Raw genomic sequence first — 144,179 nt, 5'->3', positions numbered from 1 at the left:
CCATCACCACCATCCACTACCAGAACTCTTCCATCATCCCAAACTGAAACTCTGTACCAATTAAGCATTATCTCCCTGTAGTAGTTTGAGATTATTTAGGAATTTCAAAAAGAAAAATTATGTTTGTAAACTGGTCTGTTCCTCAGTGCATTATCCCTTTTGATTGTATTAGAATCAGCTGAGATGTCTTTGATTAAATTATGTTAAGAGTAGGGCTTTGATTCTATCACATCAGTAGGGAATAACTCAGTTTAAGTCCCCACACCCTTGGTGGGCTATATAACTGGACACTCACTCAAGAAGACACACAGTAGAAGGAACAGGAAGAAAGAGAGGTCCATAGACAGGGCAGAGGAGAGAACTTTGATCCAGTGGCCCCAGGAAGAAAGATGAGCCATTTGCCCAGTAGTTTTCAGCTGAAGGGAACAGAGTAGCTGAGCTGAAGAAGCCTGGAAATAAACAAACCCAATGCCAGCCTATAGCTGAGATTGGAAGAAGCTGGGTCCATGGAGTGTTAAGCAAAAGAAGGAAGGAGAGAACAGGTCCACCATCTTGCTTCAACAGGTGACAACTGAATTTGGTGAGAAGCCGAACATGAGTTGGATTCTTTAGGGCCTTGAAACTATAAGATTTTACCCCAAATAAACACCCTTTATGAAAGCCAACAGATTTCTGGTACTTTGCATCAGCACCCCTTTGGCTGACTAATACACTCCCTAACCCTACTCAGGCTCCTGGTAATTTGTATTCTAGTGTCTGACCCTATGAATTTGCTTATTCTAGTTATTTCATATCGGTGACTTCATACAATCTACATTCTTTTGTGTCTGGCTTATTTCATTCAGCATGATGTCTTTGAGGTTCTTTCATGTTATTGCATGTATCAGAACTTCATTTTTTTTTACAGCAGAATAATATCCCATTGTGTGTGTGTATAGATAGAGATAGAGATATAGAGATAGAGAAAGAGATAGAGATAGAGATAGAGACAGAGATAGAGATAGAGATAGAGACACCACATTTTATCTATTCATTGGTTGCTGGACACTTAGGTTGCTTCCATCTTTGGCAAGTGTGAATAATACTGCTAGGACCATTGGTGTGCAAATATCTGTTTGAGTCCCTGCTTTCAATATAAAATTTTCTATTGCAAATGCAAAGAAGTGGGATTGCTGAATCATATGGTAATTCTATACATAACTTTCTAAGGAATCACCAAACTGTTTGCTGGAGTGGCTACACCATTTTACATTCCCACAAACAATGAACAAGTGTCCCTATTTCTCCACACACACACACCCAATATTTGTTTTTTTCACTTTTTCAATAGTAGCCATTCAGGTGAGTGTGAGTGAAATGGTATCTCTTTCTGGTTTTGATTTCAATTTCCCTAATGGCTAATGATGTTGAGCATCACGTAATGTACTTTTTATCATATCTATTACTATATATACATAGGAGAAATGTCTATTCAGTTTTTTTTCCCTCAGTTTTAATAGGGTGTTTTCCTTTTGGTTTTTGAATTGTAGGATTTCTCTATATATTCTGGATATTAAACCCTTATCAGGCATGTGGTTTCCAAATATTTTCTACCATTCTGTATTTGTCCTTTCATTTTTTTGAAGTCCTTTGATGCATGGGAATTTTTAATTTTAATGAAATCCCAGTTTTCTGTTTTTTCTTTTTTTTTTTCTTATGCTTTTGTTATGAAGTTCTACTTGTGGTATCTTTATTTAACTTTGGTATTAGGGTGATGCCAGCCTCACAGAATGAGTTGGAAAGCATTCCCTCCTCTATAATTTTTTGGAAAAATTTGAGCAGGTTTGTGTTAGTTCTTCTTGGAATTCTTGGCAAAACTTACCAGTGAAGCCAGCTGGTCCAGGGCTTTTATTTGTTGGGAGGTTTTTGATAACTGATTCTATTTCTTTACTTGTTATTGGTCTTTTGAGATCTTCTATTTCTTCTTGATTCAGTTTAGGGAGTTTGTGTGATTCAAGGAATTTGTCCATTTCATCTGATTATTTAATTTTTGGTGTAGAGTCATTCATAGTATCCTCTTATAATCCTTTTTATTTTGAGGGGTCAGTAATATTGTCCCCTTTCATTTTTTATTTTAGTTATTTATATTTTCTCTCTTATTTTCTTTGCCTGTCTAGCTAAAGGTTTGTCGATTTTATTGATGTTTTCAAAGAACCAAATTTTGGCTTTGTTGATTTTCTTTATTGGTTTTTTTTTAATTCTCCATTTTATTTAACTCTGTTGTTTTCTTTGCTAATTCCTTCCTTCTTCTTACTTTGGGTACAGTTTGCTCTTCTTTTTCTAGATCCTCCAGTTGTGAGGTTAGTTCTCAGATTTAAAATCTTTCTTCTTTTTTTAGTGTAAGCATTTAGAGCCATACATTTACCTCTATGGACTGCCTTTGCTGCATCTGTAAGTTTTGGGTTTTTTCATTTTCATTTGACTCAAAATAATTTTCTAATTTCCCTTATGATTTTTTCTTTGATTTATTTGTTGTTTAAGAGTGCCTTATTTGGGAAGAGGATTTGCCTCAACTGATAGAGCATCTGCCTACCACATAGGAGGTCCAGGGTTCAAATCCAGGGCCTCCTGGCCCGTGTGGTGGGCTGGCCCATACGCAGTACTGATGTGCACAGGGAGTGCCGTGCCACAAAGGGGTGTCCCCTGCATAGGGGATCTCCACACACAAGGAGTGCACCACTGCAAAGAGAGTTGCCATGTGCAAAAAAAGCACAGCCTGCCCAGGAGTGGCATCACACACACAGAGAGCTGATGTAGCAAGATGATGCAACAAAAAAGAGACACAGATTCCCAATGCTACTGACAAGAATGCAAGCAGACACAGAAGAACACCCAGCAAATGGACACAGAGAGCAGACAATGGGGAGGGGGGAGATAAATAAATAAATCTTATTTTTTTAAAGTGACTTATTTAATATCTACATATTTATGAATTTTTATTTCTCCCTGTTATTGATTCCTAGCTCCATTCCATTGTTGTTGGAGTAGATATCAATATTTTTCATACATTTTCTCTGTGGTTACCATCGGGCTTAAATTTAATATCCCAAATCTTTAACAATCCCATTTGATTTGATTCCAACTTAACTTCAGTAGCATACATAAATACTGTTCCTATACTCCTCTGATCCCTCCACCATCTTTTTGCTATACTTGTCACAAATTATACCTTTACACACATATGTCCAAAACCATAGCTTTAGCATTGAATTTTTTTATGCATGTGCATTTTAGAACCTGTAAGAAGTTCTAAAATTACAATTGTATTTACAAATTTTACCAAAATTTACAATAAAATTTATAATTATAATTCCCATATGGTTACCTTTATTGGACTTCTTCATTTCTTTATGCCTTTTCAATTCACTGTCTTGTGTCCTTTCCTTTCAGTCTGAAGAACACCCTTTAGCACTGCTTGTTGGAGAGGTCTAATGGTGACAAACTCACTCAAATTTTATCTGGTAGTGTCTTAATCTCTCCCTCGATTTTGAAAGACAGTCTCACTGGATATAAAATTCTTGTTTGGCAACTTTTTTTCTTTCAGCACTTTAAAAATTGCATCCCACTGTCTTCTTACCTCCTTGGTTTCTGATGAGAAATCAGTATTTAATCTTATTGAGACTCCCTTTTGTGAAATATGCTGCTTTTCCTCTTACAGCTTTCAGAACTCTCTCTTTGTCCATAACATTCAGCAGTTTAATACTATGAGTCTGGGCATGGTTCTCTTTGCTTTTATCTTGTTTGGGGTTTGTTGGGATTCTGTAATGTGCTTATTCATGTCTTATTAAATTCTGGAAGTTTTCTGCCACAATTTCTTTGAATATATCCCCTGCCCCTTTCTCTCTTTTTTTTCCTGGGACCACCATAATGCATATATTGGTATGCCTAATGGTGTCCCACAGTTCTCTTAAGCTCTGTTAACTCTTTTCCACTCATTTTCCTTTCTGCTCCTCAGCCTGAATCATTTCAATTGTCTTATCATTGAGTTCATTGATTCTTTCTTTTGCCAGCTCCAATCTACTGTTGAAAGCTAAGGAATTTTTCATTTCAGTTATTGTGGTCTTCATTCCAATATTTCTGTTTCCTTTTAAATTTTTTACTTTATTGAGATTATCACAGTTTACCCACAGTTTTTCCTGATATCTTTTAATTCTTTCTCTGTGTTTTCCTTTATCTCCTCGTGCTTATTGAGGATCAGTTGTTTAAAGTCTTTGTCTAGTATGCCCAAAGTCTGGTCTTCTTCATTGATGGTTCCTGGATTTTTATTTTGTTCCTTTGGATGGGCCATCACTTCCTGTTTCTTCGTTTGGCTTGTAATATTTTTTGCCTACTACACATTTTAATATTTTGAGAGTTAATTCTGGGATTTAGTCCTGAACTGTCTGTTCTTAAGTTTTTATCCAGTTAATTATATGACAAAAATTTCCCAGAGTGCCAGGAGTTAACAAATACAGTCACAAGCAAGGCAATACACACATTTTAAAAAACACTTTCCAAAGTCTTTGCAAATTGGCTCAGCATTGGCTGGTGGTCTCTGTTAGCTTTTAGCCCTCTTATTAAGAAGATCACCTTGAGGCAAAAGTGAAGTACAGGGTCCTCTCCATCTTTTTAAGCCTGCATCATTTTGTAACACTGTGCTTCCTGGGGGCCTTAGGACTTCCCCCATTTAGAAGAATTCAAATGCCCTTTCCACTCCCTATAATGTAGACTCCCTCTCCCTCCTGTATGACTCAAAACAAACAATCCTTTGCCCCAGCCCACTTTGACTTCATTGTTCCTTGTACTGTTTTACCTGTCTGCAACCTCCTTCTGGTTGCATGGCAATTTCTGGAAGGACAAGCTAGAAACAAATATCTTGGATCAGTCTCTCAATTTGCCACCTGATAGATTGGCAAAGATATATAGGCACTGCAGTATGCACAAAGGGATTACTCTACTTGCTCTAGAACAGCATCAGAGACTCACAATGGAGCACAGGATGGATCCACACCATGCTGGAGAGAGGATGGGGAGGGGCCAGCAAGGCAGATTCTCCTACCATTTTTTAAAGCTGAATTTCCTTGATTTGGCACTTGCTCCATTAATGTAACCCTTTAGCTCTCTTTCAGGGTTCTGAGGATGATAATTCTGTCAATTTTTGCTAATCATTCAAAAATTCTGTGGAAGAACAGTGCCCTGCTCTATCTTAAACTGTCATCTTGGTCTACTAGAACTCTGATAAGATGCAGTATTGACAAATAAAATAAAATTATTATTTTTGATTGACTTTTTATTTGATTGAATTTATAATTGAGGAAATATATTAATACAAAAAGGCAATGACTGGATACTAAACATACAGACAATTATGTAAGAGTCTGCAAAACTTTGAATAGTAAAAACAGGCCCTTATACTTGAACATGTTATAATTGTCTGTGTGGTAGTATCAAGGCATTACAATATCTGCAAAGTTCTATTGGGACTTGGTCTACCAAATTTGATCTAGTAGTTGGCATTTGCGATGGTTATGATAATGTGTCATCTTGGCCAGGTAATTGTGCCCAGTTGTTTGGTCAAGCAAGCACTAAGCTAATTGTCATACAAGGACCTTTACAGACTTTAGTTACCAATGACTTTACTGTACAGATAGCTAATTACATCTACATCAATCAGGGAGATTGCCATCAGCAATGGGTGATGGTCTATCCAATCAGTTGGATGCCTTAAAAGGGGAAGTGATTTCAGCATTCAGAGAGAATTTCCCAGCTCATCTTTGGACAGCCAACATCTCCCTGAAATTCACTGAGAACATTCATTCAACTTTCATTGGAGCCTCTGGTTTGCAAGCTGCCTGCGGAACCTGAAATTATGCATCCCAATGGTCACATGAGAGACTCTTATAAAAGCACATACTATTGACAGATATTCTGTTTCCCTAGAGAACCCTAACTAATACAGCTTATTACCAGGAATGGTTCTCGAGGAACAGTCTTAAACATGGGATGTCTGAGGTGGTTCTGGAAGTTTTGCAATTGGCTCTCTACTCTAATTGGATGTAAAGGTACTAATGACTCCCTTTACAATAATGAAGAACCTGCTAACAATCCATGGCGTGAGTTAGCAATCGAGATATGCAAAATATCATCACTGAATTTCCCTACTTTCACACTTATAAGAAACAAGGATCTGGGTGAGAGTGTTTTCAATATCTTAACAGTTTTGTGGAGTCAAAAGGTATAATGATGTTGGTTGGCTCCTCCTAGATACTCTGGATACAGTTACAAAAGAAAGAGATGAGCTAAAGACTTCGAATTTGAAACTTGAACACCACATGAAAGATGTGAAAGTTTCTATGTGTACTCTGAAAGAAAATCTTGTCTCCTGTAGCCACAGACTGGAAATATCTGAGAACCAAACTGAGACTCTCATTGTATGAGTAGCAGAGTTACAAAGGAAACTAAAATCTCAACCCCGCAGTTTCTACAGTTAATGTGAAGGCATTGATTGGAAAGGAGTGGGACCTAGAAGACTGGAATGGAGACATATGGAATGATGATAATATTTGTGGGGACACTGGAACTATTATTCTGCTGAGGCTTTACCAAATAAATCTGTGATGGCCTGCCTTGTGGAGACCCTACCTTGTCAACCTTGTATCACCCAGCCTCCAGCCTGCCCCAGGGGGTCGGGACCTCCTTCCTGCACTGAGGTGGGTACCAGCCAAACTGAAGCCTGCACTGCCCAGTCTCTGGCCTGCCCTAGTGAGTCTGGACCTCCTCCCAGCACCGAGGCAGGTACCAGTCAAACTCCAGCATGCACTGCCCAGCCTTCAGCTGGCCCTGCGAAATCTTCCAACCTGTACCAAAAGAGATAAATCCTGTCTCACCAGAAGAAAATGCAAAGGATCATGATGTCAGTAGCTTGCAAGACATTTCTAGTCCTTCTCCTAACCTACCCCCACCACCCCTCTTATTTTCCAGACCTATTACTAGGCTAAAATCACAACAAGCCTCCAAAGGTGATATACAAAGTGTGATCCATGAGGAACTACAGTTTACTCTGAAAGAACTGCATGAGTTTTCCAACTTATATCGAGAGAAATAAGGGGAATATGTATAGAAATGGATAAAAAGTGTATGGGATAACGGTGGAAGGAATATAAAGTTGTAAGAGGCTGAATTTATTGGTATGGGCCTACTAAGAAGAAAACCTGGATACAAAACTGTAGCTCAAGGCTTTAGAAAGAGCTCTAACAATTTGTTTGAGTGACTGACTGAAACATGGACCAAAAGATGGTCTAGCATATCTGACGTTGAGGTGCCCCAATTGCCCTGGTATACATTAGAAGAGTGAATTCAATGGTTTAAAAGGATTGAAATGCTAGAATGGATTTACTATTTGAGAACTGTCCACGCATCTCAGGAATGTCTAGAGGACACACCTTTAACCAGGACTGAGAGGAATAAATTTCTAAGACTGTCTCTGTCTTCCCTGAAGAGTTCTGTGGTTGCTCTTTGTAGTCCAGATATTACTGTAGGGAAGGCTGCAATGGAATTAGATCCATAAACATTATGGGGATGATTAGATCTCAGTCCAATAAGAATCAAGTATCAGCAGTTAATCACCAAAGACAAGGTGGGTGTGGCTACCGCAGGAAAGGCAGATTCAACAAATAGTCTGAGTTGCATTGAGTTATGGCATTGGTTAATACATCATGGGGTACCTAGAAGTGAAATAGATGGGCAGTCTACTAAATTTCTTCTGGATCTGTATAAACAGAAGAATTATAGGTTGAGTGAACAAAACCCTAACTCAAATTACAGAAGCAGAGAATAATGGCCCCTTAATCAATTCCCAGACTTGAGACAGTTTACAGACCCAGAGCCCCTTGAATGAGGAGAATGCAAGGTCCTCTTGGGGAAGGATCCTGTTAAACTACCAAAAATTTATACTGTTAATCTTCCACCTTTCATCAAGGAGACCAATGGCCTTTTACCAGAGTAACTGCATTGGGGAAAAGGAAATGATCAGACATTGTGTGGATTATTAGACACTGGCTCAGAAGTGACATTAATTCCAGGTGACTCAAAATGTCACTGTGGTCCACCAGTCAGAGTAAGGGCTTATGGAGGTCAGGTGATTAATGGAGTTTTAGCTCAGGTCTGTCTCAGAGTGGGTCCCATGGGTACCTGGACCCATTCTGTGGCTATTTCCCCAGCTCCAGAATGCATAACTAGAATAGAAATACTCAGTAACTAGAAGAATCCCCATGTTGGATCCCTGACTTGTGAAGTGATGGCTACTATGGTTGGAAAGGCCAAGTGGAAGACACTAGAACTGCCCCTACCTAGCAAAATAGTAAGTCAAAAGCAATATCTGATTCCTGGAGGGAATGCAGAGATTAGTGCCACCAATAAGAATTTGAAGGATGCAGGGGTGATGATTCCTACCACATCCCCATTTAACTCTCCTATTTGGTCTGTGCAGAAAACAGATGGATCTTGGAGGATGACAATAGATTATCATAAACTTAACCAGGTGGTGATTCCAATTGCAGCTGCTGTGCCAGATATGGTATCATTGCTTGAGCAAATCAACACATGCCCTGTTACCTAGAATGCAGCTGTTGATCTGGCAAATGTTTTTTTCACAATTGCCTTTAGTAAGGACCACCAGAAACAGTTTGCTTTCCGCTGGCAAGGCCAACAGTGTACCTTCACTGTCCTGTCTCAGTGGTATATTAACTCTCCAGCCTTATGTCATAATATTGTATGCAGGGATCTTGATCATCTCTCCCTCCCACAAGACATCACTCTGTCCATTATATTGATTATATCATGTTGATAGAACCTAGTGAGAAGAAGTAGCAAAGACTCTAGACTTATTGGTAAGGCATTTATGTGAGAGAGGATAGGAGATAAATCCAACAAAAAACAGGATCCTTCGACCTCAGTGAAATTTGTAGGTGTCCAGTGGTGTGGGGCCTGTTGAGATATCCCTTCTAAAGTGAAGGATAGGGAACTGAATTTGGCCCAATGGATAGGAGGTTCACGGTTCCAACCCCGAACCTCCTTGACCCATGTGGAGCTGACCCATGCGCAGTGCTGATGCGTGCAAGGAGTGCCATGCCACGCAGGGGTGTCCCCCATGTAGGGGAGCCCCACACACAAGGAGAGCCACCCAGTGCGAAAGAAAGTGTAGCCTGCCCAAGAACGGTGCCGTACACGTGGAGAGCTGACAAAACAAGATGATGCAACAAAAAGAAACACAGATTCCCGGTGCTGCTGATAAGGATAGAAGCGGTCACAGAAGAACACACAGCAAATGGACACAGAGAGCAGATAACTGGGGGGCAGGGGAAGGGAGAGAAATAAATAAAAAATAAATCTTAAAAAAAATAAAATAAAATAAAGTGAAGGATAAGCTGTTGTATCTGGCCTGTTTTATGACTGAAAAAGAGTCACAACACTTAGTTGGACTCTTTGGATTTTGGAGACAACACATACCTCATTTGGATGTGCCCATTTACTGAGTGACCAAAAAAGCCGCAAGTTATGATTGCAGACCAGAACAAGAAAAGGCTCTGCAACAGGTCTGGGCTGCTGTGCAAATTGCACTACCACTTGGGCCATATGATCCAACAGATCCAATGTTGCCAGAAGTTTCAGTGGCAAATAGACATGATGTCTGGAACCTTTGGCAGGCCCCTATGGGAGAATCACAATGCAGACCCTTAGGAGTTTGGAATAAAGCCCTGTCTTGCTCTGCAGATAACTACGCTCCTTTTGAGAAACAGCTTTTGGCCTGCTACTGGGCCTTAGTAGAGTCTGAACACTTACCTATGGGCCATCAGTTTACATGAGACCTGAGTTGCTTATCATGAACTGGGTATTGTCTGTACCACCAAACCATAAAGTTGGGCGTTCACAGCATCACTCCATAATAAAGTGGAAGTGGTATATATGAGATAGGGCTTGAGTGGTCCTGAAGGCACAAGTAAGTTACAGGAGGAAGTAGCTCAAATACCCATGGTCACCACCCCTGACATGCTACTTTCTGTTTCCCAGCCTATAGATTTGGTTACTTGCAATCAGTTGACTGAGGATAAGAAAACTCAGTCCTGGCTTAAAGACGGTTCTGCACGACATGCAGGTACCACCCAAAAGTGGACAGCTGTAGCACTGCAGCCCCTTTCTGGGACAACCCTGAAGGGTAGTGATGCAGTGGGCAGAATTTTGAGCAGTACACCTGGTTGTTTATTTTGCTTAGAAGAAATGGCCAGAGGTGCATTTGTACACTGGAAGGCAGTCCAGATTCACTAGGGCAGGCTATTGCCAATGGTTAGGCTGGATCATCAGGAATTTAGAAGGAACATAATTGGAAAATTGGTGACAATGAATTCTTGGGAAGAGTTGTGTGGATAGACTTTTCTGAGTGGGCAAAAAACATGAAAATATTCATATCACATGTGAATGCTCACCAGAGGGTGACTTAAGCAGAGGAAGTTTTTAATAATCAAGTGGATAAGATGACCCGCTCTGTGGCCAATGCTCAGTCTTTTTCCCCAGTCACTCCTGCCATTGCCCAAAGGGGTCATGAACAAAGTGGCAATGGATCCATGGATATAGGAATGGAGGTTATGCATGGGCTCAGCAACATGGACTTCCCCTCCCCAAGGCTGACTGGGCTACAGGCACTGCTGAGTGCCTAATCTGCCAACAGCAGAGTCCCACACTCAACCCCCGATGTGGCACCATTCCTCAAGGTGACCAGCCTGCTACCTGGTGGCAAGTTGACTACATTGGACCACTTCCACCATGGAAGGGGTAGCAATTTTTTAAACTGGAATAGACACATACTCTGGATATGGGTTTGCATTTCCTGTAGCAATGCTTCTTTCAAACTACCATCTGTGAACCCACTGTATGTCTTATCAACTGCCATGGCATTCTGCACAACTTTGCTTCTGATCAAGGAACCTATTTCACAGCAAATGATGTATGGGAATAGGTACATACCCATGGAATTCACTGGTCTTACTATGTTCCCCATCACCCTGAAGCAGCTGGATTAATAGAACAGTGGAATGAGCTTTTGTAGACTCAGTTACAGTGCCATCTAGGTGGTAATACCTTGCAGGGCTGGGGCAATGTCCTCCAGGAGGCTGTGTATGTTCTACATCAGTGTCCACTCTATGGTGCTGTTTTTCCCATAACCAGGATCCATGGGTCCAGGAATCAAGGAGTGGAAATGGGAGTGGCACCCCTCACTACTATCCTTGGTGACCCACCAGGAAAATTTTTGCTTCTTCTCCCTGCAGACTTCAGCTCTGCTGGTCGACAGGTCTTAATCCCAAAAGGAGGAGTGCTGCCACCAAAGAACACAATGATTCCATTGAACTGGAACTTAAGACTGCCACCTGGCCACTTTGGGCTCCTCTTACCTCTGAATCAATAGCCAAAGAAGGGAATTACTGTCCTGGCTGGGGTGATAATCCTGACTCTCAAGGAGAAATAGGACTGCATCTACATAATGGGGGTAAAGAAGAGTTTGCACAGAATACAGGAGATCCTCTAGGGCATCTCCTAGTACTGCTATACCCTATGATTAAAGTCAATGGAAAATTGCAACAACCCAATCCAAGCAGGACTAACAATGGCCCAGAGTCTTCAGGAATGAAAGTTTGGGTCAACCCACCAGGTAAAGAACCACAGCCAGCTGAAACACTTGCTGAGGGTAACGGAAACATGGAATGGGTAGTGGAAAAAGGCAGTGATAAATATGAACTTTGGGGAAGCGGACTTGGCCCAAAGGATACGGCATCTACCTACCATATGGGAGGTCCGCAGTTCAAACCCCGGGCCTCCTTGACCTGTGTAGAGCTGGTCCATGTGCAGTGCTGATGCGCACAAGGAGTGCCGTGCCACGCAGGGGTGTTCCCCGCATAGGGGAGCCCCATGCGCAAGGAGTACGCCCCGTAAGGAGAGCCGCTCAGCGTGAAAGAATGTGCAGCCTGCCCAGGAATGGCTCCGCACACATGGAGAGCTGGCGCAGCAAGATGACGCAAAAAAATGAGACACAGATTCTGGGTGCCCCTGATAAGAATAGAAGCGGTCACAGAAGAACACACAGCGAATGGACACAGAGAGCAGACAACTGGGGGTGGGGAGGAAGGGAAGAGAAATAAATAAAAAATAAAAAACTAAAAAAAAAAAAAATGAATTTTGACCATGTGATCAGTTGCAGACATGAGAACTGTAATAGCCATGAATCTTTCTTCCTTGTTTCATTATGATATGATTGTATATGTACACAAAATGAATTTCTTTTTTTTCCCCAACCTTTTCCCCTATCATATGACAAGTTGCATTAATTTCATGTCATGATATTTAAGGATGTCAAGTTTAAGAGTGAGTATTACTCAAGGACATGCACCCTATTCTGTGGGGAATTAATATTCTTCCAGTTGTATGTAGGAGAGTTGAATATTGTTAGGCAGAAATGGATAGATATATTATATGCATGTCTATTTTGTTTTTACTTAGAGACTAAGTATGGTTTAAGGTAATATTTATGATTGCCAAGTTGACAAAGGGTGGACTGTGATGATTACTCGGCCAGGTAATTGTGTCAACTCGGCCAGGTAATTGTGCTGAGTTGTTTGGTCAAGCAAGCACTGGGTTAATTGTAATACAAGGACATTTATGGACTTCAGTCACCAGTGACTTTACTGCATAGATAACTGGTTACATTTACATCAGTCAGGGAGATTGCCCTCAGCAATGAGTGATAGTTTATCCAAGCAGTTGAATGCATTAAAAAGGGGAAGTGATTTCAGCATTCAGAGAGAATTTCCCAACTCATCTTTGGACAGCCAACATCTCCCAGAAACTCATCAAGGACCTTCACTGGACTTTAATCAGAGCCCTGGTTTGCAGCCTACCTGCGGCATCTGGACTTGTGCATCCCCACAGTCAAGTGAGAGACTCTTATAAAATCTCATGCTATTGACAGATATCTCCTATTGATTCTGTTTCCCTGGAAAACCCGGATGAATACAGTATTCCTGTCCTTTCCATCTCAAAGAACGTGGAGAGGATGGGTGGACCCTAGCAAAGGTATCCATTGATGAGAAACAAAAAGTTTAGAACTTGGAAATTCAAAGGAAGTTGATATCTGGTTCTTTTTAGCTCTTTGGATCTGCATTCTACAAAGGACCTGCAGAGAAGCACACTTCATATATTCATAAACTATTGAGTGTGTGACATGTGTCAAGACACTGTTACAGAACAGTAAATAACAGAGACAAAAATGTCTGCACTCCTGGAGCTTACGGTCTTCCTTATTACTTGGTAGATGAGGAATAAAATGAATGCTAATCAAAGTCTCTTGGCATGGTGTTCCCCAGTTAAATCACCACCCCCCAGCTTTGACATTAAGATGAGAACTCTCAGACCAGAAAGCGTTTACAGATAACAGATGTTGTGGCATGCTGTCGTGTTTTTCTTTTCTCTCTCAGTAAACAGTAAAACTAACTTTGAATATCTAAAATCACTACAAATCTCATTTCCTCCCAGAGCGACTTTAAACACCATCAAATGAAATATTCGTTTCCACAGGCAACACTGAATTTTTTAAAAAATTAAAGTTTGTCTTTATTTCTCGGAAACTTCCTTCAGACATTTAAAAAAGAAGTCTTATAGGGTCTTGTGAGGAGGTTCATCAGAGCCATCTGGAGGGTGTAGTGATACTGAGGAAGTGTCCCATATTCCCCTCCGTGGGAACACCTGGGAGGGGTTCTGAGAGGCATTTTAGGAGACTGGAGGATTCAAATAGCTGGTTCTTTATTTAAAAATATTTTAAAGACTTGAGGCTCAGATACAAATATATGCATATGCGTACATGATCAATCTGTTAAATAAACAATAGCATGAGCCACCTACCACAAAAGAAAAGAATAACAAAAAGTTGGTAGAAAAGAGGTTTCCTTGCCTGTCCACTGGCTTATTCCAAACTTGAAGTCATTCTTCATTCCACCCTGAAGTCCCTGCCCTACCACCAGAGAATGCAGGTGTGACTCCCCTTGATCCTTCCCTTCTTTTCCCCCTCCTTTTTGATTCGGCCAGAACCTGGCCTAGCCCTGGGAATACAGAGCAGGTGCCTAAAGACAAAGGGTGGGTTCCTACCCTCAGAGGATTTACACTCTAGACTTTCTCTCTTTTCCCAACAGCTCTTCTGGGATGTCCTCAGTCCCTTCTTTGGGGTTGCCTCTTCTGGGCATTTCCTCACCTGGATGAAGTTATTGAGTGCCTTAGGCAGGCTCTGCTAGCACTTAAAGGCTCCCTGTTTGGGCAGATCAGTTATAAGAAGTTTTCTCTCCCTTGGGCCAGTGCAGTTTTATGCCACGGCTTGATGAACACAATTCAAACTGTATTTTGGTTCCCACTTGCCCCTCAGCTAGTTGCCTTTGTTCAGGACAAACATGCACAACTGCCTTATATGTACTTAACCAGAGGCCATTCAAGGGCTTAATAGTGCAAAATCAAGGAAGGTGACTTTATAATGGAATGCTGGCAGTGTTTCCGAGGCAATCCTGAGTGGTTACTAGAATTAGAAATGAAGAATGTTGATGTGCTTCTAACAGTAGCAGAAGCAGAGTTGCTGTCAAGAACTCTGAAGGGTTTGAGATTTTACCCTTCTTGCAAGGGAACAAGTTAGCCTGCCACGGTGTCATGAATGCTGGCAAAAAACATGAGACTCCTGGGTCAGAGACAATGACTTTATTACTCCCAGCACAGCAGTCAGCATGAACTTCATGTTCCCTTTGGTTCCCCATTGCCTCTCAAGGCCCATGGAGGCAAAGCAAAGGTCCAAGTAGCTAATGGGCATGCAGTGGGTTTACATGATAGCTGAGGAGCCCTGAAGTTAGAATTTTATAATGGGCTGCAAACAAACCTGACTGACAGTTGTCCCAGAGGGAAACATTGTCTTTATTAACTGCTCAGTGAACAAATCTACTCTATGCTCTAGAGGGAGATAATACCTCTGTTTTCCAAGGCCATCTGCCATACAAACATCTTCAAAAAGATAGTCCAGAGATGTTACAAAATGCACCGGAATGTGAGAGGCTCACAGGGAATTGTCTCCCCACACGAAGAACCTCAGGACTTTCCTCAGAAGGGGGCTAGATGTACAGTCCCCCTAAGACAGCATGGGCCTGGGCTAGCGTGCCTGTCCAGTGAGGGCACCACTGAATATCTTTCTCACAGTTCTCACACCTTCAGGCACTTGTATGGTGGTTCTTCCCTTTACATTTCTGCGCAGAATCTTGGTCTTTTCTGGATTGGACCGATGATGTTTGTATTAGCTAGCCAAAAGGGTGCTGATGCAAAATACCAGAAATTGGTTGGTTTTTATAAAGGGTATTTATTTGGGGTAGGAACTTACAGATACCAAGCCATAAAGCATAAGTTACTTCCCTCACTAAAGTCTATTTGGAGCAAGATGGCTGCCGACGTCTGCGAGGGTTCAGGCTTCCTAGGTTCCTACGTACCTGGGCTTGCTTTACTCTGGCTTCAAGGTTCCTTCCTTTCCAGGGCTGGCTTCTCCTTCCTCTGTGTGCTGACTTCCCGGGTCTTCAGCATCAAACTCTAACATCAGAAACCCCCAATTCTGTTCTTTGCCACGCCTTTTATCTGTGAGTCCCCATCCACCAAGGGGTAGGGACACAACACCCTAATCATAACTCAATCATGTCCAGGTACAGATTAGATTACAAGCATAATCCAATATTTCTTTTTGGAATTCATCAATTATATCAAACTGCTACAATGTTCATCATCAATTGCCACATGGTTGGCTGCTCCTTACTGAATTCTGTTTGTATCTGTCAATGAGTAGCTTTGACTGAGCTTTATATTTGGTCAGTCCTTCATTACTCTGTCTTAAACACTATATTTAAGACATAAAAGAATGTATTTGGTGATGTTCTCCACCATTTGACTTAAAGGTGCATGTACAGACAGCCTAATGGTTAAGAACACAGGCTGCTTGATTTTTAATCTTAGCCTCATCAATTACTTTGTGAAGTAATATTCAGTAATTCATCTTAACCTCTTTGCACCTCAATAATCAATGAGTTAATATGTGAAAACTTCTTATTACAGGTGTCATTTTTCTTCCAAGTGTTATAATCATGTTAGCCATTATTTTCACCAGTTTAACATTTGGTGCATTATCTATTTAAAAGGACATTTCCCTTAATAATAATAGACAATTGTTTTCTTTTTTCTTTTTTTATTTTTGAAGCAATCCTTAGGTGGAAATTGTGGTTGGGATGGGAGGTAATTTTGGGTCAGGTATTTGGGGAAAGGTGTAGGGATTGTGTATGGCTCAGGTATGAATAATACACATGTTTTCTTATTAGTTTTGTAAATGTGCTAATAAAAAGAGAAAACGAGAGATGAAGTGATGACTCTGTCATGCACATTACTCAAAACTAAGGATGGGGGAGGGGAACATGTGCCTGACTGAGCCATCATAGAAAACTTTAGAAACTTTAGAAGGGCTTGGTCCTGGCATCCTTCAGAAGAGAAAAGAGAAATGAACAAGAGGTCTCAGAGGATTGAAACACCCAGCTAAGGCTCTATCCTAAGCTAGCACCTGCCTCAGTAAATCAGGGTTAGAAAGCATTTCACCCTCACCCTGTCCCTCACCTCTTTCTACATCCTGGTAGACATATCCGATAAATCAGAGCATTCTTTCCTGCTGAGCTCATGGCAATCATAGATTCCTTCTCAGCAGGAAGCTCGCGGTAGAGTTCCCTTTGAGTGCTATCATTGAGACTGGCCACGTAATTTGCTGGGCCCAGTGCAAAGTAAAAATATGGGGCCTCTTGTTCAAATTTATTATGAATTTCAAGATGGCAACAGTAGAGCATTAACCCGCGCATGGGCCCTTCTGAACACAGGGCCCTGTATGACTGCACTGGACACATGCCTGTGAAGTGAGCCCAGTCTGTCATAGATGTTTCTCAGGGATGCTGACACCTGAGATCTGCATGCAGAAGACTTATCGGGGAGTGCTCTTGGAAACACATCAGTAAGGGGAGGTGAGAGGCAGGATTGGGCAAGGGGAGAAACTGAACAGTGCTGATACAGCTACAAGAGAAGATCCCATGAGGATCCCTGGAACCGAGGTTGCCCTATTAGGCAAGGAGCCGAGGCTTTTATATCTCCACCACATTGCACAACCAACTGTTAGCAGGTGCAGGCTTCCCTGGGAAAGGGGCAAGTCCTGGGGAAAGGTGGCTCTCTCACCTGAGGGCAATTCCTAGAGCAACTCAGCTGAGTACTTCAGCTGCTAACACTTCCAGTAGCTGGGGACATGAGTGCCTCATCTTGAAAGGGTATCTGGACTGAGCACCAGAGCAGCCACTACATATGCCAACCCCAATCAATGGATGGCAGTTATTTTCCATTCCTGAAATAGACATTGCAGTCAATGGACTGCCTGAACCAGTGTGACAAGGTCAATGCAATAAAATTTTTAAAAGGCCAAAGGCAAGGTAGGAGACTACAGGAAAGGTCCAGGACTGTGGTGTCGCTCCTCAAAACCTAGGGCAGGGCGGCGGACTTGGCCCAGTGGTTAAGGCATCCGCCTACCACATGGGAGGTCTGCAGTTTAAACCCTGGGCCTCCTGGACCCATGTGGAGCTGGCCCATGCGCAGTGCTGATGCGCGCAAGGAGTGCCCTGTCACACAGGGGTGTCCCCCGCGTAGGGGAGCCCCACGCGCAAGGAGTGCGCCCCGTAAGGAGAGCCACCCAGCGCGAAAGAAAGTGCAGCCTGCCCAGAATGGTGCTGCACACACGGAGAGCTGACACAGCAAGATGACGCAACAAAAAGAAACACAGATTCCCGTGCCACTCACAACAGAAGCGGACAAAGAAGACACAGCAAATAGAGAACAGACAACCGGGGTGGGAGGGGGAAAGGGAGAGAAATAAATGAATAAGTAAATCTTTAAAAAAAAAAAAAAAACCTAGGAAAGAAGCCTGGAGGCACCATTTGCAATTGTACAGAGAAGCCTGGGAGCTGAAGCAGGGGATTTAAAAACTTGGTGGCTTTTCTGTCAATTTTAATGTCTGTATTTATTTTCCTATATTTCCCCCTTTCACGGCTAAGAGAAGCTGGCATTAAGAAAATGAATTCTGGGAAGTGGATTTGGCTGAACTGATAGAGCATCCGCCTACCACATGGGAGGTCCAGGGTTCAAACCCCAGGCCTCCCTGACCCGTGTGATGAGCCGGACCATGCACAGTGCTGATGTGCACAAGGAGTGGCATGCCACGCAGGGGTGTCCCCCACATAGGGGAGCCCCATGAGTAAGGAGTGTGCCCCGTAAGGAGAGCCGCCCCATGTGAAAAAAGCACAGCCTGCCCAGGAGTGGTGCCACACACACAGAGAACTGATGCAGCAAGATGATGCAACAAAAAGAGACACAGATTCCTGGTGCTGCTGACAAGAATGCAAATGGACACAGAAGAACACACAGGGAATGGATACAGAGAGCAGACAATGGCGGGTGGCGGGGGAGGGGGGGAAGGCGAGAGAGAGAGAGAGAGAGAGAGAGAGAGAACAGAGAGACGAGAGAGAGAGAGGGAAAGAAAGAGGTCTGCCAAAACCACTGTCATCCCAGGGTGACTGTGCCCACACTGGAGGCTGCACCCTTCAAGGAGCTACACCATGGGGATAACAGACTGCCCTAAAATAGCCTAGCAAAGTCACAAAACAGACAAACCAAGCAAGTCCCTGAGGGAGGAGGGTTATCAGTATCCAGAATTGCTACAATGTATTACATAAAATGTTCAGTTTACAAGAACAACAACACACACACACACAAAGGAAGAAAATGAATTCTACTAAAGACCAAGAGGGAAAACAAGGAGCCAACTTTGTGTCCTTGATGAGCTCAAGCCATGGGGTAAAAACATGTCCTCCAGGGCAGGCCAGGAAGTGGCAGATGGATTAGAAATATGAGAATCCCCAGGGCCCGATGAAGATTCAGGAAGGAGCAGGGGCCACTAGCGCTCTGTCTTGGAGTTCTCATCTATCCAAACCAAGGAGGCTTCTGTGTCTTGTATAATTAAGGAGCCATTCTCCCTCCTGTAGAAGCCTAAATGTATAGATTCCAGGGTCACAATTTCTGAAATAATGGATGTAGAAGTCTTCTACAAACATTGAGGTGATATTATATTATTATTATACTACTAATAATAACTAAGGCTTATGATTATGATAAGCATACCTTTGGGAATATTCGCCACCAAATGGACCAGATCAACACATGGATTTTTTGAGACTTTTGAAAACACAAAGTTTATTTATGACTGCCGATAAGGAAGAAAGGGATGTTTTAGATACAAAGTTCAGAAATTAACCCCTATAAAAGTATTTTCAAATTCTGACTGCCTTAAAATTTAAAGTTCAGTGGCTTGTGGTTCTATGTGTAATAAAATTTAAAGTTCTTAAACTCAAAACAGGAAGTTAGTGGTTTACTAAAACAAATGTACTGATAAACATTAATGATTCTAAAAATGCTTATTTCATGAATAGGATGGTGAATTTTAAAAATAGTCCTTAGCAGAACGTATTTATAAAAGAACTTAAAATGTTTTGTGTATCTTTCAGATTTCAAGTGCTTTTTTTTTAAGGTACGTGGGTGGGCCAGGGATTGCACCAGGGACCTCATTTGCGGGAAGCAGCGTTCCACCACTGAGCCACATCAGCTTCCCTGAGTTGGCTCTATTGGTTGTTTTGCATTTTGTTTGTTTGTTTGTTTCCTCGGGAGGTACCAGAACTGAACCTGAGACTTCCCATGTGGGAGGTGGGCACTCAACTGCTTGAGCCTCATCCACTCCCGAGTGTATTTTATTTTGATCAGGCTTTCCCCCCTCATTTCATCAAAATGTTTACATGTTTTATGCATGTAACTGAGTGAAGAAGTAGGTGTTGCGGTGCTCAGAAATGACTTTACCCTCTGGGCTCCATGAACTGAATTGTGCATAGGCTCCTATCTACTGAGAAACACCCAAAGGGAAGCAAATACCAACAGCTCCCTTGGGTCCTGCCTCTCCTTCCAGAGCCTATCAACTGTGCATTAAGGAAGTCCTAACGTGTTCAGATCCTGGGTTTCTTCTTCCACCCCCACCCCCATCCCCCCCATCCCTGAGGTTCACTTTGTGAGGCTGTTCCGTAGTCAGGCATGTTAAACAAGGGATACTCTGATTGGAGGAGGTATGAGTCTATGTATGCATGAGGAGGGGGGACCCTTAAGGCATTGTATCCCCCCCACCCCCATTTGCTCCTAAAGGCCCCCAAAGACTCCTAAAGCCATTGAGCATTGAAAATCGCTCCCCTCAATGCTACCTGGATGTTCAGGACCAGAAAGCGATTGTATCCAGGACAGCACAGCAGAAAGGATACCAGGTACTAACAGTCATGGCTCCGTCTCTTTTTTATCATGCCTTCTACATTTCTAGACAAGTGAGCCAACAATGAAACGAGTCTTTCCCGACAGCAGTGATAGCTCTGTGAAGGGGAAGTAGGTATCTTATCTCTCTGCACCTTCATAGGAGGTAGGGCCTTAATAAACATTTGTTGACTCTAAAAAACCTGGCATATTATCCCTGCACTTGAAGTAAAATGTATGTCCAAGGCCCGTGGGAGCTGTCAGTAACTAAACTGGAAAGTCTTGTACAAGGATCACTTGTAAAATGCTAATGCATAATAATAGCCAATATTTATTGAGCATTTTTACCAGGCAGGTGGGTTTCTACGTGCTGTATACACTCACAGAATCTGTGAGGTATGTACTATTATTATACCATTTTCAGGTAAGAAACTGAGGCATTGAGATGTTAAGTAACTTACCCAAACTCAGGTAACTACTGTCAGAGCTTGGAGTCAACTCTAGGTCTAGCACCAGAGTTCAGGTCCTCAATCACTAAACCACTGAAGTATGGAATTCCCAATTTGGCATCAATTCCAGGTGAACTCTTTTGGTCTTATCCCACTCTACTCTTTTGAAAATGGGAAAACTGAGGCTCAGATGTTGATTGCCCAACATCAGGCAATTAATTGCAGTAGGCATGGTACTATTTCAGTTACTGCACTATTTACTATCTAAATGATCAGATCTCATCAGCTTCAGGGTGTTAAGTATGTTTGGGTAAGTGAGCAAATGCCTCGAATCCCTTTAAGTCTTCTATAAAGCCACCAACAGCTGCTTGGTGTACAAAACACAAACTACTCAGTCCCTCTTCACCCTTTCCATTTGCAGCTTGAGGCAGAATTTTGATGATGCAGCATACATCAAGGGAACAGACTTATCTGGGGCATTTGTTAAAATATGCAGATTCTCAGGCCCTCTCTACCCTCAGATTCAGGTTCAACAAGTCTGGGATGGACAGGAATCTGCCTTTTAAACTAGCAAACCAAAAGATTCCCTTGTCAGAAAGACCTTGCGCTGTGTTTGGAAGGAATACTTCTTATCTGCCTGAGGTTTGGCTAAGAATTTGTGTATTTTCTTCTTAAAGAAACCATGACAAATCTCCTCGCCCTTCCCTGGCCTGGAGCAAGGCTCTCTGGTGGTCAAGCACACGGATGTGTGGCTCAGCCCCTTTCTCAATGGTTGGCTGGGTTCCTGGGAAAGGCCACAGCACAGAGAGGGAGCCCACAACATTCTGTACCCTGCCCCCATTCATCTGCGTGTGTGCTAAGGAGGGCGTGCATCTGACGGCGTCCAAGCCACCGAGATGCGCAGACAAGCTGGGACTCGGTTTGCCAGGCCCAGCTTCCAACTCCCACTGGTGCCAACAGCTCGCTGTGGTCATGGTCTCCGGATCCTTCAGGGGAAGCCAGTTATCTGCTAGACTTCCTTTGTTCTCCGGGGCTCTATCTTGGCATCTCTGCCAAGGACTTGTTTTGGCTAGGCTGGATCCACTGCCCTGGGCTCTGCACATCTCTGGGAAGCTGTTATCGCCAAATTTTATCGCTGCTTTTGTTCCTCGGTTCACATGGACTTCAGAATGAAGAAATGCGATCTCAACCAGACATTTATTTAATTACAGCTCAGTGTTACAGCTCTGGTGTTAGCCTGGCCCCAGGGGAGGATTCAAGTGCACCCGGGGCTTTGGTACTGCGCTAGATACAGGTTCACTGTGCAGCCACCCTGGGGGTGGAGCCTTAAATTGCAATGCTCTAATTGTTTTGTCAGTGGGTTTCCCCCGGGAGCATTGGCTAGGGTTTGGAAGCTAGACTACCATTTTATATTAATAGGGTATTTTCTGGGAGGCATCGGATTGGCTGATTACTAATTAGGGCAATGGCTTGAAAATCTCTTTTCCTATTGGCTGACTCTTCCTCTCTCTGCATAGAGGTCACCCTTCAGTCACCAGCCCACTCCTTCAGCTGTGTTAGAAGAAACAAAGCCCAAGAGGTGGAAGGGAGCCTGGGGTTCTTATCTAGGTTGAACATGGACCCTCCAAAGGGAACTGGCTCCAGGGATCAGGTGCTCAGTGGTCCAGTGGCCAGGATCTTCCAGGGGCTGTGACAAACCCCTCAACCTTTCCAGAGATGGGACTGCTGACAGCGGCAAAGGCATGTGGGCCTTCTTGGCACCTCTGTTTCACTCTTCACTGTGTTTCTATAAAGGACTGTCAATGTCCAGGGTAATTTGCCCTGACCTTGTTTAGGTCTTGCTGTGGAGCCTGCAACTTGCAAACCGCTAACATTCATTGCCAGTGAATAGCCTTCCCCCCAATGCCTGTTCAGCATAGCCAATCATGTATGACTTTTCTGATCTCATGTCTACCTAGGAAAGGCCTGCACATCCTTTTCAGTCTGTTCAAATCCTTCTCCCTAAGATCACCCAGCTGAAAAGTGATATCTCTCCCTCCTCTTTACTTCTTGTGGGTCCTTCTGTTAACGGTGATGATCTCAAGGCTGGTACAGATGTTTTCTATGGTGGCATCTCCTCAGTCTCTTCAGGAGAGGAGAAAAAGTGTCTTTTTCATCTTTATATTCACGATGGCACTCAGAATAGAACCTTACATACAGTAGAAGTGCAATAAATGTTACATTACTAACAGTCTTATGTCAAGGAAAATAAACTCAGTCACATGGAATGAAAGATCCAGCATTTATTTATTAGCAGAGAGAGAAGGAAAAAAAAAAGAATTTACCAGATTCTTTTATTTGGAACCCTTCTAAGCCCACAGTGAAACATCCACAGAAACAGTAACCTGGTCTTATGGCATGAACTTTTGACTCTGTGATAACACAGCATCCTTAACCCCCTCCTGGATTTGTTCCCCTATGAAAGATCAGGATGCTGAACACAGTTCAGATTTTTCAGCATTAAATAAAAGAGCAGCATTTTAGCATTGCAAAAGAAGTCCAGCTGTTGGTTTTGGCCAAGAAAGCACCAGGCAGGCTCCAAGCAGAGATGGCAACATGAGATAAACGGTGTATGATGTCATCGAAACCACTGTATTTTCATCAGAAGCTACATGCAAATACCCTCAGGGAGATGGGTTGTTTTGTTTTGCTTGGAGTTAAACAGCTTTCTAAAATTCATTCTTGCTCTGTAGGTGATGGAATTTTCTTTGCAGACTCCAAGTTGTGCACAGTGGCTTGGGAACCTGGGCTGTTTTGAGAGACCTGGAAGAGCCATTGGCAGTGACTGTGGGGCAGCAGTTTACAGGCTGAGCCATGCTTTCTGCACCAAATGCTGGCTGGCATGTCTTTAAAAGGGCCATGAGTTCCTGGATTTGAGAGGACTGACTCAAAGGTTGCACTTTGCACCTGGTAGAGTCAATGGATCCAGACCAGGGCCCAATGAACAAAGAGACTGGTGGGTCAGCTTTCAAAATGAGAAGGAGCTCCAAGAAGAGAATGTGAGGGTCTCTGAATTGTATCCCTAACTGCCTCCATCTCCAACACACACACGTGCACATGTTCACTTGTGCACACACACACAGGTCTATCTTTGGAAGAAGAGCTCATCCAGATTTTTCTACCAATTCTCCCACCAATGTTCAGTGTTCACAGAACAGGGACTGGAGGTCTCCAAGCACAGCTGAGCTGTGTCAGAGTTGTGGAAAGTATTCACCTATAGAGGTGAACCCTGATACAGTCATGAACACAGCCTAGGAGCTGTATGGACAATGGATAAATGGCATGGAATCTACAATCACGTTCACCAGGTTCAAAGCTGATCACTGCCACACTTCTGATCCTGCTTCTCAATGCTTGGGTTTCTTTGTCTATAAAAACGTGAATACAAATCCCAACCTGATGGGACTCTTTTTATGAAATAAATGAAATTAATAAATGTCAGCTTTATTATTTCCTACTTGACCTTAAAGGAAGGTCTAATTTTCCTCCAGAATGCATGGGTGGATTGAACTCTCAGCTTAAAGTCATCTTACCTATCTAGGCTCCCAGATTCTGTCTTCTCCTTTAGTGATGATCATATTTGGACTACTATTTTAGGTGGGACTTTATTCCTCTTTTTAATTGGGTACTTAGTGTGCATCATTATCTCTCTTTGCTGTTACTCTGGTAACAAGAGGTCCCCACCTGTCAAGAACATTGCATCTGAGCTGGCTGAGACAGAGCCAGTGTTAGCACAGGCCCCAAACCAGGTGTATTAGTCAGCCAAAGGGGTGCTAATGCAAAATATCAGAAATCGGTTGGTTTTTATAAAGGGTATTTATTTGGGGTAGGAGCTTACAGATACCAGGCCATAAAGCATAAGTTACTTCCCTCACCAAAGTCTATTTCCACGTGTTGGAGCAAGATGGCTGCCAATGTCTGTGAGGGTTCAGGCTTCCTGGGTTTCTCCCTTCCTCAGCCTTCTTTTTCCTGGGCTCAGGGTTCCTCTCTTTCTGGGGCTTTCTTCTGTTTCCACTGTGAGCTTACTTCCTGGCGCTCCAGCTTAAGACTTCAACATCAAACTCCAACATCAAAACTCCAACATTAAGAACTCTCAGCTCTGTCCTTTGCCATGCCTTTTATCTGTGAGTCCCCACCCCTTGGTGGTGCCCTGCTGACACAAGAGGATTACCTGATTACTTAATCAAGTAAACCTCTGAATCCAATATAATCTAATATGCCCAGAGGAAAAGATCAGTTTATAAACATAATCCAAAACTTCTTTTTGGAATTCATCAATAATATCACACTACTACACCAGGACATTCAGAATAATGAGGAACAGTGATAGCCAGCCTTTCCCTTCACTCAGAAACAGACTGTGAAGCAGAGGGTTGAAATCTTTACCTCCAATATGCAGAAAACCTGGAGTTAAATGCAAAACTGGAAACCAAATGTATCAGAAATTAATTTTATAATAACCTGACAGTACCTTCTCATATACAAAAGGTCAGAATGATTTTTGAGAAATAAATATCTGATAATCTGGTCTTTTTCTATTAGGAATGACCCTGCTTCAGCATTTTTTAAAGGAAGATGTTTTTGTTTCATTACCCAAAGAGGTATGAAATGTACTACAAAAGATATAATGGGTCAGAATCAATCAACTCATACATAAGAAACCCTCCAGTGTGATGATCTGTAGTTGCTGAAAATATTCATCACATTATTTCAAAGTGGCAAAATTCAGGGCAATATGAGAAAAAATAATTCAAAAGTGGCAGCTACATTTGCTGATAGGTTTACGTGGAACACACATAAACAAAACCCCATCTTTTTCAGGGTATTTGTCAAGGGGCCAAGAGCTCAATCATCAAAATAAGTTATTTTGTACATTACAGTGTGCAGAACAGCAGAAGGAAAGACAACTTTGTGGGAGCAACCAAAAGACATTTTGTGAAAGATCCATATCAATCTGAAGCGGAAGGCTGGGAGCCCAGTGCCTCATGACCTTCATTAGCTTGACCACTCCTTTCTGGTTGCGGTGGATGCAGTGGTTGCTGCTTCCTCTAGACTTTCTGCTGGCTTTTTCTCTTCCTCTTCCTCTTTCCTCCTCATCTTCCTGGGGAGAGATCTGGGTATTTCTGCACACATTTCTGCATTGCCCGGAACTGGTCTACACAGTCTGACCCCTTGACATCCTCTGTGCTGTAGTGGGAGCAGGAAAAGACTGACTTGAATGGTTCTCTGTAGGGACCATTGGCCATTCCCCCAAGGCACAGGCAGCTCCGGTTAAGGTTTCTATTTGACAGTATCAATGTGTGTTCCTCATTCAGATCATTGGGGTCGTCAGCCACTAGTTCTGCATTGCTTGGTGTTTCACAGTCTTCTTTGGTCACAAATACAATTCGATCCTTCCTTTCTTGAGGGCAGTAGCCATTGCTGCAGCCCAGTTCTCAGATCTCCCAGTTGCAAGAGCAGCAGCTACTCCACACCTGACCTCTCCTGAGGTGGGGAGTGTATTTTCATTTTAGTTTCTAAGAGAGATGAGATGTTCACAAACTCTTTCACAGAGAGCCAAGTCTTACCTCAGAGAGAAACTTTGTGCAAAGCACTGTGCTGGTTGCTATGCAAAATACACAATAAGCACCTAATCGATGTTTTAGTTGAATTACCCCCTGACTTCCAAAAGGAGGGGATTCACCCAAGGTAAATGCAGCACCCTGGGCATGATGGTTGTAATAATCATGTCATAATTAGCCTGACCTGTGTGGAAGCTTCTAGCACAGTGACAGAAATCCAATTGCCTTTCAGATTTATTAAACTGTTAAAGTGTTCTGTATTCAGATTCACATTAAACACGTCTATGAAACAGACACCACCAGAAACCAAGGGAATGGAAAAGTGAAAGCTGAAATGTGACTTTGCCAAAATTATGCTTAATGGTGGTGTGACAGTGTAAAGTTATTTTATGAATTCGTATAAGAAAAATTTTAAGTTCTTGAACTAATCCGTTCCTATGGGTGTGGGGCCCTCTCGATTGGACTCTATTAGTGAGGCGTGACTCAGGTTGGGTCTCCACCCTCTTACTGGAGCTTTATATAAAGGGTGACACAGAGAAAGAGAGACAGAAAGGAAGCCGCTATTTTGATCGGGCTTTGTTAGCAGCTGAGGCTGAAGCACCATGATCCCCCAAGAGGCTGGGCTCACAGAGCAGCTCAAGGCTGGAGAGAAGCCTTATGTTTATTAGCCCACTGCTGAACGCGGGAGGAAAGCGGAGCAGTCGAGACTGAGAGAAGACCTGGAAAGAGATAAGTCCTAGGCCTTGTTGCCCACAGGTGGGTTCGGGGAGATGGTGAACCCTGAGGGGAAGGCAGGGATCTCAGTAGAGATGGGCCGCTATCCTGCATCACCACATGGCAGGACCCCAGGATCACCAGGAGCTGACTTTGGTGGGAAAGCATCTCTTATGGTGTTTGATTTGGACATTTCATGGCCTTGGAACTGTAAGATTTTCCCCAAATAAAATTCCCATTATAGAAGCTAACCCATTTCTGGTACTTTGTATCAGCAGCCCTATGGCAAACTACGACAGGTAGTATGAAGCTTTTCCTTTTACCAGACAGCACTTGTACACGCGACATATGTGATTGGTTATTTATCTTCTTTTTCTGTTAGAGAAGCAGCTGCAAGACAGTGAGAAGAACATGGCCTTTAATCCACAAGCAGGGATTCTTTTACCACATAAATAGCAAACCTGAGGTTCAAAGATATCAAGGAGCTTTCCCAGAAGACATGATGCAAGTCTAAGAAAAAGAAAATATTTTTAATGAAACAATGTTTTGAAAGAGATTTATATATTATAACATACGAAACAGCCTTCTGGTAAACCACAGGCATTTAATAAGCAGCTCCTCTGTACCAGTGGCCTCGTTAGACACTGGGTTTGGAATATGTCCTGGCTTGAAGGAGCTTGCACTGCAGGGCACACAGATGTACTGCAGAAGCACACTGCAGGTACAAAGGGAAGTGAAAAGTAAAGGGTTTCCTCAAGGGGGAGACACTTAAGCTGATTTGCAGGGTTGAGCATCTAGAGCAGGGGTTCTTTTTTTTTTTTAAAGATATTTAGATTACATAAATTTTACATAAAAAATATAGGATATTCCCATATGCTCAGCTCCCCACATTGTCACATTTACCCACATTAACAACATCCTTCATTAGTGCGGTAGATTCATTGCAATTGATGAACACAATTTGGAGTATTGCCACTAAACATGGATTACAGTTTACATTATAGCTTATACTCTCTCCCACACACTTTTGTAGGTTAAGGCAAGATATATAGTGTGGGAAGTGGAATTGGCTCAAGCATTTGGGCTCCGGTTTACCAAATAGGAGGTCCAGGGTTTGATGCTTAGGGCCTCCTGGTGAAGGCAAGCTGGCCCACATGCCGAGTTGGCCCACCCATAGGGTGGGCCCATGTAGGAGTGCCGTCCCACAGGGGAATGCCACCCCGTGTGGAAGTGCCACCTCGTGCAGGAATGCCACCCCACACCGGAATGCCACCCTGCATGGGAATACTGCCCAGCGTGGGAAAGCCGCCCCACACAGGAGTGCCAGCCAATGCAGAAAGCTAGCGCAGCAAGATAATGCAACAAGTGACACAGAGGAGAGACAATAAGAAGATGTAGCAGAACAGGGAGCTGAGGTGGCGCAAGAGAATGATCACCTCTCTCCCATTCTGGAAGGTTCCAGGATTGGTTCCTGGAGCCACCTAATGAGAATACAAGCATACACAAAAATACACACAGCAAATAGACACAGAGAGCAGTCAATGAAGGGGGGGAAGGAGTAAATAAATAAATAGATCTTTTTTTAAAAAAAAAGATATATAATGGCCTGTATCTATCATTGTAATGTCAATCAGGACAACTCCCAAGGCCCAAAAATGGTCCTATATTATACCTGTTTTCCCTCCTCCTGACCTCGAAACCTCCAGTGGCCACTGCCTCCACATCAATGATATAAGTTCCATTGCTAGAATCACAATAACTCTATAGTAGAATACCAGTAGGTCCACTAAGTCCACTCTAGTCCATCACTCATTCCCCAATCCTGAGGATTCCTGGATGGTGATGCCCACTCCACCTTTAATTGAAAGGGAGCTTCAGTCCCATACAGCCAATGGATGGGACTCTTGCTTGCCGTTGTAGACTCTTTCAGTTCCTTGGTATGGTGGTTGTCCATCCTTACCTCTTTGTTAGTTCTCCTGGGTGAGTCCTATGAACTGGAGAGTAGGTGTTGCAACTCCATTTAGGCTCAGGGCCCAACTGGCACTTGGACAGTCCAAAGATTCAAGTCTCTTGTATGTACACCTACACCTACCAAAGAAAAGGAACAGGAGAGCCATGTGTAGGGAAATCACAACTGAGTCCAAGTCTGTCAAACTGGGAAGCACAAACCCCAAAGTAAGGTCCACTGGCAAGGCACCAAACTGATGAGCTATCTGCCCTGAACATAGTGTCTGGGTGTCTCCAGAGCCCCCAGGAATCCACTATTTGGGGTAGTGTCTAATTTGGCAGTCAATGAGATTCTGCTGAAACATGCATAAGCATAACCTCTGCAATGACCTCCTGACTCACTTTGAAGTCTCTTAGCCATATAAACTCATTTGTCTTTACCTGTTCCCCTTTTGGTCAAGGTCTTTTTCCAGTTGCACTGCTAGTGGGGGGCTGGGTAGTAATCCTTCAGTGCCAGGGAGGCTCATCCCTGGGAGTCATGTCCCATGTTGGAGGGAAGTTATTACATTTATATGCTAAATTTGGCTCAGAGAGAGGCCACATTTGAACAAGGAGGCTCTCAGGAGGTAATACTTAGGCACCCTATAATACTAGGCTAAGGTTCAATTTCAAGAGTAAAGGTTCATAAAGACAGTCATCAATATCCAGGGCCTGTCAATGGACTGTCCTCCTTTACTAGCCATTGCATCTATACTTGGGGAATTAGAGAATGTTGCAGAGTTCCCCAGGATGAGAATTCAATATTCTTTTGGTTATTATGTGAATTTCCACCCACCGTGACAAAGCCCCATGAACATTTGAACACATTTATATGCCTTATATGTATGCCCAGGTGAACTTCCTCCCATGTATCACCCATCACTGACACTCCACACAAATGGTCTTTCCCTGCCCCAGTTGTAATCCTTCTGTGATCCAAACCTTCCTCAAAAATGAAGCCAATAAAATAGCCAAACACAATTAAAAAGAAAATGAAATAATAATGATAGTTTAAAAATAAGAAATGACATACAAAAAATTAAAGAATAAAAAAATTTTTAATTAGGAATAATGAAAAAACTAAAAAAAAATTTTTTTTGACATTTTACCTTTCATCACTGTAAGGTCTGTTGTCCTGTATGTACAGGGACATTTTCTTCCATTTATTTCCCCAGTGTCTTACTTTTTTCATTTTGTCTTCAAATAAGTTTTAGGTCACAGCAAAGTCATATACAGAATCTAGGGGACTCCCATATATCCAACATCCTCCTCCTTTTCCCTCTTCTCCTATTAATAACATGTTATATGTGGATGGTACATTTGTTACAACTGATGTACACATATTGAAACATAGCTACCAACCATGATCAATGATTTACATTATGGTTTACATTTTGGACCACAGACTTTTATAAATTTTGATGAAACTTAACATGACCTATGTCCATCATTGCAAGATCATGTAGAACACTTCCATCACCTGAAACATGGCACCTGTTCCATCTATTCTATTCCCTCCTCCCTTTCCCCTTGTGATCCACCACAACTACCAGGCTTCACTGTTTGCAGGACCAGATTCATAGCTACTTGCATCGACACCGAGGCCTTGCCACACTGGTCTGTCCTCCCCTATTGGGCACCTCCCATGTAGAGCAGGGATTCCTAACCATTTTGTTCCATGGATCCCTTTGCCAGTCAGGTGAAAAACATGGACTACTAAGTTCACACTATACTGTGTATTATTTAATAAATATATCATACCCACACCAGCATGTCCCTACAAGAATATAGTTTTTTGAATTTCAATTCAAGCTCACAGACCCTGTGTTAAGAACACCTGATCTAGAGGTTAATCAGAAGGACAAGGAGGAGGGAAAAAATCAGGCTGGAAGAGTAGCCCAGGTTAAAACACAGAACCATGAAAAGGTATCTGGCTGATTCAAAGGATGGCAAGGAAGTCCTATGACTGGAACCTAGGAGGTTGGGGGCTCAGTGAGAGGTCAGTCAGGTTGAGGCCAAATCAAACTGTCCATGATGGGGGGTAGCATAGCCAGACATGTTTTCACTCTCTTTGAGGCAGCTGCCTGGAGAAGGGCTTGGAGGCAGGATACTCTCCATTGTCATAGAGCAGGTAGCAACAGTACCTGCTTGGACTAAGGCCATGTGGTCTTCAGAGTGAAGAGGCAGAGATATGAGAGGTGTTAAGGAGATGGAGCTGACAGGATAGTCACTCTTCAAGCTTGGAGGGGAAGAAAAGATGAGATCAAGGATGATGTCCAAAGGGTATGGGGAAAGGCAGGAAGAGATGAGAGGTGGAGGCGTCTTCGGGACATGGAGCTGCCCTGGATGGTGCTTCAGAGGTAATCACCGGACATTGTAAATCCTCACAGGGCCTACATGATGGAATAGAGGAGAGTATGGGCCATGATGTGAACCAATGTATATGAGGTGCAGAGGTGCCCAAAGATGTACTTACCAAATCCAATGGATGTGTCATGATGAAGGGAACGAGTGTTGTTGGGGGGGGGGAGAGGGGGGGTGGGGGGGTGGGGTTGAATGGGACCTCACATATATATTTTTAATGTAATATTATTACAAAGTCAATAAAAAATTAAAAAATTAAAAAAAAAAAAAAAACATTGATAATAAAAAAAAAAAAAAAAAAAAAAAAGGATGATGTCCAGGTTTCCAACTTGAGTGTCGGGGAGAATGGCTGTGTCACTTACTGAGAAGGGAAACCCAGGAGGGGAAGATAATAGTATGATGAGTTCCATTATGGCCTCTCAGTCACCTTTATAGGATCTAGGTCATTAGAGATGACCTCAAGGAGACCAGACCTCCTTTTTGATTTGGGTTGGCTTCCTCTCAGCTTCCTAGTGAGTGTCTTAACTAACAATTAACTGCAAGAGGGGAAATACAATACCTTGACTTCACTTTCCAAAATTATTACCCTGCAGTAAAACACAAAGGCAACATGGAATTAAAGTGGAGGACACAGGTGCATGCTCTTATTACAGTGCACATGTAATTTGTCTTTGGGTATGTGGCAGGGCCTAATAAGTACCTGCTACATTTTTATGGCTGGGAGGTAGGACTTAATAGGACTTTGCTGAAATGATAATGACACTGCCTATGAGCCCAGATGGTAGGTGTGTGAAATGGAAACCTGCAATAAGGCTTGGGCTCCAGGAGCTCAGTGACATCTGAATTGGGTTGAAGTCTCTGTCCAACAGCCAGTGGGAATTTTAGGTAGGGGTCCTTACAGGACCTCCACTAGCCAATATCAAAGGCAGGACATCTCTTCTAAAGGGACATAATCCAGAGAGACCAAGGAATAGCCAGTGGTCAGTATCTTTGTTTTAAAAAAGCCCCAAGCCAGGCATACATTTGAAAGGGGAGCATGGGCTGGGTTTTAGGCCCGACTGGCCTTTTCAAGTATAACCCCATACTTAATACAAACTGCAGCTACACTGTGAGGCAGCCCTGGGCCTTGGCTTACAACCCTTAACTCTCTTGCAGCCCCCAGACTGCAAGAGGTCCAGGTTAGAACCTATTATTGGAGATTGGAGAATCTTACAACAACAGCATGGAGTATTGCATTTTCACTATGTGTGCAGCACTTTTGGGAAAACACAAGCATGTACTGTAATAAATTAATAATAAACAAATGTCACCATTAACAGCAACATTAGAATGGGGCCTAAAATACCTTCCCAGGAAGGGATGCTAAACACTGTATATTCACATCAGAACTAAATTTCCTACTAGTAGGAAGAGTAGGGTTATCCATTGTTGGTTTATCCATTCAGATCTTAATCTCAGAGATTAAAATATTAATTGGGCTGTTTTCCAGCTGTAAGAAAAAGCTCTTATTTTTAAAATTAGGATCTACAGGTAAATTTGTGTCTATTAGTGTGATGTAGAACAAGATCCTATCAAGGAGATCCTAAACCATTCTCTTTCCTTTCTCAGTGCCCCAGATCCCCCAAAATGGAAACTTTTCTATGAGAACAGAACAAAGGATTTCAACATATATCCAAGGAATCCAATTTGAATAGTTATTGAAAAACATTAAGAGCACATTCTCTTTGTACCATTTTTCAAGTTTTAAGACCTACGTGAGAAGTCAAATGAAAAGAGAGACTCTCTGCCAAGCCAACATGCTCTAACATGATCGAGCTTGAACCTCCTTGAATTACTACTTAGCCAGACATAAGATAATGCAATCTTCCACTGTAATTTGCTAAGTTGACTGCAGATGGTTTAGAGCAGGCTAACTCAGTCTCAACGCTGTTGATATTTTGGACTGGATAACTGCTATGGCGAGTAGTCCTGTACATTGCAGGATATTTAACAACATCCCTGAGCTCTACTCATTAGATGCCAGTATCAGCAACCCCCTTCTAAACGGGCGAACCAAACCAAAAAGGTCTCCAGACATTGTTACATCGAACTTGGTGGAGAAACATTGATTTCCATTAACACCACCTCTCAAATCCAAATTCAGCCACACCCAAGGAGCCAGCAGAGCATCCGAAGAGTCTCAGAATACTACTTCACATATTGTTGTAATAAATCAGGGACTTAGGACAAGCACTTAGGACAGGTGAGTTGAAAATACCTCATTGCTCCAGACCCAGTAAATTTAAGATAATGAACAAAAAAATTAATATAAAAATAAGGAGTGACTTGATCTATCATCACTGTCTAACCTTAACCTCTTTCAGATATTTTTATCAGGCAAAAAAATTTTTTTAAAATTACAATATCTTATTATATTATGGTTATATGTCAGTTGTTTTATAGTAGAAAGTGAGAGAAAACCAATTCAATCTGGCCTAAGCAAAAAAAACATAAAATGAATTTTTTTATTGGGTCATGTAATTGAAAAGTCATAATTTGCTCTAAATGCACCTGGATCCAGGTGTTCAAACTAAGGAGCCAGGAATAGTTCACTTTCATCTTTGAAATTTTCCTCTATATTGGTCTTTCATACTTTCCACTATATTGGTCTTTTTTTCAAGCCATGCTCCCCACATGGTAGCAGAGATGGCCACTGAGGCTCCAGGTTGGCAGCCTAGAAAGTCCAGTAGAGAAGGGTTCCCTTGCCCAAAAGTTCCAGCCAAATTTCTTGGGCTAAGTTATTGGCTTGTCTTGGATAACGTACCCATCCATGAGCCAATCATTGTGGCCAGAGAAATGGAAACTCCAGAAAATTTCTGGACTTGTCAGTATACCTCATAGTAGACAGTCTCGAAAATGGTCCTCATTATCCCCTGTCACCTGGTCCTCACACTTTGTGTAATCCCTTCACCTTTGAGTATGGGTAGAACCTAGTGACACACTTGAAATGTGATAGGATGACATTTCTGAGATTGTTACAAAAGGCTGTAACTTCTGCCTTGCTCACACTCTCTCTTTCTCTCATAACCCTCACCCTGAGGGAAGCCAGCTGCCATGTTTTGAGGTACCCTATGGAGAGACCCATGTAGCAAGGAATTGATGTCTGTCCAAAAGCCAGATGCACCCCAGGCTTGTCAAAAGCCATATGAGTGAGCTTAGAAGCAGAACCTCCCTCCATTGTACCTTGAGATAATTACAGTTCTAGCCAGCATGTGATTGCAATTTCCTGAAAGATCTTGAGGCAGAAGCATACAGCAAAACTTAAACCCAGATTCCTGACCCAAAGAAACCATAAGTAAGTGTTTGTTGTTTTAAGACACTAAATTTTCAGTAACTCATTATATAGCAATAGATAACTACTTGCCTCCTCATACACACACATACCCAGGGATACAGGATTGATTCTGTGTCAACAAACACCATGACTGAGAAAGGAGAAGGCATTGCCCCAAAAGAATTCTTCAGTTTTTATTTAATTTATTTTTAGAATAGTTGTAGATTCACAGAAAACTTATGTGGAAAGTACAGAGTTCTCATATACCTCCCCTCACACACAGTTTTCCCTATTGTCAACATTGTGTATTAGTGTGGCACATTTGTTACAATTGATGAACTAATAGTATAATAATGCTATTATTATCTAAAGTCCATAGATTATGTTAGGGTTCACTCTTTGTGTTGTACAGTGTGACAGTTTGAAGCTGGGTAGATCCCAGAAGATCATGTTCTTAAAACTAATCCTGTCCTGTGGGTATAAAAACCTATTGTAGATGGAAACTTTTGATTAGATTCAGTTAAGGAGACTTCCATTTGATTAGATCACTTCAATAGGGCATGACCCAGGGTGGGTCTTAATCATCTTACTGGAGTACTTTGTAAATGAAGGAATAAAGAGCTGCAGACACAGGAAAAAAGCCTCAGCAACAGATGGAAACCTCCAGAAATTGAATTCAATGAACCCAGGAAAGAGAAAAGCCATAGACAGAGGAGCCTGAAGCAGAGCTAGCAATGAGGCCTAGAGGAGAGGGGAGAGAAGAACCAATGCTGCCATGATGCACTGCCATGTGCCTGATCACCCACAGCTAAACCTGGAGTGAAAGTGAGCCTAGAGGGGAAGGCAGAGCCACCATTGTGCCTTGTTACATGGCAGGAGTCCAGGATCACCAGCAGCTGACCTTGAGGGATAGAGCTTCACCTGATGCCTTGATTTGGACATTTTTCACAGCTTCAGAGCTGAAAGATTTTACTCTAATAAATTCCCGTTATAAAAGCCAACCCATTTCTGGTGTATTGTTCCCAACAGCCTTTAGCAAACTAAAACATACAGTACTATGTGTGTTTTTTAAATTTTATTATAACACATTGCATATAACAATTTTATTATAACATACTGCATTAACATATTGCAGAATCAACAGGAGAACTCTGTAAATAGTATGAGATTTTTTAAGAGTCTCTCACATGACAGTGAGGATGCACAAGTCCAGGTTCCACAGGCAGACTGCAAACTAGGGGCTTCGATGAAAGTCCAGTAAAGGTCCTTGATGAGTTTCTAGGAGACGTTGGCTGTCCAAAGATGAGCTGGGAAATTCTCTCTGAATGCTGAAATCTCTTCCCCTTTAAAGGCATTCAACTGAGTGGATAAAGTGTCACTCATTGCTGACAGAAATCTCCCTGATTGATGTAGATATAATCAGCCAGTTATACATTAAACTCATAGATGATTAAAGTGTGTAAATGTCCTTGTATTACAATTAGCCCAGTGCTTGTTTGACCAAACAACTGGGCACGATTACCTGGCCAAGTTGACACATTAGCCTAACCATCACACATATATACAACATTAAAATTCCCATTTTTTTAAAAAGATTTATTTATTTATTTCTCTCCCCTTCCCCCCACCCCCGTTGTCTGTTCTCTGTGTCTATTTGCTGCGTCTTTTTCTTTGTCCGCTTCTGTTGTTGTCACCGGCACGGGAATCTGTGTTTCTTTTTGTTGCATCATCTTGTTGTGTCAGCTCTCCGTGTGTGCGGCGCCATTCTTGGGCAGGCTGCACTTTCTTTCACACTGGGTGGCTCTCCTTATGGGGCACACTCCTTGCGTGTGGGGCTCCCCTGCGTGGCAGGGCACTCCTTGCGTGCATCAGCACCGCACATGGGCCAGCTCCACACGGGAGGCCCGGGGTTTGAACCGCGGACCTCCCATGTGGTAGACAAACACCCTAACCACTAGGCCAAGTCCGCTTCCCTAAAATTCCCATTTTAACCACTGTTTTTCTAGTAGCTAAAACAAATACCATACAATGGGTTGGCTTAACATCATGAACTTATTGGCTCACATTTTCAGAGGCTAGAAGGCTTCCTTCCTCCAAGAACTAGTATCTTCTGGCTGACGGGCAATCTTTGGGGTTCCTTGCCTTTTCTGTTGCATGACCACGCACATGGCAGTGGTGGCTCTTCTCCCTTTCAAGTTCCATTGAGTTCCAGCTTCTGTCTGCTCCCATGGCTTAATTATATTCACAATGTTGTACTACCCTCCTCACCACCCACTACCAAAACTTTGTCTCAATTGCCCCATTTGCAAAATAGAGATAATACAGCCATTACTTCATTGGATTGTTGATTAGCAATAGATGAGCTAATGAATGTAAATGGAGCATAGGACCCGACACAGTAAGCACCCAACTAAAGCTTTCAGTCATTATGTATATGACAGTGTATATATACTTAAAGATCTATTCATATTATAATAAAGATGTTCAAAAGCACTTTCACAGCTCCTAGACAGTGATGGAAGCATTTAAGAAAAGGCTGGCTGCAATTCTTAAAAACTGGCCTCAATTCTTAATTGAATGACATTTCTAATTTTTTTCTGCTCCTATGTAAATAGAGCAAAATCCCCACAAATAAAGAGCATCATCTTGTATACACAGACTCCGAGGCTTTCTTGCAGTAGAGGGCAACTCCTCATGAATTCTTTTGAGATCACTCTGGCTTATTCTGGAATCAATCCATACTGAGTTTACTATTCAGACCAGATTATTACCAAGCAATTGGAGTGGTCAAATTCCCACAGCCAATTTTCTATAAAAATCCCAAGTAATTGAAATGGGAGGAAGGTACACAGTAAAAGTCAAAGTGAATAATTTAGTAAGGCAGCTGTCTGCAGCTACTGAGGCAGTATATTCGTGGCTTTTTATTAGAGGGTTAACCAAGCCGCTCTTGTCTCCAGAGCATCCTGGCCCCCAACCACCCATCTCATCAAGAACTAGAAGTATGGCCAAACTAGGAGCCAGAGAGATCTATTAGTAACCCTCGTCTGGTACCTGAGTAATCCTGTGAATGTCCTTTCATGGCACTTTCTCTTTTTCTGAATTTAAATAGTGGTATTGTTTAACTTGATATTTTTCTAATAGATTGTGTTAAGAAACCCATGACTGGCTGCAATAATCATTAAATGAGGGGTAGTCCCATCTGCTAGGGATAGGAACAGGCTGGTCAAATCATGATTGAGTGCCATTACTAGGCTTTCCCCACTGCTATGTAAAATAAAATGAAATTCTCACAAAATAAACACTCTCCAGCCCTAGTCAGGACTAGTCAGGACTTGGAGGGTAGAAACCCAACTCAAATTAGCTTCAGTAAAAAGGAGATTTATTGACTCATGCTGCTGGTAAGAATGCGACATTATTAGCCAGATCAAATGAAGCTCGAGATTAAAACAAAGTTCCCTTGGTCCAACACCTGGAAATTAGTGGCCCACGTCATAGTGTCTGTGTCTCAGGGTCTCTATGGTCAGAGGGATGGAGGAGGACATCCAATTCCAGAAAAAAGGGATTGGAAGAAATCATGTATTGGGCAATCAAATCAGAATTAGAGGTTTTGCAAGTTCTTGAAAAATGCCAATTTACACATGGAGAGCACTCATTTAAAGGACTTACTGGTCTAAACCCTGTGGTCAGCCAAATTCTCGCTTCCTTTACTACTGAAGCATGCAAGGAAGATAGGGAAATAGACAGATCTGGACCCTGGCAAGACATCCCTGTGTCATTCCATACCCCCAAGATGGCTGCTGGAAGACCATGAGATTCTGCCATTTGGGGATGAGATTTCCTCTGGAAGCCAGGAGAAGCCCTGGATATTCCCCAAGGGCTATATAATTGGGCCCTTCTGGGGGAGTGATGGGTGGAGTAATCAATCAAAGCAACAAACAGCTGGGACTCCTCCCATGTCATTAGCAAAGGGCAGAATAATTAATGATTCAAAAAGCAAGTGCAAAGGCGAAATCTCTCTCTCTTGCTCTCTTGCACTCTCTTACCTTCCCCTTGTCCTGGTGCCTGCCCTGGTACCGGTCTGTGTGCCTATTTCTGCCCTCTGCTACCTGCTCTCACTGTTTTTCCCCTGCCGTGATGGCCACGAGAGTAAAATCTGGGTATTTATAATCTATAATGGGAAATTGTAGTCTGTAAATCCACCCGCTTTATCACTTTTCAGCCCCTTCCTCTCTACCTGGGACCCATGATCTGTTATTTTCTCCCATTTCTCTTCCCTCTCTACCTTAATAAATCACTGGTCTGACTCACCCGGCATGCTCTTGAAATTCATTTCTGCAGCATAGTCAAGAACCTAGACTAAATCCCATTACACTACCTATCTCCTCCTCCACCAAACCCTCCGATCACGTGACAGATATTTTCAATTTGTTCAATGGGCTCCTGTGCCGTCTCTCTTCTGGTTGGGCTTGACCATTGTGAGGGAAGGAGAAAGTGATGCCACAGTATTTATTCCTCTAACTCCTTTCCCACAAGGTCACCTTGGACTGGCTGAGAAGTTCACTGTTCCTTTCCTGAGACAGCTTCCTCCACGTAACTCTTCCGGCTTCTGGGTAGCTTCTTTCTCCCTCAAAGCCTGAGGCCAGGGGTGGTAACAGCTGTGCTATTTACACTACGTCTTTTTTTATTAAAGATTTATTTTTTATTTCTTTCTCTCCCCTCTCTGCCCACCCCCGCCTTCCATTGTCTGCTCTCTGTGTCCATTTGCTGTGTGTTCTTCTTTGTCTGCTGATTCTTGTCAGTGGCACCGGGAATCTGTGTCTCTTTTTGTTGCATCATCTTGCTGTGTCAGCTCTCCATATGTGCAGCGCCACTCCTGGGCAGGCTGCACTTTTTTCACACAGGGCGGCTCTCCTTATAGGGTGGCACTCCTTGCATGTGGGGCTCCCCTACACAGGGGACACCCCTGCATGGCACGGCACTCCTTGCGCGCATCAGTACTGCACATGGGCCAGCTCCACACAGGTCAAGGAGGCCCTGGGTTTGAACCCTGGACCTCCCATATGGTAGGTGAACTCTCTATCAGTTGAGCCAAATCCGCTTCCCTAAACTGTTTCTTATGGTTTCCTTATACCCATACTTCCATAAATAGTCACTATAAATAAACCTTTTCCAAATCATTCTAATTTGAGTGTCACATCTGCTTCCCTGACCAATACAGCTCTCATAAAACAAAAGTGGAAAAACTGAAGGACAAAATCTCCTCCTTTTCACCTTCAGAAAGAATCATAGATAGAGGGTTCAAAATGCATCATGCCCTAACACATAAAGTATATCATGTCAGATGAGAGATTGGTTTTTTTAATGTGCCATCTGTCAGCAGAAATCACTTATATAATAATAATGTAGTCACTTTTATTTTCTTTGGGGGCTATTCCTTCATCTTTGCTTTCTAATTTATTCATATCTTTTTATTTATTTATTTTTCCCTGTTCACAGCTCACTCGGTGTCCTTTATTTTGTGTGTGTGTGTGCGTATCTGTATTTGTATATTTATTTACACATATATTTCATAAAATATGATCATATTCTTCATACTATTTTGTTAATTACTTATTCATATCTTGAAATCTTTTTGACCATAATGTCAGGGTCAGCTTGTTAATTGAAACATGTCTATCCTGAATAATTTTGACTCTGTCGAGATAAACATTTGCACCGTAATCAGAAATATACCATTTTCCCCCCATAGTTCAATGTGTTTCCACCACATGGACAAATTTTCCTTTTCAGATATTAAATTTTAATTCATTATGATTATGCTTTACTTTTAAAATAGAGATGGAAAAACTTTGTCTCCTCTATTAACCACTGAGATATATGCTTTTTCACTTCTAGGTTTATTTTTATCACATACTTTAAATAACCTGAGGAGTTGTCCTGGTCTTACATACTTCAGTACTAATAATCTATATGATGTTATGAATTCAATCTCAAAGGAAAGCAAAGCTGAAACATTTGGAGTTCTCTTTACTTTGACATGAACTCCTTTTTTCATTTCACTAGTCTCACTGTCTTAGTTTGCCACAGGGCTGCCAACGCAAAGTACCAGAAATGGGCTGGCTTTTATAATGGGAATTTTATTAGGGGAAAATCTTATAGTTCTGAGGCCGTGAAAAGTCCAAATCAAGGCACCATCAGAGATGTTTCTCACCAAAGTCAGATACTGGCGATCCTGGCATCCTGCCACTTGATGAGGCAAAATGGTGGGTCTGCTGGTCTCTCTACTTTCTCCTTGAGTTCAGCTGTGCGTGATCAGGGCTTCTTCCTTGGCTTCTCTGTCTTTCTGCAGCTACAGGTGAACCCAGAGTTCTCTCTCTTTACTTTTTCCTTTCTCTCACATGGCAGTATCAAAATGGCAATTTCCTTTCTCTGTCTGTCTGCATGTTTTCAGTTTATATACAACCCAGCAAGAGGGCAGAGACCCAACCTGAGTCTCACCTCACTGATATAGTCCAATCAAAAGCCATCTGATTAAGTCATATAATTAAGGTCCCTAACCTGAATGTAATGCAATCAAAGGGTCTCTTAACTGAATCTAACTCAGAAGATCCCAAACATAATAGGCTTCCATGAACATGAATAGGTTAGCTTAAGAATATAATTTTTGGTGGTCCACAAAAGACTCAAACCAGGGCACTCAAATTTAGTCATTCCCTACCCCAAAGGAAAAATGCCCATTTATTCAATGCCAGGCATTATACAATATTTTATTTCCTTCTCAAGGCAACCCTAGGAAGCAGAGCTAATCATCCCATTTTCATAGCCTAGGAATCAGGCTCAAGGAGTTGATCTGTCTAACATGATACAACTGGTAAATTATAAAGAATGGAAAGAAATCCAGGTCTAAGTGATCCCAAAGATCACGATCCATGCTACCTGGGAAATCCATGGCTGCCTTCTGCAATTCAACCTACTAGCTCCTATCACCATGTACCTTAACCTGAATCCAGAATACTCAACCTAGGGTGCTGTTTACCCCATGATCCCCTGTTCCCCCTGATTTAACTGCCACCACCTTCAGCATTTCCTCTGTGGCTGCCTTTACCCAACTGTGGAGCCTGGCTATTGATGGATTAATAAACATAAATATGACTGATCACTTGGTGATAAAATCATTTGTTCATGCTATATATTTGTCTCCTAAACTAGAACTTCTGTTGCTTAAGAGCTGAAACCATATTTTCTGTTTCGTTGACACTGCCCTACCCCCATCTCTTCCCATGGTCTATTTCAGTTCTCTGCACACAGGACATCCTCAACAGATGCTACTGACCAACCAGAGAATAATAAAACTGGAAATTTTGAAAAGCTTTGCTTGTGAAGGGGAAGTACACCAGTCCTACTGTGCTTTTTAAAGAAATATTTTCTGGAGAATAATAAAAACATGTTTTCCCTGGTTATTTCCCTGAGGAATCAAACAGAAGATGTAAGTAATAATAGTGGATAGATTTATTTGCACTCAGTGCTCTGTTCTGTTCTGTCATGGAGTTATGAATTTCTTAGAAAAGGAATTCTTTAGGTTAGGGATTTATCTGTCAAAAGGCTCCATGCTAAAGCCTGTGGGAAGGAGAGGTCTGTGGCTTCTTGGGGAATTGAGTGTCAGGGCAATGATCCTGTGCTTCGCCTTACCACTAACTCTCTTAAAGAGGGCTTTAGCAAGATGTTTACTCTCACTTGATGCCACATTATTTATACATCAAAATGAAGAGGGCTCCTTTGTGTCTAAGGAAGTGTGGAGGAAGCTAGGTTTGTGACTGCAAGATAAAAAAACCAGCCGAATGTGATTTGAAGGGCCCTGGAGAGACTTTCCTGCCCCCAAATATCTACCACTGGCTTGCTCCGGGACAGAAAATGAAACCCCACCTTTACTTTGCATCTGGGTTTAAATACAGTTAAAATATAGATACGTTATCTAGAAGATGCAGTGCTCTTTGGCTTTGTTGTAAGATGCATATTTTCCCCATATTTTAATGTTTCTGAAACTGGAGAGCATTTATTATAATCAATGTGAATATTTAATGTAGTAGTTTATTATTTCCCTTGAGTATTAATTGTTATTAAACATATGAGAACCACCTGGGAAACTTATTAAAACTCTGGACACCTGGCCCCATCCAAACAGGTGTCAATTCAGTAGGTCTGGAATGTGATGAGGAATCTGCATTTGCAACAAGCATCTCAGGTAATTTTGAGCAGGTGGCTTCAAGCCTTCCTGAATCAGTGTTTTCCCTGGTTCAGGAAATGTGGTCTTTTTGGATATCAGCAGCATGAGTTTGTGAAGTGTGTCCTATGGAGACTGGCCAGGTCCCCACAGTCACTGGGTCTGCCATTCAGAGCCAGACACTGGGGAGAGAGTGGCACTCCTCTCAGCATGGCAATCATTGGTCCTGCAGATGCTGCACTCAATTATTCCATGCCATTATTCTCACAACTACTGGATATATCTCTGGGATGCTGGTATTTGGTGACCTACACTCCATTTTCCAAATGCTTTTCACTTAACAGATCCTTATGTAAACTCACTCTCTAGTGAATGGGATTTGCAAATTCATCTGAGTTCGATTATTCATGTGGTAGCCACAAACCCTGGCAGACTCAGGGTACACCCAGCAAAGGGAAGTGGCATAGGCATGAGCACAGAGGCCTGAGAAACTAGTTAGAGGGGGTAGATGGCTGGGCATGTGGGGGGAGGCAGGCTAGAATGGCAGCCAGGAACCAGACAACAAGCTTCCAGATCCCTTTCCATAGCTTTTTCTTGACTTGGCAGCCATCTAGAAGTGAGTCAAAAACCCTTGACCTGATCCAGTTTTGGTTCAGATCATGGCTCACCATCCTGTGAGACCAACATAGATCTGAGGCAGGTTAGTATGGGGAATGAGGGAAGGCGCTGGGAACTGGTAGAGAGACCCTGCCCGGAAATGGCCTGCTACTCAGAATGCCAAGACCCCACCAAGACCCTGACCACAAGGTCCCATTGGAAATCTTTCCAGGGTCAAGGGGAAGCACTAGATACCTCCAAACAAAAGGCCTCACCATTCGCGCCCCCCCCCCAGCTAACAGGTGGGGCAACCAATCTGAACAGCAAATAGCTGGACCCCTCCCTACCATTAGGACAGGGGAGGAGGAAAGGTCTTAAAAGGCTTACCTGGGGTCCCACATGTGCATCTCACCCTGCAACACGCCTGCACTCCGTGTCTTGGATTGTATACTTATCCCTTTTCTTGTTCCTTAATAAACTCTTTACTCTCTTGCCTATCCTATGGCGTGTCCTTAAATTCCTTATGCAACATATCCAAGAACCTAGAAGCCCAGAATCCAGAGTGTTCTGCTAACAGATCCAACGAGGGTCAGGCTTCTTCCCCTTCTAACTGCAGTCTAGGAGGCCTGGACATTCACTCCATCCCTACTGTTTATTCCATAAAGACCAAAATGGAGAAAGCATTGTCCCTTGAGTCATTTACTGGCTGGGTGACTTGGACAAGTTTCTTCATCTCTCTAATCCTCAGTGCTCTCATCTGTAAAATGGGGATAATATACTTTAGGATTGTTGTTCTAAAGATTTAGTGCTTAAGGCAGTGTCTGAAATAGAACAGAAGATCAGCTAATTTTAGTTTTAGTGTCTGTGTCTTTTAAATCTTTATCATTATTCTTCCTTGTTTATGAATTTTTAGATTATATTATACAGTGTTTTTTCTCTTTGTAACTAGAGATTACCACCCACTGACCTTGTTCCATGAATCTTACTCTAAACCTTTAAAATTTAGAAGTTTAGCTCTGAGGCTTCTGATCCTAATTAAATTCCACAAACTACTCTTATCTGCATGCTGGTCTTATCAGGGGGAGGCTGTCTTTTTGTTTCCAGCAGGGCATAGTTTCCTATTTCTGGTCCTAGACCCAACAACAGAATCGTAGATTCCAACCTAAAGTTCTTTTTCCTTCCTGCTTTGTGCCTCTCCACGTATAGATAATAGCCTTAGGCCTTTGAGAACAAAGAGGGCCAGTTACCCAGCAGGAACACCTTCCACCACCTTAGTCCAAACAAAGTTCAACTTCAATGCCCTTCACAACCTTTCTTCAGGAGAAGAACCTCTTTTTCTAATGAAACTACATAGTGGATTTGTCGAAGAAGACCCCTCCCGGAAAGCTTCCCCATCCATATTCTTCATATTCTCATCTCATACAGCACCCTGCCCCCTAAAAAACAAAAACAAAAACAAACAGGTTCTCTGCCCTTTTCTCTTACAGACTAGTTAAAGCAATTCTGAACACGGATTTTAAACAGCCACTTCCTGCTTTTCTCCAAGAAGTTAACAATTTAGGCCAGGGGCAGCAAGTTTCTGCCATTAGCATTTTAATCAATTCAGTGCCCACGGGTGGAGCTTTTACTCCTCCCTGTTTGCCACTGGCCCCTGTCCTGGCACAGTCCCTGAATTGCTCTGTAGCCTGTCTGACCTTGAAGGCATCTGGCTAACCCCACCCCAGGCTCTAGCCATTAAATCCATTGCCAAATTACAGGCAGGTTATCCCACTTGCTAGTTACTTGGCCAGGCCAGGAGTATTCAATACATCCTGGAAATTTGTGGTGGGGGTGGAACAAGGAGGGAGGAGGCAAAACAGTCTCCAATCAGGGGCTTAGATGCGCTGGGGTGGGGAACCTGGCGATGGGCGTGGGGTATTGATGCTGGTGAGGGGAGAGTCACTGCTTGAGAAACTGGTTGCCTCCTGGCCCTGCCCACCCCCGGCCCCCGCTCTTGTAGTCAGGGTTTGCCCTGGTGAAATCACCGGGGGCAGTGGAGAAGGAAGAGGGACTCAGCTGGAAAACAGACCCAGGCTTCATCATCTCTTGCAGCCCTGAAATTAAGTGGACATTTTTGTTTTGTGGTATTTATGACAAAGGTAAACCCAATGTTTTTGCCAATAAGGTCCAAGTTTAAAACCCCAGCGCCCAAGAGGAAAACCTGGAAAAGAATCCATTCTTCAATTGTTCCTCTGCCAAGACCATAATGTGAGTGGTGCTTATTAGGAATGGCTCTTTTTTTTTTTTTTAAGATTTGTTTTATTTATTTCTCCCTATCCCCACCCCCTCGTTGTTTGCATTCACTGTTTGTTGTCGGCTCTTCTTCTTTTTAGGAGGCACTGGGAACCCAATGGCCTGAGCCACCTCCCCTTCTGCTTGTTGTGTCTCTCACTGTGTTTCCTTATTGTGTCTCTTTGTTGCATCATCTCATTGTGTCATCTTGTGTCAGCTTGCGGTGCCAGTCCATCACATCAGCTTGCTATCTTGCTCGTCTTCTTTAGGAGGCAATGGGAACCAAACCTAGGACCTCCCATCTGGTAGACAGGGGCCCAACTGCTTGAGCCACATCCACTTCCCAGGAATGGTTCATTACTGATAGACTCAAAGTCATGTTTAGGAGACAGGGGTTATGAATTCCCTCTCTGAGTCTAGAAAAGACCACCTCTACTAGGGGAGGGGAAGGGGACAAGAGTCTTAGGACTAACTGGATGATGCTCAAGAGCAGCAGAATGATTTTTTAGAATTAATGTATTTAAGATGACTGTCTTTCAGGGCAATGCATCTTATTGAGGGAGTAGTAGCAGGCTGAGACTCACAGACCTCACTTCAATTCAGCCCAACATCTGAAAAACAAAAGTTTAAGAGAAAGCACCACTTGGGAGGGGATAAAAGAAAGGTAGGAGTTGAGTTCATTTACCGAATTTAAATGAGGTGACTTGTTTTTATTGTCATTATAGTTTATAGCATTATTTTCTTATATTTGAGAAGTTGTGAGTTAACAAAATAATCAGGCATTCCATATAGGATTCCTATATATCTCCCCACTACCAATACCTTACATTGTTGTAACAAGTTTGTTACAAATGATGAAAGCACATGGTCAAAATATTATAGCTATCTATAATCCATAGCTTATACTTTTCCACAAATTAACCTATTATTAACACCATGTATTAGTACTGCATATTTGCTACAGGTCATGAGAGAACGTTCTCATATTTGTACTGTTAACCACAGCCCAGATGAGTGGTTGTAGCTCAGTGGTTGAGACCTGCTTCCCATATATGAGGTCCTAGGTTTGATGGCTGGAAAATGTGCTTATTAAAATTTCTTCACTTAAGCAGCTATGAAAATTCTAATATGCTAATTGAGCTGATTTTCTATTAATCTAATTTTGGAAGTTTACTCAAGTTCCCCAAAGGATATTAACCAGACCTTCTCAGTTTTGCTTATAGGAATAAGATAACGTCTCAAAGCAAAATCAGACAGAATGGTGTAAATCTGTAACTTTTCTCAGAGACAAAAAGCTTGATATCCTTGAGTGGTTGGCTGAGAAAGGAGCCATAAAGACTGTGAACCTGCACAATTAAATCTAAATTGTGGTTTATTAGTCACTGAAATCAAGGAAAGTTGAATGCACTTGAGACAACACAGGACTGAGAAATTGCACATACCCTTTCACAAGACCCCCAGCATCACTTGTTTTTCTTCTCCTTTACTCCTCTCTTTTTGCTTATAAAACCCCTAGCTCCCATTCTCACTTTGAACTGGTTTGGGGAAGATTCCTCCAGTTCCTTCTTGTGCACTCACAATAAATCACCTTCTTACTAAGTCATATTTGTCCTTTGTGGTGCTGGGTCAGGTGGGCCTGTCTATTGAAAATAGCTGCCCTTACAGTAATAGGTTCAATCCCTGGTACCACCTAAAACAACAACAACAACAAAAACACAGAGTCTATCGTTCACCTCAGGTTCACTGTGTTATCTGGTTACTTGAACTGTTCAATCCATAAAGGATACACTCGATGGCTTTCAATTTCATCACAGAGTTGTGTTGTCATTAGCTCAGTACATTTCAGAACATTTTTATTAATCCAAAAGGAAAAAGTCCCATATCCACTTATACCCTCTATAGCAGTTTGATATATAGATGAATTCCAAAAAGAAGTATTGGGTTATATTTGTAAACTGATTCATACGTGGATGTGTTTAATTATGATTAGGGCTTTGATTGGGCCATGTCAGCAGGTTGTTGAGTCCCCATTCCTTGGTGGATGGGGACTCACAGATCAAAGACATGGTAAATGATAGAGTTTTGATACTGGAGTCTTGAGCTGGAGCCCCAGGAAGTAAGCACACAGAGGAGCTTGGTTGTGAGGAAAGAGAAGCAAGCTCTGGGAAGAGAGGAATCCAGGAAGCCTGAACCCTGGCAGAGGTCGGCAGCCATCTTGCTCCAACACGTGGCAACAGACTTTGGTGAGGGAAGTAATTTAAGCTTTATGGTCTGGGAACTGGAGACTCCTACCCCAAATAAATACCCTTTATAAAAGCCAACAGACTTCTGGTATTTTGCATCAGCACCCCTTTGGCTGACTAATACACATGTCCCTTGCCCCCCATTTTTGATTCTTAGCATTGATATAGTACCTTATTTGCCATGGCTGTAAAAATATTACAGTATTACTATAAACCGTAGTCTATATGTTATATTAGTTGTGTTTTTTCCATGTATCTCCACTTTTTTTTTTAAACTTTATTCATAGAGAAGTTTTAGATTTACAGAAAAATTACACTGGGAATATAGGGAATTCCCATATAAGTCCCCACTCATACCCACACACATTGTTATCCCTATAAATGACTTCTTAGATTAGTGTGGTACATTTGTTATAATTGATGAACCAATATTGAAGCACTGCTACTAACCAAAGTCTATTGTTTACATTATGATTTATTCTTTGTACCGTACAGTTCCATAGATCTTGACAAATGCACAATGTCATGTGACCATCATTGTAGTATTATACAGAAAAATCTCACCACCCCAAATACACCCTATTCCACCCATTCATTTCCCCCCTTCTTTCTGAACCTCTGGCAATCCCTATGTTTATAGCAATGTGTTCTTCCCCCAGAACAAAATAAAATCCATGATAACAACTAATTTACTTTGGTCCATGGCTACACACACACACACACACACACACACACATACACACCATGATTGTTCATTCCCCAATCCTGAGGAACCAAGGACAACGTCTACTCCAACAGCTCCAGGCTGAGAGGGGACCTAGATAACATGGGGAAGAGGGAAGGAATTATCCTGTCTGCAGCTGCAAACACTCCCCATTTGGGGGGATGAGACCTGTTCATCATCATCGTTTTGCTGATTGTCCAGGGCAATCCCAAAGAACTGGAGAGTACGAGTTGTTTGCTACTCTGCTGGGATTCAGGACTCAACCAGCATTTGAACAGTCCAAAGATTTAAGTCTCTGTGACGTATATTTAACTGGTACTTTGAAAAGTATAGGTTCAAACAAAAGGAGTAGAAAAGAATCATGATTAAGGAAATTATAAAAAACATTGGAAAAATAGATTTTCATATCCCAGGTAGGGCTCAGCAAAGGGGTAATTGATTTCATGATGTAGTATGCCTTGCCTCTGTTGTCCAGCTGTGCCACAATCCCTCAGGAGCTACTGGACAGCTACCCTGGAGAATGTGGCAAAGTCTGTGTGGCATCAATGGAGTCCATGCTCCAAGAATGGGAAATTAGCAGCTGAGCTGCCCAGCATGATAGGACGACATGATCTGGTACAATGGGTTAGCCCTTCAATGGAAAACCGTGTGGGCCCACAAATATTGACTAGAGCAACCTCCTCATGTCAGAGGATTGCAAGAGACCCAAGGACTTTTATACAAATTGGTGGCTGGGAGCAGAGCTTCGTGACTGAATTTGAATTTCCTACCAGGAAATTCAGGGGGCTCAGATGATTTAAGGGAAATAAAGAATTGCATTATCTTTGCATACATGAATATTAGGAAACTAAGACTATTACATACCACATTCATATACAAGTATATCATACACACATATACCCAGGCATTCTTCCTTCTTCAATTTGAATTTATTTCAATGCTGATTTAACAACTGGCAAGAGAAATTTGAACAGCTCAGTCTATTTCTACATTAGTAAGTGGGCAAAAGACTGGAAGAGACATTTCACTGAAGAGGATACAGATGGTATGATGGTTAAGTTCATGTGGCTTGGTAAGGTTATGGTATCATTTCCTTGGTCAAGCAACCACTGGCCTGACTGTTACTGTAAGGATATTTCATGAATTTAAATCATTAGTGAGTTGATTGCGTCTACGGTTGACTATATCTACAATCAACTAAGGAGATTGCCTTCAACAATGAGAGAAGTCTCATCCAAGTAGCTATGGCCTTAAAGGGAGAACTAATGATTTCAGCAGTCAGAAGGAAAAATTTCTCTCTACTTCAGCTCCTGGGGAATTCATAGAAAAGCTTAATTGGAGTTTCCAGCTTGCAGGCTGCCCTACAGAATTCAGACTCCCCCATCCCTACAGTCATGTGAGCTAATACCTATAATAAATATCACAATATTTACAAATATATCCTGTCAGTTCTGCTTTCCTGGAGAACCCTGACTAATACAGATGGCAAATAGGCACATGAAAGATGTTCAATATCATTAACCATTAGATAAAGGCAGATGAAAATCACAATGAGATGTCATTACACATCTATCAGAATGTCTAAAATCAAAAGAGTCACAACACCAAATGCTGGCAAGAATGCAGGGAACTGGATGACTCATACATTGCTGGTGAGAATGTAAAACAGTAGTCACTCTGGAAAATAGTTTTTCGGTGTCTTTAAAAACAAACATGTTTTTAAACTACCTACCTATGGCGCAGCAATTGCACTCCTGGGCATTTATCCCAGAGAAATGAAAACTTCAGTTCACACAAAAACCTGTACATGAAGTTTGTAGCGGTTTTATTTGTAAGAGTCAAAAACTGGAATCAGTCCAGATGTCCTCAGCAGGTGAATGGTTAATCAAATACCTTGATATCTACTCAGGAACATACTACTGATAAATGCAACAGCTTAGATCTCAAGAGAATTATATACTGTTGTAACCATCCTGTATAAACAGAATGGAATCCTACCCAAAATTTGGTTCAACTGCCAAGACAGCTGATGCCACAACTCTCCAAGATGGTATGAAAAGGTTTACTCACATAATGAAGCTTTCCGGCAGCCTTCCCAAACAAGTCCAAAGTGGCCTAAAACAGCAGGGAAAGAGACTGGCTTGGGTTTTTATTGTGTTTAGGGGTTGGGAGGGGGTTCCTGTGTGGGAACAGGTTCTTGCAGGGTTTGACTCTCCCGCCCACCCCTCCAGGCTTTTTTAATCAGCTTTCCCAGATTTGGCACAACAGGGAAAACAGAGGGGTAAGGCTTAAAAGCTGCCAGCAAGCATCTAAAAAGTTGAGTCAGATTCTTTATTACATATGCTCAGTGAAAAAAAAGCCAATCTCAGAAGGATACATACTCTATGATTCCACTTACATAACATTTTTGAAATGACAAAATTTTAGAAATGGAAGACATACTTGTTAGCGAAGGCTAGTGATAGGGATGGGATAAGCATAAGGGAGGTGGGTGTGGTTAAAAAAGACCAACGCAAGGGATCCTGGTGCGGCTGGAGCTGTTCAGTACCTTGACTGTGGAGGGGGATACGCAAACCCACACAGGTGATAAAATTGTATAGAATTTAATACCACACCCCCCAACAGACACTCAGAGAAATGCGTACAAATAAAACAGGGGAAGTCTGAAAAAAGATGGGTGGATAGTATCGATGTCAAATATCCTGGCTGTGATATTATTCTGTAGTTTCGCAAAATGTTACCATTGAGATCTCTCTGTATTATTTCTTACAACTGCATGTGACTCTATAATTTTCTCAAGAAATATTTCAATTAAAAAATGCTGAGATCAGGGAATGGATAGCTGATTTGGATTACAGGACATTCTGGGGAGGGGAGAAAGAGCAAGAATGAGCAAATGCCTCTGGAATGAGCTGACTGATCCATGGCCACTCCCAGGTCCTTGGACAGTCGTTTTCAATGCTGTAATGACCGGCATGGGCCAGACATCTTAATTGTCATTAGGCACAAAACCTGGGTAAACTTTCAGAAGGACTAGTTTGGAAGTACAAAGGCAAGAGAAAATGATAGAAGGCATTCTAATAATTTGAAAACTGATCACATTTACAGTATATGGATCAATAGCAAAAGAAGGTTCATGTAGGGATTATCTGATAACTATCTATGTAAGGATATCACCCACATTTCAGTCATTCTCAAACTTTTTCAGAGAAATGTTCCCTGACAATAGAGGAAAGTAGATAATTATATGAATGGGGGAATATGGTGTATAGCCAGATGCAGCCTTTCAAAACCCAAAATACCTGTCAAATGTATATAAATGTTGTATTATACTCCATAATACATCTGCATTTATTGTAATACAGTACAGTGGTACCTCGATACTCATCATTAATTGGTTCCAGGATGCCTGATAAGTACCAAACAAATTTTTCCCATAAGGAATAATGTAAATAAATTTAATGTACTCCCAAACCAAAGACGGTGTGCATTTTAAAGGTAATATGTAAAAAGATAGGGTTGTATATCATTACTTTACATGAGAAATAAACCTAAAAATTAATACTTAGATTAAATAAAATGAAAACTTCACTTTACCTGTACTGAGAAGAGTCATGGCCTAATGGGATGGTGGGAGGAGACTGGTGAGGAGGAGAGGCTCCGTGGAGTGTTGCTTGGAAGGAGAAGCCCCTCCGATGGAACATTGGGCACTTGTACTTGAGGTGTTTTTTCTCTTTTCTGCCTTTTTTCAACTGTACCGTAGGATCTCACACATTCTTTGTCACCTTCACTAAAAACTTATCCAATGAGGACTGCTTCTGTCTTCTTCTCAGAAATCCTCGAAAGTGTGAAATTGGTCATTCAATAAAATCACATTTCTCCTTGTCAGAGCTTTGTCCGGATGGTACTTCTCCACAAAGTTTTGAACTTCTGCCCATTTTGCACACATTTCGTTTGTCAGTGAACTGGGGACATCTTATCTCCTCCTCAGCTGAAGAAAACTCTTCAGCCACCTCTTGTTGCTGCTCCTTCTGTAGTTCCTGCAGCTCCTCAGTGCTGAGCTCTTCACAGTGTTCCTCAACATCAGCAGCATTGACCTGCAGACCCATAGACTGACCTGGTAATGCCTTTTCCTCTTTTGTGATGTAGGTTCTACTTGGCATTTTTTTCCAAAAACTCTGGTCTCATCACAGTTAAAAACTTGGTGGGGAATAAAACCCTCAGCCTCTACATAGTCTTGAAATTCACTGGTGAATTCATCAGCAGCCCTTTTATTAGCACCTGCTGCTTTACCATGCCTCATGACACTGTGGATGCCAGTCCTCTTTATAAAATTATTTATGTTGCCCTCACATTCAACCTCACAGCATGTGCTATAAAAGCCTTCCTCCTTACCATTCCAAATTTCCTCTAAGCCAAGCCACCATCACTACACATACACACACCACAACCATAGCTTCTAAACTAGTTCCCAGCTCCCATTTCACCTCTTATCCAGCTGCCATTCAACCTGTTATCCATAGAGCAGCCAAAGGGATCTTGTGAATCAAATCAAGTTATTCACCTGCTCAAAACTCTACAGTAAATTCCTGTTACAGTTAGAATAAAAGTCAAACTCCTTCCCCTGACTTAAAGAAGTCCCTTGTTGCTCTTTCCATAAGCTACCTGAGGTAATCCCTGAAAATGGTTTGCTAATCCCTTGACCCACAAAATCATGCAAATCAAGAGATTCAAACCTTTTTTTTTAAGGTACCAGGGGCTGGGGATCAAACCCAGACCTCCCATGTGGGAAGCAGATGCTTGACCACTGAGCCCCATCCACTTCTTTCAAATCTTTGTGTTCATTTTAAGAACACCCAAGAAACTGCCCAGGCCATCAAGAATATGCATATTGGATAAGCCACCAAGTATCTGAAAGATGTCACTGTACAGAAGCAATGTGTGCCATGCCAGCGTTACAGTGGTGGCTGGGAGGTGTGCCCAGGCCAAACAGTGGGTCTGGATACATAGTTGGTGGCCAAAAAAGAGTGCTAAATTTTTGTTGCACATACTTAAAAATGCAGGAAGTAATGCTGAACTCAAGGGCTTAGAGGCAGATACTCTAGTCATTGAGCACATCCAAATGAACAAAGCCCCCAAGATGTGCTGCCATACTTAGAGAGCTGGTGGTCAGATTAATCCAAACATGATCTCCCCCGACCTCATTGAAATGATCCTTACTGAAAAAGAGCAAATGGTTCCTAAACCAGAAGAAGAGGTTACACAGAAGAAAAAGACATCCCAGAAGAAACTAAAGAAAAAAATTTATGGCTCAGGAATAACTTCAGCATACAATAAATGCAAATAAAGTTTTTTAAAAAGTCCTGTGCTTATGCCTTCAGAGCTCATCTTGACCACTTATCCCCCTCACACTTCCTCTGCCCTTTTGACCTACTTTTTGTTCCTCAAATATTTCAAGCCGGTTTCTACCTTCTAGACTTTACTCTAACAGTTGCATCTTCTAAAAATGCTTTTTCCTGTGATTGTTCATTGCTTGCTTGCTTCCTATTCTTGGCATTCAGGTCTCAACTTAGGTGGCACCTCCTTAGACAGGCCAATGGAGAGTTAATAGCCATTCAACCTCTTGACCTACTTAAATTATCAGTATGGCATTTTTATAATGGATTTGTTTGTCTGCTCCACTGGAATGAAAGCCCTATGAGAGGAGTAATTACATCTACCTTTTTTTTCTTTTTTAAAGATTTATTTATTTATTTATTTATTTATTTATTTATTTATTTATTTATTTCTCTCCCCATCTCCCCCCTGCCCCAGTTGTCTATTTTCTGTGTCTATTTGCTGCGTGTTCTTTGTCCGCTTCTGTTGTTGTCAGCGGCACGGGAATCTGTGTTTCTTTTTGTGTGTCATCTTGTTGTGTCAGCTCTCTGTGTGTGCGGTGCCATTCCTGGGCAGGCTGCACTTTCTTTCATGCTGGGCGGCTCTCCTTATGGAGTGCACTCCTTGCGCGGGGGGCTTACCTATGCGGGGGACACCCCTGCGTGGCAGGGCACTCCTTGCGCGCATCAGCACTGCGCATGGGGCAGCTCCACACGGGTCAGGCCCAGGATTTGAACTGCGGACCTCCCATGTGGTAGACGGACGCCCTAACCACTGGGCCAAGTCTGCTTCCCTACATCTACCTCTTCCATCCTTGTTTCCCCAGCACCTAGAATAATATTTAACACAAAGAAGGCACTCAAAATTTTTCTTAGATGAATGAATGAAGTAGGTCCTCTGTAATTGTTATTGTGTTTTTCCTTTTGCTCTTTGATCTCCTTAAATAGATGACAAACTCCTTGAGGGCAGGAATAGGTCTTCTCACCTGTGTAACCCCAGCACTTCAGCATGTTCAAGGAACTAAAAAAATCCTTATTGAGGAGCAGATGTGGCTCAAGCAGTTCAGTACCTGCTTCCCACATGGGAGGTCCTGGGTGTGGTCCCCAGTGCCCCCTAAAAACAAAACAAAACAAAACAAGCAAGCAAACAAATGAAAAAAACAACTTAGGGAAGCCAATGTGGCTCAGTGGTTGAGTGTGGGCTTCCCATATATAGGTCCTGGGTTCAGTCCCCAGTCGCAAAAAAAAAAAAAAAAAATCCTTGTTGAGTTGAAGTAAATCCCCATTCCTTGCTTATAGACTGATTTTTTCAAATGAGGTAAGGACAGTCAATTTTCATGATTCTTCATTACTAAGACTGAAGGACTGTTTCCTGGTTTTTCAGTGAGCAAAGAAAAGTTTCTAATGAGAAGTACAAGTAGGTCGCCTCTTGGGTATCTCTGCCTCTCTTTCTCTCTTTTCCCTTTCCCTTTGGTTTTTGGGTTCTTGAGTCCACCAGAACCAGAACGAAGGAAATTACAAAAAGTTGAAAAAACTGTTAAGCCACATCATCTAGCTCTATGAATTGAAGCATGCTGGCTGGATTTAACTTTAAAAACTAATATGTGAATCTTGCACTCAAAGTTTCTGATCTCCCAAGCCTTCTTAAAATTTGGTCACATTTATTGGATTAAAATTTTATTTTTAAATCATTTTCACACAACTCTGATCCTAGAAATTCCAATTATATAAATCATAAAGTGGTAAATTATTTTACCTCCCTATATCATATACAATAAATTATATACACACACTACATGTTGCATTTTAACCATAGTATTGGGTTGCTAAACAGAGAAGAAAAAACACAAGTAAAAATTGCCCAAATGATAGCTGGAGCCATTTCCATGGGTTTTCTCTCCAAATCCTCTGTGGCCTCTGTAGCAGTTTGATATTATTGATGGATTCCAAAAAGAAATACTGATCATGTTTGTACACTGGTCTGTTCCTCTGGGTTGGTGATAACCTTTTGATTGCATTAGATTTAGCTGAGATGTCTGATTAAATATGTTAAGATTAGGGCTCTGATCCAACCATGTCATTAGAGTGCAACTCAGTGTCAAGTCCCAGCCCCTTGGACTAATAAAAACAGACTCTCAGGTGTAAGTAGACACACAGAAGCAGATACGCAGGAAGAGAGATTTCCTTAGACATGGCAGAGAAGAGAGATGAGCCTGATAGTCTACAGCTGACCTTGTGAAGAGACCAGAGCAACTGACCAGGAAAGAAATAAACCCTGGGGAGAGAGACAAGCCTTATGCCAGCCTACAGCTGAGAATGGAAGAAGCTTGGACCACATAGCCTTAAGAGGAAGAGGAAAGCTGAACCCTCGCAGACATCACCCATCATCTCACATCAACATGTGGCAACAGAATTTGGGTGAGAAAGTACCTCTTATGGTATCTTGAGTTCGACTTTTTAGGGCCCGGTAACTGTAAGCTTCTACCCCCCAGAAAAACCCTTTATAAAAGCCAACAAAGTTCTGCTACTTTGCATCAACACCTCTTTGGCTGATTAATACAGCCTCCATTATTATCAGGAACTCTCTTTACTTCAGCCAGTTATGTTTGTAGCAAAGGAGAGTGAGAAGAAACTGCTAAGTCAGCATCAGCAGGCTCTAAAAGCCTGCCAGCCTACTGCCATTTTCACCAGTGATGTCCGCCAATCCTCCAAGCCCTCTCCTACCCTCCATATTGGAGCCACTGGCTACAGCTGGCTCCTGCCACTATCTACTTCATTCCTGGACTGGCAACCTCAGGTCTTTGACCTTTGATTATGGAGCTTCAATCTCTCCTCCTTTTCTATATCTGCCTGCATTTAAAAATCTCCTTGGACTTTACCACTGCCCGGACTCTGCCTTGGGTGCTGGTTATTTAGTAAGTCTGTGATACTTGAAAGGACTTTGCTCAATTCCTGGGTTTGAGGAGGACATCTGAGATTACTGTTTATCAAAAGGATATTAATAATCTTCCATTAAGGATAAAAAATTTTTAAGGAAATATACAAAGTAACTAGACAAACTAGACAAAAGGTATTATACATTGTTTGGCTCCATCTACACAAAATATAAATACAAATAAATTAGAAAGACAGAAACAGAATAGCAGCTATATATGGCAGGGGAAGCCATACATAAAGAGAAATTGAGAGGTGATTATTAAGGGGTAGAGCTTTTTTGGTCTGTTCTTTGTTTTTTTTATTATTATTGGAATAATGAAAATGCTCTAATAATGATTGTAGTAATGAATGCATAACTATGTGTTTATACCAACACCATTGATTATACTCTTTGCATTGATTGTATGCTTTATTAATATGTATCAATAAAATTATTTTTTTTAAAAAAGGAAATGCTTCGGGGTGTGGGCTGTATATGGGAATTTTTCCCTGTCTGTATCATTTTTCTATTAACCTGCATCTGCTCTAAAAAATAAAGCCTATTTTTTTAAAAAAAGAAATGCTGGTTTCAAACACTTGGCAAACAGTGCAGCAGAGAGAATAGGGAGCTGTGTAAAACTCAAGAACAGGCCATAAGACCACACCCAAAAGTTGTCTTCAAATCCCTAATTTCCAATTTGCTCGTTTTTCTATAATAAATAATTTGCTGTTTTTTTCCCAACCATGTATCATTCTTATTATATTACGGACTGGAGTAGGTAGGTGAGAAATGAGAGAAGTGGTAAATCAACCATGTTTCAATTGACAGAAATCAGCGAGGAGGGATTGAGCAGGGTAAGAGAGAAGGGTCAAGAGGAGCAGAAGGTAGAGATAGAAAGCGGGTAGGAAAGATAGCCTCAGCAGAAACTTCATCTGCCATCTCTCCTCACCAGTCAATCTTAAACAGTCCAGGGTGTGCTGCCAGGTACTAACTTCCTGGGCCAAAGGCTATTTAAAGTGAACAGGACCAAAGAGGGAGTCAGACTTTTCCTCTGCAGGCCAGGCTGCTTCCTGCTCCAGGGCCACGTGTAGTTTCTTATCTAATTACTTAGGCATAAATGCTTCCCAGGATGTCCCCCCAAAAAAGGATAAAACAAAGACTGTCCTTGTGTTTTCCCACTGCTGAGTTTAGCAGACACACAGCCACGTTCTGGGTAACAAGTTCTAATGTGTTAAATGAATGGATAGATAAATAGATGATAGATAAATGATAGATTAGGTAGCTAGATAGTGAGATAGATGATAGATAGATGATGGATAGAAGAGGTGTATAGATAGGATCAGTGATGTGCTTGTGTCTAACAAACAGATCTCTGAAAAAAAGAAGTCTTGATTTGAAGTGCTTGCCAATTTGCTTTTAATGTCTATTCTCCCACCATGGCTGATTGCAAGTTACTGACATGATGTTATTGAATGCAGAGTTGGGAAGAGATATGCCAAAATGAACAGCTCCACCATGCCACAGGAAGGAAGGAAGGAAGGAAGGGAGGGAGGGAGGGAGGGAGGAAGGAAGGGAGGCAGGGAGGAAGGGAGGCAGGGAGGAAGGAAGGAAGGGAGGCAGGGAGGCAGGGAGGCAGGGAGGCAGGGAGGCAGGGAGGCAGGAGGCAGGGAGGCAGGAGGCAGGGAGGCAGGGAGGCAGGGAGGCAGGAGGCAGGGAGGCAGGGAGGCAGGAGGCAGGGAGGCAGGAGGCAGGGAGGCAGGAGGCAGGGAGGCAGGGAGGCAGGAGGCAGGGAGGCAGGAGGCAGGGAGGCAGGAGGCAGGGAGGCAGGGAGGCAGGGAGGCAGGAGGCAGGGAGGCAGGAGGCAGGGAGGCAGGGAGGGAGGGGAGGATGAAAGACAGGAAGTTTCCATAGTTTCTCCCTTTTTGTCCCACACATCTGCATCTGATTTATAGCCCTTTCTGGTTATGAGTCCCAACTACTCACTCATACCTAAGAACTCACTGCCTAGGGAGCCATTTTGAGGATGGGAGGGGAAAAGAACACAGTCATTCCTCCTGAAGTTCCCTTATTGTGATGGTTGCAACTGCACAAAGATCCATACAGAGTGGGTGTTATTTGTGCCATTGACAAGTCAGAAAACTGAGTCATAGGAAGTATCACTAGAATGTTACTTCCATTTGGTGGCTGTGGAAGATCTTGGAACCCTGATCCCAAAACCAGATCATCTTCCTACAGCAGGCCCCAGATGCCATGGTACCAGACTAGAAGTGAGTATGAACATCACTTCTTCATTTATTAATGATTCAGGCTCCACTATCTCCTAATGATAAGCTGAAGAGCTCTTTCCTGCTCATTGTCCCAAAGTGAGCAAATAACATAATTAGCCAAACAGGTCAGTCCTAAAAACATTCCAACTGTATGTCAAAGCCCTTTTTTGCTTTTGGCCTCTCCCAGGTCCCTTCTCTTCCATGAGGGGTGCCTTCTTTATTCCTGAAGAATCTGCTTAGTGGAGAAAGTAAAAAAAAACTAGAATACTGGACCGTTAGGTAGGAGGATGCCATTGATAGCCTCATTCATGTTGTTATAAAATTCCTTTTTAAGGTAGACTACATTACAAGAGGAGTCATATAGTGTGTAAATGATTTTATCCTCTTTCTCCAAGGCCAAGATTGTGGAATGACCCTCTCCAATAAGCTGCACTATTGGTATTAGCCAAGAGATAAAAAGGACTTTGGAGGTCAGGGACCTTCCCAGCTGGTGGTCTTGACCGTAAGGCCAGTCTAGTAACCAAGAATAGATTTGGAAGGGAGGAGGGGAAGAAGGCCATTCACTTGGAAAACCAACCCAGGATTGTCATCTTTCAACTTAATCTCTCAGATCTGGCTCTTGATTGGGGAACGGGATAGACGGGTAGACCGAGAGGAGCAAAATAGTTCAAGAGAAGTCAGAGGATCTCTCTTGCTTTCCAAAATCAGCATTCAATAAGAAACAAAGAAAAGAAAAAAGAACTTGGCCATGAGTAGCTGATTTCTTCTAGATTGGCAACAGGCCACTGATTCTTTTTTACCCTTCCTCTCCTTCACCCGTCCAGAGACTGTTTGCTAGTGTCTTATCCCTTCTCCCCGTACCCCAAAACTGTGATTGCTTCCCAGACCAGAGCTGGGTGGAATGTATACTGCTGAGAAAAGTCCCTTCTTGACACTGAGGACAATGCCCCTGCTAGATCCTCGTACCTCGGATGAGTTTTTCTCTCCCTGCCCATCCCCACCCCTAGCCTGAGGTGAGAGTGCCAGCACCTCTTGCCAATAATGTCTGTCCTAACAGCTCCTTTGCCACCTGCTGCATGGGTCAGTTTCTTTTCTCTTGCTTCAAGTTGCCTCTTGAGATTTATTTTATATTCTCTATGATTTTAGTACCATGCGATGCCAATAAATATGAGGCAAGGAAAAATATTTCTCTGATGTAAAGTTGGCCAACAGCTTAATCCGTCACTGAAATTCAGCCAGCTAGCTTGCTAAACTCTAGAACTGACTTGCCTATCTTGAGGAATTAAGAAGCTGTAATTCTTGAAGGTACCCCTGAGTACCCAACAATGCCAAATTCCTAGAAATGGTCTTGGCTTCCAAAGAAAGCCCAGAAAAACAGATGTGGCTCAACCAATAGGACTCACGTCTACCATATAGGAGGTCCAGGGTTCAATGCCCAGGACCTCCTGGTGAGGGCAAGCTGGCCCACATGGTGGGCTGGCCATGCGGAGTGCCAGCCCACACGGGAAAGTCGTGCCACACAGGAGTACCAGCCAACGTGGAGAACTAGCGCAGCAAGATGACACAACAAGAGACACAGAGGAGAGAAAATAAGAAGACGTAGCAGAACAGGGAGCTGAGGTGCCACAAGAGAGTAATCACCTCTCTCCCACTCCAGAAGTTCCCAGGATTGGTTCCCAGAGCTGCCAAATGACAATACAAGCAGACACAGAAGAACATACAGTGGTGAATAGACACAGAGAGCAGACAATGGGGGGTAGGGGGACAGGGGTGGGGGGGAATAAATAAAATAAATCTTTAAAAAAAGGAAGCCCAGGACATGTGATCAATCTGCTCCTGGTTTTCTTTCCCAATAGCCCTTCACCCAAAATGTCAGTGTGGAGCTCTGATGTACTCTTTTTTTTTTTTTTAAGCTTTATATTATTGGCAAATAAACAGTGCTGTCTAAATGTATTTATTCAAAGCAATAGACACAATGGTGGTCAAATGTGGTCTATGCATTGACTGCACAGGGTAGAGATTGGGGGTGGGGGAGATTAGGAATTCCATAATCCAGAACAAAGAGCCAAGATATTGAGTCACAGTTTACTCAAGTGGAATTACAAGGAGGACCCAGTACATGATCTCTTTATCCTACTTGTTATTTTTTTAACTGACTTTATTAAGGTATAATTTACATGCAACAAAATTCCCTCATTTTAAAGTGTGTTGGGGACCCCAAGACCACCCTCACAGTTAGAGATTTTCTAGAAGGACTCAAGGGTTTAACATACAGTTGTACTCTAAGTCCTTTAAGTTATAATTTATTAGAGTGACCTAGTGAGGATACACATCCAGATGGTAAGGTAAAAAGAAACAGGCAATCCATGCACAGCCTTTCTTACACTCAACCTCTCCCATGAGGGATTGCATAGAGCACACTCCTTCCCAGCAATAAGAAGGCAGCACTGTGTGTGTAGTGGGCTGAACAGGCCTGCCACAAAAGGTATGTCTGTGATATATAAAAATCTATTTCCCCAATGTAACATACTTATACTCATTTATTTATTTTTGTTAAATCACTTTTATTTTTTATTTTTATTTTTTAATTAATTGATTAATTAATTTTTAATGTTACATTAAAAAATATGAGGTCCCCATATACCCCCCACCCCCCTCACCCCACTCCTCCCATACCACAACCTCCTCCATCACCATGGGACATTCATTGCACTTGGTGAATACATCTCTGAGCACTGCTGTACCACATGATCAATGGTCCACATTACAGTTTACACTCTCCCCGAGTCCACCCAGTGGGCCATGGAAGGACATATAATGTCCAGTAACTGTCCCTGCAGTACCACCCAGGACACCTCCAAGTCCTGAAAATGCCCCCACATCACATCTCTTCTTCCCATTCCCACCCTCAGCAGCTACCATGGCCACTTTCTCCATCTCAGTGCTACATTTACTTCCATTACTAATCACATTACTTCCAGAATAAAGTATCAGTAAGTCCACTCTAATCTATACTCTATTCCTCCATTCTGTGGACCCTGGGATGGTTATGTCCACTCCACCTCTGTATCAAGAGGGTGCTTTGATTCCATTTGGATGATGGATGCAATTCTCCTGCTTTCAGTTGTAGGCACTCTTGGCTCCCTGGTGTGGTGATTGACCTTCTTCACCTCCATGTTACCTGGCTGGGGTAAGTCCAATAAACCAGAGGGTAGGAGTTGCAAGTCTGTTGAGGCTCAGGGCCTGGCTATCACATGGTCAGTCCAGAGATTCAGGTCCCCCAAGTGTACACTAAACCCCAGCGCCAACCACAGGTCCGGTAAAAGTGACAGGAGAGGCTTGTGAACCAAGATCAAATCTGAGTCCAACTCCATTACACTCAGTATCACAAATTTCAAAGTAGGGCCAACTGACATGGCACTGAAGTCCATCTGCCGTGACCATAGAACCTGTGGGTCTCTGTAGCCCTCAGAAGAACCAATACCTGGGGTTGTATCTACTTTAGCTGTCTCTGGGACTCTGCTGAGTTGTGCATAAGGGCAACCCCTCTGATGACCTCCCAGCTCTTTTTTGGAGACTCATAGCCATATAAACTCATTTGTCCTTTCCATTTCCCCCTTTTATTCAGGGTCAAAAAGCATTTTAACTCCTGATATTACATGTAGGCTGAGATATTCTGCTGGTCTGAGTTGACCCTTTTATTCAAGGTCATTCTCTAGCCACATCATCAGCTGGTACTTGGTAGTAATCTCTCGGTGCCAGGGAGGCTCATCCCCAGGAGTCATATCCCATGCTGGGGGGAAGGCAACGCATTTACATGCTGAGTCTGGCTTCAAGACAGGCCACATTTGAGCAACATGGAGGCTCTCAGGAGTTAACTCTTAGGCACCCTACTGCTCTAGGCCTAGTTCTTATTTCAGGCACAGAGGCCCATAAGCATAGTCATTAGCATCAAGGGCTCATTGTTGGACTACCCTTCCTTATTGGTCTTAGCCATTGCACTTGGGGGATTGTTGCTGTTTCATTAGCGAACGCGACAGAACTCCCCCAGCCAGGAACTCAGCACTCCCCCAGCCATTGTTCCCAACTGTAACCACTATGAAAATATCCCAACATTTTTATGCACTCTGCACTTATGCCCTGGAGAACTCCCTCCCAACCATGCACCCCCCACCAATAACACCCCACACCAGTATTCCTCCCCCACCAACATCGAACCCTTCTATGGTCCAAAACCTCCCTGAAAATGAAGCCCAATCTATTGCCAGTTTCCATTAATAGTAAAACGGAATATAGTGATGGGTTTAGAGGTTAGATATAGAATACATACTAATTTAGAAAAATTAAAGTAAAAATAAATTGGGGTATCAAAAAATTAAAAAATTAAAAAGCTTTGTTTTTGATGTTTTGCCTTCCGTCACTGCAATAAGTGACGGAAATAATATAAATACTTATTTATAATTCCACTAATCATGATTCTTTTATTCCTTTTATCTGGATCTGTAATTTCAATGTACCTATTAAAAATATTTTTCAGAGACCTAAATCTTCAGATTGTACCTATGCCAGTTGAGCCCTGAAACCCAGCAGAGTTGCAGCCAACTCCTACTCTCCAGTTTCTCAGGTTTGCCCTGGACAGCTAACAAAATGATGACAATGGATCAATCCATCCCCAAAGCAAGGAGTATTTTTAACTGCAAGCAAAGCAATTTCTTTCCTCTGCCCCATAACATCTATGTTTCCTCTCAGTCTGAAGCTGAATTTTCACAAATATATATACCACAATCAAGATACATAGTTTCAAAAGTTTCCTTGTGCTGCTTTGCAGTCAGTCCCTGTGCTCTGACCCCAGGAAAACATTGATCTGCTTTTTATCACTATAATTTTGCCTTTTCTAAAATTTCATATACATGGACAAATATAGCATGTTGTCATTTCTATCTGATTCCTTTTATTTACTATGCTGCTCTTGAGAGTAATCCATATTGTTGCATCATGTATCCATAGTTTGTTCCTTGATAGTGCTGAGTACTGTTCCATTGTATGACTGTACAACAATTTGTTTATTCATTAACCAGTTAATGGACATTTAGATTGTTTCCAGTTTTTTATTATTATGAATAAAGCTCATAATAATATACTTGACACTTGTGCACAAGTCTTTGTGTGAATATGTTATTATTCTTGCAAATGAAAAATCTAGAAAAGAGATTTTACAACATTTAGATTGTTTCCAGTTTTTTATTGTTATGAATAAAGCTCATATAATATACTTGATACTTGTGTACAAATCTTTGTATGAACATGTTATTATTACTCTTGCAAATGAAAAATCTAGAAAATAGGAAAACACCAAAAAATAAAATGGCTGAGTTCAATGGTAAGTATGTGCTTTACTTTATAAGAACTGTCAAACTGCTTTCCAAAACAGCTGTACTATTTTTCATTCCCTCCAGCAATATATGCAAGTTTCATTTGTTTCACAACCTTCCCAACACTTGATATTTTTACTCAAATTTTAACCATTTTAGCTGATGTGTAAGGGTATCTTGTAGTTTTAATTTGTACTCCCCTAATGAATAATTATTTGGGTGAGTCTAGGTGCTTTGCATTTTCATATAAATTTTAGAATCTATGTGTTAATTTCTACAAAACAGCCTTCTGAAATTTTAATTGAGAATGAGACAAATCTGTAGATCATTTTGTGGAAAACTGACATCTTAGTAATATTAAATATTCCAATCCATGAATATGGTATATGTCTCCTTTTATTAAGACCCAGATCTATTCTTGACTTATTTTGGCTTCCCCTACCAACTCCAAGAATCAGTTAAGAAGATCTCTTAAGGAGTTATTTGCAGAAAACAAAAATTTATAAAATTTAATGACAGCAAAAATGCCAGGGATAAAAATTCCTTCCATTACAGATTACAGCTTTCACCCTACTATTTCTTTCCTGAAGGTAGATCCTTTAGAATTTTATCATAGAATACCTGTCTATCAAGAATACTTGTAGGGGATCCAAGATAGCAGACTGAACTCCTCCAAAAACTGTGGGAAAATAGGCAGGTTTACCTGGCAGAAGGGAAGCTGCAGGACCATGGGGACAAATGAAGAGGGCTGGTAGAGTGGGGGACCCAAATGCTTGAGAGAGACGGAAGCTGTGAGAGATAGGGCAGGCAAGCCAGCCCACAGCCAGCTCAGAGAAGGAGACTGGGGAAATGATTTGGCTGGCAGACCAGTCCTCAGCAGGCTCAGGGAGTGAGGGATGCATCCTGGTGCCAGCAGGCTCTTGAGGTGGGGGAGTTGCAGGGAAAACAGGTGTGGGTACCAGCACCCAACCAGCTCAGGGGGAGAGAGGAATAGGAGGAGAGGGGACTCAGTGGTTGAGTGTCTGCATCCCATGTATGAGTCCTGGGTTCATTTCCTGGTACCTCCAAAAACCAACCAACCAACAAAAAAAAAACAAAAAACAACCCACGGCTAACATCATACTCAATGGTGAAACTCTAAAGGCTTTCTCTCTAAGAACTGGAGCAAGACAAGGATGCCCACTGTCACTGCTCTTATTTAACATTGTATTAGAAGTACTTCCTAGAGCACTTAGGCAAGAAAAATGGATAAAAGGAAATCAAACTGGGAAAGAAGTAAAATGTTCACTCTTTGCAGATGACATTGTCCTATACGTATAAAGCCCCCAAAAATATAGAACAAAGCTTCTAGAGCTGACGAAACAAGTTCAGTAAAGTGACAGGATATAATATCAACATGCAAAAACCAGAAGCAATTCTGTACACTAACAGCGAGCAATCCGGGGAGGAAATTAAAAAAAAAAAAATCCATTTACAATAGCAACTAAAATAATCAAATATCTAGGAGTAAACTTAACTAAGGATGTAAAGGACTTGTACACAGAAAACTACACAATATTGTTAAAGGAAATTAAAGAAGACCTAAATAAATGGAAGAATATTCCATGTTCATGCATAAGAAAACTAAATATCATTAAGATATTTATCCTACCCAAATTGATTTACAGATTTAGCACAATCCCAATAAAAATTACAACAGAATTTTCTTACTGAACTGGAAAAATTAATTATGAAATTAATTTGGTAGGGCAAGCAAGGGGACCCAGATAGCCAAAAAAAAAAAAAAAAACTGAAAAGGAAAAACAAAATTCCAGGAATCATGCTACCTGGCTTTAAGGCATACTACAAAGCTACACTGGTCAAAACCACATGGTATTGGCTCAGAGATAGACATACTGACTAACTGAATCAAATTGAGAGTTCTGATATAGACCCACACATATATGGCCAACAAGGCCACCAAGCCAATTCAACTGGGACAGAATAGCTTCTTCAACAAATGGTTCTTGGGAGAACAGGATATCCATATCCAAAAGTATGAAAGAGGATCACCATCTCATAACCCATACAAAAATTAACTCAGGATGGATTAAAGAACTAAATGTAAGAGCCAAGACTGTAAAGTTCCTGGAAGATAACACAGTGAAGCATCTATGAGATCTTGTAGCAGGAGATAGTTTCAAAAACTTTATACCCAAAATGCAAGCAATGAAAAAAAAAAAACAGATAAATGAAACCTCCTGAAAATTATTAATAAAAACTTTTGTGCTTCAAGGGACTTTGTCAAGAACGTGAAAAGCAGCCTATCCAATGGGGGAAAATATTTAGGAACCATTTATTCAATAAGGGTCTAATATACAATATATACTAAGAAATCCTACATCTCAAAAATCAAAAGACAAACAGCCCATTTTAAAAATGGGCAAGATATTGGAATAGACACACTTTCAAAGCAGAAATACAAATGGCTAAAATGCACTTGAAAAGATGCTCATCATCATTAGCTATTCGAGAAATGCAAAACAAAACTATAATGAAATATCACCTTACCCCTATTAGACTGGCTGCTATTAAAAAACAGAGGACTACAAGTGTTGGAGAGAAGGTGGAGGAAAGGGAACACTCATCCATTGCTGGTGGTAATGTAGAATGGTGCAGCCATTGTGGAGGACAGTTTGGTGGTTCCTCAGGAAGCTAGCTATAGAATTGCCATATGATCTAGCAATTCCACAAGTAGGTATATACCCAGAAGAATTGAATGCAGTGACTTAAACTGATATCTGCATACCAATGTTCATAGTGGCATTATTGACTATTGCCAAAAGTTCGAAGCAACCCAAGTGTCCATCAAAAGATGAATGGATAAGCAAAATGAGGTTTATATACACAATGGAATATTACTCAGTTTTAAGAAGGAATGAAGTTTTGGTTTTTTTATTTCTCTCCTTCTCCCCCCCGCCCCCCCCCCCCCCCCCCGTTGTCTGCTCTCTGTGTCCATTAGCTGTGTGTTCTTCTGTGACCACTGCTATCCTTATCAGCAGCACTGGGAATCTGTGTTTCTTTTTGATGCATCATCTTGCTGTGTCAGCTCTACGTGTGTGCGGCGCCATTCCTGGGCAGGCTTCACTTTCTTCCGTGCTGGGTGGCTCTCCTTCCCAGGCGCACTCCTTGTGTGTGGGGCTCCCCTATGGGGGACGCCCCTGTGTGGCAGGGCACTTCTTGTGTGCATGAGCACTGCACATGGGCCAGCTCCACACGGGTCAAGGAGGCCCAAGGTTTGAACCATGAACCTCCCATGTGGTAGGTGGATGCCCTATCGACTGGGTCAAGTTTGCTTCCCGTAGGAATGAAGTTTTGACACACATGACAACATGAATGAATCTTGAAGAACTTGTGTTGTGTGAAGTAAGCCAGTCACTAAAGACAAATATTGCATGACCTCACTGATATGACCTAAGCATATTGAGCAGACTCACAGAGATAGAGTCTGGAAGATAACTTACTAGGAGACAGAAAGGGAATAGAGTGGTGAGCTAATCTACATTCTGGACAGAACCTATGATAAGGTGGAAGGAGGTAGTTTGGCAGTGAAGCGGGGTGAAGGTGGAACAAGAATGTGAGTGGAGTTGACAATGCTGGAATGTAAGAGCGAACAGGATTGAGGGTGGGTTGGACTATCCATGGAACTGGGGGGAGGGCTGGAGGAAGGAAAAGGTGAACTCTGGGGAGGTGGAGATCTGTGCTTGAAAATACAATTATGGGAATATTTGTTTGGCAAATATGTCAGGAAGAGTCACTGGTACAGTGTGTCAATTGTAGAGGGATGGATGGGAAAGGGTGCACCTGGGTCATGTCTCTATGGAATCTGAATATGTTCTGTGATTATAGGGTGTTATCTCAGTGGATGGAGACCCACACAACAACCAAAAATATTAAACTCCCATCCAGGGGAGTGCTGCTGTGTTCTCAAATAGAGAGGCAAGAATCTCTCAAGTACATAGACAGTGCCTAATAAAAAAAATTGACCAGTATTCCAAGCCCTCAATATTAATGCATGTAACTATGAACCTTATTCTTGTAAAATTGAAACTTGGTCTAATAATAACTATTGCCTAAGAGTTACCTCCTGAGAACCTCCGTTACTCAAATGTGACCTCTCTCTAAGTTAAACTCAGCAAATAAACACACTACCTCCCTCATCCTACCGCCCAGCGTGGGACATGACTCCTAGAAATGAGCATCTCTGGCACTGAGGGGTTAATACCAAGCACCAACCAGTGATTGCTTGAAAAAAGACCTTGACCAAAAGGGGGAAACATCAAATACAAAAGAGTTTTTATAGCTAAGAGATTTCAAATGAGTCGGGAGGTCATTCCAGAGGTTATACTTATGCATGTCTCAGGCAGATCTCACTAACTGCCACTGTGAACAAAGCCTCAAATACCGGTTCTCCTGAGGGCTCTAGAGCCTTCCAAACACTTCAGGCAAAGCACACATTCCTTGAAATAAGTATGCTGTCAATAGGCCTTACCTTGAAATATATGGCATTCTATTTCTCCAATGTAACATAGTTAGACTCATTTAGAATTTCCCTATACATGATTATTCTTCTCCTTTTATTTGAGCCTATATTTAGCACTATACCCACTAACTGTATGTCTCAGAGACTTAAATCTTCAGTCAGTTCGCATGCTGGTTGAGCCCTGAATCTCAGAAGAGTTGTGGTCAACTCCTACTCCCCAGATCATTGGACTTGCCCAGAACAACTAACAAAATGATGTTGATGTACAGCCCTCATCCCAAAAAACAGAGAGTATCTGCAACTGCAAGCAGAACAGTCCCTTCCATCTGCCCATAAGATCTAAGCCCCCCTCTCAATCTGAGGCAGAGCAGGAGGCATCACCATTCCCAAATCCTTAAGCTTGAGGAATGAACAAACGTAATAGTGGAATACAACTGTGGACAAAGTAAACTCAATAGTGCAGTAATGGAAGAACATGAATTATTGTTATAAAGATAGTGGCTGCCAGAGTTCTGAGGGAATAATAGGGCATTATTAGAGCACTGGAATTTAGTGTAAAACAATGTAAACTATAGACCTTGGTTAGTAGCAATGCTTTGATGTGTATTCAACAGTTGTAACAAATGTACCACACAATCGTAAGATGTTCTTAATAGGGAAGATGTGGAAGGGGGGGTACTATTTTTATTTATTTAAAGATTTATTTATTTATTATTCCCCACCCCCCTCATTGTTTTGTGCTTGCTGTCTTCTCTCTGTATCTATTCTCTGTGTGTTCTGGGTCTGCTTGTCTTCTCTTTAGGCAGCAGTGGGAACCAATCCTGGGACCTTCCAGAGTAGGAGAGAGGTGATCAATCTTTTGCACCACCTCAGCTCCCTGGTCTGCTGCATCTCTTATTGTCTTTCCTCTGTGTCTCTTTAGTTGCATCATCTTGCTGTGCCAGCTCTCTGTGAAGGCCAGCACTCTGCATGGACCAGCACTCCACGTGGGCCAGCTTGCCTTCACCAGGAGGCCCTGGGAATTGAACCCTGAACCTCCTATATAGTAAATGGGAGCCCAATCACTTGAACCACATCCACTTTCCTTATTTTTATTTAAGTATAAAGTTTATTACATATTTTTTAAAAAATATTGTGATTTCCAGGGTGAAAATCCACAATGAGGCAAAATGAAAATAAACTACTCACTGTTCTGTTTTGTTGACAAATAAATAGCATCCATCCAAAGGCAAAGCTCAGTCTCCTGTTTGTTTGTTTGTTTTCAGTATCTCCCCGTTAGAACTAACCCAACTGGGAGGATAGTATCATTGTGATTGTATCATGTTTATTATGCCTCATGAGCACTGTCTTGGAAATGTTAACAGTGACGGTGGCTTTGGGCCAGAGCTAGCCAATGCTGAGCAGTTCGCTGACAATTAGGTCTCTTCTGCACATGCAGGGAAGCCACATGTCAAGGAAGAGAGAGCAGTCTGTTGTCTACTGGCTTTGATGTCACAAGTGTTAGGAATTAACTTATACACCTCCAGATGACTTCCTGACACCTCTCTGTCTTCTCTAGACATCAAGCTGAGAACAGTGTGTTCAGGTGAAGGCAGCTCAGTTGGCGTGGGGGAGAGAAATGGAGGTTGACTGTGGATTTGTGCAAGTCAGTTCTGGCACATCTCACATGAAGTGCTCTAGGTCACATGGGAGGGCCCTGGTTATCCGAGGAAGTGAAGAAAGAGGCTGATCAAGGGAAACAGTTACTCCACTGTGGTAAATTTCCCAAAGTGAAATTTAATCTTAAAACTAATATGTTGCCATTCCATTTGTTGCAAACCATAATAAAATAAAAGCCTTTAGCCTGACTTTTGCTTTTTTGGGCATCCTATGATTAATAATAAATTGAAACATGAGTGATAAGACTGCTACAAGTATGTAAGTCAGGATAGGCCGAGATATGCTGTAGTAACAAACACCCTCCAAAACTCACAGCAGCAAAAAACAACCAATATTGATGGATTGCGCATGCGAAGTCCATCGTGCTCTAGGTAACTCACCTCGTGTGACAGCTCAATGATCCAGTCTTCTTCAGTCTTGCAGCACCTCTCTCGAAACACAGCTTCTCTGTACTGCCACCAGGCTGGGGAAAGTTGTGTGGAAATCGCATACCCACTCTGACATTCTTAAACTCACATTTCATGGACCAGCTCAAGCCACATGGCCATGCCCAGCTTCAAGTGAGCAGGGAAGGATACTTCTCTGTGCACCAGGAGGGAGAGGACAGTCAGAAGTTGGCGCCTTTAGGTGTTTGTCCCCCTAATTATAGAAGCTGGCTATGCTTCGGAGACAGGGAGAGAGATGAGGACATCAGGAAAAGGAAGAAAAAAAGGGGAAGCAAGGGGGCTGGGAAGACTGAAGACAAATATGGTTTGCCTCACTATTTTTTTTAGCGTTCATTGACCCATGATAGTGAGGGAAGGAAGTGTGTCAATGAACATGCACTGATCACTCACCAATACCACGCATTGGCCAAGAGATAACTGTGACAAGTTTCCTGCCCTTAAAGAACTCAGAATCTGGTGTGGAAGACAGACTAGTAAACAGTGGAATAAGTGTGAACTGTGTGACTAGGTTCCCCCAAAGCAGGAGGCTGGGAAAAAAAAGTACTTGGGTTTCAAATATATCCTCATAACTTTTCCAGAAGTATATCTTCCTTCCCATTTGGTATCTGCTTAGTTAAATATTTAAACAGGCTTGGCTTTTGGGAATAAAGACCAGAGATTGGGAGTGGGGTGGTGGGAGAGCCAGCGCCAGAGGACCACTGACCAGGGCGAAACAGATTTCTCCTGCACCATCTACAATCTTGTCGTTTGCTGCCAGATCAAAAAGCAATGTTCAAGGAAGTGGCTGTGGCTCAATCAGTTGGGCTCCTGCCTACCACATGGGAGGCCCTGGGTTTGCGTCCCGGGTCCTCCTTGTGAAGGCAGGCTCGCTGGCACGCCGCGGAGAGCCACCGGCCTCCAGTCGGCAAGTGCCGCAGTTAGATGACTCAGCAAGGTGAGGCAAGAAAAAAGGGAGACAAGCAAAAACACAGAAGAGCATGCAGCAAATGGACACAGAGAACGGACATCGAGCAAGCTGCAAGGAGGGAGGGGAAATAAAATAAATAAATAACAGACACAGAAGAATGCACAGCGAATGTACACAGAGAGCAGACAGCATGCAAAAAGCCACAAGGTGGGGAGAGGGATTAAAAAAAAAAAAAGCAATGCTCATATGCACCCATCCGGCCTAGAAAGACAAGTCTGTTCTGGTGCAAGTCTCTCTTCAAAAGAAACCAGCAATCTGACACGTTTCACTGAAGAATGATGCTGAAACAAAAGGGGCTTAGGGAAATGATTCAGAGAAAGGTTCTTGACTTATTTCAGTTACTTGAAATGGCCTCCCTCTAGAACAGCATAAATAAAATATCCTCTCCTGTACTCAGCTTCAGCACAGAAGCTGATACCCCTGAGGGCATTTGACACACCCCTGTTTGGCTTAATTAGCAAGCATCAGAGAGAACCAATTACTGTCTCATTCAAATTTCTAACTATGCAAAGAGAATGGAAGAAACCAACTAGAAAAACCAGGTTAGTTTACTTCAGAAGGAAAGTGGAGATCACCCCTTACCAGCCGCTGGTTTGCTCTAGTTTTGCAGAATCCATTAGGTATGGATGATTTCTTCTGTGGACTGAATAAAGTAACATTAGAGCAGCATCTTCTCTTTGGAATGGCATCATCAGGAAGGAGAAGGCTTCTTTTCCAAGCTCATGACATGGCTTTAGGTGCTTGTCTTATCGGAAGGTTAACCCGTTCTCATGCCCGACTAATTCTTCCTGCTTCAAATTCTTCCTTTATTCTGAAATTTACCTCTTGAAGTGCAGCTAATCATAGACAAAAAGTTGTTCTTTGTAACAGCCACCGAAAACATTTTTTAAAATTTGTTTCCTGAAAAGGAATGGAATTTTTTTTTTCTTGAGTGAGAGCCCTGGGGAGTCACAAGCAGTGGCGAGGCAGAGTGGGGGAAGGGAGGGTGGTCAGGGCCTTAGGGAGTATGTGCGTGGACGTGTGTGCACGCATGCCTGCGTGTGTGCTCGCGTGCGTGCCTGTGTGTCACTTTCCAGGTAAGCTGCCTAGTCACATTTTCCTTTTGGTTTTAACAGTTAAAACCATATGGTGGAATCACTATTTGTCTGCTCTTACACATTCTAAACATTAGTGGTTTAATGACAGCGGAAGCCTGTTGTTCCCTTACATAAGAGGTGTAAGCAGTCCAGGGCTGGGGAGATTTCCTCACAGCTGCGGTTTGCAAACTATGCACTGGGGCACAAATTTTAAACTCTGAAGAAAATACACGGATGCTCGACATCTTTCAGACTACTGAAGGAATTACTAGATTGAGGCAGTCCAGTATCTAAACTTTAGATCTTGTTACATACCTTTTGATGACATCATATCTTTGCAAACCTGAATTCCTGATGGTTGCTCTGATAAATGCTAGTCAAAGACCTACTGGTGTCCAATTCAATTCCAACATTTGAGAAGTTGTGTAGTGCCCAACGGGCCCACACAACCCATTACTAAATAATTGTGGTTATATAAGTATGAAATAAAAATACTGTTATTTTCTTTCAGTGTATTTGCACTAATTTTTCAATGGCTTCCAAGTTGCTAGGACACAAACATGTATTAAATTGTTTAGATACAAATACTTAAAGAGAACTCTTTTTGTTAAGCATTTCTTTTGGTCTAAGGACACTGACCAAAAGATTACTGAGAGCCAGTAAAATATTACTTGAGAGCCTCAATCTCAACAGAGTTGCAACACCTACTCTCTAGTTTGTTGGACTCACCCAGGACAACTATCAAGGAGATGATGATGGATAACACCCATTTCAAGGAACAGGGAGAGTCTGCAACTACAAGCAAGATAGTCCCACCCATCTGCCCCATGGGATCTAAGCCTCCTCTCAATTAGAGGCGGAGTGGACATCACCATCCCAGAATCCTCAGAATTGGGAAATGAATGATGGACTAGAGTAGACTTACTATATTATTCTAGTATAGTCTTATTGTTATTCTAGCAATGGAAGAACTTTTATCATTGATGTGAAGGCAGGGGCCACTAGAATTTCTGAAGGGAGGGAGAGGGAAAAACAGGTGTATTAAGGGGACATTTTTTAGGGCATTGGAATTGTCCTGAATCACATTACAATGATGGATACAGGCCATTATATATTTTGTCATAACTTACAAAATTGTGAAGGACAGAGTGTAAACTAGAATGTAAACTATAATCCATGCTTAGTGGCAATGCTCCAGTATGTGTTCATCAATTGTAACAAATGTACCACACTAATGAAATATGTTAATGTGGGAAAGTGTGGGATGGGTAAGGAGTGGGGCATATAGGAATCCCCTGTATTTTTTATGTAACATTTATGCAATCTAAAGTATTTTTTAATTTAAAAAACAAAAACAAACAAAGATCACTGAAACACTTAATCTGCTATGAATTGCGAAAGTTTGGGAACATCTACCCACAGTGTCAGAAACCCAGGTTCCCTGGATTTTGTTGTTCCGAATGCCTAAGGGATTGTCTTCTTCCACAAGGTCCCAGAGGAGCTTCTACTATGAAAGAAAAAAGGATAAAGAGGAGGTACACTCCTTCCCTTTAAGAACAGGACCTGGAAGGTAGGCTCATTCCATTTGTTTACAACCCATTGACCAGAACTTAGTGCCATGGCCAAACCAAACTGCAAGCAAGGTTGGGAAGTTCAGACTGTAAACAAGGTGTCTGTGTGTCATATAAAAATTGGAGGACTTATTAGTGTGCAAAAAATCAGGAGAAATATGGGGGGCGTTTTCAGGACTTGGAGTTGTCCTGAATGACTTTGCAATGACAAATACAGGCCATTGTATATCCTGCCATAACCTACAGAACTGAGTGGGAGAGAGTGTAAACTACAATGTAAAGTATAATCTATGCTTAGTGGCAATACTCCAAAGGTGTTCATCAATTGCAATGGAAGTACCACACTAATGAAAGAAATTGTTAATGTGGGGAAGGGTGGCAGGTGCAGGAAGTGGAGCATTTGAGAATCCCTTATATTGTTTTGTGTAACATTTTGCATAATCTAAGCATCTTTTAAAAAATAAAAAAAAGTATTTTAAAAAACAGGAGAATGCTTATAGGGGAACAACTTGCAGCCACTGCCACAGACCATGGGAATAAAAAGCAACAGTCCTTTATTCCTCGTGTCTTAGTGAGGGGTGGACATTGTCAACAGTAATAATATTGATTGCTGAGTGAACTGAAGAAATGCAGGCTCTGGGAGCAACAGAGGAGCTGGGACACAGGTGGCATGGACAATTGAGGGCACATGCTGTGCAGGTGCATACGTATCAGGGCCCAGACTGCTGGGTGCCTTGGTGTCCTGTGGATTGTGCTAGTGGGAAAGCAGGGTCCAACCAAGCAGAAGTTAAGGTTTTCACTGGGGCAGGAAACTTGCCTTTGGGAAGTTCTTGGCAGTTAGAGATCTGATGGTCAGGGTGTTCCCCTATCACAATAGTTCCCTCCCTCTATTGCAATAGCCCTTTCTCCCTTCACAATCATCCTTTCAATTAAAGTCTCTCCCTACGAAGTCAAAAGCAGATTTTTAAAAAATTTGACTATATTTTATATGTACAATTTTGAGCCCTCCTGCTGTATGATTCTGTGTTGCCAATTCATCCCTCTCTTCTCCCATACAGAAAGCAAAGAGCTTTTCTGGAAATGGACCATAGTATTTACTTTAACCTCGTCTTAACTTTTATCCATGGAATATATGACAGACTTCAGGCACAGAGTCAAAGGTATGTGCTGGCCCAGCCCAGGAAACTCAGTCTAGAATAACACCAAAGCATTTCCACCAGGCACACAGTGTAGGTCTTTAGTACTGCGGGTTGGTCCCCTTCCAAGACCACCCACCCACGTGAGGCAAAGCTCTGTCTCCTCATTCTTTGGTGGTTAACTGCTGGAACACACACATGAGCCTCCCAATATTAAAGAAGAGAAACATTTATTTCCTAAATGCCACAATTCCCCTACTTACGATTAAACAGAATAGGACAGTTCTCTTTTTTGTCCATATTTCTGTGTCTAGAACCATCCCCAGAAGACTTCAGTCTACAGAAGTCTGGCCCTACTCTTTTCAAGCAACAAGGCCACCAACCTCAGTGACCACTCTCGAGCGCCACAGCGACCAACTGAAACTTTGAAATCACAGCTTTTGTATTTGGGACACCCATTACATTTTTTAGGTTAGGTATCTTCCCTTGTTAGTCTCTGAGGTGGCTTTGAGTTATGTACTCCTGAGAAACATGCTCTTAAAACATGCCCGTGGGAGTGAACCCATTGCAAATAGGGCCTTGTTAAGGTGTTATTTTTAGTGAAGCTGTGGCCAATTGCATCACTTGGGGCTTTAATCCAGATTAGTGGAGTCTGTTATAAGCAGAATGAAATTCAGACATGAAGGAAGCCACGAGGAGCAGCCAGGAGCTGGAAGTCAACGGAATCCAGAAGAGAAGGGTGAAGAGGTGGCCTCGTGCACTGGCATATACCAGAAAGGCCGAGGAACCCCAAAGGTTGCTGACCAGCCAGAAGACATCAATCCCAGCAAAAGCAAGCCTTCTAGCCTCTGAAATGTGAGCCAATGAATTCCTGTTGTTAAGCCAATCCATTGCAGGAGTCAGGAAATGCATGCCATCTCCATCAGTATATTGGGAGTAATATAAGGGTTAATTATCCTGCTTGAACAGAGCAAACCCCCAGCAGTTAGGGGAAGTTCTATTAAAAAACTATAAAACCAGGAAGCCAGAAGCAGCCTCTCTCTCAGCTTGAGGAACCACAGCAGATTTAGCTAAAGCTGGGAAGAGGTTTTGCTTTGGGCGGCCCAGGCTGCAGTGCATTTAGCAGCAGCCTTAGGCTTTGACAGCAGCGTGGTTACAGCAGCAGTTATTTGGGGAGCCTGGGACATCAGCAAGGTGAGAAGATCCAGGGCTGACTGACTGACACCTCTGGGGCTCCAGGCCATGTGCTGGAAGGCAATCCTCAGGGAAGGAACGAGATTCTACACTCTCCAGATCTGGACTCGTAAGCTCTTAAGTAGCATGTCCCAGGGCAGCCCATGGAGTTCCACTACTTCGTACCCAACTGGGCATATAGTTCTACATACCTTACCTTATTTTTTCCTCAACAAAAGAATGCTAGGAGGTAGGTTCTATTTTTACGCCCATTTTTTATATAAGGAAACTAAGGTTTAGTAAATTAATTTGCACAATGCTACACAGCTAATAAAATGGCAAAACTAAGAACCGAGCCAGGGAGTGCTGCCCCCTGAGGCCCATTTTCTTAACCAGGATGACCCGTGGCCCCTCAGGTCTGCCAGCATTGGTGACCGACATCATCACAGTACACCTTCTCCACGTGCCCAGCCCTGGGTCACTCTGAACCAAGAATGAGCCCCATTTTGATGCCCAAAGTTTTCACTCAATAAATTTTATCCACTACCTGCTATGTTCTCAGGATTATGCTTAGCTTTTAGGAGATAACAAGAAATCTAGCAGGTGCCATGCTTTCTAAAAAATCTTGCCATCTGTTGGGGAAACAGAAATAGCACGTATATTAATAGCAAGTGATACAAAGCAGTTTATAACAAAGGACAAAATTGTACAGTACTGACTATAACTTTTATAGTAGCTCAGAGGAAAAAGAGGTGAATTTCGGCTGCCCTGATTCAGGGAAGGCTGAAGAAGAAACTTGAACAGAACTCTCAAGGATGGGTGGGACTTGGGTAGGGCAAGAGATTTAAACACCCTTCCTAACCTTTTCCCCACCAACCAAGTACTTTGGTCAGTTTGTTTCTTTTAAAGCCAGTGATAGTAAGTTATTTAGCTTCTCTTGTTTTCAAATTCCAAGCAGATTCATTTGAAACAAAATGATATAAAGATAAAATTTTAAAAGCATGTTGGCACTGAAAGTATCTAACATTGTATCATGAAATTTACTAGTCAATGCTCATGTGATGTCTTGTGATTTCCTATAACAAATAAATAATTTCAGTTTAGCACACAGGCATCTGCTGCCATCTGAGAGATTTTTAGAGATATGTAAAGGATATAAGACCAGGATCCTAGTTCCAGGGGCCTATTCTAGCAAATCATAATCTGTTTCTTTTTCCTAACTTTTAACAAGATGACCTCAAGTTCTTTAAACGAGAGGAACATTTTACGTGTGAACTGGGTTTTACTCCAAAGCTCTCCACTTGCCATTTCTAGGGAGACTCTGTTCCCAGGCCTGTGCCAGGGTGTAGAGACAAGTTCTCATACACAACCCAGAAATGTTGGTTTTCTTAGTTCTCTGATCCCCCACTGTTGCAGTAGCAGTTTGATGTGGTTATGAATTTCAAAAACTGATATTGGATTATGTTTGTAATCTGGTCTGTACCTGGGCATAATTAAGTTATGATTAGGACTTTGAATGGGCCACGTTGTCATTAGGCCATTGAGTCCACACCCTTTGATGGGTGGAGACTCATAGATAAAAAGCATGGCAAAGGACAGAGTTGAAGCATTTTGATGCTGAGGGTTTCTGATGTTGGAGTTTTGATGCTGAAGTCTTAACTGAAGCCCCAGGAAGTCAGCACACAGAGGAAACAGAAGCAAGCACTGGGAAGAGGACGTGAGCCAGGAGAAGAACACAGAGGAATAGAGACAGCTCCTTAGACACGACAGAAACCCTAGGAGAGAGACAGAGCCATTCACCTGACAGTCTACAGCTGACCTTGTGGGGAAAACAGAGGAGCTGAGCCCAGAGGAACCCAGGAAGCCTGACCCCTCACAGAAGCTGGCAGCCATCTTGCTCCAACACATGAAAATAGACTTTGGTGAGGGAAGTAACTTATGCTTTATGGCCTGGTATCTGTGAGTTCCTACCCTAAATAAAACCTAAATAAAACCCTTTATAAAAACCAACCAATTTCTGATATTTTGCATCAGCACCTCTTTGGCTGACTAATACAGATGCTTTGCAAAGGGCTGGATATGCCTCAGCCTTGGCAGTGGCCATGAACTTTGTCCGGTGAGAAGTGCCTGCTGGGGAGGGATGGCTCTGGGCTTATCTCCTAAAACAGTATACTTAGCATCTTTAGATCTGCACTGGCAATGGCAATTGAATATTTTACTTCATTCCAACAGTAACTGAGCAAAATTGTGCTAAATAAAACTGCCACCCACATACATGGAGGACTTTGATAGGGCTGATGGTTTGGTGGAAGCTCTATTTGGACAAGAGATCCTGGAAATGATCTGCTGCCAACAAGCCCTCTAGCCTTTGCTAGGTTTGCTGAAAGGAATTCATCCTTTGTTGAGTACTGATGGTAAACACAGAGCTCCCCATGTCCCCTGTGCCGGGCACAAAAGGAGGATGAGGGAACCCTGGGATTAGGCCCGGGGAGACCCACAGGGAGGAGCCTAACTCTGGGAGAAGTTGGGTGAAAATGCCAGATGCTCATCCTCATTCACTCCTAAGTGGGTGTGGACGCATTTACTAAATCTCCCTTTCAGCATTGAGTTGTTCTGAAATCTATAACCCAGGGCTGTAGCAATCCCAGTGAAATCCCTAAAACACATTGCTTTCCCAGACTTTTGCTTCCTAACTTGTCTCCACCTCCCACCCCTAGTTTCTTCCTCTTTCTAATTTTTCCCACACAGTGGAACCAGATTAATCTTCCTAAATATAGCTTGGCATGCACTATATTTATTCTGTTACTATTACCCCTTGACCCAGAGAGAGCATAGAGGGGACAGAGGTAGAGCCTAGGCTATGGAATTCAAAAGTGCCCCACACCGTGGCCAAGCTGTCTCTTCCAGTGTTGTCTCCCACAACTCACTGTAAATGACCTTCTGCTTCCTCTGGCTAGGGGTCATCCTTTGTGAGAGGTTTTTGCCCCTTCTCTCTGCTTTTCTACCTTCTGTGGCTTCCTCAGCATTCTTTTCAAGTCCCATCTCCTCTATTCAGCCTACCTATATCATCCTTACCTGAAGAAGCTCTGGGCCCAACTGCACACCACTTAGGAAAGTCAGTGCTCCCTATTGATCAGTTTTCTCCAAAGCCAAGGTCAAAATTCCTAAACCATTTCCTACTCTGACAAAAGAAATTAATATTTTAATTTACCCCAGAACATACTACATTTCTAATCTGGCAGTCATGACCCTGCTTGTGAGTTCCTTGAGGTCAGAAAACGTGCCTCATCTTCTCGGTAGTTGCCTTGGTCAGATCAGTACTTACTATGTACTTGATGGATATTTTGGGGAGGAAAATGGGGTAAAGTGTCCATTTTTCTCTTTCTGTGTTTGTAGTTATACACACTTGCAAGGATCCCTGAAGATAACACATAAATTGGCTTGAATTAGTGTACTTAAAAAAAAAAAAGTATCCCCAGCCTTTAGGCTACATAGAAGGTAAGGGAGATTTCTTTCTGTTTATTGAATGAAAAAAATAATTTATGGCTAGAACTGCTTGGCTCTTAGGAGCTTTAAAATAAAGAAAGTTAACTATAAAATTGAAAGAGAAAGCACCTAACAAAAAACAAGAGAGCAAGAAAGAATAGTCCCACCACAAAAGCTAGTCAATACCTTTCTTAATCCATAAATTCTATGTTTTTATTATTATTTTTTTAAAACATCATCGACACATACATTTCAGTCATTCTACTAAACGTGACAATCCTTCAAAAGCTTATATAAAACACAAATGTAAACCCAAGCTCAAAAAGGGGAAATGGCAGAGGCTGGTATTTAAGGTTGGCCTTTGTAAAATTGTTCTGCAAATGCATTTAATTTTATTGACCAGTTTATAATCCCCATCAAGCAAATACCTAACTTGGAACTTTCTCTCTCCCTCTCCCTCACTCTATTTTGTTCTCCCTTGCACACGCTCTCTCTCTCTACCTGTCTTTCTCCCTCTCACAGAAAATCTTAATGTGTTTCAGCCATTAGAAACCTGAGTCAGACTATATTGACTCAGTAAATATGGCTGTTTGTAGACCAAAAAAATGTATTACCGACAGATGACTATTGGATACATCTGGTAAATGCAAAAACATATCTTGCTCCTAAGGGAAACGAATTTTTAGTTCAACTCCTATATTTAGAAACTACTGTTTGATTTTTAAGGGAGAAAAAAGGCTCATTGAAAGGGAAGAAAATGCACTTCACGATATTCATGAGGTTGTCCACGCCCTCCCCAGAACCTTGTCTTGTGAATCCTCTTGAGAATATGCTGAGTCTTCTGCCATCTTTCATTAACTTTCCTTTCCTAACAACAATACTTCTCGTAACTAAGTACTTTTCTTCTCAGGTCTGTACTTTCCTGTTTTCCTACTTATGAAAACCTTTCATCACCTTATTCTTGGGTTGTTGCAGAAAAGTTTTAACTTAATCAAGAAAAGTATCTGGTAGCAAGAGCTAGAGACCCCTGAAGCTCACATGAACAAAGAAGAATGGATTCCAAGGGCCCGGAAACATCTTGCAGGACCAGAGCAGGGAGTGCAGCTGCCCTCATGCAGACAGCAGGGAAGCATCTGGAACCAGGGAACATATTCTCTCGGTCACCATCTCTCTCTCTGAGGCAGCAAGACATCTCACTGCTGCTATACGTCCAATTCATTCTGGGCTCTTTGGAGAGCAAGTAAAAAATGGCTCCCTATGAGAGCAGCTTCAACTCCTCAGTCTACATAGCCTTTAGCTACCTGACTGTGGCTACCTAGTCCAAATTACAGTATACAGCAGAAAATCTAAAGGGCTTTCAACCAGAAGTCATAGAGCTTCTGCTGTAGGCTGTGAGTGGACAAGTTCTCTAAGCAAGATCTAGGAGCTGCGAGGAAATGATGGGCACCTGCAGCACAGAAGACACTCCGTAAACACAGACTCAGATCCTACCTCTTATCTCCAGTCATACAAAAAGAAATGTCTTTATTTAGAGAAAGGCTTAATTCTCCTCTCTTCTTGGGAGGTAACTCCCCTGGCATTTGGGAGATAGAAATATTTGTGATATAGGACATTGCAACTGGCATGTTTGTTGCAACATTAAATTAAGTCATCAGACTTGATTGATGGGCTTAGGTTTAAGAGTTATGAGTTATGAGTAAGGGAACTCCCCTAATACCCAGAAATAGAATGTTGATTTACCTGGAATCTTCCTCAGCTACAGAATAGAGCCACTCCTGAGGAGCTGTAATCACAGAAGGGAAGAAGGAGCCAGCTAACCTGTAAACCCTACCACACCTGCAGAATCCTGAGACCTTCTAGCTCAAGCACCATTACCTTGGTGGGTCCTTGCTACTTGACTAAAATAGAGTTTGCTTCTTAGCATTCAGAACAATATCACAAAAATCAGTAATGAAAGTGGGAATAAACATGGTATTTTTGTGAAATAAAGTGTAACCTAATTTGAAAATCCATAGCATTCTTCTTTCTGTGTCATGGTTGAATCTACTCAGTTTACTTCTTCACACTGTGGACTCTTGTAATTGTTGGGAGTTCCATCAATCACAACCAGATGTGGTTACCACTTCCTCGTCTATTGCACACAACCGAGGACTGGATGGAAGGAAACATCTCTGTGTAAATATGACCCTCCTCCATCTCCCTCTTGGCCTCTCCAAAACTTCAACCACTCCCTCTCAGCTTGTCACATGCCTTCAAGAAAGGCAAGACTGGACTCATCAAGGACAACTAACAAGGAGATGATGATGGACAACACCCATCCCAAGGAACAGAGAGTGTCTGCAACTGCAAGCAGTTGCATCTGCCCCATGGGATCTAAGCCCTCTCTCATTTAGAAACAGAGTGAGCATCACCATTCCAAAATCCTCACAATTGAGGAATGAACAATGGATTAAAGTAGACTTATATTTATTCTATTATAGACATATTACTATTCTAATAATGGAAGAACTTATATCATTGATATAAAGGCAATGGTCACCAGAGGTTCTGAGGGAAGAGAAAGGGAAGAACAGGTGTAGTATGGGGGCATTTTTGGGACATTAGAATTGTCCTGCATGACATTGCAGTGATGGATACAGGCCATTATACATTTTATCAAAACCTATAAAATCATGTGGGGCACAGTGTAAACTATAATGTAAACTATATTCCATGGTTAGGAGCAATGCTTCAGTATGTGTTCATCAATTGTAACAAAATGTGCCACACATAAAAAAAAGAAAGAAAAAAGGAAAAGATGCAAGCCTCTATACTTTTAATGGCTCCCACACTATCACTACAATCTTTAATCTCTTCTCCTGAGTTACTTTGTTCAACTTGAAGTAACTGAAGAGCAATGAAGAGTTAAATATTTATCCTAGCTCTGCCATAAGCTAGTTGTATGACTTTGAGCAAATTGCTTAACCTCTCTGGACTTCCATTTTCTCCTCAGTAAAAATGAGGTCCTACCAAAAGCAAAACCTTTAAACTGAGTTTCTCTGGGCTGGCTTCAATTTGCACTTTCCAGAATCCATCACCTCTGATGTTTTCTGAGAGCTGCTGGAGCAGTTGGGGGGTGGGGCAGGTGGTATTATGATATGCTTCTATGCATGCCTCCTCCTCTTACTAATCTTATGGCATAGGTGTTCTCACCCCCAATTCATAGATACGGAAATACTCTCTGAGAGGACAAATGTCCTGACAAAGTATCATGGTAACTGATGGAGTTAAGGACCACAGTTTGAACTCAAGCTCAAAATCAAGTCTCTTTCCAAACAACTCAGCTACCTGCTCCACACAAAATAAACACCAGTTTTCCAGGGTTGCTATTGGCCCCTTGGGCCCATAACTTGTGCGGGGGCAGAAATGGCAAGTGTGCAGCACACACAGTGTCTCTCGTCCAAACAGATGCACACCCCTCTCACCTGCAGGGGCTTCCAGCCTGCTGGGACCCCCAGCATGACCACGAGCAAGGACAAGCCCTGCCCATCAAGTCGCAGAAGCCAGCCTCTAGGAGCCACAAAAGGAACTCTCCCCACAGATAGGAAACTCATTTCCATTCCCCCAAGACAAATGGAGAAGTGTCTTTGAGGTCAGTTCCCACGGGTCCTACCTCCCATATATTCAGAAAATGTGATGATCTCTACTCAATCCAATCAGACCCTCAGTGGACAACTACTTGTAGAGTACAGCTCTCTCTGGATTTCTATATTGAATTCTGAACTAAAAATCAGAGCAGTTTTTATTACATTCCAAACAGTTGCCCAGACAATAGTGTTCAGAGCCACTAAAGATCCTTTGAAAATGGCAAGAGCACTGCCAAGGGTTTTCAGATTAAAACAGGCTTTATTTTTCCTACAAGCTTTGTAGAAAAAGCGTAGTCTATAGAAGGAGGGTCGACATACCTCGAAGGGCTTGCAGCCTCATAACTTAAGGAACTAACAACTTCGCCTCCTGCTCTTGACTTCCCACATGAGAGACAGGGAGGGGCTCACCTGGCTCCTTTCCAGGTTGGCCCCACACCCTTCCATGTAGAGGAAGTCACAAATGGGGCCAAGAAAAGACGAGAGAGAGCTGAACTTGAGAAGGCAAGTCCAGAGGTCTCATGCAACCCAGAGAGAAGACCAAGAGACCCAAGGCCTGTAAGGCATGAGGTATGTTTCCGTAGTCATCTGCCAGGATTACATTTCTGAATCATTTCTTAACACTTGGCAAAGGGACTTAGATGTTTAAAACTCCTTTCATGGCTGGGGAACTGGAAATACTGCATCTGCAAACAACAATGGAATTTAACCTTTTTTGTACCATAATCACTTTCATTTTTAAAACATTTGATATTTACAGGAGTTCCCTTTTAGGTTGAAGTTTTTCCCTGTTCTTCAAATCACCGATCTAACAGGTTTCCAGAGATGACAGGATTTTCCTTAAATCCTTAATATTTGGAATCCTTTAATATAATGTTTGTAGGTGATCAGTCTCTGTATTTTATGATACACTCTTGTTGGTGATGACAGGTTAAAAACTGTTTACTGAACACTAGTGCTATGTTAACTATGTTAAATTTTGTGACAGAAAAAAAAGAAGTCTATGAGAGAGTTATCCACTTAATTGCGTAAAACAGAATCTCGTACTAAACTCCTTAGGCCTTTTAAAAATTGGTTAAGTAAATGATAAGTAAGCATTCAATGGATACTATGCAACCATGAAGTAATGATGTAGATTTATATAGATATGGATCACTTCCCAATGTAACAAACAAAAATAAGAAAAGGTTGCCATAGTTTTTAAAACAGCTGCATATCCTTTGGCACTCATCCTATGGACAGTAGGGTCTTTGTCCCCTCCTCTTGAATTTGGGTGGCCTTGCAGTATAGCAGAAATGATGTAATATGACTTCCAAGGGTAGGTCCTCAAAGGTCAGGCAACTCCACCTTGTTCACTGGAACGCTCACTCTTGGAAACTTGAGCCACCTTATAAGAAGTCCAACTACCCTGAAGTCACCATGTTGTGAAGAGGCTCGAGCTGCATGAAGAAGCCACATGTAGGTGCTGCAATCAACATTCCCAGCTGAGCCCAGATTTCCAATTAACCCAACCCAGGTATCAGCCATGCGAGTGAAGAAGCCGCCAGATATTTCCAGCTGCCTGACATTCCAGTCATCCTAGCCATTGTGTTTTCCCAGGAGGCTCTGGACATCATGAAGCAAAGGCAAGCCATCCCCACTGTGCCCTATCCAAACTCTTTGCCCACAGAATTCATGAGATATAATAAAATGGTTGTTTTTTACTTTAAGTTTTAGGTTGATTTTTGTGTGGCAGTAGATAATAAATCAAAAATTTATAAAACATCATGAATAATATAGTCACATTTTTAAAAAGTATTTATTTGCATGCATAGGTAAGTAAGCTTAGAAGGTTTGGCCCCAAACTATAAACAGTGATTATTGGGGGGCGGAGGTGGTGGAAGGGCATGGGAGGAAGACTTCCCCACTTCTTTATACCTTCCTATATTTTCTGAATTCTATTTTTTTTTTTTTAGGAGGTATCAGGTATTGAACCCAGGGCCCCGTACATGGGAAGCAGGCACTCAACAATTGAGCTTCATCTGCTTCCCAATGAGAGTTGGGTTTTGGCTTGTTTGGTTGTTTAGGAGGTACTGGGGAACCCAGGACTTTGTACATGGGAAGCAGGCGCTCAACCACTTGAGCTACATTCACTCCCCACCTGAACTCTTTATCATGAGCTCATGTTACTTATATAATCAGGAGGGAAAAAGGTATTTTCATTGAGGAGAAAAAGGTAGCACTGAAAATATAGCAGTGTTTCTAGTCGCAAGTAATGAAGGAGTCATAATGACGGTTTTGGCCTCTCTGTCCTGTAACCACAATCAACACACATTATTTTGCAACCAAAGTTTGTTTTAGTTAAGTCACTCAAGGCTAGGAGGGTTGATTCCAGTCTCTTCGGGGCTGGATTCTATCAAAGCAGGAGGGACTGAACGGAGGTAGACCCTCTGTCAGGTACTGTCTCCCAGGGCCAGAACCCAGACAACCTCCCCCTCCTCTAGGAATGGGGGAGGGCAGGGGCTGTGCCACAGCTTAGGGAGGGGAGGAAGAGGAAGGGGCAGTGAGAGGTGGGAGTGTGCTGCCGGCTGTGAAAACCGAAGCCTCCTATGGCTTCCTTCCCCTAGCAGGGAGGTGGAAAAGGCCACGCGTCTCCACGTGTGGCATGGGGCTGCACACCCACTCCACGGCATGGGGCGGGTGCTGCCGAGCTTATTTCTACCACTGCTAACGAAGTTTCTAATTTAAAGTATGTCACTGGAGCACAGCCTTTTACTTCAGAGACGTAGCCTTCAAAGGTTAACAGCTTGTTCTGCCAAGAGCAAAAAAACCACAAATCTTGGCATGGCAGATAGGCCTTGGTCCTCTTGAATTGTCACACTTTAGAAACTGAGGGAAAGTAGGGAGAAGCAAGAGGCCACAGCTGAAAAGAACAGACCTTGTGATTCCACCCCTCCCCACCCCCACCCCCCCACACACAAAAGGGTTAGAATGAAGCCAAGCGTGAGTTAAGTATTATACGCAGTTTCTAAGGAAACTTTAAAAGCAAACAGTGAGAAAGGAACTCATTAAATGGAGAAGGTTCCAAACTCCCCACTTCTACAGAACATTCCAATAGGAAACGCAGGCACAAACAGCATCCAGGGGTCTCCACAGAGGTTGACAGAGTCCCAAGAGAACAGGTAAGAAGTGGGTGCCACTGTGCTCTGCTGGACCAACCTGAGATATTTTCTGAGTATCTTCCAGAACACCATCCTTCTATTTTCATTCAATGGGCACTTGTGCTAAATTTGTAATTGTGTATGTACCCACTTGCCCATCATCAGTTACTCTGGTTGTTTCAAGTTAATTACTTACATGGCTCTAGTTTCCATAGGGAGAATATGGCATAAAGGAGAAAGCAAACTGGAGTCAGAGTCAATTCCTTCTGGCTCCTTCCATTTGTTCTTTCCATCACATTGCCCTGATGTTATTGTAAGGGAAAAAAAGAAACATATTCAATCCCCAGGCAAGGTTCTGGAGCTGGGAGAGGCCCCAAATCTTTCTACTTTAAAGTCTATATGATAACTTCTACATATTTCAGATCACCCCTATATTTGTTTCCTGTGGCTGCTCTAACAAATTACTACCATCGGAGTGGCTTAAAACAACAGAAATTTATTTTCTCAAAGTTCTGGAAGTCAGAAGTTGAGGTTTTGGCAAGGCCACGCTCCTTCCAAACACTCTTGGAGAGAATCTTCCTTGCCTCTTCCAGAATTTCTGGGATTGTGGCTACGTCCCTCCAGCCTCTTGCTCTTCTGTTGTCTCAAAATTCCTTCTGCCTCTTTCTTATAAGGATACATGCAATTGCACCAATGGCATATCCAGATAATCTAGGATAAGCTCCCCTCCTCAAGATCCTTAACTGAGTCACATCTTTTACCATATAAGATAATATTCACTGGTTCTGGGGATAAGGATGTAAACATTTCTTTTTCTTTTTTTAAAAGATATATTTTATTTAGTTATTCCCCCCTCCCTCATCATTTGTGCTTGCCATCTGCTCTCTATGCCCATGCACTGTGTGCTCTCTGTGTCTGCTCCTCTTCTCTTTAGGAGCTATGGAGAATGGAACCTGGGACCTCCCATGTGGAAGGGATGTGCTCAAACACTTGAGCCACCTCTGCTCCCTGCTTTGTTGTGTCTCTCATTGAGTTTCCTCTGTGTCTCCTTGTTGCATCACCTTGTTGCATCAGCTCGCTGTGCCAGACTGTTGCGCCAGTCCATTGTGCCAACTCAGTCTTGCTTATCTTCTCCAGGAGGCACTGGGAACCAAACCTGGGTTCTCCCATATGGTAGGCAGGAACTCAATCACTTGAACCATTTTTGCTTCCCTCAACATTTCTTTTGGGGCCACCATTCATCCCACTGCACCCTCCGGTTCACTTTTACCTCTTATACATTTTCTAGTCCTATTGATGAGACAGGTGGTGGTAGAGACAGTTGTCCACCAAAACCAGTCCTTCCTTCCTCCAGTCATGTGAACCTAGCTGGGGGCCTGGGGCAACAACTCTGCTTCAGAGATCTCCCTGCGGCTAAGGTGGCTGTGGGACTAGATTGTTGATGGAAGGTAAGAGGAAGTGATATGTCCTACTTCTGGCCTGGCCATTAAAACATTGCACATATATTTCTCCACACTTTCCCCTTCCCATGAACCTGAGACCCAACTGTAACCTCATAGGTGAAGACAACACCCTGTGAGAAAAGTGGAAGGAGGGGAGCAGAATTGGCTCAAGCTCCTCTTTCCCATATGGGATATCCCTGGCCGGTTCCCTGAGCCTCCAAAAAACACAAACAAATGAAAAAAACAATGCAGGGAAGCCAATGTGGCTCAGTGATTGAGAACCGGTCGAGCACATATAAGGTCCCAGGGTCAATCCCCAGCTCTGGTACCTAAGAACAAAAAATGGAAGGAGGGAAGTGGGCTTGGCTCAATGGATAGAGCATCTGCCTACCACATGGGAGGTTCATGTGGTGAGCTGGCCCTCATGCAGTGCTGATGCGCGCAAGGAGTGCTGTGCCACGCAGGGGTGTCCCCCGCGTAGGGGAGCCCCACGCACGAGGAGCATGTCCCTCAAGGAGAGCCGCCCCAGGAGAAAGTTCAACCTGCACAAGAGTGGCACCACACACATGGAGAGCTGACGCAGCAAGATGACGCAAGAAAAAGAGACACAGATTCCTGGTGCTGCTGACAAGAATGCAAGCGGACACAGAAGAACACACAATGAATGGACACAGAGAGCAGACAACTGGGGGGGGGGTGGAGGTGGGGAAGAGAAAGAAATAAAAATAAAAAATCTTAAAAAAAAAAAAAGTGGACGGAACCATGGTTCCCTGAATGACCACATGGAGCAGAGAAATCCGCCAACTCACCCCAGACCGTGGCAAGAAGGAGAAATAAACTTCTGTATTCTTTAAGACGTTATGTTATAAGGCTCCTTTGTTAGGGTAAAAACTAAACTTCTATAACAAGGACCCAAATGTTTCCTGCCTCTGACTTGCTGCCTCCAGTTGACTTAGTTCTCCATGCCGGGAGCAGCAGTCCTCAGGTGCCCTAACTCAGCCACACCAGGCACATCACTTCATTTAGCAATCATGACATCTTCTGAGGCATTTTTAGTGTCCTACCTCTACTGGTGAGAAAACTGGGACTCAGAATTTCAAAACTCATCCAACTGATAGAGTGAGGATCTGACCTCTGGCAGGCAGGCTGGATTCCAATCTGTGCTCTTGACCTCTGCACTTTGAAGATTTGCCTACTGAAAGATAATTTGATGACAGAGAAAAGCGTTCCTACCCATGTCGCCATTAAGTTTCATTATTCTGATTTTACCCATTGGACCCTTGTGTTTGGTTACTAAGCCCGTGTCCAGGCTCTCCAGGAAATGCCTGAAACCAGGTTTCTGACTCACAAGGCAGAAGTCAGGCCGTGGACATGGTAAATTCCCTGGGTGAGGAAGAGTGTCATGGTGAGAGCCCTCAAAAGACAGCCTGCCAAGCTTTTCCTAGGCAACACACATCTTTCTGTATCTCTGGGTGGAGTTAAGAAAGAGTCAGAGGGATTTTTCTCCTAAATGGGCACATATTCATTGGTTAAGCTTTATAATACAAGTGGAATTTATTTGTTAAGTAAAAACCCATACAATAATTAATTGTATGAAGTTAAAAGTACAAATCCGCCCTTCTCCCCACCCTGCTCCCAACAACCCCACCTCCACTGCTGATAAGCTCAAGTCTCCACTGTTACCAGTTTGGTATATAACCTTCCAGGTTCCTTTTGAGCAGCTATATTGAGTTTTTGCATACACCAGATTACAAAATAGGTTATAGAACAATATCCTGGATATCTATATTTATGAACATGAAAGTATCTACTCTTTTTTTTTATTATTTTTTATTTCTCTCCTCTTCTCCCTCCCCCAGGTGTCTGCTCTCTGTGTCCATTCACTCTGTGTTCTTCTGTGACTGCTTCTATCCTTACCGGCGACACCGGGAATCTGTGTTTCTTTTTGTTGCATCATCTTGTTACGTTAGCTCTCTGTGTATGTGGCGCCATTCTTGGGCAGGCTGCACTTTCTTTCGTGCTGGGCGTGGGCGGCTCTCCTTACGGGGTGCACTCCTTGTGCGTGGAGCTCCCCTATGCGGGGGACACCCCTGCATGGCACAGCACTCCTTGTGCGCATCAGCACTGCGCATGGTCCAGCTTCACACGGGTCAAGGAGGCCTGGGGTTTGAACTGCGGACCTCCCATGTGGTAGGTGGACACCCTATCTGCTTCCCATACTCTGCCTTTCTTTTTAAAAATTTTTACAGTGTTCAGTGTTTTTGTATGTATCATTTAGCCAATCCCTTATGAACAGTGAGGTAATTTCTTAAATTTTTGAAATGATTAATAATGCTAAAATCAACATCATTTGTAAATATCTTTCTACTTTTTGCAAGTTCACCCATAGAAAACAGCATGCCAAATGTGCAAGGGTATGTAAATTTAAATTTGTATTGGTATATGCAAATTGCCCTCCAAAAATATGGCACCAATTTATATTCCCACTAACAGAGTATGGCTTTGTTTATATCTTCACACCATCACTAACATTAGTTATTGATAATCTTTTTCAATTTTGATAAATCTGATAGGTTAAAAATTTATTATTTTAGTAAGTATTTCTTTCATCTTTTTGGAAAATGAGCATCTTTTTTCATAGTTATTCATCTTTTGTCTTTCTTCTTCAGTAAAGTTGTTACAGTTGCTTTGCCCACTTTTCTTTTGAGTTATTTATCTTTTCTTATTAAAATATAGGATACACTTTATATAAATTTACTCATACATAAAAAATAAAATATTGTTATTCATATGTTGCAAATATTTTTTCAAGTTGTTAATGTATTTTTCAAATTTGTTTACAATGGTCATATCATACATAGAATTTTCATTTTTAGATATTCAAGGCAATCAAACTTTTCCTTTGTGAATTCTTATGTCTTTTATGTTTAAAAAGGCCCTTCCTATCTCAAGATTATAAGTGTTTCAGCAAATTTTCTTTTTAAATGTTTATTGCTTTAAGTATGTATATAAATCCAATCCATAAACATTTACTATTTTTCCAGAAGAATTCAAATTTGTTTTACTTTGATTTTAAAACAGGAGTCACTGTCTCCAAATTATTTACAGATACTTAGATCTTTTCTCCAATAATATGAGACCTTTTTTCCCCAACAACTACATTCCCATATAAATTCAAATCTATTTCTGGACTTCACATTCTGTTCCATTGATCTGGTTAGTCCTACCCTTATACCACATTATTTGAATTATTGTAACTTTATAGGACGGTTTAAAACTGATTGGCAAAAGATAAATCCCTTTTGTTACTCTTCTTCCCTAGGAAAGTATATTTAAATTTCCAGATAAAATTTAGCATCATAATTTCTCAGAAAAATTTACTGGAGTTTTGACTGTGTTTGCCTTATATTTATAGATTAGGGAAATTTTACATCTTTTTAAATATTGAGTCATCTTATTAAAAATTATGTCTCTCCATTTACCCACCCTGTTTAATGTTCTTATAAAATTTTATAGCTTATTTTTTGTGTTACATGCTTCTTGTTAAATTTATCCGTACATGTTCAAAATTTTCCTACTATTGAGAATGATGTCATTTTTCCTTTATGATTCGTAACTGGTTATTGTTTGAATATAAGAAACCCTGGCTGAATTTCTTTGATCAAAGATTCCCCCCCCCCGCTCGCCCCCTCCTCCCCCCAGCAACTATTATTATCTTTCAGAACACATTTGGGGAATATTGTAGAGAGCTTCAGAAAGTGATTAGCTGTGGCAACAATATAATTCTTTATGAAAATATAAATTTATAGTAGTGAATCTATGTTGCAGATTGATATATTACACTATGAGTTTTTCTCAGCTAGAAACAGCTACTATTTTCATACTACAGAACACACCATCCATTTTTATAGAATTAGCACAATAAGATCTAGTGATAATCAAATATGCCTCTTCTGAGATTAAATGCATTACGAAACACACTTTTGTGCATTGAAACTTTGCATCTACAAAAATTACAGTCTTGATGAATTCATGCTTTTAAGTAAAAATGAAAAGATTGTTATGTAGCCTCTCAGTTATTAAAATAAAATAAATAATAATTCATTGTGGCTGTTTTGGAATGCAAAAGAGTTCTAGATCAGGGGTAATATATTAATTTATCCATAGCAATCATATTTCAAAAACCTATGAGGAAGTCAGAAAAAAATGTACATAGTATATACTACCATTTATACAAAAAAGGACATAACCGGGAAACGGACTTTGGCCCAGTGGTTTGGGCGTCCGTCTACCATATGGGAGGTCCGCGGTTCAAACCCCGGGCCTCCTTGACCCGTGTGGACCTGGCCATGTGCAGCGCTGATGCGCGCAAGGAGTGCCGTGCCACGCAGGGTGTCCCCCGCGTGGGGGAGCCCCACGCGCAAGGAGTGCGCCCGTGAGGAGAGCCGCCCAGCGTGAAAAGAAAGTGCAGCCTGCCCAGGAATGGCGCTGCCCACACTTCCCGTGCCGCTGACGACAACAGAAGCGGACAAAGAAACAAGACGCAGCAAATAGACACCAAGAACAGACAACCAGGGGAGGGGGGGAAATTAAATAAATAAATAAATCTTTAAAAAAAAAAAAAAAAAAAAGGACATAACCATATGTTTTTATATATGAATAGAATATCTCTATAAAAATATATAAAACAGACTTCCTCTCCTCTCGGGAAGGAAACTGGGAGATACAGGTAAGCAGGAGACTTACTTTTCACTGTGTATTCTTTTTTTTTAAGGTTTTAAAAAATTTATTTATTTATTTCTCCCCACTCCCTCCATTGTCTGCTCTCTGTGTCCATTTACTGTGTTCTTCTGTGTCTGCTTGTATTCCCATTAGGCCGCTCCGGGAACCGATTCTGGGATCTTTCGGAGTGGGAAAGTGGCAATCATTCTCTTGCGCCACCTCAGCTCCCTGATCTGCTGCATCTCTTATTCTCTCTCCTCTGTGTCTCTTTTTGTTGCATCATCTTGCTGCGCCTGCTCTCCACATGGGCCAGCACTCCTACACTGGGCTACACTGCTGCATGGGGCCGCAAATCCTGTGCAGGGCAGTACTCCACACAGGCCAGTACTCCGTGTGGGCCAGCTCACCATGTGGGCCAGCTCGCCTTCACCAGGAGGCCCTGGGCATCAAACCCTGGACCTCCCATATGGTAGACGGGAGCCCAAGTGCTTGAGTCACATCCGCTTCCCACTGTGTACTCTTTTGTATTCTTTGAATTTTCTGTCACATGGAGGTATTGTATTTATTAAAAATGTTATGGGGAAAAAAAACAACAACACCTATGCCAGAAAGATATTGAGAAACACTATTCTATGCTGACAACAGTGTGCCGAGAATGAAATATATTTTAAAACTTCACCAATGAGATTAAAAAATAGTACAATTATTTTTACCACATGTCAGAACCCTAGCAAAGCTCATATCCTTTATCTGCATTTCTGGTTCTTTCTCAGGATGATCTCCTAGAAACAGAATTACTGTGTCAAAGAATTACTTATAAGAGTGAAAATCTGCAGTCAACCTTTAAATCCAACAATAAGAGAACAGAAAATCTGCATATCTATATGAAAGAATATTGTGCAACCAGGCAACTCCTGATTTTAAAAGTTTGTGGAATTTTTATGAGATAACTTATAACTTGGGGGACAAAAAGCAATTTATAAACCTGTATTTGATTTCAAGTATAAAAGTCATATACTCACATGTATGTTGCATCATCAGGGTTCAGGGGCTGAAAAGAGAAACCACTCAAACTATTTCGAACAGAAAAGGATTCAAAATAAAGAATCAGATATCTACAAAATCATGGGAAAGACTGGAGGAGTGGCTTCTCAAGGCACCTCGAGCTGGACCAGCCTGCTAGGTTTAAGTTCCACTGTCTGAATCAAAAAGGTGAAGTCATCAGCCTGCGGTGATTCATTAAAAGGCAATGGAGAGGAAATAGTCACTCTTCCTATCACACACTTTCTCATAACACAACATTCTACTCACATGGTATAAAACAGAGCATGGAATTCTTATCACCATATTTTTCTATATCCATATTTATAATATTTTTAGAAGACATAGCAGAACAAATACCAAAGAATCCATAAGCCGTTAAGAACACAATCTCTGGAGTTCCACAGCTGGGTTTAAATCCCTTTCACCTCTTCTCAGCTGGCTCGTTCATCAGTAAGAAGGCAAAGATTTCACAGTGCCTCCCTCACAGGGCTGTGGGGTAGGATGGCAGGAAATAATGGAGGCAACCACCCAGCAGAGGCAGGTAAAGTGAAAGTGCTACATACAGGGCAGCGATTGTTCTTATAATATATTATCTTCCATGCTTATTTTCTGTGTTTTTCAGTGGCCATGTATTACTTTCATCATCAGGAAAAAAAAACCACAAAACCTCATTTTAGAAAAATCCAAACTTGATGTTATTTTTCCCCCAAATTTAAAATAATCACAGCCTGATAAAATTGTAAAATGCGTTGCCTTGAATCAGGTCCTGTCCGTGTATATCTGCTTCCTGTTGATAAGGAGACTAATAAAGACATACCAGCTCTATTCAAAAGCCAAGAGTTAAGAGTTGCTGAGTATTTTTATTCTCAAGGTCACTAGCTTTATATAGGGGATGGCCCCCCTCAGCCTGTTGCTTAAAAAATACCCCGCTATGGCATTTGATAATGAATACGATACCATCCTCCAAATTATGGGGGGTAGGAGGAACATTTCCAGTAATAAAAAGGGGCATGGAAGAGAAGCAGTTTTCAGTGACTTGGCATACTAGTTTGACTATGGGTTTGATCAGAGTCATCTAAATATGAACATTTATAATTGAATGTTATGGTTGAATTGTGTCCCCTAAAAAGACATGTTCAAGTCCTAACCCCCAGATCTGCCAAAGTGACCTTCTTTGGAAAAAGGGTCTTTGAATAAGTTATCATTTAAACATTTTTCTGGAACCCAACTGGATTAGGGTGGGCCTTACTCCAGTATGACTGGTGTCCTTATAGGGAGGAGAGAAGAGACAGAGACTCAGTGGGCAACACCGGTGAGTATGTTGCCGGCCACGTGGAGATGGAGGCAGAGCTCCAAAGGCTGCCGGCCACTCCAGAGCCTCCATAGAGCCAAAGGAGAGAGAAGCCTCCTGCAGACTTCCCAGGAAGCATGGCGCTTCTGATGTGTTGATTTCAGACTTCCAACCTCCTTAACCAGGAGACAATAACTTTCTGTTGTTTTGTCACCTGGCTTGTGACTGTTTGCTATGGCCACCCTAGAAAACTAAGACACTGATTAAATGTAAATGTCTTGGTAGTTCCTCAGCTTCAAGTCTGAATTCCTACAAGAAACACAGATTTGGGGGCCGCTACCTCTCCTGGAGGGGCAGGGACCTTGAAGTCATAAAGGGCTTTTGCATACACGATTGTCCCTCAGTGCCCAGGCTATGTAAGTCCAGTGTGTGTTTCGTTGTCCCAACTGCAAGGACAGCTTCTTTGGAGTGCTACATGGAACAATTTAGTTTTTAGTGTTAGCCATCCTTTTTCAGAGTGAAAACCTCCATACCAGTACAAGGCAGGTTTTCCTCTCACAAAATTTCAGCAAGTTCGTGGGTTGGACATCCATTTTCCAGAACAGAGGTAGGAAAACCATGGTTCTCACTGGGGTTCAGCATGGCTTTAGGTTGGCTCATGATTTTTCTACATCAAATAACTTTATAGTACCCAGAGGGAAAAGCACCCGAGGACGTGAACTTTAAGGTACTGAGGTACCACTCCCAAAGGAGGTGATTTTACTTTTATTTCCAAATTCCATTAAACACAGGGAAGTAAGGCCCTTAATTTAGTCAGCATTGGAGATAAGGGTCAAGGGGGAAGTGACTTTTTGTGTGATATCAATGAGAGAAGCTCATGTCAGAGGAAGAAGGGGCTGAGAGTATCTTTTGACCACTCAGTTAAAGTCCTCTCTGAATGACCATGGGGACTGGCTAGGCTGAATTCCATAGGGATGCTGCAAGTTGGAAACATGAGGAAGGTAGTGTTGAATTCCCCAGGAGAAGCGGTTGGCTGAAATAGAGATAGAGCTTCTTCCTGACTTGTGAAATCCTCAGTTCTTGATTTAAGGCTGCCAACTGGTTGGATAAGGAGACTTCTCTCCATTCTCAATCACCTGCTATGTATAGTCATTTTTGTCTAATCCCTTTTACTGCTTTGTGAATTCCTGGAGGTCAGGTGGTACCTGGCATATATTAGGTGTATAATAAATATTAATTGGTTAGTTAATAAATTACTACATGTATGGATTCAGATCCAATTTTATGAACTTGCTAGGAAGAAAATGTTCATCATAGGGTATTTCCATTGATACTGATTCTGTGCATCGATATCTGTACTCATCCACTAGTGGTATTTAGAGGATGCAAAAGTACTTAAAAATTGACCTAAAGGGGAAGCAGATTTAACTCAACAAATAGAGTGTCCGCCTACTGCATGGGAGGTCCAGGGTTCAAACTCAGGGCCACCTGACCTGTGTGGAGCTGGCCCACGCGCAGTGCTGATGCACACAAGAAGTGCCGTGCCACGCAGGGGTGTCCCCCACATAGGAGAGCCCCACGTGCAAGGAGTGTGCCCTATAAGGAGAGCCACCCAGCATGAAAAAAGTGCAGCCTGCCCAGGAGCTGTGCCACACACACAGGAGCTGACACAGCAAGATGATGCAACAGAAAGAGATACAGATTCCTGGTACCACTGACAAGAATGCAAGCAGACACAGAACACACAGTGAATGGATATAGAGAGCAGATAACTGGGGAGGGGGCCCAGGGAAGAGGAAAGAAATAAAAAAAATAAATAAAAATCTAAAAAAAAAAAATTAACCTAAGGAAAACACAGCTTGAAAGATAAAACAGATAAAAACACCAGATGAGTCCTTTGACAGGCAAACATAATTGACTTTTGGGTCAGATACATTTCTATGTCCCATTAATTTCTTAATGTCAGTACACATGACAGATTTGTTTAGTTTTCATATTCTGGTGTACTAACTGATATTTAACAATAAGATTGGCAAGATTTAAAGCTTTAAAATACTCAGTGTTGGTTAGGTTGAGGAAAATGAGGGCTCCATAGTGTTGATGGAAATATAAACCTTTTAAGAAGGCAATTGAATTTTTTCTGCATACCTCCCCTGCCTCCAAACCTGCAAGATCATTCCTAGCTAATTTAATTTACAGAGATAATTACGCAGGCAGTCAGAGATGTATGATTGTGATGGGCAGAATCATGATGCCCAAGGAAGTCCATACGTAAGTCCCAGGAACCTGTGACTATGCTCTGTTACATGGCAGAGGGCAGTAAGTTTGCAGATGGAATGGAGGTTGCTAAACACCTAACTTCAAAATAAGGAGATTTTCCTGGATTATCTGGGTAGACCCAAAGTAATCATAAGGATCCCTTAAATGTGGAAGAGGGAGGCTGAGGCATCATTGTCAGACTGAGGCAATGGGGGAAAGGCTCCACTGATAATTGTTGGTTTTGAAGATGGACAAAGGCATGAGCCAAGGAATTCAGGCAGCTTTTAGAAGATCGGGAGGCCAGCAAAACTGATCTTCCCCAGAGGTCTCTAAAAAGGAATGACCTCCAGAACTGTAAGAGAATAATCTGTGTTGTTTTAAGCCACTGAGTTTATGATAATTTTTAACAATAACAAAAGGAAACTAATACAGTGACTAAGGATGTCATTGCAGCATTGTTTATCATCAGAGCTGTAAGCAACCTGAATGCCCATCAATAAGGGACTGATAATGTGTCATTAGTATGCATATTGAAGATTTTAGGCTTCCTCCAAAGAGATGCTGCCTAGAGGTACCTGCTCTTTCTTCTTTTGGCCCTTCAAATACCCCTGTGGCTACAAAACTGAAGGGCTGGCCAGGCAGTTTAAAACAGAAGAGAGGCAAAATACAGCAAAGAAACTCCTGTTGATAAATTGTCCTGCTTGTAAATCAATATAAAATATAGCACATCAGTGGCAAAGACCATGAAGATGGATGGTCCAACAATGAGCCCTTGATACTGATGGCTACAATTATGAGCCTGTGTGCCTGAAATATGAACTAGGCCTAGAGCTGCAGGGTGCCTGAGAGTTGCCTCCTGAGAGCCTCCATGTTGCTCAAATGTGGCCACTCTCTAAGCCAAACTCAGCATGTAAATGCATTACCTTCCCCCCAGCATGGGACATGACTCTCAGGGATGAGCCTCCCTGGCACAAAGGGATTATACAAAGCACCAGCTGATGATGTAACTAGAAAAAGACCTTGAATAAAAGGGCCAACTCAGACCAGCAGAATATCTCAGCCTACAAGTAATATCAGGTGTTAAAAACTATTTTTTGACTTTCGATAAAAGGGGGAAATGGAAAGGACAAATGAGTTTATATGGCTATGAGCCTCCAAAAAAGAGCTGGGAGGTCATCAGAGGGGTAATGCTTATGCACAGCTCAGCAGGGTACCAGAGACAGCCAAAGTAGATAGAAACCCAGGTACTGGTTCTCCTAAGGGCTCAGAGACCCACAAGTTCTATGGTCATGGCAGATGACTCTGGAGTTCAGTGCCATGTCAGTTGGCCCTACTTTGGAGTTTGTGTTCCTAAGTGTGATAGAGTTGGACTCAGATATGACCTTTCTACACATGCCTCTTCTGTTACTTTAACCAGACCAATGATTGGTTTTGGGGTTGGTGTATACTCAGGAGACCTGAATCTCTGGACTGTCCATGTGATAGCCAGGCCCTGAGCCTCAGCAGACTAGCAACTCCTAGCATCTGGTTTATTGGACTTACCCTCGCCAACTAACAGGAAGGTGAAGAAGGTGAACCATCACACCAGGGAGCCAAGAGTGCCTACAACGGCAAGCAGGAGAATTGCATCCATCATCCATGTGGAATCTAAGCCCCCTCTTGATGTAGAGGGGGACTGGACATAACCATCCCAGGGTCCACAGGATGGAGGAATAGAGTATGGATTGGAGTGGACTTACTGGTGTTCTCTTGGGGAACTATTGTGAATAGTAATGGAAGAAATTGTAGTATTGATGTGGAGAAAGTAGCCACGGTGCATGCTGATGGTAGAGAGAGGGAAGAAGAGACATGATGTGGGGGCAGTTTCAGGATTTGGAGTTGTCCTGGGTGGTGCTGCAGGGACAGATGCTGGACATTGTGTGTCCTGCCATGGCCCACTGGGTGGCCTGGGGGAGAGTGTAAACTACAATGTAAACCACTATCCATGTGGTGCAGCAGTGCTCCAAAATGTATTCACCAAATGCAATGAATGTGCCACGATGATGAAAGAGGTTGTTGATGTGGGAGGAGTGGGGTGAGGGGGGTGGGGGGGTATATGGGGATCTCATATTTTTTTAATGTAACATTTAAAAGAAAATAAAGAAGAAAAAATATATATAGCACATTACTGAGCTTGTGTGACTTTTTGAATCTGTCCAGTCTTATTCACCCTTAAGATAAATCTATAAACATGACAGGCACAGTGTTGAACACTGGAAAATATAGAGAAAAGAAGTGCACAGGCAGGAGGAAGAGAAGGACAAGTGGGCAAGAAAATTATACAACATTGCAATGAATACCAAGGTAGAGGAAAGTACCAGGTGACTTGGGAGCACAAGGAGGGGCACCAAACCAAGGGAGGTTAGGAAGAAGGGAGGGAGACACTGCCACTAGGAAGAAATGCCTCAAAGCAGTCCCCAAGGAGGGATAGAATTCACCCAAAAAAGACCTAGAAGGCCATGCCAGCAAAGGAAACAGCTTACGAAAGGCCAGTCAGCACAACGTTCAATATGAGGGTAAGGGTGGGGCATAAACCCTGAAATGCCACACAAAGTACTTTCACGCATTATCTTTTTTGTGTCTCTGAACCTTAGATTCCCTACTTTGTAATATAAGAGTCATAAAATCTTCCTTGGTGGGGAAATCAAAGGGATCTGCCCAGAGCCCCAGGGCCAGAAAAGGAAGGCCAGGCTCCTCAGAATCCCTGCCCAGGGAGCAGAGGTGGCTCAAGCATTGGGCGCCTCCGTCCCACATGGGAAGTCCCAGGTTCAGTTCCCAGTTCCTCCTGAAAAAAGAAGACAGGCATACAAGAGCAGACAGCAAGCACAAACAACAGGGGTGGGCGGATGTGTAAATAAATAAAATAAATCTGAAAAAAAAAAAAGAATCCCTGCCCAGCACCCTTTCCTCCAGGCCATGACCATCTCCCCAGAGAAGTGCCTTGACCCACCACTTCCTGCTTTTGAAAGCCCTCAGGTATTAAAGAATGAAAAACACTTTGTGGTATATTTTAATCATTTCTGTTTAACAAATCATCACATTTCAGCACATACACACAGAATACAATGAAATATAATTGTGCTTTTCAAAACTGATTACAGGCTCCTAGTAAAAATAAAAAGTGGTTGTAGACTGAAAATATATTAATTCATCATTCATTACAGGCCATGTGTTCTGGTAATGGAACAGAGATGTAAATTTATATAATGAATGTTTTCTTCTCTCAATCCCTGCACTGAATCTCTACGCCTCTCTATAAAACCTCATTTAGAGAGAACCTTTGAGAGCCTTGGTGAATGAGAAGCTTCAGCTCAACGGGCTGGTGCTGCCAGGCCCTATTTACATTTACTTGAAGAAGGAAAGGGAAGTTGTGTGTCAGAATCATCTGCGGAGCTTTTAAAACGTATGGAAGCCTGGGCCCCACCTTCTGGGTTCTGATTTCACTGGTCTAGAGTAGGGCTCAGGCATCGTATCTTTAATTATGGCTAATGTAAAACCAGGGTTCAAAAATGCCTTATCGGAAAGTAGGAGAGACTGAGAAAGAAGCCATTTGAAGTTTAATTAATTCATTTGCAGATGTTTTGTGTTTAAAAAAAAAAAAGGTAAAAATAGAGTAACAAATGAGAGCAAAAGGAAGGTGAACCAAAAAGCCTCCCAAAGCAGACTGGAGCCCTCAGCAGTAACAGCTTGCCAGAGGCAGAACCATAATGAGAAATAATCACATGTTTGCACATTAGGGAGTGGGAAGGAATCCAAAAGAATTGTGAACAGACCGTTAAAGTTTGCAGAATCAGTTTGTGAATGTTTGTAAGGATGAGGTCACGAAGGTGATGAAGAGGAGACTGCTGGGCTTCAGCCCCTAGGCTGGAAATGCCAGAACTGGTCAAAGGTAGCCCTTCCAGCAGCCAAACCCTCGGCCCAACACAAGACCAATCTACTGCCAAAATAGAGATGTGTGGGCCGAGAGCCTTGGAAGTCAGTTTACAGCGCCAGACCTCCAGCTGCAGGTTGTACGGGGGAGACAATGGTGAGGTAGCCCCAAAGAATTTATAAATTAAATTAATAAGAACATTCTCTGAGAGCTAACTTATAAAACCAGTACTCCATAGGTCAGAAGAGTCACCTGGATCAGAGCCGGACAGATTGTTAAACTATAAATTAAGAAGGTATCAATAAAAAGGGGTGGTGCTTGGGCATGGAAGCATGGGAAACAAAAGAGACAACTCTTGTCTGTGCTTGCCCAGCTCTGCATGGGGCACATGGTGGCCCAGTCACAGGACTCAACCCCTCTGTCCTCAGCCTCCACTGCCATCATCTTCATGTGGGCCATCTTTGTGCCTAGCCAGGGCCATCACAAAGCCTCCTAACTGGTCAACCTGCTTCTGCCTTTGTCTGCCCCTCAGAGCAGCCAGAGTGACCTGGTTACCATATGAGGGGCTCCCCTTCTTACTCCGAAAGTTGAAGTTCTCATGTCAGCCACGTGGCCCTCTGCCATCTGGACCCTCTCCCACTTCCCTGTGGGACTCATCTGCTGTCTCCCGCAGCCCACCTTCCAGTCCCGGCCATACTGCCTCCCCGCTGTCCTTCAAATATACCAGGAGTGCCCCTGCCTCAGGACCTTTACATTTGTGGTCGATGTCCTGGAATTCCTTTTCTTGGATAGACATATGGCCCATTCTCAAGTCCTTCAGGTCGGTGAGGCCTGACCTGACCACTTTAGTTAAAGTAACAAATACCCCAACCAATCACTACATCTACTCCCTTCCTCCTCTCCCTACTTAATTTTCCCCATAATTCTTATCGTCTTCTAAGCGCATTGTCCACGAAAATATTCTATTATTATGACTCCTTCCACTGGAGGAGACTGGGATTTTGGTCAGTTCATTGCTCTATTCTCAGTGCCTTTAACATAATAGGTATCCTGTAACTCTTCAGTAAATATTTGTTGAATGAATCAATCAATCAATCCCAGTGTCTAGGATATCCCTACCATGCCCATGGCTTCATCAGGCTTTTGAAACCAAATGACTCAAGTGTGTCTAACAACTTTTCCTTGGCAACCTTCTAATTTTTAAAAATTTTATTGTGGTAACATATATAGCATAAATTTCCCCATTTTAACCATTGTTAACTGTACACTTCAGTGGTATTAATTACATTCACAATGTTGTGCTACCATCTATCACTAAAACTTTTTCACACCGCCCCCCCCAAAAAACAGAAATTCTGTACCCATTAAACAATAACTCCCATTCCTTCTTTCCATCATCCCTCCCTTGGCCCCTGATAACCTCTAATCTACTTTCTGTATCTCTGAATTTGCTCATTCTAGATAGTTCATATAAGCAAATCATACAATATTTGTCCATTTGTGGCTGGCTTATTTCACTTGACGTAATGATTTCAAGGTTTATCCATGTTGCAGCATGTATCAGAACTTCATTCCTTTTTATGGCTGAATAGTATTCCATTGCAGGAATATACCCCATTTTGTTCAACCAGTCATCTGTTGATGGACACTTGGGTTGCTCTCACCTTTTGGCTATCACGAATAATGCTGTTGTAAACCTTGGTGTACAAGTATCTCTCAGCAACTTTTGATGACAACAATCCTACTATACATACAGCTAGTGGATAGTGTGGTGCCGGACCCTTCGGGGAAGTGTTAGTCAGATAAGCCACATCCTCAAGAAGACCACAACCTCACTCCCTAACAGCTTCGTGCATGTTTGCCTTGTAGTCTCAAGTTAGTTGTAAAGTGATCAAAGGACATGGGCTTCGGAGCCAGTGACGTGGGTTCAAACCCCAGCTCTGCCCCTTTCTGGCTGTGTAACCATTTAAAACATTGCTGGTAGAGTGGTTTTGTAGGAGAGTTCTGAAGATACTTTTTTAAAAAAAGGTATGTATCATACTTAGATCATAAATAAACAATATATAGATGATAGGAAAATAAAGAAAATTAGCCCAGGATCCTTGGGATATCCATGGGAAATTAGTTGCTAAAAGCCAGCAGAAAAGTGATAGGAGTACAGAGAAGAGGCAAAACACTGGAGCTAGAGAGTTATTGTGGAAGACTTCACAGGAGAGGCAGGAAGAGAAGGGCTATGGATTTAGAAGACAGAAGAATAGCCTATATCAGATAAAACAATAGACCATGGTGTGGTCACGTCTCTCCTTACAGTCTACACGTCTGTTCTTTTAACAGTGCATTTCTTAACACTGTTGAATTTCAACGAAGACTAGCACAATGAACATTGAGCTGGTCATTATAATGAGTCCATGGTCTGTACAACACACTGTTCTCCCTGTGCTTTGTACAATTTCTTTCCAGGTGTCAAAGGGGATGGCACACAGCAATCCTTTTTACATCCTTTTTACATTTTTTTGGCTAGTCCCCCTGTCAACTTAAAATTTTCTCTTTAGCTATTATTTTCTATTTTTTTAAGAATAAGAAATACATTTAATAGTTTAAATTCAAAAGATACAAAAGAGTAAACAAGAAAGTCCTCCTACCCCTGCCACCCAGCTACCCAATTACTAGCTCCAAAAGCAAATTCTTTGTTGTTGTTTTTATCAATTTTCTGCAATTTCCAGAAATAATCTATCCCTATGTCTTACTTTCCTAGGGCTGCCATAAAGTGCCACAAACCAGGTAGCTAAAAACAGAAATTTAGTGTTTCACCGTTCAGGAGACTAGAAGTCAAAAATCCAAGCGTCAGCAGGCCAGGCTCCTTTGAAGCCATCCTCGCCCCTTGCTCACTTCTGACGGTCTGCCCACCCTCCCTGACGCTCCTTGGCTTGCAGCTGCAGCCCTACCCCTCTGCCTGTTGTCCCACGGCCACCTTCTCCTGTGTCTACCTGTTGTCTCTTTTCTCGGTCCTTACAAGGGCCCCAGTATATTGGATTAAAGACCCACCCCACTCCAGTATGACCTCTTTTAATCTAATTCCATCTGCAATAATCCTATTCCCCAGTAAGGTCATATTTACAGGGACCAAGGGTAAGGCTTCAACATATCTTTGTGGGAGACGTAGTTCCACCTATACCAGCATATAAATACGCATGTGAATATATTTCCCTTTTACTCGAAGGGTAGCATGTAAGATATTGCTCTGCCCCTCCCCCTTTTATTCATTTAATTTTTCTCGGGAAAATTCTATATATAGGTATATATAAAGAGCTTCCTCATCTTGTTTTTGTTTCTGTTTTTTTTTTTAATGACTGTAGTTTTTAATCTTCCAGATAACTGTGAAATTTATCATGCGACCAATTCTCTGTCAGCACGAGTACCCAAAAGGTCAAGTTTTCTTTACGTGGATTCTAAAATAGAAGCCATTAACAAGTACCATAGCAGACGGCACTTTGCAAGAAAGCCCTTTTTTCCCTGGAATTACCGGCTTCATTTTCACCTTAGATATTTTGGTTCATATAAAGAACAGAATCATGACATAGTTGCAGCCTTGTACTGAATATGCAGTTAGTACCCAGTTACTCCAGTTGGCCAAAACAGGGGCCAGGTGACAGAGAATACAGACTCTCGCCACCAATCGATACGCTGAACCGCCATCAGTTTTAAGTTGAACCTAATATTCTAAATTCTAAACTGTACTCTGGTTTTTAAAGAGCTTCCCAAGGAAACCATTTTGGATCAAAAACTAAAAGTTGGCATTTTATAAAAGGTTACAGTCCACAAAGTGGAACAGGCTGTCTCACTAAACTTGGTCTAAATTAATATTTGGTTCAAGGCTTGGTTGCTCCAAAAGCCCTTCAGGAGAGCGGATGTGGCTCAGGGGCTGAGCACAGGCCCCTGAGAGCCACAACATTCAGCTTCCTGGAGTCACTGCCTGATGGTCATTTACATTTTCTCTGTAGCATGAGGTCATGAGATACCCAATGCTAGGCCTACTGCCCCTCTTTGTCCTAGATCTTACATATGTATTTTTACAGTGTGAAAGCAACAGAATTCAATAAAAACATTATTAATTTGATAAACAAAAAACAGAATTCTTAGCTATCTTCCCCAGATAGTCCTGGTAAGAGCTAAAGGACAACTTTCTAAAAAATATTGGTACTTAGAACTTCAAAGCAATGTAGGGAGCCTTACTGAAAAGGGTTTTTCTCTAGAGAGATAAGTCCCTACCTACCCCAACATCAAAGGAAGCGGGTAGGGCAGAGATGGGCAGGGGCACCAAGGCCGTTGCAGGAGTCTGTCCTTGGCAAGGCTTGATCTGGGGCAGTAGCAGATCAAGGCAGGTGGACGGCGGAAGTGACGGGGTTGAAAACAGAAACCCCTGCCTAGCTGGCACCCAAATGTGGATTCATTCATCTTCCATGAGCAGCTGAACATGAAGTTATTATTTAAATCCTTCCTCTTATCCCTTCTCCTATAATCCCAGAGGATCTTTATTGTGTTCTTGCTCTTGTCATGCACTGGGCTCTGAGCTTTTCATTTGTCACGTGATCCTCACAGTATTTCTGTGAAGGGGATACTCTCAGATGAGAAAACAGGCTCAGAGAGTTTAAGTGACCAGCCCAAGGTCACAGAATGTTTGGGAACACAGCTATCATTTATTGACCAGCTACTTCTGTAATTTTTACCACTTACCCTGTTTGTTAGAGAGGCGATATTACGAAATGATTAGGCATATGCACAAGGACTTTACATGTCAGTTACCTTAATACCCTTAATAATTCAAAATCTAAGGAGGCCTATCATACAATTGAGGAAATGGAAGTTAGAGATGGACTGGTGAGTTGCCTAAGACTGTACAAAGTGTGGTGAAGCTAGAATCTGACCTAGTTTCTGGATCCAAATTGTTGCCTTTCTCTGATATCCTGGACCTGCTTCCCAACTTGCAGAGAAGTCTGACAACTCAGCAATGATTACGTCCTTGGAGCCATTTCCTGGAGTGACTGAAAACTTCAACTATTGGAAAAATAGGGTCTGATGCATCCGGCTACTTTGACCTTGGAAATCATTTCCAAGTCAGGCTGGTGGGCCTCACAGTGATGGAATGCCACCTCTCCTGAGCATTTCTAAGCCCTGCTAAAGGTGGCCTTACGAACAAGTGGCCTTGCCCTTGGCACAGTTCTGGCACAAGTTCACCCAATGAAGTTGAAGTGCCTTTGACAGGCTGGCTGATGGCGCAGTTCTGGAAGCCCCATCTCTGCCACAGGAATAACGAGATTAGGACATTCTGGGATTGGGATCAAGGAGGAAGAGATCATGATCCCTGGAAAGGCTATAGCCACGTTAGTTGCAGATAAACTGCCACGCCCCTCAGGGGCCTGAGTCGGCGGTGACAGAAGCTTAGCTGCCCCCAGAACCCTAGCACAGCATCCTTCTGTATTCCACCCAGAAGCCTCCTCCACTCCTCAGCCTCAGCGGAGCTTACTACCCAGGAATTCCATTTTCCCACCTGTGGCCGAGTATTATTCATTCCAGCTAACCCCGACCAATAAACTGGAATTAAATGTTTGACCTGACCTCAGTTCCTGTGGTCCTGCCATTCTTATGACAAATGTGCTTGTATGCATGGAGATGGAGGGTGGAGAGAAGGGAAAACCAGCCAGGTTTTGGTTCTTTTCCCTTTCCCCCTTGATAAAAGCATTGGAAATTCCCACCTGGTCTGCTTCCCAGTCTATGTACGACTATAGTCAGCCTCTTCTGGTAAGAGACAAAGCAACCCATCACATGTACAGCAGGAGAGGGGGTGACAGGACCAGGTGCTCATCATTCCTAGCAGAAATAGGAGCAAAGAGCAGATTTTGAGAGGTTCCCTTCACACCTTCATGCCCAGTGCCTGAAGAACACTAGAATCTCTATGAATCCAACAGGGGGTCCTAGAGCAGTTGTTAGGATTTCCAAAAGCAAGGAGAGGGCACGCAGTGAAATCCAGTTTAAAAAGCATAGGCTTGAGACAGATTCTAATTTGAATCTTGACTCATCACTTAGTTCCTGTGACCTTGGGCAAAGGATACTAGACTTCTCTGACCCTTTAAATTCATCTATAAACTGGAGATGGAATCTTCTTTATAGGGTTGTTGTGAGGACTAACTAGCAGATAAAGTTTACAACCATGCCCTTTCTTCTTTCTCATAGTGGAGCAGGTGTCTACTACTGGTCCAAGCAGACTTATGAATCAAGAGCTGGCTTGGGGAAAGCAGACGTGCCTCAAGCGGTTGAGCACCTGCTTCCCACAAGGGAGGTCCTGGGTTCGGTTCCTGGTGCCTCCTAAAAAAAACAAAAACAATCAACAAGCAAAACAAACAAACAAAAAACCAACTCAGGGGAGTCGATGTGGCTCAGTAGTTGAGTAATGGCTTCCCATAAACCAGGTGCCAGGTTCAATCCCTGGCCCCCAGTACCTCAAAAAGAAAAAAAAGAAGTTGGCTTGGCCATTTTAGATATATTGGGAGATGCTGAGAAAATATGCCAAAAAGAAACAAAAGAATGAAACAGATGTAAAGATAGGCAAATACCGTATTGCAAAGCCCCACAGTGAGGGCATTCTTGGTTCCTGGTGGGACTTTAGTCCCTGGTGAGATCCGCCAGGTCCTGGCACCCACCCACTACCCTTTTTATTTTGGCTTAAAGACTGGTTTGAGCAGGCTGCCCCAGTCTCTGACAATGGACTAGCCTTGGACAGAGACAGAGTATGAAGCACTTTACTTAGGCATCTACTATGTGTCAGATACTGGACTCATGGTAGCTATCATTTCCAAACATCTCACTCTCCACTGCTATCTGTTTAATAGTTACTGATGTTGCTACGAATATAAGTAGATACACAATGGGACTACTTGAATGGCTATGATTTTTAATTAATCAAAAGAAGCACAAGAGTTTCATGAACAATTTTCATTGGCAACTGCAGATGGAACCTTACTACTCTTTTTATCCTATCTTTCAACATTAAATAAATGCATCCTTGACTAATGGAGAAAAAATGATTTTAATACTCCATTGAAGCTGAGAAATAAAGCAACTTTCATTTATTTTTTAAAAGATAAACATGGCTGATCTGCACTAATCATAACATACTGAAGGAAATAAAACAAACAATACTCAACATTTCTAGTTGATAAATAAATACCCGGTTTTACTTATACTGTTAGACAAAGATAAAGTTAGAAATGATAAAATAACTAATGCTTATTGATTTAAAGGTATCAAATATGGTATCTGATTCTGAGGAAATGAAGATGTAAATGCAGAAAAAAGTCTATAGCAATGGATTTAATAAAGAATGACATTTAAAAGTCTATACATAAACTTACATAACTCAACTTCACAGACTAAAATATATTTCAAGTCCTTAATTATGAGAACAGCAGCAAAACTTGTAACAATTTAAAAATAGGCTTTTAAGTATCTGCTGTATTGTTATGAACAAATGCAAGACTCAACTGTACCAGGGAAGCCCAGTGAAAACCCTAATTACTACTATAATCCCAATTCCTACTGCACTAACTTCGTGTTTCACTTTCAAATGTGTTCCCTTAGACTGGGTACAAACCATATCGTCAGACTCAACAGCCTAGAAGGGTAAAGGGGTTACAATGCCAGGCTTGTGGAACCAGTCTTGCTGCATTCCAGTTACAGCACATAAAAGACCCCGCCTCTAATTAAAATAGTGAATCCGGACTGGAAAGGATGCCCTCACATTACAAATCCATCATATACCAGAATTCCAAATTACAGAAATAAAGACGAGTAATGGCATGAAGGGCATGATAGTTTATTTTAAAAAATCGTCCCGCACTGATCGTGACGACCAGCACACACATCACGATGGCTTTCCTCTGGGATATTAACAGCACAGCATTGTTGTGTCCTGAAACGCTCTGACAGGACCAAGAACGTTTGAGAAATAAAGATCTTAGATGAAAATGAATACTAATAACTCTGGTGTTCTACCTCACAGAATTAATGTAAACCCCTTATGAATCGTGGCATTAGCATGTAATGCAGTTATGGTGAACAAAGGTTCTCCTAGAAGTATGCAGCATGAACTTATACTTCCTTGTACTTTGATCTTCAGTTTTTATCATTTAAGCTATGTCCACTCTGGCTAAAGCACAATCATACTAGACCTCAGATAATTTCCATGCTACCAACACACAAGTTTAGTGGTTTTCTTTTAAAACAAAACAAAATAAAAAACTTCAAACCACCATCAAAATAAAGAGGCAAATAAAAGTGATTTTCAAATCATTTGAAAAGCATAGTGCTTATTTGTCCAGTATAGACTCAAACTTTAAATTAAATGCTATATAGTCTAAGCTCTCGCAATAAAATGAGCATTTTTATGTATATGGGCCTTGTTTATAGAACTGTATTTTGCAATCAAGAGAAAAAGTAACTTTTCAGAGGGCAATGTATTTGGTTATGTGTCCACTTAACTGTAGTAAAGATAAAGCTACACCCAAATGTGGCTCTACGGTATTAAGTTTTGACCAAAGGTCAAAGTGATAATAATCTAGTCTTAAAAATACAACCCATATGAAGTTACTTTTTAGAAATTAAATGTGCTGTTATTTATTTCAATAACCTTTTTGTTTTTGTCTATCTGCAAACTGACCTAATCTATGTGACTCACCAATATTTCAAACTGACCTCTTTACTTCTGGGTTACCATTTCAGTACCAAAGGATTTCTGAGGCAGTATAAATTTGACTTCATAAAAACAGTGGATACTTTAACCTTTCAGTGACAGTTTTTAAATCTGTAAACTTAAGGATCACATCACTTAGCTCACCAACTACTAAGACATTGAGATTTTGGCAGTTCAAGCCAGATTCTCTTTGTGCTTTTTAAATTAAGCTGCTATTGAATCTTTTTGGTATTTACCAGCCATTTGTATTTCTCTTTTAATAATAAAAGAATATATTAAAAATAATTTTTAAAGTCAAATGTCCTGGGGGCTTATCAACATTTTAAAAAAAAAACCATAGTATAAATCATTTTTTTCTTTCAGTATTTGGAATAGTAGATATTATTTCTGGTCCCACTTTAGATCAACCAACACTACTTTTCATCACGTATAACACTGAATTTTACAGACATCCCTGAAAAGTTTTTGATTAAGTAAACGAGTGAATCACAGTGGAGTCTCAATCAGTTAACAGTATAGATTCATTTTTTAAAAAACCAAAACACTGAATACTGAAAGAAAATCTTCAAGCTGAAAAAAAAAAAATTCTAATAACTAAAACCAAGTGTGTATTTTCATTGATTCTGTACTTGTATCCCCTGATTGATTAGACTCTTCTCCATTTTAAAAGACATGTTTGCTTAAATCTTCACACCAAGTTTCAGGACACTTGAGTGAAGAGGCTTACGCTACATAGCATCTAAGGGAATACAGTGGCACCATTTCTTTCCTTTACAAAGAGACATCAATCCAAGATGACCACCAAGTCTCACTTCTCTACTTTTGCCAGCATTTTATCAGGAGATAATAATACTTGCTGTGCAAACTGATGACAGCCGACACAACCCCCACCCTCGGAAATAAGAGGTTGCCATCAGTTTGCTATTATATGCACTGGCTTTTCACTCCTTCGATCATAAAAGTTGTGGTTTACATTTAAAAAATAATTAAAAAGAGGGGGAAAAAATGAAAAACCAAGAGTCTAAAGGCACAAAGTAGCATAGCTGCTCTAGTAGGAGTTTGTAAACAGAGAAAAGGTTGAATTTAGGTAATCCCAAACTATGAGAGTAAAAAGGCATCCACAGCAGGCTTTTATTCAGCCGGCTTCTTTGAGACCCTTCATGGGTTTTGAGGTCTACAAAGTATGCACTAAAATACCCATACTTCAAAAAGCAATAAGGCAAATAGTATAATCATTATTCCAAAAGTTACAATGGTAGTGTAGGCATACATAGTATAACTTAGTTACAATGTGTGGTACTGTTTCTATTACATAACCATATTAACTGTTTCTTTCCTATATAATTATATATTCAGCTGGGTTTCATTTGAACACAAAACCATCCTTGTACCACCACTTATACTTGGCAATAGGTCTTTGATAGCAGTTTTTATTCTGCTAGAGAAATTATCCTCAAACTGAAAGAAGTTCATAAATCAAGGTCCAGTCCTTAAACACTATCATATTTGTGGAGCGCTTCTTCCAATTTCTGGGTCACTTTTTGAAAAAATATTATTTGTTGTTGTAAGAAATGCTGCATCTGTGATTTAAAGTCTCTTACTCGAATTTGATGGAAGTGGTGAATTTCAGCCAAAGTGGCAAAAGAAATAGTGTTACAGCGATCTTGAATGCCATCAGCCTTTTGAACCTCCATTTTCCCTTCTTCCACGTGTCTCCTACTCTCCTTTACTTTGGTAAGAGCTCCTGTAGTTAAAAAATAGATAGATTGATTAAATAAATAAATAAACACATCTCCCAATGACATAGCTACATAGTAAGAAGAATCTTCAACACTGTAAATATCTGCATAAACTATTTTAAAGTCCTTTGGAATTACTTGTGCTTACCATACTACTGAGTACCTGCAGTATTTTCCAACTCTTCCAATAGAAATACCATACATAACAGATAACAATCTGCAAGTAATTGTCTCTAAATACAGACAGGCCAAGGAATTCTGCACTTTTCACGTTCTTAAGGGGAAAGGTTGGACATTATACATACATATATGAATAGAATTAAATATTAAAACAATTGCCCATATAGAATGCAAACCCACTTCCTCAGAAAGTCTCACTAAAGAATTAATGTATAAGAATATCCCCCTGATCCAGGCTCTGAAACAAGTTAGCACCAACACAGGCTGTGTTTGGAAAGCAGGCCATGGTCTTGGGGGGTGCTTGGCCATGTTCCTAGTCTACAAGCGGAGGCCGCCCTCCCCGTGGCCAAGCCCGTGTCACAGTGAATGCTCAGCTGAAGTGCTCTGCACATACAGTCCTCAACAACCAAGGGGTGACTAATGCATGCCTGGTTCTGAATCCAGACTATCAGGAGACCCATACCTGGAGGATTAGGGTCTTGTGAAATGAAGATTTGTTACCCCTTTTTTTAGGACTGCAAGGATCAGTGAGTTTGAAGCCTGCTTTTTTTTTTTAACAACTTTATTTCAAATTCACAAAAATAACAGAAAAAGGCAGCTCAATGAGTTATGGAAAGGTTACTCCTTTAAAAAGTTCTTTTTCAGGCACTTTTATCTTATATAATTCCAAATGCTAACTCAGTTGTTCTTCCAGTGTTCAGAAAGATACACAGATGAACACAGATTAAATGATAGTCAAGATCTCCTTATTAATGAAAAAAAAATGAAGAGAAAAAAATGCCTAATCGTATTCATATCTCACAAAACCAAACCCCATAGTCTGTTTTTACCTGTAGAATTAATATGGCACCAACTTTGCTTTTGCAACAAAAACATTACAATGTTGTTAACTAGTTCATAACTACATGTTTTATTTTCCCCATGTATCACATTCTTAACGCCCTGTAATAAAATATTCCTATGTTTATATTAACCACAATCCTCATCTGCTTCCAAAATCATTGTTATACACTCCTAATATTATCCTTCAGCTGTCCTCCAACACTCATCTTCCTATTCATTTCATCACAATCACATCCATAAATCAGCGTCTGTTACATTCATTACAATGTGTTACCATCAATTCCAACCATTACCACATATTTCCATCTCCCATCAACCTACACCATAGTCCAACTCCGTAAGTCTACTCTTTGTATTTAGTTCATATCACTGAGACCAAATATTTGTCCTTTTGTATCTGGCTCATTTCACTCAACATAATAATTTCAAGATTCCTCTATGTTGTCATGTGCTTCCCCAATTGATTGCTTCTTACAGCTGAGTAACATTCCATTGTATGAATACACCACATCTTGTTTATCCATTCATCAGTTGACGGATATTTAGGTTCCTGTTTCCATCTTTTAGCAAATATGAATAATGCTGCTACAAACATCAAGAGCAAATACCTGTTTGCCTCCCTGCTTTTAGTTCTTCTGAATATATTCCTAGTAACGGGAGTGCTGGATCATATGGCAGTGCTATATTTAGTTTCCTGAGGAACTGCCAGATAGTCTTCCACAGAGGTTGCACCATTTTACAGTCCCACCAACAGTGAAGGAGTGTTTCTAGTTCTCCATGTCCTCTCCAGCACCTGTAGTTTCTGTTCTTTTAATAATGGCCATTCTGTATGGTGTGAGATATCTCATAGTAGTTTTAATCTGCATTTCCTTAATAGCTAGTGACGCTGAACGTTTTTTCATGTGTCTTTTTGCCATGCAAATATATTTGCAGGGCTGGGATGGGGCACCACCCTGGCAGGTGCCACATGAGGGAGAACCTCCCCAGAAGCACAATCATATAAAGATATAAAAGGCCAAGGATATTCAGAAGTGGCAAACATAGGAAATTTGTGGGTTCTTGGTGATGACTGATAACCGGTTCAAGAACTCAAATTTCCCAACTCCATTTAGTACTCTTTCTGCTAAGAGAAGACAAGATAGATGAGTCCAGGACACCTGGCTTGGCAGTCTGGCAGCATGGCAAAATATGGAAGAAACACATGCTTTGGTTAGTTTTTCTTTATATATATTTTAACAAAAGATAAGGGTGCCAATACTCAGTAAGCTAATTATCAAGGCTAGTTTACCAGTTTACTGACTGGGAGCTAACAGAAAAAATATGACATCTTTGAACTGCTCAAAAGCTATACCTAGGAACAAATAGCCAAGGTGTTTAAATACTTGGAAAATGATAAACAGAACTACTCTCTATCCCAAGAAACTTCCCTCTACCCTACACCTCTCCTCACTGTGCTTCTATACTCCATGTTCTCTTAAGATGAAAGTAGGAGCAATAGAAGTAATATTACAAACATTGGTTAGATGTAATTGAAATAGTATCATTAGAACTAGAATTTGGTTTTTGTTACTAAGGGCTGTGTTCTCACAGTTGATTTGGCAACTCTAAAACTAAGAATTGTACACATTTCTAGATTTCATATATTTTCATACTTAAAATTTAAACTATCACAAGAAAAGCAGAGCAAAAACTTCAATCAGGTTTAGCATCTAATGAGTGGTAAGCTGGAAAAAGAAAACTACTGGGGTGGAGTTAAATAATTTATACATTTGATACTTCTATGATTCTTTGAAAAGTAAAACATTTTTGTAGCTGCTTAAGAAGCAACTACAGAGATAGAATATAACCAGACGCAGAGCTGTAAGGAAGCATTATAGCAACTTTTAAGCTCTCAGCTGTGCTACATTTTTCACCAAACCCAAGAAAGAGTGAAAATAAAAGCTAAAAACATTCAGACTCTAAAGAACAGAGGGACTACACAGTTTTATCATGGAATCAATACAAAAACAGGCAAAGGTTTTCAAAAGCTTTACTTGCTAAGTGGCTAATTTAGGAGGAATGTGGCCCTGCCAGTCCCTTCGCCTCATAAACATAATATTGCCACATTGCTTTCAAAACAGAAAAGGGAAACAAGTAAGAATAAGGGATGGAAATTATACAATAGAGTGTAAGGTGGAAAGTGGTCACTGCTGAGATAAACAAAGAATCCCATAACACTCATGGATAGGGCAAATGTCTTAAAAGAATACATAGGTGTGATCCCAAGGAAAAACATTTTAGGATGGGGTGTAGGTACAACACACAAACTGTTTCTTGGGCTAATAGAAAGATATTAGCTGTATCTGGAATAACATATGGTCACACTAGGATTTTTTTTTTTCACCCAACCCCACCCCACTCCTCCCACCTCAACAACCTCTTTCATCATTGTGGCACATTCACTGCATTTGGTGAATACATTTTGGAGCACTGCTGCACTGCATGCACTGAATGTACTGGGTTATGGCAGGGTTTATAATGTCCAGTATCTGCCCCTGCAATATCATTTAGGACAACTCTAAGTCCCAAAAATGCCTCCATATCACATCTCTTCTTCCCTCTCCCTGCCCTCAGCAACTACCATTGCCACTGTCTCCACATCGATGACACAGTTTCTTCAACTGCTAGAGTCACAATAGTTCTGTAGTAGAATACCAGTAAGCCCACTCTAATCCTTATTTTATTCCTCCATCCTGTGGACCCTGGGATGGTCATGTCCACTCCACCTCTAAAAACAGAGGGGGCTTAGATCCCACATGGTTGATGGATGCAATTCTCCTGCTTGCAGTTGTAGGCACCCTTGGTTCGCTGGTGTGGTGGCTTACAGGAAATTGCCGAGGAGAGGAAGGTTGTGAGTCACTAAGATTTTATTATGAAAAGAAAATGTAGGCAAGTATTATATTTTGAGATTAAATAAGGGGCTGACAATACAGAACAATGTGAGTATATTCTTTGAAGGAAAAAACCAAAGTACTAATGTTTCTACTTCAGAAGAAAGTATGATTTATAAGAAGGTAACACATGAAAGAGTATAGCCTCCCTAAGCTATACAACTGAGAAATATATTCTCCAAATGTATTTGAAGCACAGGAAAACTTAAAGTGAGGCAATGCTCATTCTGTGGGATCATGTCAATACTGTGATTCCAAAAGGCAAAAGTAACCCGGATGCCCTCCAAAACTGCCCACCAAGGCTTCAGCACATTTCAACGGCTTCTCCCTTAGCAGAGCTCTGAGGAGGGAGGCAGAAACGCTCATGGAGATTCCCCACTCAGAAAAGGGCTTTTAAGTTCAGAATGAATTTTCAGTTGAGCACTCAATTTAATTACTAATTAAAGTTATAGACAGAGAATTAGATTAGTGGATATATATGGCAGGGGAAGGACAGACGGACAGAGAGTTGACTGCTAAGGGGTCAGGGGCTTTTCTTTCTGGAGTAATGAAAAGGCTCTAAATATTGATTGTAGCCATGAATGTACAACTCTGTGATTATACCAAAAGCCACTGAATATACACTTTAGATGGACCGTATGGAACGTGAATGTCTCAGTAAAATTGCTTTAAAAAAATGTATTCCCACCTCTCTCCTAACTTTGTTCTATGTATCTGATCACTGTCAGTCATCTTGTATAGTTTTAATTTTTTTAAAAGATTTATTTTATTTACCCCCTCCTCCCTGCCCTGCCACCCGCACATGCTGTCTGCTCTCTGTGTCCATTCGCTGTGCTTTCTTTTGTGCCTGCTTGTCTTCTCTTCTCGTCTTCTCTTTAGTGGGCATTAGGAACCTATCCTGAAACCTCCAACGTGGGAGAGAGGCACTCAATTGCTTGAGCCAGCTCAGCTCCCTGGTTTGTTGCGTCTCTTATGTCCTTCCTCTGTGTCTCTTTTGTTGTTGTGTCATCTTGCTGTGTCAGTTCAAGGCATGGGCCAGCTCTCTGCGGCGCGAGCCAGCTTCACCTTCACCAGGAAGTCCCAGGAACCGAACCCAGGATCCCCCATATGGTAGATGGGAGCCCAATCACTTAGCCACATAGTTTCCTGACTGTATAGTTTTTAAAATAAGCTCAGGCTGGAAGAGCAAAGCATGAAATAACTACAACCTTGTTTATAATACATAGGTATTCAATTTTTGAGGGATTATGTTAACCATGTTTCGCAATGAATACAAAATAATTGAAACAAAATAATATAATCATATGATAAGGTTCCTTAATATTTCCTTATTAAAGGGCTCAAACTCAAATATTAACTCATTTTATAAATTAAGATCCAGGAAGTGAGCACCATTTTCAAAAGTGTCCATTATTTACGCAGCATGCCATTAAATAATTTCCATCTGTAAAACTGGTTCAAGAAGCATTTCAATGCCTTTTTTTTCCCCCTAGAACCAGAGTAGTGAGGCTCTGGTGTCACTGAGTCAATCAGCACATATGAAGAACCCACTGCAAGCTGAGCTAAGCACACTATTATAGCAAATGCAGTTGCATTACACACACTATACTATATAATTTTCTTCCTTCTGATTTTCAAGGAAAAATAATTTTTCTGGCAAATTGTGACCCAGCAGAGTAAGACAAAAAAAGAGAAAAGGAGAAGAGGAGAGGAGGAGAGGAGAGGAGAGGGGAGAAGAGGAGAGAAAAAGGAGAAGAGAAAAGGAGAGGAGAGAAGAGGAGAGAAAAAGAGGAGAGAAGGCACTTTAATGAGGGTAAGCCCTAAACTCTGTTTAAGAAGTTGTCTAGCCCCCCCCCAGAATTTTCCCTCTTTATGCCCTTCTCTTCCATTTCCTCAGGGCCCCAAAGGACTCGCTGGTTTTTCAAGGTGCCTGCAGCCTACCTGGTGTTGCAAAGTTCTGAACCTGAACTTTGCCTTCTTTTCCTCAACCAAATCTCTTCTCAGAATGTTTTGTTCCTCCTCAGACCAATTACACAAAAGGCCCAGTCACTAAGCAACAGGGATCCAAAGACTACATTTTCTCTCTTTAAAAAAAAAAAGAAAAAACAAGGCACCTTATTTCATTTTGAAATCATAAACATGCCAAAAATGATAACTACACTTTCTGTCAGCCTAGGTAGTCCCCAGAAAGCCGAAGCCACGATATGTATGAAGAGCAGATGAGGATACCGGCTGACGGGCAACAAGGACAGCTGAGTAGAAGCAGTTCAGGACCAGAGTGGCCAGCCTGTTTTTCTTCATTCCCTGTACTTGCAAAACGTTAAAAGAAAATGCTAATTTGGCCAATGTGGCCTACTTCCTTCTTATCCTCTCATCACTGGTATCCACACCCTCTCCTCACCACCTACTCCCCATTAACCTCTTCCCCTCCCCTTTCCATCCCCTCTTTTGGTCTCTACCTACTTGTTGAGTGCCCTTTCTCTCCTCTGCTCCAGTTTCTCCTTCACATTCTTTTCAGTAAAACTTCTCAAAAACACGAAGGCCAAAATTCATCTCTGCAGAGGTAGGATGGCTCAATCCCGGCAAAATAATCACAGGAGCACCTGCCTAGCACTTTGTTCATCTCATTTTCTCCTCGTTATCCCAGAGGGGAAAGCAATTATTACCCCCATTTTCAGAGGTGGAAGCTGAAACTTAGGGAAGCTAAACATTCACCAAAGGTGCAAGGCTGCAAGTGAACCCCGGTCTGCCTGACTCCCCAACCCGGGTGGTCCCTGAGCACCTGGCCGAAGGGCTGCTTCACCCATCGGGACCTCAAAGCCCCAGGACCAGCTTCAAGACACAGGACCCAACACCCACACCCCCTGCCTAGTGGAAGCCAACAAGGTTTCAGGGATGAGCAACTACTTCTAGGCCCTCGAAATTGTATTCTTGGACTAAGTTATATTTAGTGGGCTCCAGGTATGGACCACATTAAACTCTGGAGTATGCGAATAGGAAAATGAACTCAAGTCAGTGAAAGCAGTTTTCTGAAGGGGACAAAAAATTCTAAAAGTCAAGAACCTCAAAAACCAAAGACAAAGTATTTAAAATTCACTTTAAGAAAATAGTTTAAATAAAATTTAATTGAAGTATATCATTCATACATGAACAGACATAAACAAGCATATAGTAAAAGTTGTGAAGTTACAAAATGAACATGCATATCATCATAAGGGGCTCCCATATATCACCCCAACACTAATACCCCACATTGTTGTGAAACATTTGTATAAACATTTTTGATGATTGCATAATGTTCTGTCCTAGGAATTCATTATGGAAATCCATAATTTACCAAATTGTTTCCCTATACGAATGATTAGATTGTTTTCAGTTTTTCACTACTAAGCATAATGGCACTGTTAAGTTTTAATTTGGGATGAAAGGGTAGAATTCCAAAAGAAGACCAAGGGATGGGATGGGATGGGGGTTACAACAAAGAAGCTTCTTTAGGTAAAGGGAAGAGCAAGTGCACAGGTAAGAAGAATATGACATCCTGAGAGGGCAGAAGATTCAGGTAGGGGTGAGGCAAGAGAGATATGAAATCCAACAAGTAAGAGAGCCAGATCACAGAGGGCATTGTATATATTCCATGCATTCCACTTTATACAGTAGGAACTTTGCAAGATTCTTAAGATGAGACAGACAGCCTTTGTAAGGCTTTTAAAATTGGTGAGTAAATTTCTCACATTTTTGTTTCAGAAAGATTACTCTAGGAGTTAGAGTGTCAGGAACTGTGCACACAGTTAACATATGAGAACCTAAAGTGATGAAGAAGGGACGGAAAAGAAATAGAAAATGCACTTTTAACTTATACATATACTAAATGGCAAAGAGACCATTAAGTCATTTTAAGAGGGTCAGGACAAGAATATACATTTCAAAAAGAAACAATAAACTTGGTTGCTTAAAGACGAAAAAATTAACCATTTAAAGAATTCAGGCTTTTGAGTTTAGTTTGACCCTGAAGATGTAATAAGAAACAGTTTGCTGTAGGTAAACGTAAGTAGCACTTAGTTTGTTTCAGTAATTGCCCAAGAGTTAAGGGCAGAAATGAATGAAAATATTCACTGAGTGTAGACATCTTTAAAAGTATGATAACTTATACTCACAATACACATACATCCTTATTACTCACGTTGTTCCAAAAATGAAAAGAAGGAAATTACATGATTATATTTCTTGTAATTTATTTGGTAAGACAAGTTGTACACTGCTAGGAAATTCTATACAAGTAAGGGTCTTGTGTTTCAGCTTATACTGAATACTAAACATTATTGATAAAATGACTAGGGTGATAAATTCAAGAGAGTTCTGTAAACACAGTGTACTTTTATTTCAGAAGTGTTTTTGGATACAGTGGTGGAAAATGTTGATTTGTTTATGCCAAGCAAATACAGATGAAGATCTGAGAATCTGAGAACAGGAACAAAACATGTATTGTCCCTTTTCTTAAAGATTTTATACTCAGAGTGTTATAAAATGAAGTAGAAAGAATATCCTTGATAATCATGGAATATAATAAAACTTCTAAAAATAAGTGATTTGTAAAGTAAAATCCCTATCATGATTTAAATTCAGAGAAAACAATTGATGCCTGAGGTCTACAGTTCACAATTTCTAATTTCCTAATTATATCGTTACCTGCTATGCATGCATGAAGATTGTACTTTACAAATAAAGTAGCATTAGATACATTTGCTAGCTGTCAGCACCTTGGGTTTGGTTAACCCTTCGTTTCATAAGACTTTTTTCTGTTGCGAGAGAAGCATGAACTTTGCAAACCACCTTTAAAGTTAAAGCCTTGGTTTCTTCTTTCTGTGTAGCTAAAGGGAGACAAGCTAAAGGGACTCTAACAGACACTGACAAGGCTGTCTGTATGGGCCAGGAAGGGACCGAATTGGTACCAGCTCTTTATAATGTCTAGTTTTTAAACTTTAGTTGTAATTGTAAACTTCATTGTTACAAACTGCTAAACTACTGTGGTACTGATCCGTGAGCAGCACAAGCCTTAACCATTTCTCCTCAGTGCGAGTCAGAGGATTTTATACTAGTAACCATGCATCTCTTACAAAGGTGCCCCCACTGTGGCCACCACGACGGGCACGCCACATCCCTGACCAGCGCTGAGCCTTGGGAATGACGCTGAGTCAGCTGTTCTCAACTTAAGCACGGCCCTCACCCCGTGAACTCCTGCTAACTCATGCAGGCAGGTAGCAGATGTCCGGTGGCTATGAGTCCACTCTGGCCACACCTGGACTTCTTAGAATTAGATCATAAATAACCAACTAAAGACAAAACAAAGTACTGAAAACTATACATAAAGTTTAAAGTCTAAGACAGAAAACACAAAAACTTACATACTACCCTTGCTGACAATATTTATTAATACTTAAACATGTCTCACCACAGATAATAAGTGGCTTTTGTGAAAATCACAAATGCCAAAATAATTAAATGCAATAAGAGGCCCAGAAAGTAGGATTTTAAGACTCCCTTCAGCTCCAGTCTTCATGTTTCCTCTGAATTCTGCTCCTCTTCTTAACCTATTTCTATTACTGGCATTACCACTTCCTATCGCCCAAACTTAAACCTCAAGGGTAATACTTGCTCCTCAGGAAAGCTGGCCCCTCACCAAAGTCCTGCCCATTCTACCTGGTTGGTGTCTCGAACTCAACCGCTGCTTGCCCTCCTGTCACAACCTGTTCACTCTGCCCGCGGCCAACAGGACCAACTTCCTGAGCACTGCCTTGGTGGACCAGGCCATGCAAAAGGGAAGGCACCTCCAGAAACAAAGAAGTAGTTTATCTGTCAGTGCTCCATTCCTCATTTGTAATTAAGGATAATAAAAATGCTTACCTCAAAAGCTTCTGTGACATTTAAGGTGATGTAATGAGTATAAAATACAAAGCACAGTGCCCAGCACATAGTAGGCCCTCAAAACACCTGAGCTATTTTTATGATAGTTAAGATGTCACTGTTCAGTTTAAAGTCTTCAGTGGCTAAAGAGAAAACTCAACTTTCTGGCATGCATAGTACTTATTGTAGTGTAAAGAGCACCAGGCTCAAGCCAAGGCAAGAATCAGTTCAAATTCTGGCTCTCCTTATTAACCATGTGATCCTGGAAATCACTTAACTTCCCTTATCCTCAGTCTTCACAGCCATTAAATGAAGATTATAACCCACCGGGTAGTTAAGAGCTAATAATAAAGAATCTAAAATATTAGATAGTTACACCATATAAATACACAAGGTAACTGAGGCTGAGAAAACTTAAGTTCATTGTCCAAGGTTACAGAGTGAAAGTGGCAGGAACTCAAAACCCAGGTCCAGCTGGTTGTAGAAGTCATGCTCACAACCACTCTGCCATCACACCCACCCCTGGATGGAGTTAAGATGTACTGTGTATAATATGCCCAAAATACCGCTGGTCACACTGGTACTCAGTAAATGGCAATTATGAGTACTACTCCATACTCGCAGTCCAACCTGCTTTTCCTTCTTTTTTCTTAAAAGGCTAGATAGTAAATATTTTAGGCTTAGTAGGCCAAGAGGCAAAATTGAGGTTATTATGTAGGTATTTACAAAGCCATTTAAAATGGAATCATTTAAAAATGTAAAAATTATTCTTAGCTCAAGGGCTTAAATCAAATAGGTAGCTGGCTGGATTTGGCCCACCAGCTGCAGTTTGCAGACTCCTGCCCCAAGCCACCTCCTCTGGTGGCCCCCCAGTCTACAGTCGGCAGGTCCTCTTATACTGAACACGGCTCTGTTCCTCACCCAACTCCTGGAGGCAAGGGGATCTTCTGTCTTCTCCTCCCCACCCCCACCAACACTGCCACGGTGTAGAATTTCATTGTGTCTCGCCTGGATTATTTGCAAGAGCTTCCCATCTTGCCCCACTCCGGGCCACACTTTCCCCCTGCCACCAGCATCTGTCCATGTAAGCACAGACCTGACCAAACCTGTACCTTGTTTGATCTTCTGGGATGGCCCCACCATTACCTCCCACAGCAGTTTTAAACTAGCAGCACATCTACATCACCTGAGGAGTGTTTACTAAGAAGGTCCAAGTCTAGGTCCCACGCCCCTGAGATACTGATTCAATAGGTCTAGGGTGGGGCCCAATTCACAGCTGGAACCAGTCCACGGCTGGCTCTGATAGGCAGCCAGGATTTAGTCCCTGATTTTTGCATGTATGGCTCTCTCTGCCCAGAATGCTCACCCCATGCTGCCTGCTTGGCAAACTTCCAATTGCTTTTCAAAACTCTTCTTAGACTGACAGCGAGAGAAGTCACCCTGAATCCTCCTAGTCATTTCCCGTAGTTAATTACTCCCTCCCTCTGTCCTGTTGCACATTTCCCTGATTGTGAGATCTCCTCTTGTCTTTTTCACTGACCTGAGTTGAGCAGTCCTTGAAAGCACTGGGTATCCAACAGGCATTTGATAACTCTTTATCAAATGGTACATTAAAGTGCAATAGTTTCCTTAATGTGACTTACATTCCAAAACTCAGCTAGTATGTACTTATCAAACCTATCCTCGTGCATTTCCAAGATCAAGAATGCTCTTCACCTATGATCCTCCAAATGTCAGAATACTGCCATTTTCCAAAGGGGAAAACCAAACACAACCCACACAAACTTCTCACACAGATTAAGTTATTCTCCTTCCTTTAAACTCCCATGCACTCTCTTTACTCTCTGCACTAGGTAAAATTTCAATTTTCTGTGCACACAGCCTTCCTCCCTTATAGAACTGTACCTCCACGAGGGCAGGTACCTATCACTCAACACCTACACTCAGTGCTTTGTGTATCCACATCAACAAACACGGTGAATGCACTCTCTCTGGATCTTATGCTCCAAATTAAGCAAAAGGAGCCTCAAAGAAAAAATATTTTAATTAAAGCTTACTTACCAGAGAAGAAATACAAACACACACACATACACTTTTAAGCACCAAGAACCAATATAAAATGAAATCATGTGGTACATAAAATTAATTTTTCAGGCATATAAAATAAAGCATTTTCAAACTTCCTTTCCTTTCCCCAATGAATTGTGGAAAATTATTTTATGAGTACAGATGTCCAAGACTTTTAAATCACTCACATATTAATTAATGTCTTCACTCATCCAAAAAATATATCCAGATCCTATCATTTATTTCCTGTACACTTTTAAACTGTTATCCATCATCATATAAACAGAAAAACAAAAACTTTCTATAAATCAGATAACAACTGCTTCAAAACCAACCAGGCTGTACTTCTTGAGTACCTATTTCATTAATCTTAAATAATCCAACAAACTTTCACTAAGCACCTTACTATGCATGTAATAGTGGCATATGTAGTATATATAGGAACATGAAAACATGATCAGCACACACTAGCCCATCACCGAGCAACGTGTAAACTTCATCACACCGTTCAGCATTGGCTCAGCTATAGTTACCGAAAAGTGATCAAAGTAGGACACACCAAGGAAAGAGGACCACATCCGAGGCCCGGCTGCCTGTGCAAGTGTTGCGGGGGGGGGGGGGGGGATGTGGAATGGAGCACAGGAGCCATTCAACCTAACAGGATTAAAGTAAAGCCCTGATTCATCATCCCCCTCTCTGCTCACAGCCGTCCCCTTGTCATCTGATGGAAACTCCATTCTTACTGTAGGCTGGGCCAAAAACCATAACCATCAGCCCGCCTCTTCCCTTCATACTCCACAGGGGATCCCTCAGGAAAATCTGTTGATTCCACCTTTAAATAAACCCAGAGTCAGACCCCTTCTCACCTCTGCTGCCCCCACCCAGGTCCGAGTCACTATCATCTGATGACTGGAGCAGTCTCCTGCTGGTCTCCCTGCTCCTACCCTTGATTACCCATAGGCCAGTCTCAACACAGCAACCAGGGAAGGCCCGTTAAAAGGTCAGGGTGGACATCGTTCTTTGCCGCACATCTCTGTGATGGCTCCCATCTCACTCGGGCTTTTATTCCAAGCCTGACAATGACCTACAAAGCCCTACAAATGCGACCTCCCATGATCTTATCTCCTACTAGACCCCTCTTTTGCTCCAATCACCTGCCTTCCTTGCTGTTCCTCAGTACCCTGGCACAGGCCACCACAGGGCCTCTGCCTCTAGCTGTACCCTCTGCCTGAAAAGCTCGAACTTCAGATACCTGTTGGCTAACTCCCACACCTCCTCCAGGCCTCTGCTGAACTCTTAACTTCTCAATAAGGTTTACTCCGACCAAACTTTTTAATACTTCATCCTGCCTCCCACACCCTCTTACCCTGTTCCACTTTTTTTTTTCCTTAACACACACCACACTTGAACATACATTATAATTTACTCACTGTGTGTGTTTGTCATTGTGTGTCTCCATCCTGCTATAACGTAAAGGTGAGGATCTTTGTTCAGGCCCCTGATACAGCCCTACTATCTCTAAGAGTGCCTGACCTATGATGGGCACTTAAATTATTTGTTGAATAAAAGCAAATTTATCTTTTTAGATGGTCCTATGAATAAATCTAACGATTTTCCCTATTCACTGTCATCCTACCTGCTAAATAATACATGAACCTACATTATCCAGCTCTAGAAGTCAAATCACAGTGAGAGATTAAAAGTTCTAAGAAATGAGGTGTGGCAATGATACATAGGCTAAAACATTCAGAATAAAGTCTAATCAAGCTATAAATATAAGATCAGCATCAGATTGTTTCTGCTCTTGGAGAAGAGACAGTATTTAGAACTCAAAGTGAAATATGCTTTGCCAGAGGGAAAAGCCATCACAATTCATCCCTTCGGTGGCCCAGTTAATTACATCCTTCATTTGGGTCAGAGAATTGCCCCAGTTGCCCATTACGCCTCAGCTTCAGAACAGCTGGGAACCAACAGGAGCAGGTGGCAGCGGGCAGGTATGAATCACTTTCACACTGGCAGCGCGGGGAGGGGTAAGCCCTCATGCATATGTGCTGACCTGAATTAAACACGCGTATGTTTTCCTTCACATCAACTGACATAGATTTTCATGCTCCCCAGATTACAAAATCACAGAAGCAGATAGAACACTACTAAAACCAGTCTACAAGAATGTTTAAATGTTTACTGTATACATAAAGGGGTTTTATTTTCAATGCAGGAACAAAGCTATTAAAAAAAAAATCAAAACAAAATGGTACTTAGGAAATCATTAACCTCGTATTTACAGATGAGGGAACTGAAACTAGGAGATGTTAACATCATTTGTGCCAGAGCACAGTAATTTGGCAGGGAGGAGGTTTGCAGGAGAAAATTTGCATAAATTCTTCAATGTGAACAACAACAAGCTAGTGACTCCCAACGAGGCCCACATTTATCCATCTGTTATCATTACTTTTGGGTGTGCAGTACAAGAAAACCTTATCAAAATATATTATTTAATTGCTGTATCAATGACTCCTTGGGCTTGTGTACTTTGCCTGCAATTCTGGTGGTAACAGGCTGCCAGATGGACCATAAGATTACTAGAACCGCCTTTTAAAGGAGAGCGTCTCTCATTTTAAAGGCACCTTTCTACTTTTCAAAAATTAAGCATTTAATGAGTAGCTACTATGAGCCATAACATTTACTCTTCATGACAACCTTGTAAGGAAGTGTCCCCACTTTGCCACTGAGAAGAGAGAGTCTCAGAGAGGTTAAATAATTTGTCCAAGGCTCTTGTCACAGTCCTGCACCATCGGGCCAGATTCCCGGCAGAGGTGGGCTCCCCAGGCACTGAGACTCTGCACATGGGCTTCTTGCTGGCAGTCCCCAGGCTCACCGTGTGGCACTGCCATGGCTAACTGTGCTGGCTCCTCCGACTCAGGACGGCCCTCTCAGGGCGGGTGTGGTCCCCTCAGGGCCCTTCGCCTCCTGAACAGGCTATCTGGACCTGTACACTGCATTGCCACAGCCGGTTTCCTTTGCCCGCACTAGTCAAAGAACTCACCAAGGACCAGAGACCTGCCCAGCCCTCCAAAGACACCAGCAGAGAACTAGAATCTAGTCTGTGCACAAAAACGTGGGAGAGCAAATGGTACAGGTCTTCTGAATACAATCTCATCCGACAGGGCTAAGCACTACTTACTAATTTACTTGGGCCGTTTTATTTGTGATAATCATTTAGTTAATGATGTCATGGAGCTTCACAAAGAGAGAGCAAATTAAATCTAACCTGATATTAAAATCTGACTTCAAAACACTTTGAAACAACATAACTGATTTTTAAAAATTTATTCAGCCTGAAGAAAAGGAACATAGTTTAACGGAAACATATGTTTCCCTTAAAGAGCTTGTCAGTTGTTTGGGTTCTACCATAGTGTTTGGAAATCCTGAGATGACTACTCAGAAACCCGTGCAGATGACATTTCTAAATAGAGAAAAGTCCAAGTGAGCCCACAGTGCTCTGAGAGTTACTGGAAGAAGCCGCGGTGGGAGTGTGGGCTCCCGGGTCTCCTTTCAGTCCTGCTGTCACCAGCAGGACCTACTGGGCTCCCCAATGTGGTACTGAGGAGGGCTCCGTGTGCAAACGAGAAGTGTGAGGAACCAGTGACAGAATAATATAAGCAGAACTCCACAAAGCTTATAACCAGCATCTTCTTGGCCACTTATAATTATGTTTTAACCAAGGAACTAAGTCATCTACTTCTGAAGCCCCCAGAGTTACTTTATTTTCACTAAGAAAATACACACTGGGCCAAAGGTTAAGGTTAGAACTGAAGTCTCCTTAGACTAGCTGGAGCGGAGGTAAGGGAGAGGAGGTATAGGTGCAACCCAGATGGGGCTAAAAAAACAGGTGCAACTGATAGGTGCAATTAGGATGGGGCTGAGTGGCCTCACTTGCCAGCCCAAATGTTTCAAAATGAGGGTGAGTTTGCAAACAGCCCAAATTACTGGAACTTTTGTCTGTACTCCTGGCACCACCCTCTCAGGGCTATTTTTAGCTGCAGGAGGCTGGAGAGCAGACAAAAAAGATCTCACTACAGCCCTGCCTTACTTACCTTGGGCACCTGCCGGGACTCTGGCTATCTTTAGTTAACGTCTAAGGGACTAAGAGGAAGCACAATGGTGAAATTCTACCCAGTAAGACTGATAATGCCCACAACTAGTATCCTATTCCTGAGGTCCTGGGACTATTTTTGGTAGAAAAGGCTCCATGTGGAACATTTACAAAGAGCAATGAAGAAGACTCTGCATATTTAAGAGTTCAGAAAACAGGACTGCCTATTTGTGTAATCCTGCCTCCTTGTTCTTCACATAAAGACTAGATTTTATCAAGAAACCATTTTTATATGATTTTATACCCTTTACGTGGATAAAGAAATTTCACTCTGGCTCCCTACAACTATCTAGTCCATATTCAAAAAAAAAGATGAAAACAACATTTCTCATAATCTACCTCTGACAGTCTTTCCCTTTCACAATATCCCCCAAGAGATTACCTAAAGCTTTTAAACTATTAGTCCACTGCCACCCAGATTTAGTTTCATACTAGAAATTAATCACATCTTTGGAAACAAAACTGTATACACTAAAAAGCTGACAGCAAATTATATTCTCTATAGTACCCCAAACTTACTAACATCAGCATTAAAGAAGCATACTGCAGGCATAGATGATAATGAGGGAGGAGATAAAGTGCTATCATTTCAAGAAAAGAAAATTGAGACCACTAGGTTACAAAGCTCGTCAGTGATAGGCAAGTGTGTACTGCCCATTAGGGATCAATTCGCTGCCTATGAACAAAGAATTTAAGGGAGTCCTGTTAAGTCAAAACAAAATACAAATAAAATTCAGATTCCAAATTCCCATCTAATGTGCTGCAAACTATAGCAAACTGCCTTCCTCCTTGTTTCACTCTAGTCCACTCATCTAAAGAGGTCTGCTTATCTAAGACCCCATTAGCTTACCAAAAAATTAGAATTCTAGAACTCTCATTTAGCTGAAGGAAACATGGCTTGCTTTCTTACCTTTTGTAGAAAGTACTTAGCTCAAAACCATTATTAAATTTAAGCAATGGTTTCAATATTAAAAGTAGTTGGAAAAATGGCGGTCCACCACATTTGAGAGTATTTGAGTTTTCCACCCTGCTTCCGTAACTGGTTCCTCACAGAACCCAAACGTCTATGTGAAGACCAGCTGTATTTTCTGAACCAAGCATGAAGGTAGACTGCAAAGCCAGTGAAACATTACTCACAGATTGAGTGCCTGGGAATTTCTGTAAAGAGCGATTCAGCAGAACCTGCCCCTCCTCCAAGTTTTAAATCTTAAGCCTCTTTGGGAAGGAGGATGCCATGAGATGATCCAATAAAATTTTAAAAAAGGCTAAATGGAAAGTACTTTAATTTGCTGGAGAAAGTTAGGACATAGTTAAACTACTGCCAATTGTCTAGCATAGCCCCATCCAACAGAACTTTCTGGGATGACAGATGTTCTCTCTCTCTGCTGGGCAACACAGTAGCCACTAGCTAACACCTGAAGTATGGCTAGTGTGACCAAGGACCTGGATTTTTAATTTAACTTAAATTTAAATAGCCACGTGACTCACAGCTACACTACAGCACAGGTCTAAAACAGTACAGGCCTAGAACACTCTAAAACCTCACTAACCACACAAGAGTCTTCTGCATAAGGAAAAAACTAAGAAGCACTTAATGTTCCATTCCCTTCTCCTGGGAATTGAGAAAAAACCTGTCTAATTCTCCTTCTTAACTGCTTTTATAATAAAAAGGCACTTTCTAATTAGGGTCTACCTCATCTTAATGTTGACCTCCTCATATACCATTAAAACATAAAGTGTAAACGTAGTGAAATTGGTTTTCTCTTAAACTATAAGAACTTCACAAGCGAAACAATCAGTTTAATTTTTTTTTTTATTTTAAAATTTCTCCCTAATTTGAAGACTAAACTTTGGACCAAATACTTACAACAAAAGGTTGTTTAAATATTGCTAAGAGGTTTTTATTTACCTGTTCTCAAAAGTCACAGTAAGGCCTTTGATGTGATTATGCTGAGACCTTGGAGGAAAAAACAACCTATACACAAAATCCCCAAGTGCTCAGTCTTAGAAAGATTCACTCCAATAGCAACTGCGTAGTTAAGGGAGGGAAAAAACTGCACTGCTCTTTACAACCACAAGTCCTGAACATGCTTAAAAGCTTTAGCCTAGTTTACGATATGTCTCATCTGTATTCCTAAAAATCACCAAAAATAGCAACCCTGATAAACACTGGCTGCAAGCAATAGTAATTTTTAGGTACTGCAAACTATAGCTTTAACGGCAGTACATTCCAAAGATGTCAATAGAGGACACAAGCTCCCTGTACGCTGGACACCTCTATATAGTTGTGCTCTAGCACAAACTATATTGAGTATCAGCTACTGTTCTTTCCAAAGTTTCTAGAGATTACATTTAGTCCCCTTGAATTCATTTAAACGACATAAAATGGCACTAGTTTTAATGAAGGAGGCTTTTAAATTCCGAGCAACAGATAACAATTTCAGTTCTGGAATTAAAAAAACAAACAAAAACTAGATGGTTGACAGACTAAGTAGACTACTGTTACAAACTAAAAACTAAAAATATAACTTAGAACAGGCACTGTACCTTTTCTAATAAATAATAACAACAGGAGAGCACTTGACAAAGGTTGCCACATAATTTTGGGTGTGTAGAATGAATGACAGTGAAATCAGTGAATGAATGATGCCACCCTGGAGTAGACAGTCTCCGGTGTCCCAGGGTTCTGTACTTGACCTCTTTCGGCCACTTGCCAACAATTTGCATGAACTCACAGAAATATGTAAAAAAAAAAAGTAGCAGCAAGGGTCCAGACAATGATGTTAGTTACACAGTGGAATTTAAACAGAAAGTCCTGCCTTAAGGGCTCAAAGTCACTTCCACCTGCACTAGCCAGTAAGTCAAGAACTCACAACAAATTATGCAAAAGATGACATAATGAATGTAGTAGCAAGCAGGTAGGTGCAGGTAATGTGGTTGCTCAAAAAGCTAACTCAATCTTAGGCATCACAAGTTTTTAATTACTGAGAAAGTTACTCTTCTCAACCAAAGTTAGTACTGCAGAAGTGTCAGGGTACATATCAGCAAGGGAGACACACTCCTCCCCCCACGGTAAATCAGAAGACTAGTCACACACTTGGAAAGGGAAGGAAGTAAGACTGCTATCTCGGTCTGTCTGAGGGCAGACATGTGAATGAGAATAGACTTACTGCATGCAGAGAATCAGGGAAGAGGAAGACTCAAGAGAGGCAAATTTTAGTCAATTCAAGAGTGTCTCAAAGAGCAGGGATGTCCACAAATGGACTGGCCACCTGGAAGTACAGTGAGGGCCTCATCATGGAAAGCCTCTGCTAGGAGGCCAGACTGATGACCTACGGAGGGTTCCACTGGCCAGCACAGGGGGTCCCATTAGATCAGGGATTCTTAATAAGAGGTCCGTGAGCTTGCACTGAAATTCAAAAAGCATTATTCTTGTGGGGACATGTTGGTGCGGGTGTGATATATTTATTAAATAATACACAGTGTAGTGTGGACTTAGTAAGGGGTCTGTGGTTTTCACCTGACTGGCAAAGGGGTCTGTGAAACAAAAAAGGTTAAGAGCTCCTGCATTAGAGGACTCCATCTTCCCACTCTGCTTCTACACTGGACTTCCACAAGCAAGACCACCTCCCTAACTCCAACACCTCCCCAATCTCTCTCTCTCAAGGCATTATAGGAGAATGCAAATTCATAGCATTAAGAGAGGCACCACGGCTCTAATTACTGTATTAAAATTTGTTTTGCAAATCTGAGTGCTTTAACAAAAGTTAGTATCTCTAAGAACTTAGTAATAACAATAAAAAATTATACTGGAAACACTGTTCTCAGATACTCAGAGTATACATAATCTGTGTAGTTTCCCTACATCAACTTCCAAAATTACATTCTTAATTTCCGGCTGTTAATAGATTTCAAACTGAAAATTATTAAGCTTAGAGAAATGCATTTTCTTTAAACTTCCTTAAGTTAGAGTGAGGCTTTTACTTCGTTTTTACAAAAGTTGCAAGCAAGAAGCCTATTCAGCAAGTTCTTAAATTGCCCAAGAGAATTCCTCTACCAAAGCAGGGAGTTCAGAAGTATAGAGGATGAGCACTGGCTTAACTTGTAATTGCAGATATCTTTCTCCCCCATTTCTTCCTTGCTTTCAAAACCCATCACTAAGTGCCACTACAGTGTTCAAGTGTATGCTTAACAAAGTCTGAGTTCCTTCTAGTTCTTTTCTAGTCACAAGACTACAGACTGGAGAAGCTCATTCCTCAACTATTCAAACTCTAAAACGATAGATAGCACCGTCATAGAAATTCTTCTCAGGAACTTCTTTTTAGAGTACTCACTCCCTGTCCGGAAGCATTGTAAGGAGAAAGCTATCAGTCTGACATCCACCTTACACTCTGGGGGAAACGGCCTACTTCTGCACATCCCTGCTCAGTTCTGGACCCGAAGAATATTACAGAAAACCGGTAGCAGAACTTCTTTCGAAGTCATCCCTTTGAAAAAAACCACTCAATGTCCTTCGCTCTAAAAGGCCGAGCTTTACCTTTCTGCACGTGGATGATGTCCGGGAAGTTGGCCAGGTGCCCCTGATACAGCGCTAACAGGTCCATGACGGGGTCCAGGTCCTGCCTGGGCTGCTCGGCGAAGAGCTCGCCGATGGCGTCGTAGGCATCTCCGGTGAAGGCGATGGCCTGGTTCAGGCCCACCGAGAAGGCCTGCTGGTCCAGCTCAAAGGCCTGGCTGAGGCCGCGGAAGGACTGGCCCACCTTCTGATACTCCTTCTTGAAGCCGGTCACCTGCTTGCGCGCGAACTCGTTGGCCGTGTGGTTGAGCTGCAGCGCGCTGTCGTCCATCTTCTTGGTGAAGCACTTGAAGCCGTCGATCTTGCTCTCCACCTCCTGCAGGTCGAGGGCGGCGGCGGGCGGCGTGCTCAAGGTCAGGAAGAAGTTGGCGCCCACCATCTCATCCTTCTCCGCCTTCCTCTTGCCCTGCTTCCAGGCCTTCTCGTCCGTGCTGCTGGGGCACGTCAGGAAGTGCTGGAAGACGTCGCACTGCGCCAGCACCGGGTGGCTGGCCATGTGGTTCATCCACCAGATCAGGCCCTTCCTGCGCTTGGAGATGAAGTCCTCCTCGAAGCGGCCGGTGGCCTGCTTCTCGGGCAGGTGGGGCACCGAGATGACGGGGAACTTCTCGGCCAGGCGCGCGTACAGCCAGTCGAAGTGCTTGTAGCGCCGGTGCACCGGCACCTGCGTGTGCGTGGGCACCAGCTTGTAGGAGATGTAGCTCTTCATGCCCTTGAACTTGGTCTGCTTGGTGGGGTCGTCGATGGTGCACTGGAAGGGGTAGGGGTTCTCCTGCCACTCGGGGCCGTAGGGCCCCAGCACCACGCACAGCTTGTCCCCGTCCTTCACGAAGCCCGACGCCTCGCCGAGCACGAAGGCCTCCCCGCCCGACTTGACGAAGGTGGAGAAGCGGTTGAGATTGCGGCTCACGGTGGCGGAGCTCTTGGCCCCCGGCGGCTGGTGCTGCGGGGGCGCCGAGCCGCCGCGCGAGCCCAGCGACAGGTCGGAGCGCGTCGACAGGCGGTAGCGGCCGGCCGCGCCGCCTCCGGACGACGAGCCGTCGAGGTCCGGGTAGGCGCCGCTGCCCAGCGCGCCCGGCTCGTCCGCCACCGTGGAGCTGTCGTCCCACTCGTCGTCCCAGTCGTCGTCGCTGCCCTGGCTGACCTGGTAGGCGCCGCCGTAGGGCTGCTGCGGCGACGGCTGCAGGGCGCCCCCGCCGTACGGGAAGCCCGCGCCCAGCGGCTGGAAGGTGCTCGGCGGCGGCGCCTGCTGCGGCTGCAGCAGCGGCTGGAAGGCGTCCGGCGGCGGCTTGAAGGAGGCGGGCGGCACGGCGGGCAGGGGCTCGAAGCCGCCGGGCGGCACGTTGGCGTAGCGGGCAGGAGCGCCAGGGCCGCAGTCGCCCGCCGGGCCGGGCTCGGGGGCGCGGATCACCTGCACGTACGAGGCCGGGAAGAGGCCGCGGTCGCCGCGGCTGTTGACGCCCTCGAGCCAGCCCTCGATGTCCTGCTCGCTGCACAGGCTCAGCACCTCGTGCTCCCGCAGCGAGATCTCGCCCGGGTTCTCCGACCTGAAGTCGTAGAGCGCCCGGGCGCGCAGCGCCATGGTCCCGGCGCCCCGAGCCCGGGGCCCGCCCCAGAAGCCCCCGGAGCTGCCCGCGCCCTGGCGCGCGGACGGCACCCCGGAAGGCAGCGCGCACCCCCGTGCCCCGGCCCGCCGGTCGCGCCCGCCGCGCCTCTCCGCTCGCGGCGCCGAGTGCCGCGCTGGGCCGCCGCCGCCGACCGGGGGCGGGGCCCGCGGCCTCCCACGTCCGCAGAGGCGCTAATCCACGGCCGAGAGCCGCGCGCCAGGCGAGAGCAAGCGACCGCCGAGCGCCCGGCCCGGCTCCGCGGCCGCCAGCTGCCCCCTCGTGGCAGTCTCTGGGTAGTGGCGAGCCGGGGTGAAGGCGCTGCGAGGAAAGGTTTCTACGCGGAAGTGAATTACCTGGGAGCTTTGGTAGGCTTTTAAATTAACGTTTCCTCGGCAGTAAGGAAAAGAGTCGCATTCCTGATAAATGTTTCCACTCTGAGGGCTCAGTGAATGTTCCTTAGAAGGACAACCCACGCCTCTAATAGAAGATTTTGCAACGAATATCAGCGATTTGCACTAGAAGACAAGATGCCTGTGCCAGAGGATGGTACACCGATAGGGCAACTCCCCTTCCTCTTCCACTCACGAGAACTTTTGGGCAAGGAGGGGGAGTGATTGACAAGGCAAAGTATAGGCTACATATGATTTGACAAAATAAGAGGATGGGGTGGTTGGGGAGAGACAAGCTGGAGTGCATACAACCTAAGCCTTCACGGAGAGGTAGACGTCGTCCTCAGTAAGTCCTGTCTTCTCATACTCTTATGTAGCGCTGTGAATGAGAACTCAGACTTTGGAGCAGCCATCAGGTTCGAATCTGCAATCTGACCCTCAGATCTGTGTGACCTTGAGCCTGTCACACAATTGAGTCTACCTTCTGGGGTTGTGGGATTACATAACAATTTGAACCCCATTTTACTGATGAGGAAAAGAAACACAGAGAATAATATATGGCAAACACTGTACATGATCAGCACAGTTTAAATATTTGCTGCTGCTGTTACTACTGTTATTTTGGAAAGCAAAAACCCTGTTCTCCATCATAAAAAGAATGGGGGTCTAAAAGCACAATCCCAGAGCATATGCACCAGGAAGAAACCCAGTGTTCCCATCCCTACATCAAATGTGCGGCCAGTGGCCTCCCTGTCCAGTAACTTCTCTGTCTCACTAGATTTATATTATTCTAAGAGAAGTAGATCAAAAATCACTTCCTGCAATATTAACCAAATCCATTCTTCTATAGTTAACTTGTTTCATTTATTCTTTTCCTTTCGGTGTATGATTTGCACAAAACTTTTTCTTCTCATAATCCCGTGTTAAGTCTAGCGTAATTATCCCTTTGCAGACACCACTAATTGGGATGCAGCATTCACATGTCATTAATTCCAGCTGTCCCCTGACCCTTTTCAAGCAAATCTGGGAAACAGGCCAGAAGAGTATACAATATTATAAGGGCTGTGGTATTTAGGCATCCTGCACAAAACCACCAAACCAGTATACCAGAATTCCTCCCACAGTGTTTATTCTTAATGCAATTCAGTCAGCAAAATTTGAATTATATCTTTAGCAGAAAACTGCGTTATTTATGACTATTCTCACAATAAGGAACTCCAGGAAGCAAGGAGTAGTTGAATTTCAATGACAACATTTTATGTGGTCAGAAACATAAGTCAACATTAACTAAATATCTAGAATATAATTTATGTTACCTATTAACTCCTGAGAAGCAAGCCCAGAATATTTAAGATAAATAGGTTTAGTTTCATCCCTGCTATTTATTTGGCAGTTACATTTTAAGTTGAAGGGTTAATTGCAGTAACGTGAAACTTGTAATGTTTCCAGCTTTGAAACTGGAAGACTGAAAAGATTTTTCAGGGGTGAAGACTCTAGGAATTGGAGCAATGGTTTGTACAGACTGGTCGAGTGGCTTGTAGAAGCAGCAGTCAGCAGCTGTGTGGGAGTCTGAGCGTGTCTGTATATGTATATGGGCATTTACAGGCGCTTGCCCTCCAGCTGATTGGAGTCACGTGAAGACTTTTGTGCTCAGGGACAGACTGTGCATGGTGTGGGGCCCTATAACTCCAAGTGGCAGGAGAACCCTTTCCCTTGAAGGGCCTTGGATATCTAGAAAATGTACACAAGTATCTTTAAAAGATTTCTCTAGAAAACAGATCATGGTATCCATAGTTTAATTTACACACCCATCATTACAACCACCAACTCTTTCATTGGGCTTTTATAAAGGAAAGTCCTCAGGAAACAATACATGGCCCCAAACAACTGCATTTTCACACTTCTTCCCTCGGCCTGAGAGGCCTTCTATGGCCCAGCCCTGGGCTGGCTTTCCAGCCTTCTCTCCCACTGACAGAAGCCACGATGATTTCCTTACTATTCCTGGAACAAACAGAGCACATTTCTGCCTCAGGTTTCCTTTGTTGTTCTCCCTGCCTGGAACCCTCTTCCTCCACAGGTCCTCCAAGCTGCACCTTCACTGCATTCACAACCAGTGTGGGGCCTCCATCCCTCTTTCTCCTGCCTCAGAAAACCTGGGAGCTGTACGTTCACATAGCGCACCCTTAAGATGGCGGGAAGAACCTGGCTCCCTCAGTCCTGGACCCCCGTCAGACTTTGTGAGAAAACGATCAAACAAGCAAACAAAAACCTCAGCCACTGGGATTGCAGGGTTGGTTTGTTGACGCAGGTGGCATTAATTACCCCATGCCATCTCCTCGCTCCCATCCCGCTTCCATCATGGAGCCTCATTTTTCTTTGTAGTACTTTTTACCTAACATAAACACATCTATATTTAATTCCGCCCCCCCTCCCCTTGTTAGAAGGTAAACCTTTTGAGGACAGCGAGTTTGTTTCCAGCACCGAGGACACAGCAATGAACAAAATAGCCACGGTAGGCAACCAATAAATATTCAGTGAATTGAATAGGGAATGCCCACTTTTCTCTCTCTCCATGTCAGCTCTAGTCATCGTAACTCTTAGTGTGTCTGAGTCTATTTGCCTCTGTCCCTCTGCTGCCAGTTGTAACTAAGTGTTTCTAAGAGCAACCAGATAACACATTTCTTTAAATCAACAACTTTAAAGCTCACTAAACCACCCAGAACAGTATTCCGAATTTTCTGATTGCTGGAAATTTCACCATCAGCTAAGAGGGTCATTATTTTTGAAAAAATGAAAATAAACACTACTTTGTATTTTACTTGCGTTATGCAAATGTATAAATATATTTTAGAAGCACTTTCACCTGATTGTCTTATTTCCTGCTGTTTTGTCACAGCAGTTCTTCTATGGGCAGGGTAGATATTATCTCCACTGTCACAGATTAGAAAACAGTCCCAGAGAAACCTCAGTCTGCTGAGGTCAACTAGCAGGTGAGTGGCCCAGTGGTTACTCAGCTATCCTGAAAACACCCATCATCCAACTCATAGGTCTGCCCCTGTCAACTACTCAAATCTACTCTTATTGTGAACTGTATAGCACATTGGTCACTTGCTAGAAGCCTAGAGCTGAGGTTTAATAGAAGGCCTGGGTTCAAGAGCAATCTGTGTCTAAAAGGAAGGCTACATACTGTGATTCTGTGAATACTTTGTTTCACCTGCAGTATAAGATCCAAGAATGGGTCAGGGATTTTTGTCCGCTTGGTTCACTGCTGTGTCCCCAGCATATTTAATAGAATAGATTTTTTTTGAATGAATGAATAAATAAATGACAGTCTCTGAACCTTGGTTTCTTAGTAAAAGGTAATAAAAGGGAATAAAAATAATCTACTTCAATGGATTGTACTTAGATTTAATGAAGTAATATCTTTGTGTGTAGTTTTACAATGCTTGAAGTGTTAGTTTTAACATAATTAAAAGCAGAGTCCTTACTTAAAGCCAATTTCTTAAAGTCAATTTCCCAAGTTGTGCAATTTGCTCTTGAGGTAGGAAGAGAACTCTTTCATGTGGACAAATTTTCATATTTTAATTGTATGATGTTAGCTTCTTATGCAGTGGTGTTTATAGCTGAGAACGTAACACTAATACCTGAAGAATTATTCACTATTGAAAAAATTCCCTCATTTTTCAATACTGGACCCCTTTTATACACAGTTCATTTCTACTCCAAGTTCAAATCAAGGAATTGGTTTCAATATTCATTAAATTGGCAGCTATCTTTATAAATTTTCCTGTTTCCTCCAACAGTTGTTTTATTAAAATAACTCAGTAACTCGATGATAAGTGTGTTCTTGTAGATACATTTCCTCATCTGTTTATTTTACTGTCTTTTGAATTATGACATCAGTTTTTCTTCCCATCACCAGCAGATTCAAATTTTTGTAATTTATACATAAACAGTCCTCAATTTTCTTGTTTTATACCAGAGGTCACAAATTGTCAAGCTAGGTGTGAATCTGGCCTAATGTTTTGTTAAAACATTTAAAATTTAAAATTTAGATCTCACATTTAAATATAGTGATTTCTGGGAGTGAATGTGATTTGAGCAGTTGAGCACCTGCCTCCCACATAGAAGTTCCCAGGTTTTGTTCCTGTCGCCTCCTAGAGAAGACAGACAACAAGCAGACAATGAGCAAAGACAACAAGCAGACAACAAGCAAAGACAATAAGCAGACAACAAACAAACAGAAGAGGGAGCCAACTTGGGGGGGAAAATAGGTATTTCTGACTTCTTTCGCAAAAAAATCACAAGATTGGGCCACGTTGTCTTGTGTTTCTGCTAGGAATAATTAACTTGTCCTCTTTAGACAGGGCATGTTCTCACTAGTTTGCCACAGTCTCCACTACTCCCTATTGTCCTATACCCAAGACCACCTTCAACCCAGAACTTTTAGGCATATGAAGTTCTGCCCCACACACATCTTTTGGGGCAAAAGTAATTCATCAAGTGGCATCACCATTGGTAACTTAACTCTCTGCCACAACTCTCATTTGAGCTGCAAACTCATTTGTGAATATCATCTGGACACCCCCCATAGAATATCTACCAGTCCACCCTTCCTTTTTCCCTTGCTTCCTTCTATCAAACAAGTATTCACCTGCCTATTTTGTGCCAAGCCTTGCACTAGGTACCAGGATATAAACAGGATACCTGCTTCAGTCCTCACGGAGCTAGTGAAAGTTAGACTGAATAGACACAAAGTCTATTCAGAGAAAGTTTTCTGGAATAAATGGTGCCTAATTTGATTAATGTAAGTGAGATATGACTTATTTGGACTAAAGTAGGGGGTGTGAAGGGTAGAAGATGACTTGTATTCCAGGGGTGGGAGCTGTTAATGGAAGCCAGAAACTCATTCTGTCTCCTTCATTTATTTTATTTATTGTGCCAATATTTGAGTGTCTGATGTGTAGTAGCCAAGATTGATATGGTCCCTGTGCTTATAGAACCTAGAACCAAAGGAGGCTAGGTAACCAGGCAAGTGGAGGGGTCGTTTGCCGAGTGAGGCATACACGAAGAGAAGCAGGTTTGGACAGCGAAGACGAGTGCAGTTTTGGATTTTGATTCTGAGGTGCCTGCAGGAGACCCAGGTGGAAATGTGCAGTAGACAGTTGAACAAAAGGATATGGAAGCCTGGAAAGAGACTGTATTAGTCAGCCAAAGGGTGCTGCTGGAAAATACCAGAAACTGGCTGGTTTTTATAAAGGGTATTTATCTGGGGTAGGAGCTTACAGATGCCAGGCCGTAAAGCGTAAGTTACTTCCCTCACCAAAGTCTATTTTCACGTGATGGAGCAAGATGGCTGCCGACGTCTGTGAGGGCTCAGGCTTCCCGGGTTCCTCTGGGCTCAGCTCCTCTGTTTTCCCTACAAGGTCAGCTGTAGACTGTCAGGTGAATGGCTCTGTCTCTCTCCTAGGGTTTCTGCCGTGTCTAAGGAGCCGTCTCTATTCCTCTGTGTTCTTCTCCTGGCGCAGGTCCTCTCTTCCCAGTGCTTGCTTCTGTTTCCTCTGTGTGCTGACTTCCTGGGGCTTCAGTTAAGACTTCAGCATCAAAACTCCAACATCAGAAACCCTCAGCATCAAAAAGCTTCAACTCTGTCCTTTACTATGCCTTTTATCTATGAGTCCCCACCCCCCAAGGGGTGGGGACTCAACACCCTAATAACGTGACCCAGTCAAAGTCCTAATCATAACTTAATCATGCCCAGGTACCGACCAGATTACAAACATAATCCACTTCTATTTTTGGAATTCATAACTCTATCAGACTGCTACAGAGATACAGCCTGCAGACATGGAGTAAGTAGAGCTGTGAGAACCACCACACCAAGCAATTGAGAGAGTCTACAACTGCAAGCAAGAGAGTCCCCTCCATCAGCCATATGGGATCGAAGCCCCCTCTCAGTTAGAGGTGGAGTAGGCATCACCATCCCAGAATCCTCAGGATTGGGGAATAAAATATTGACTAGGGTGGACTTTACTCATATTCCACTATAGACTTACTGTGATTCTAGCAATGGAAGAAATTATATCATTGATGTGGAGACAGTGGCTACTAGAGGTGCTGTAGGCAGGGAGAGGGGGAAAAATGGTATAATATGGGGGCATTTTCAGGACTTGGAATTGACCCGAACAACACTGCAATGACAGATACAGGCCATTATATATCCTGCCATAACCTACAGAACTGAGTGGGAGAGAGTGTAAACTACAATCCATGCTGTGTGGCAATGCTCCAAATGTGTTCATCAGTTGCAATGAATGTACCACACTAATGAAAGAAGTTGTTAATGTGGGAAAAGTGGGAGGTGTGGGGAATGGGGCATATGGGAGTCCCTTATTTTTTTTATGTAACATTTTATGTAATCTAAGTATCTTTTAAAAATAAACAAAAAATATATTAAAAAAAAAAAAAAGAGCCTGGAGGTGGGAGGTCATTAGAGAGTGAGAGAGCACAGCCAAGAGGCAGAAAGAGTGGACCAGGACAGATAGCTCCTAAGAATGAGGGGTCAGATAGGTAAGAGGAAAACGAGGAAAGTGATGCCTTGAAGATTAGGTGAAAAAATTTCCAAGATAGAGAAGATAGAGAAAAGGTCATATGAAAAAGGATGAAAGTATCCATTTAGATTTCATTAAAGAGGCTATTTAACAATCCCAGATTGACCTGCTGGTTTCTCCCAGATGGGCTCGTCCTCCTGGGTTTTCTTTCTCTGATGTTGGTGTTAGCACACCTTCTCTCTCCCAAGGTGGGAATTTCAGTCACCCTTAGCCCCTGCCTTCCTGCACCCTCCTGCCTTCTGATGAAGCCCACTTCTCCTTCCATTCCACCATCACCTGACTTTAGGCCTGCATTTCATACTATGATGGATTATTGCAAATGCCCTCCTACATGCCCTGGCATTATTTCCTTTCTATTTTGGCCATACTAACCATCCCAAAACTTTGGGTTTTTACACATGCTCTTTCCTCCCCCTGGAACACCCATCTCTTGTTATCTACTTCATCTCCAGACCCTCTCGTCTTCCCCCAAGAAGCTTCTCTTGGCAAACCTGGCAGAATCATTTATTTCTTCTCTTCTGTTCTCACAGTGTTCTGTTCTGTGGCATGTGTCCCATTGAGTTGTAAAGATTGATTATGAGTCTGTGGGTTTGCCTCCCTTGCCACTGATATTCTGACTTTATACTTGTTTCCTCGCTGGCTATCCTAATGGCACTCGGGAGGTGTGCCATTAAATACAGGAGGTACTCAAGTGTGTTATGTTGGAGGTAATCAAATGTCCAGTAGCTATGGGATACCCGGGTTAATGTGGATATTAGCCAAATGAGAAGAATGGAAAGAGATGTTTTGGGATAGATATGTTGAGTTTTGGTTCCTGGATACTGAAGTAGAAAGAATCTCATCATTTACCTCAGAAAAGACAAAAGTCCTTTGTAAAGTTAGGAGGTCAGGAGGAGAAGGAAAAAAAAAAAAAAGAACAAAGCATCCTGTTGCTTCAGGAAGAAAGCCTGAGAGATGCTCGCACTTTCTCCTCGTTGCTGATGCAGGGGGCCCTCCCGGGAGCCGCTGTGACAGTCAGTCTTCTGGATGTTTTCTAACAGGCCTTTGTCTCATTATCATACCACAAGTCTAGCCATCTGCCTTTCCCTGGAGGTCAGGAACTGCAGGAGAATCTGAAATTCAGAGAAGCAAATCGACAAACAACCAAACACGACCTAAATGAAAATTTACTAGAGATCGAATTCTACAATATATGGGTACCTCCTCTAAGACCCAGAAAAATTCAAGGACCCAGAAAAATCATAAATCCGAAATATTTTTTTTTAAAGAACGTTTCTCCCAGGTAGCACATCAGAGGCCCGAGCATATCTAGATGAAAAAGAGGCAAGGTGGGGACAAGGCTGACAGAAGATGCACAATACTGTGCCGTTTCAGTGCCCAGAAAGGAGGTTTTAACAGAGTGGGATGGAGTCAAAGAGAGGATTGAAGTTCTTTCTAGGTAGTAAGAAGATCAAAGACACAAAGGTGTGAATACAACACCATGGGAGGTGCTGGGAAAGACAAGAAAGAAGTAATATTGCAGTGTAAAATGATACAAGGTGAGCTATAGAAAGAGTTAAGGCAAAATAGAGAGAGAGAGAGAGAGAAAGAAAGAAAATGCTATAAGGAGATTGTCCTGTATGAGGATGATCTCCAGGGGAAATGAGGGAAATGAAAACATCAAGCAGGTTAGTAAGATGGACACATTGAAAGGTGTCAAGCCTGAGGTTAGAACTCCTTTAGGGAACTAGTGAATTATTCTAGGTCAAACATGACAAACATAAAAAATGAAGGGTGAGAAAAGCGTTGGAAAAAACCTATTAATAAAAGGTAAACTTAGCAGGCCTTGAGAAAGAAGATTAGGATGACTCCCTTTTTTTCTGGCCTTTCTCTCTGGATGCATGGATGGTGTCATAAATGAGATAGAGAATGCAGGTGGAACAACGGGTTTCGGGGAAAGGAGCAAGAGTCCGACCGTCAACCAGGTAAACTCGAGGTACCTTTGAGATGTTCAGGTGTATCTGGACAGTTGGCTATATAACTCCTAAGCTCAGGGAGAGCTGGGTTAAAGTTGTAAATTTCAGA

At 42.2% G+C, this 144,179-nt stretch overlaps 1 protein-coding gene across 2 annotated transcripts; it reads right to left on the bottom strand.

Moving 5' to 3' along the window:
- Positions 1-23,201: 23,201 nt before the first annotated feature.
- Positions 23,202-135,245, bottom strand: SNX18 (sorting nexin 18). 2 transcript variants are annotated; one of them, XM_058308975.2, is made up of 2 exons: positions 133,470-135,214; positions 23,202-29,341 (listed from the first exon to the last, which is right to left on the bottom strand). In XM_058308975.2, exons 1-2 carry the CDS (start codon positions 135,088-135,090, stop codon positions 29,280-29,282), a joined length of 1,683 nt encoding a protein of 560 aa, XP_058164958.1. In that variant the 5' UTR covers positions 135,091-135,214; the 3' UTR covers positions 23,202-29,279. The 2 variants fall into 2 exon arrangements, with proteins under 2 accessions (XP_058164958.1, XP_004483538.1); XM_004483481.5 differs by lacking the exon at positions 23,202-29,341 and adding an exon at positions 109,300-112,860 and having other exon boundaries at positions 133,470-135,245.
- Between the last annotated feature and the right edge of the window lie 8,934 nt (positions 135,246-144,179).

This window comes from Dasypus novemcinctus, chromosome 2 (assembly GCF_030445035.2).
Source record: "Dasypus novemcinctus isolate mDasNov1 chromosome 2, mDasNov1.1.hap2, whole genome shotgun sequence".
Classification (NCBI taxonomy): domain Eukaryota; kingdom Metazoa; phylum Chordata; class Mammalia; order Cingulata; family Dasypodidae; genus Dasypus; species Dasypus novemcinctus.
Note: the sequence above shows the minus strand (reverse complement) of the source record. Positions and strands in the feature narration are given on the sequence as shown.

What these genes read in the sequence shown, in the direction of transcription:
- SNX18 (XM_004483481.5), bottom strand. Translation starts at nt 135,090, where the DNA reads ATGGCGCTGCGCGCCCGGGCGCTCTACGACTTCAGGTCGGAGAACCCG. An exon ending in CATCATCCACGTGCAGAAAG is followed by an intron (nt 112,861 to 133,469) that starts GTAAAGCTCGGC and finishes TTTTAACTACAG; the next exon opens with GAGCTCTTACCAAAGTAAAG.